Raw genomic sequence first — 133,487 nt, 5'->3', positions numbered from 1 at the left:
GAAATTTCAGCGTATCATCAGGAGACTGTCCTTATGCTACCCCCCAAGTTTGGTGAGGTTTGGTTCAAAGGTATGACCCTCAAAACTGTAGCCCCCATCTCCTATTAGCTCCCATTGGAAACAATGGGGGATGGGGCACCCCCTTTGGGAGTCCATAACTTTGGACTCCTTGAACCAAACCTCACCAAACTTGGGGAGTAGCATAAGGACAGTCTCCTGATGATATGCTGAAATATTGGTGCTGATATGTCTAAAAATGCACCCCCTGCAGGCACCAATGTCCTGGTGCAAAAAAAACTTGGTCATGGTGGAGTGGCCGCCCATGGGGTGGGGGGGGGGGGGCATCCAACTCAGGTTTTGCCCAGGGCTACAGTTTGCCCAGGGCTGCCTCGTTACGCCCCTGCTCCAGGGAGAGCCTGGAGATACAATTGATGTCCAGGCGGCAGAGATTGCTTCCCTTGGAGAAAATGGCAGCTTTGGAGGAAGGACTATATGGGTTTATTATACGAGCCCCCTCTGCTCTCCACACCATCCAAGCAAGGTTGCCAGCTCCAGGTTGGGGAAAAACTGCAGATCTGAGGCGTGGGGTCCACCTTCCAAAGCGGCCATTTGCTCTGTCGGTTGGGGCGGGAAGGGACTTCAATGGGCTATTCTGTCTTAGAGTCTACTCTACAAAGCTGCCCTTTTCTCCAGTGGAATTGATCTCTGTCGTTTGGACATCGGTTGTCGCTCCAGGGGAACTCCAGGCTCTGCCTGGAGGTTAGCAAGCACCCAAAATCTGCACCTGGTGGCTTAACCGTCTGATTGGCTGCCTGCATTTCACAAATTCTTTCAATGAAAGTCAATAAACACAATACAACCCTCTTTTTGCAAATGCAGGCTGGACACCGGAGCCAAGCGGTCCTGTGCTGTTACAGAGAGGCGACCAAGAACAATTGAGAAGTCTTTGGATTAAGAAATGTTAAAGAAAAGCCTGTGAAGTACTTTGGCTAAGTTGGAGTGTGAATCATGAGGTCAAACCCGACCTGGAGTTGACTAGCTGGGTACCTTATTGTGGAATATAAGATTACGTGTGGGGTGCTGTGTGGTTTCCGGGCTGTCTGGCCGTGTTCTAGCAGCATTCTCTCCTGACGTTTCGCCTGCATCTGTGGCTGGCATCTTCAGAGGATCTGATCCTCTGCCATGCCACAGATGCAGGCGAAACGTCAGGAGAGGATGCTGCTAGAACATGGCCATACAGCCTGGAAACCACACAGCACCCCAGTGATTCTGGCCGTGAAAGCCTTCGACAAGATTACGTGTGGCAATTGCCGACTGCCTGCAGAAAAACATCCTGTCTCTTTAATGGAGGCTGAAGGTGCGGAAATGGTTAAGTGAAGCCTTTGAAAGCATGGAAGCAAATAATACTACCTGGTAAATCAGATCCCACTAATTATCTGTTAAAGAGGAAGGAATTATTTTTCTCCAGGCAGTCGGCAATTGCCACACACGTGTCCTATAATAAGGACGGAGAACCCTGTGAAAATGTAACATGCTATTTGCCACGAGGGAGGAGTTTTTTGCCACCAAGATCTGTAGAGTTGCCAGTCTCCAGGGGTTCAAACAGATTAAACAAAGAGAACACAATGCCAGGTGCTTTTTCAGAGCTGCCGGGGCCATTTGACAGCAGAAGCTTTTCAACCCATGGGGAAGCACTCCCCCCCCCCCCCAATACACCTCATTCCTCTTCAATGCCTTTCCTTCATTTTTGAGACCCAGAGACAAGAAGTTCCTTGAAGTTCCTGGGAGCTGCAAATCCCGGATAAGAGAAGTAACATTTGTTGTGCAATCTGCTCTTTATCCAAGCAAGTAACCATTCCCACCAAGGGAACATGATGGACAAACCAGCTCCTTTAGACGGCAACAATTCCTGCCTGTTCCTGTGAGAACTGTTTAGGCACAAGACCTTGGTTTGTTGTTTTTTTGTAATTAAATTTTTTATTAAATATATCCACATACAGAACAAGCTATCAACTATGCCACAGCACAAACAAAAGAACCATATTGTAACCTCGTATCCATATTATGGATAATACCATCAAGTTATGGTAACAAAAACCACAACACACACTCAAGAAAAAAAAAAGGAAAATGGCCACAGATCTTCCCTCTAAGACGACAGACTTTACGTGTTCATTTGGGGTTTTTTTAAAAAAAAACCCTCTGGTATAACTGTTCAAAAAAATACCTTATTCAAAAATTTCATATAAGGCTCTCCAGCCATTCAAGACTATTCTTTAACAAGCTATGCTCTTTGAAATTTCATTCAACCTCAAAATTTCACTCAACTGAGAACCCCTGGCAAACCCCGGTGGGTGGGGGCTGTGGGGGGGGGCAAAAGGGGAACAGAACCACAGAGGTTCAGGGGCAGTGGTGGGATCCAACCATTTTAGTAACAGGTTCCCATGGTGGTGGGATTCAAACTGTGGCGTAGCGCCAATGGGGCTGGGCGGGGCACAACGGGGGCGTAGTCGGGCATGATGGGGGCGGGGCATTCCTGGGCGGGGCTGTGGCAAGGATGCAGCTGCTGCGCCGGTCCTTGGGTGGGAAACAAATGCACGCAGGCGCAGGCTGCCATGCACGCCACGCACGCCGGTGCACCTCCTGCTAGACTGCTTCAAGTTCTGCGCACCACTGCTGAGAGGAGGGGCGTAACTAAGGCCAAAATCACGTGGCAAAATCACCAATTAGTAACCCCCTCTCGGCAAACACACAAATAATGAGTAACCTACTCTCGGGAACCTGTGAGAACCTGGCCTGCTGGATCCCACCTCTGTTCAGGGGGCTGCGGAGCAACCTTGGCAGCCCAAGGGATGGCCATACTGGCGAGGACGGCCCCTCCAGACAGGCTCAGACTAAAAGCTCCTCACCTTTTGTGTACTCAAGTGCCACAACATTATTTTCCCAAATTTATTTTTGACAGGGTCCTGGTGGTTTGAAGCCTACTAAATGCACCTTGGACTGGTGAAAGCTAATGGTGGTAATGCAGGTTCCTCTGGAGGAGGAGGGGGGGGGGAGAAGAAGAAGAAGAGGAGGAGTAGGAGTTTGGATTTATACCCCTCCGTTCTCTCCTGTAAGGAGACTCAAGGTGGCTTACAAGCTCTATTCCCTTCCTCTCCCCACAACAGACACCTTGTGAGGCAGGTGAGGCTGAGAGAGTTCCGAAGACATTATATATCTTTCCCCTGAGTTCAGGGGGTCTTTCCAGGGGGACTGAAAGAAGCACCAACAAAGACCACCAACGGAAAGACCACCAACAAAGTCCTGGATCGTGACACAGAGGCAGGCAATGGCAAACTTCTTCCCCTCATCTTTTGCTCCAGCCAGCCTGATCTTATCAGATCTCAGAAGTGAAACCCTGGTTAGTACTTGAGTGGGAGGCCACAAAGGAAGCTCAGGGTCACCGGACAGAGCCAGGCTCCAAAAAAACCGCTTGCCTTGAAAACCCAACGAGGAGCTCCAAAAGGCTGCTGTCACTTGACTGCGGTTTCTACCACAGTGGAATCTTATGGAGTAATTTTCTGATTCTCATATTGAGATATTGAGATATCGATATAATAACAACAGAGTGCTTGGAAGTGACACAGAGGTCTGCTGCGTGGCCTGGGGTTTCCTCACTGCTACTAGTGAAACATCTCTGTGATGGGGCTACCCCATAATTGCCTTGCCCAGTCCCGGTACTGGCATTTCTATCCTGCACCACCAGGGGGCCTTTGAAGGCTTTTAAAAAAATCCGCTATTGCGAGATTGCTCTATAGTTATGACATATAATCATTGCCCAAATTGCCAGCTTTCATTTCCTTCAAAACATAAAGCTTTTCTGTAAGTCCCATTTGTTGCAGAAATGTGGTGTAGTGGTTAAGAGCAGGTAGATTCTAGTCTGGGGAACCGGGTTTGATTCCCCATTCCGCCACCTGAGTGGTGGAGGCTTCTCCGGTGAACCAGATGTGTTTCTGCGCTCCTACATTCCTGTTGGGCGATCACAGTTGTCTCTGAACTCTCTCAGCCTCACCTGCCTCACAAGGTGTGCCTGTTGTGGGGAGAGGAAGGAAAAGAAGAAGAAGAGTTTGGATTTATATCCCCCCTTTCTCTCCTGCAGGAGACTCAAAGGGGCTGACAATCTCCTTGCCCTTCCCCCCTCACAACAAACACCCTGTGAGGTAGGTGGGGCTGAGAGAGCTCAGAAGAACTGGGACTCGCCCGAGGTCACCCAGCTGGCGTGTGTGGGAGTGTACAGGCTAATCTGAATTCCCCAGATCAGCCTCCACAGCTCAGGCGGCAGAGCTGGGAATCAAACCCGGTTCCTCCAGATTAGATACACGAGCTCTTAACCTCCTACGCCACTGCTGCTCCTGTTGGGATTCAAATAATTGAACAACCGGTTCCGGTGGTGGGATTCAAATAGTTTAACAACTGGTTGTTTACAAGCACCATTTTAACAACCGTTTCTGCCAAAGTGGTGCGAACCTGCTGAATCCCACCACTAGAAAGGAGCTTGTAAGCCATCTTGAGTCTCTTTACAGGAGAGAAAGGTGGCGTATAAATCCAAACTCTTCTTCTTCCCTTAGATCTTAAAAATAAAAGGGGCCAGAGCAGTGTTTCCCACCCTTTTCGATGTCGCGGCACCTTTGACCTTGCTCTTCATATCTCAGGGTACCCTTGAAGTTCATTTGATTTTTTTTTGCATTTTTTAGGGTTTTTTTTCCATTTTTGGCCTGTAGGTGGGGGGAATGGCAATCAGGGAGAGGGGAGAGAAAACCAGCGTTGACAGCCGCGTTGTTTGTTTGCCTAAATTTGGCATGGATTGGGGGATTTAAAGGGAGAGATCCCTTTAAATCTACCCCCTCCCCATCCACACTGAATTTAGGCAAATAAAACAATTATGTTTTTCAATGTTGTTTAAAGGGAGCCCATGAGACTTCCAGCCCCCCCCCCCTTCTAAATCCATTTGATTCCGGTGGGGGGGGGCAGGCGGTAGCATAGTCATGGTACCCCTGGGACGTACTCATGGTACCCCAGGGTACCACAGAACCCTGGTTGGGAATCACTGGGCTGGAGACTTGACATCTGGGGATTCAGGGGACTTGGTGGATTTATTTATTTGTTTGATCAGTAGCGTTTCTTCTCGATCAGCAGTGTTTATTGAAAGGCAACAAAGCACCCAGCTTGAGAAAGCCCGTTCTGACCGACCTGACTTTCGCTAGTCCATTTATCCCCTGGAAGCCCCTAACCCTACCCCATTTCCCCAAAGGAAGTGTGAAAAGAGTTGTTTTGGAGCTAGGCGCCCCAAGGCTGGTGACAGGGAGTGTGATGGAAAATAGTTAGCTGAACTACCGTGTTTCCCGGAATATAAGACGGAGTCTTATATTAATTTTTGCTCCCAAAGATGTGCTATGTCTTATTTTCAGGGGATGTCTTATTTTGCTGTGTTCTGTTCGTCAGGCATGCTTCCAAGCCAAAACCTTTGCTATGTCTTACTTTCGGGGGATGCCTTATATTTCGCACTTCAGCAAAACCTCTACTACGTCTTATTTTCCGGGGATGTCTTATATTCGGGGAAACAGGGTATGTATTAGCTAGAAACATGTGATATTATGCAGCCAGTATTATTAGGAAGCTGATATATGTGAACATGGAGTTTACAGACTTCATCTCAAAAAGGGGCGTGTCATGGAATGATGCTATCGCTACAGTAAAGGGAAGTCACATATGACTGTGAAAAGCATCTTTGCCTTTTGATCTCCTGGAGGGAGGACAGGAAGCCATACAAAGGTGCCAGGATGAAACTTCAAAGGCCTAAGTTACCTCGTGGCCTGAACAGAGTTTTCCTGAGAAGGGGAAAACAAAGGTTTTTGAATTCCATCTTGAGACATAGTCAGGGAAGCATCTCTGGGCCATGGGTTCTCGCAATGGGGACAAAGAACCAAAAGGAGTGTAATCAATCAATCTCTAACTGCATTTATGTTTTATTTCTTTGTTTTGAACTTTTACAATAAATCCTTGAACCATCAGCTGGTCTGGAGTCATTAGGAGGGAAAAGAACCCAAGACCGAGGTGAGATAAGAGTGGCTCTCCCAAGCTTAATCTCAGCCTCAGTCGTCATATGGCCTCAGTCGTCACAGGGAGAGACACAGCCATATCCTGTTTACCCTTCCGGAGTAACTTGTCAGGGTCAGCCTAGTTATCTACAATTGAACCAAGCAATAAAGATCAAAAAGAGGGAAAGGTCCATTATATATGGCAGGCAGGTTACCTATATCTTGCAACAATTACTCTGAAGTGAAACTACCCTTTGGTCACCCAAAAGACCATCCCTATCAGCATAATTTGTTGCAAGGGCACTTAGCCTAGGAAAGCAGCTCCGTCACCAGGCGCTGTAAGCCCTGACAGTGTTCACAGTCTAAAACAAATTAACTTTGTTAAAAAATCAGAAGCAAGGGCTGATTATGCCAGAAGCATATCTAGGGAAAATGGAGCCTGGGGCAAAATCCCCCAGCCTCCATTTTCCCTAGATACACCTCTGGCTCCCCTGCCTCCCCCCAGCCCGGCCCCATTCATGGCCTCCCTGCCAGGCGTTGGGGGCCATCATCAGGACTGCTGGCTCGCCTGGTGCTGTTTGCCGGAAAGTTGTTTGCTGTGGCCGCAGGCCCTCCCCAGCCCCCCTGTCAGGCCCGAGGACAGCTCCCACACCTGACAGGGAGGGCAGGGAGGGCGGGAGGACTGTGGCAGTCAGCTCGGCTGGTGAGTGGCGCCCCGGTACGGAGGGAGCCACTGGGCACCAACCGGGTCCTTGCGCCCAGCCTCTTCCATGGCGCGGCGCCCATGCTGGGGCTGTGCTTGCCAGCTTTGGGCCCACAGGGTCCTGTGCTACAGGAGAGACCAGGTGCAAGGACCCAGCTGGCACCTGGCGCCCCCCCCCCACATGACTGGATGGCGTGTGCCCAGGGACATGTGACACCACATGTCCCCGTGGGTGGTACACCCCTGTATTATGCACAAGTTATTCACTGCAGAATGGGGGTGAATGTCTGTTGCAGCAAGATGTCTTGTATGGACACATTTCCTCTAGCCCCGCTTTCACTTTCCATTCTCTCTGCAGCAAGTGACACCACTTCTAGCATGATTTTAATCTGCTTCACCGACACAGCAGGACAGATTTGGCAGTGAGCACAACTTTGCCCCAGACATCTTCCTTCTGCTCACAGCCAGCCTTCCTTTTCTCTTGCATTGCTGTTCACACCCTCACCCTCCCCCCCTCCATGTTGCCAGCTGCTTCAAGTCACAGAAAAAGAAGTTCACTCACAGGGGTTTAGTCAAAGCACACTAAGGTCTAATTGTCGTATTGAGATATCAATATACTAACAACAAAGGGCCTGAAAATAAAAAGCCTCTCTGTCCTTCACTGGCAGCAGCCGTGGGAAGAGTGTGTGTGTGTGTGTGTGTGTGTGTGTGTGTGTGTGTGTGTGTGTGTTTGTAGGGGAGGGGGAGGGGAGAGAATATCAGTTCTAGGATGGTCCCCTTCCTTAGCAGCCTGTGGCCCAGGAAATTGCTTTGCCTCTTTCGGGGGGGGGGGGGTTATCTTTGGAACAGTAATAAAAGTGCAGTTTAAAGGGCTAAGCCAGCAATTTTGACTACTGGGCAGTGGCGTATTTGCCTAGGGACAGGGGGTACCCTCTGTCCCCAGGTGCCACTGATCTGGTCACGTGGGGGGCACAAAATTGGCCCCCCACGTGACCAGGAAGACGGCAAGGCAGCAGGAAGTCCTGCTGCCTTGTCGTCTTCTGGCGCCCTCGGCCCCTCCCATGTTGTCATTGACATGGGAAGGGCCAAGGAAGCCAGAGGACCCCCCCAAGCCCTGCCCCCTCCTGGCTGCCGGCTCCGAGCCAGCAGCTGACAGTCCCTTCTGCCCTTCCCTCTGGGGAGGACAGAAACAACTGGGAGGCTCTGTGCTGGGGCCTTTGCTTTTATAAGCTTGGGGGCATGGCCCCAGCATGGAGCCTTCCAGTTTCTTCTGTCCTCCCCAGAGAGGACGGCAAAAGGGACTGCCGGCTGTCGGCTCATATCCAGCAGCCCAGAGGGGGCGGGGTTTGGGGGTGGGGGTGGGCCCCACCCCAGACATAGCGGGGGCGTCCGGAGAATGGATGTAATGAGATCTGTGCCTTTAAGGCTTTCTTGATGGGCAGAATTAATGGAACCAGACTGGGAGAGTTCTCTGCAGAAAAACTCCATGGCAGAAGTGAGTGCCTCCTCTCGTATAAAGAGAGAAATGCAAGGACAGCCGACCACAAGCCCATTGTGCAGAAAAGACCCCCAAGGTAAGTGTTCCATACATAATGGGCAAGATCTAATCAATTTACCTAGACTTAATAAAACAATTGATTGATCAACCAAAGATCATGTGATTAATTGACTGTGCTAGTTTTAATCAGGTAACAGCTCCAGTTAAAAAGCAAGAGTATTAATTCCCTCCAAGTAAATAAATAGGATCCATGACCTGGATGACCCAGGTTACCCTGTTCTCAAAAGCTATCCAGTGTCGCCCCTGGTTCAGCTCTTGTATGGGCGACCACCAAGGAAGTCCAAGGTCACTATGCAGAGGCAGGCAAAAACAAATCACGGTTTGCCTCTTGCCTTGAAAAACCAACCTGGTCACAGGAGGTCAGCCTGCCAAACAGATAGTACAGAAAAATGTGGACCTCCTCGTTTGGACTTCTTGGCTCACAAGCTCAGATCCACTTGCTACCAAGACTTTCTATCTGATGTGCACTGTGACTTCCTGCTGGAACCTCATCAGTTTCTAGGAGTGTGAGGGCTCAATTTAGACACTGGCCAATTACTCATGGAACAGTTACCTCAGGCCTTTTAGCTGTGTGGTGGGGCTGAAATGTGGTCTCCTTGCATTTCTCTGTTTACTCGCGAGGAGGCAGCCCAGTCCTCCTGGCAGGTAGTCTCAACGGGCCTCTTTTCTGGTTCTCTTAACTTTGCCCTTCTTAAAGGCACAGATCTCATAACACTCAGTAGTCCCAATACAATAGAGCTGATCTTCTCCCCACACCTCTTCTCTTCCCCTCCTCTCTCTCTCTGTGTCTCTGTCTCCCTCTCTCTCTGCTGCCAAGGGCAGAAGAGGGCAGAAGCAGAGTGGGGACATGGGCTGGAGCCAGAAACAGACTGTGCTTGTGCTGTTCCTTGCAAAAGCCAACTCTGTTATATCAATACATTGATATATCAAAATGAGCATCAGAGAAGCAGGAAGGAGCTGGCAAATGGAACGGGGCAAAAGGGAAGGCATGAACAAGGATCGGGAAGGGTAGAGCTAGGCAGGATGGCCGCAGGCTAAGGAAAAGGGTCCAGGGCAAAGCTGTGCTCACTGGAAAATCTCTCTGCTCTGGTGATGAAGCAAAATTAAAATTTGTGCTAGAAGTGGTCTCGCTTGCCGCGGGGAGACTAGACAGTGAAAGCGGGGCTGGAGGAAATACATCCGTACAAGAGATCTTGATGTGACAGACATTTGCCCCCATCGCGCGGCAGATGCCTTGTGCGTAATTGGCCACTGTGTTATACAAGGCGGTTTTGCCAACTTGAAATGTCCTCAGAGGGGAGTTGTTGGGGGAGTGAATCAAAGAAGCGGACATCAGTTTCATTTTCAAATCAGGCACATGCTTTGGAGGTGGGGAAGGCTTCATCGTCTTCTCCCCACCCAACACAGCCCTGAGCTGACCTCTACACACCTGGCAGTTAAAAGGCCACAGTGCAGAACTCCTGCCGTGGTGTGTCTGATCGGAAGGGGACCAGAGCAGATACATGTGGTGGATGATGGATGGGGGGAGGGGGGTTCAGGACTTTACAATGCATGAATTAGCACAGCAATCCCTAACCAACTCTTTTGGAGCATTGCTCAAACCGGGGGTGGTGGTGGTGGTGCTGTCCGTGTGTTGGGGGTGCTTACTATCTGGGCCTTGCTGCCCCTTTATGGGGCCTTCTGGGTTGCTGAATCTTTTGTTGCTTTTCTTGTTTTCTCTGTGCTAACAACTGTAGATAACAGCGGCATCTCTGGCCTTCCCAGAGAAGAGGGGGGGGGGGGGTTGGACAGATGGCTCTGTATCTTTCCATACACCTTGGGAACTGACTTTCGTTTTCCTCCACTTTCCCTGCTTTTACTTTGTGTAGTAAAGTAAGAGGGGTGGGGAGTGGGCAATAGAGGGAATAAAGCTAAGGGCATTTGCAGAAGCCAGGTGCTTGATGTTCATTTCAATACATCCAGAGTCTGCTGTCGAGTGGGGTCGTAGATCTGACAGGGGCAGTTAACGGGAGGGAGAATTTGCCCAATATGTCCCATTTCCCTGTGGTGTCAACCATGCAGATAAAGAAATGATAAACCACATTTTTTTTAGAGGTTAGCTTTTACTCCAAGGTGGGAAATTCCTGAAAAATGTTGGGAGCGAAAATCTCCAAGGAGGAGAGTGAGGTTTGGGGATGGGACTCGTCAGTGTATATTTCTTTCTTTGTTTTAGTAAAGCATTTTTATCCCCCTTTTCCTCTTGGTTCAGGACAGCTGACAATAACCATAATGATGCCACAGAGTCCACTTTGCAAGGGAGCCATTTTCTGCAAGGGGTCTGATCAGAGGTGGGATCCAGCAGGTTCTCACAGGTTCCACGGAGAGTAGGGTTTTACTAATTATTGGTGTTATTATTGTGCCGCAGAAGGGGGGGTTACTAATGGGTGATTTTGCCACGATGATTTTTGCCTTCGTCATGCCCCTCCTCTCAGCCCAGTAGCGCTGCAGAACTTGGGTAAGCCGTTTAGCCAGGAGGTGCACCGGGCGTGGCATGGCAGCCTGGGCGCCTAAGTGCGTACTTGTTTCCTCCTCACTTCTCAAGGACCGGGCGCAGGCAGCTGCATCCTTGCCACAGCCCTGCACCCATGGGAATGCCCCGCCCCATGGGAATGCCCAGCCGCATGCCCCTGAATGCCCCCCCTGCCTTCTGAGCCCCATATGGCGCTTAACGCCACAGTTTGAAATCCCACCTCACCATGGGAACGGTTGCTTCCAAAATTTTGGATCCCACCACTGAAATGGGTGCTTTGAAGGTTGGGGTGGCCCCAGTGGGTACCCCTCTTCCCAGCTCCCACCTCTGGGAGTCTCTCAGTGGTTTCTGGATCTAGCCATCCTATCCCCTCCATACCACCACCAGTTCTTGGGATGGGGGACCCGTCAACCTAGTTGGCAGCCGTGAACCCCAGGCTGGTCCAGCCTGAATACCGATCACCCATTGGCTAGGAACAAAGCTGGAAGCGTCGTGCCCTTAGCCCACGGCTACATACAGTTTAGATCCCACCACCACTTGGGAACCCTGGCTTACTTTAAAAATTTTGGATCCCACCACTGGGTCTGACCTCTGAAGTCTGGAGATCCGTGGAAATTCCAGTGGAACTCCAGGTCCCTCCTAGAGGGTGGTATCCCTCGTGGCTTTGCTTCTGAAGCCCTGCTGTGTGACGGAGCATGAGGGCCGTGAGTGTTTCAACCTGGCAACAATGCCCTGAGGGCGGAGGGGCTGTTCTGTGGACCTGGCCAGCCGCTTCTGGGCTGGGCTGTTTGTTCAGCGGGAGGCGAGGCGCGGTGTTGACAATCCCAGAGTTCCCAGCCCCTTTTATTCTGGCTGCATTCTGTCTCCAGGTGAAAAGGAACAAAAGAGACACGACAGACTCATTATGGGTTGTACAACAAGCCTGGGAAGACAGTGGCCTTTGTGGGGTGAATGCTGAGTGGACCTACGGTTGCCAACCTCCGTGTGGGGCCTGGAGAGCTCCCAGAATTCCAACTGATCTCCACATGACAAATCAATTTCCCAGGAGGAGATGGCTGCTGTGGAGGCCGGACTGTACGGCGTTATGCTCTGCAGAGCCCCCTCCCCAGCCCGCCCCCTCGGGCTGCGCCCTCCAATTCTCCAGGAATTTCTCAACACAGTGTTGGCCGCTCTAGATGCTGAGCTGGCTCTCCAGCAGCTGCAGCAGCAGCCCTGGATGGGGCATCATGACATGGGACACTTGACTTTTCCGCCCTTTCCATCTTTTATGCTTTTCATTTCCGTCCATGTTTGTCAGTACCCAGAATTGGGCCCGGTTCCTTGGCACCCACATGTTGGGAGCTTTGATATCTGCCCTTACCTTTGGTGTCTACCTCCTCCTCCTCCTCTTCGTAGGACAGTTGGCAACCTGGGCAGGGCTTTCTCAGTCATGGCCCCAAAGCTCTGGAACTCTCTCCCCAGGGAGATCCATCTATCCTCTGCTGCTGCTGTCGTGTGCCAGAAAGTGAAAACATTTTTGCTTTGACTGGCATTCCTTTAGCGGTCCCTCCTTCCTGACCAATGTTTGCATTGCTGTTTGTATGTCTTTGCATATGTTTTTACTCAAATTTTAATTTATTTTAATGGCGCATGTTTGGGGGGAGGGGTTGATTTGAATGGCTTTGAAATACGCTTTCATCGTCCATGTTTTAAATCGTTAGCTGCTTGGCGGCCACTGTAAGAGCAGAAAGGTGGGATACAAATGTTGTCAATAAATATCAATAAAATGAAATAAGGATCTTTGGTTTAGACAAGTACACTTTTCATGTGGTTAATATGTCAAGGGCTACGTGTCAGGGGGATGAGTATAGGAGTAAACAAAATGTATTCTTGGAACTATGTAATCACCAGATATAACCAATCAATGCCTCTTTGATATATGTAGCCAGCCTGCTATATGTTATGACTTTCCTTGACCTATGCTTTATGACTCTGTATGCTTTGTAGTAAACTAGGCTCCCCCTGTCTTGACCGTCCGTGAGAAAAGAATTACAACTCTTATCTTGTTGTGGGCAGAAGACCAGATGGCTCCTTCGCAATTGTCGCTGACCTTGGGGCAGTCTTGATTCCTCTGGGAGGTTGGGAGGGGGGATTTGTTAAGGGATATCTGGGTCTGCAAATGCCAGTTTCTTTAGAACTGGCTTTGAAAGTGTGGTGCTTGAATACCTCATCAATAAACACTGCTGATTGATCCTTCAGAGTCCGCTTATTGGCTTAAGGTTCCAAGACCTAACACCACGGGCCTTGGTCCTGCTCTGCCACTAAGAGTTAGATAGAACAACTGCAAAGAGTTTTTGAAACCTTGGCTTCGGAGAGGCCTTAGGTAAATAAATAGTGTTGAATGGATGACGTGGGCTTTTTTGGTTGCGCAGAGTGGGCTTTGTAGTGCAGCAGTGGCGTAGTGGCTAAGAGCAGGTGTACTCTGATCTGGAGGAACTGGGTTTGATTCCCTGCTCTGCCGCCTGAGCTGTGGAGGCTTATCTGGGGAATTCAGATTAGCCTGGGCACTCCCACACACGCCAGCTGGGTGACCTTGGGCGAGTCACAGCTTCTCGGAGCTCTCTCAGCCCCGCCCACCTCACAGGGTGTTTGTTGTGAGCGGGGAAGGGAAAGGAGATTGTAAGCCCCTTTGAGTCTCCTGCAGGAGAGAAAGGGGGGATATAAATCCAAACTCCTCCTCCTCCTCCTCCTCCTCCTCCTTCTTCTTCTTCTTCATCTTCTTCTTCTTCTTCTTCGTGTTCAAGCTAGTTGTCAGAGAAGCAAGGGGCCAGGCTATGCTTCCCCCCTGCCCACCATTTTGTTTTAGCGGTAGACCATAAATCAGGGGTTCTTCGCCTTTCTGAACCTGTGGGCACTTCTGAAATTCGGACCCAAACAATTTTCTTTAAAAACCTGTGCAGCTATCAGATCTCCACTGTCCAATCAGAGTCCCTGCTGGGTTTACCTGGCTCCCTTGCCTTCTGAGTGGATGCCTGGAAAGGTGTTGATGGGCAACGTGATACCACAGGGCACAATGTTGGAGACCCCTTCCTGAGAAGAAGTAGAGGAAGAGTTTGGATGTTTCTCCCCCCTTTCTCTTTTGTAAGGAGACTCAAAGGGGCTGACAATCTCTTTTACCTCCCTGCCCCCACAACAAATGCCCTGTGAGGTGGGTGGAGCCGAGAGAGCTCCGAGAGAATTGTGACTAGCCCAAGGTCACCCAGCTGGCATGTGTTGGAGTGCACAAGCTAATCTGGTTCCCTAGATAAGCCTCCGCAGCTCAAGTGGCAGAGCGGGGAATCAAACCCAGTTCTCCAGATTAGAGTGCACCTGCTCTTAACTACTACACCACGGTGGCTCTCTCTAGGATCCTGGTGCGTTCTGTCTCGGTCCCTTTTGCTTCCAGTTTCCAGCTCAGACTGCTGATCACAAAGGGCCCCTGCCCACCACCCCCGACCCTGCCTGCCAGTCTGTCTGCCCACAGCAGGAACCCGACACCAAACACTGGCACTCAGGCCACAGCCTCTGTCCCCTTCTAGAATGTGGTCGGACCGGTCGGACTAGGAAACTTCACACGGGCATCCAGAGCCTCTGATGCCGCGCCCCCATCCCCACCCCCAGTCGACAATATTGACATATGCTTCTTTCAGTTTCCACAAAACCAAGGGTGGGGTGGAGAGGGTTGGCACACCACACACACACAAACACACACACACACACACACGGGGGGGGGAGAGAAAGAGTTTCTTTCCCATTGATCACATTTTATTGGGTATAAAATGCCACGTTAAGTCACTGAAATGCCATTACTTAGAAAAAAGAATGCTACAGTAGACAAATCCTATCCCCCCCCCCAATCGATTAAGCAGCTTCGTTACTGAGTAATGGAGATAGGGTTGAGTAATTACTGAGTAATTTCTGCAACTTCCAGGTGGGGCATAGAGATCATCCAGTATTACAACGGCTCCACAGATGACAACGATGAGTTCCCCTGCAGAAAATAGCTCTGGAAGGTGGATTCTGTGGAATGATACCCAGGGCCGGAGCGAGGGGGAACTGCGGCAGGACCAGGCATGCCCCCTGCGTCCCTGCCATGCCCCCGCCACGGAACACCCCCACCACGGTGCGTTGCACCCCCTCCCTTGGCGCTACACCACTGATTATACCCCACCTACGCCTTTCCCCAGGCTCTATTCCCAAATTTCCAGGTATTTTCCAGCCCATAATTAGCAACCCTGGCCCAAAGAGGCGATACCACAGACGTATGCCAGGGTGACACCCATGCCAGTGAAGACGGGGCACGCTCCAATGAAGATGGAGGCAGGCTGAGCCCGTAGCATTTCTGCTGACCTTCCCAGCGAATCACGCCCCGTGCTTCAAACCCGTCTGCCACCCTTGGGCAGCAGCACCCAAGTTGGCCAGCGGGCCACACCCCTCAGTAAAGACACCTTTTGGCACCTGTCATGAAGGTAGTTTCAGGAGATTAGCCATGTTGGCCTGTAGGAGAAGAGGTAGAAGAAGTTCAAGTCCAGCAGGGTCTTGGGGCGATGAACTTCAAGCTCACGCTCCCAAAATCTCCTTGGTCTCTAAGGGGCTGTGCTGGGCTCTAATCTAGCTCTATCGGCACCCGTTATCTTGGCTCTAACAATTGAGACTGACGTGATGCCTCAGTGGAATCTGGGTCCCTTGGGAGCTGGATGGGGAAAGCAGTGGCGTCTGGGCGAGGCTGAGGACTGAGACCCAACTCAAGGCAAAAGAGACCCCTTTGTGGACGGATCGCCGACAATTCTTGCAACTACTCAGCTTGGGGAAGTTGGATAGGGCTTCCATTCCTGAGACAGTGGCTTGCAGTGGCGTAGCACCCAGGAGACAAGGGGGTGTCTTGCCCTGGGTGCCTGCCATGCAGGGGCGTGGCGGGGGGTGTGTGGGCATTCTGGGGTGTTCTGGGTGGGCGGGGGCATGGCAGGGCGCAGGGCACACGTGTGCCTCTGGCACTGTTTTCCCTCGCTACGGCTCTGGTGCCTCGGATTTGGGAACACCAGGACCATCCTGTCGGACTCACTGCACACCGAGATGTTTTTTCACAGTACATCATTTATCAACAACAGGACTTTGTCACCCCTGCCCTGAAACACTTTTGCTTTTGTGCGAAACTCTACAAGAAGGAAAGTGGAGCTCGGCCGCCTGCCAGCAAATCCAGACAATGTGCACATTTTCTCTTCTTCTACTTCTTTGATTTCTGGCAATTGCGAGCGGGCAAGAAGATCCACGGAACATTCGTTTATTACATGTGTACCCTGCCATTTCCCCTCTAATGGGAATCCAAAGCATCTTTCGCCATTTCCCTCTCATTCACTTTATCCTCACAATTATCGTGTGAGGTAGGCCAGGCCTGATCATCCAGGGAGCTTCCATGGTAGAACAGGAATTCAAACCTGGTTCTTCCAGATCCTAGTCTGAAACTTTAACTACTATACCACACCACAGAGGCCAGCCGCTGGGGCCCATGTGCAGTCAATGATGTTTGTGCAGACATGACAGGAAGTAACTGCCTGCATTTTGCGGCTCTTTTGCCTTTCCACTTGGGGCCTAGCTTTGCTGGTAGTTAGTTAGCCCTGCATGAAAGTGTCATTTTGCCTTGTAAATGATCAAGAGAACCTTTTCAGATCTCCTGAGTGTGACCCTGCTAGCTACAGCTGCCAGCCTCCAGGTATGGCCAGGGGATCTCCCTGGAATCGCAGCTGATCTCCAGAATAGAGCAACCGATCTCCCGGGAGGAAAGGGGAGCTTTGGAAGACAGATTATGAGGCACCGCGTTCCACCCGAGGGCCGTCTCCACCCTATGCTCTACCATCTCCAGACTCTACACCCAGGTCTACAGGAATTTCCTGAGCCAGAACGGGCAGTCCTACTCGCTAGCCCATATGCTAATAATCAAAGATGCAAAGCCCAAATTAAATGTGGGCTGGCAACGAGTCCAATATCAAAGTTGCTGTAAATTTTCACAGAGAAAATTGGAACGGTTCAGTTCTCAGGATCCTGCGCTTGGAGATACAGACACAGTAGCAAGCTTTCAAGTTCTACAGGTCCCTTCTTCAGACTTGGACAGGGCCACCGAGGGCAAAAGCATATGTTAGGGTATTTAATTAATCAGCAACCAGTTCACTGTAACCCAGCAGGCTTGGAGTGCCGCCACAGGGGGAGGAAGGGTCCCTGCCCTCCCCACAAGCCGCTTTCCTGCACGGAAACAGTGCCGGGAAGACTTATTTCCCTGTTCTTGCGATTTCATAGGAAGTATTCCAAGCAGGTGGCTGCACTTTGCAGATGGACTTGGCCTTCACGCTTGAGAGGTGGCGTATCAACAGATAATGGAGCCTGGGGCAAGAACTGAGTTCCCCCCAGTGGAGCCCAGGGTAAGACCTGCGTCCCCCCCCCCCCACCGAGCCTGGAGCAAGAACTGAGTTTTTCAGGGGCGCCCCCCCCCCACCTGGCCCCACTCAGGGCCTCCCTATCAGGCGTGGGGGCCGTCCTCAGGCTTGCTGTCTCACCTCACCAGGGGCCACCGGGCTCTTGCACCTTGTGCCTGAGCCGCCTGCCGGGGCCACAGGCCTCCTGCCCTCCCTGGCCTCCCTATCAGGTGTGGGGGCTGTCCTCGTGCCTGACAGGGAGGGCGGGGCTGCCGGGCTCTTACAGCTCGCACCTGAGCCACCCCCTGAGGGGCCACTTGCTGTTTGCATGGGGGGGGGGAGTGTGGCGGCGATTTTCCACCCCCCACGTGACTTAATGGGCGCTGCTTAGGGACATTTGCCATCACATGACCCCATGGGTGCAAAGGAGTCTGGCAGACACTGGTCCTGTGATGACACCCCTTCTCTGAGCATGGGCAGAGATACACCTCTGCCCAGACATCTGGGACCAGCTAATTGTCAGACCTGGACAGAGGATCCACTCAGGCACACGGACTCACGTGAGCCCCAATGCTTGGAACCAAGCTTGATTCCCCCCTCTGCACTCCACAGAGAGACTTGGGAGAATCCGTCCACTCTAAACGGGTGCACTAAAACGAGCTGCACAACAACACTTTTGAACATTTTTGCCAAGTCCTTGGAGACGTCTGCGGCTGGTATCAGAGGCACGGGGCGCCCGGTGTGGTTCATTGGTAAGCAGGGTTGAGGGAAGGCATCAGGGAGCCTCGTGAGTTTTCAAGATGCAGCCCTGGTCCACTTCTTGCCGTGGCCGGGCCCTAATCGTGGTTCTCCTGGTTGCCAACCGTCCCAGACTCCCAGCGCTGGATTAAGGAACTCTTCTGGCGACTCCGGGGGCTTCTCTCCGGCTGAGGGGTTGAACAGATGGAGAGAGAGAAGGAGAAAGAGTGAGCAATAAGCTATGCGGGGGTCCCCAGTGTTGTGCCTGTGTCACCTGTACTGGTCCCCGACAAGTGTCTTTAGATTGTGCATGGGGTGATGGAGGGCCTCTGCCACTCAGGCTTCTGATTGGCCGATTGGAGCTTTGATTGGCTGTGAAGATTTTAACATTGCTTTGATAGCTGCAGCAACAACAACAGAAGGAACTTCACTGAATGACTGAAAATAACTGCAGCGGCCATTTTGTGGTAGTACTGAGCAAACTGTGTTATAATTCCAGACCAAGATCACCACGTCCCTGCTTACTGCTCAGGTAAACAAATAAACACGCTTAATGTACAAAGTGAAATTTGACAAAGAGCAATGCAAACCCTCAACTATTATTTCCCATAGAGAGTCACTGCTCCATAAGCTCTCAGCAGGCACACAATGCAAACAGCATGGCAAGCCAAATAGGACCAATAAGCCATATAAAGTCTCAAAAACATCCCCATGCAGTTACACAGTATAGGAAAACGTATGATGAAGACGCAATAATGTCCAGAAATCCATATAATCGTTCAAATCCAGATATTCTTGGACCAACAGCCTCAGTGTTACTTATGAGTAAGTAACTCCAAGATATAGAGAATCTCTCACAAATCCCCAGACGAGTGTTTCCCAACCTTTTCGAGGTCAGGGTACCCTTGACCTCACTCTTCATATCTCACGGTACCCCTGCCACCACCACCCACCTTCCCCTCCCATTGCCCCTGCCTGCCACACCCTCCACCTTCCCCTCCCAGGGTGAAGGGAAGCACTGGAGGGGGGGTGGCTGCTGACCTTGTGGCAGGCCCTGCCCCCTGGGCCAGCTCCATGTCCTTGCTGGCGCCGGTGGGAGACACCACAAAAATGAGGGGGGGGGGCGGTAGTGTTGCCTCGGTACCCCTGGGACATGCTCACGGCACCCCAGGATACCACAGAACCCTGGTTGAGAATGGCTGCCCCAGACTGTATGAATCCCTATGGTAGCAGCATGCCAAAGGTCATAAGACACGGCACATAGGCCCCTTCTGCACACACAAAATAATGCGTTTTCAAACCACTTTCATAACTGTTTGCAAGTGGATTTTGCCATTCCGCACAGCTTCAAAGAGCACTGAAAGCAGTTTGAAAGTGCATTATTCTGCATGTGCGGAATGAGCCTAAGAGTCTACATTCTTCCAGTAACCCTGGACTTCCTTGGGGATCTCCTGACCAAGCAGGGCCAATGCTGCTAAGCAGCCAAGATCTGCCAAGATCAGGCTACCCTGGGCCATCCCCTATTAAGAATCATAGAATCACAGAGTTGGAGGAGATCCCAAGGGCCGTCAAGTCCAACCCACTGCAAGAGGCACTGGCATGTGTATCGGAATTAAAGGAATGTCAAAAATAAAAAATGGAAAGAGATGACAACCCCCCCCCCCATATCAATAAGCAAGCAATTAAAGCAAAGGAATCGCCAGTGTTTGCTGCCACGTGAAAGAGGCCCGAAGGAATGTGAAGAGCGAAGGCGTTTGTATCTTTTTCCTTGCTTACTGCTATCAATGCAAATGAAACAAAATTTAAATGCCAGACAATGAGCCCATTGCGCTTTTGTTCGAAAGGAGGCGAGGTATGCAAAGGGGAAGATAACCAGCCTTCGCTTCCACGGTTTTCTCAGGAGCTGGATTTTAGGACAGGAGAGGGGCAGACAGACAGACAGAGGGCTCTGACCTGGGGAGGGGAGGGGCTTCGTGCGTTCTTGAAATAGAAAAAAGCCACAAACAATGCCTTCATGTGCCTGCACGTGGCCTCCGTATCCCCTCACACTGGCTGGCTTTAAAAAATCACGGGTACTGCTTGATCACTATAGAATTATAATGATTTAGTGCTATGGACTAAGGAAAATTCTTAACTTCCTTTTTAAAAAAAGAGTAATCCCCTGGCCCTTTTTGTTGCAGAGTTATAAGGGGAAATGTGATGTTTTTGGCTTCAGGATGTTCCTGAGTACAGCTAGATCACAAGTGAGACCAGAGATTAGATGTGTTACCTGGTGCAGGCCATTCACCTGGCAGGGCTCAGGCAGGCTAGGTGGGGGCCAGGTGACATCCAGTTTCTTGCAGGGCAGTCTCTCTAAAAACAAGAAAACAGAGTAGGAGAAGGTTTCGCCGGCCATACAGAGAGTGCTTCTGACAACGTGCAAAGTGCATTTCCCTCCACATTGAATAACTCAGGGCTGCCAACTTCCAGGTGGGACCTGGAATCCTCCTGGAATTACAAAGGATCTGTAGACTACACAGATTAGTTCATCTGGAGAAAAGGACAGTTTCACAAGGCGAACTCTATGGTCTACCATAGATTCCATGGGAACTCCCTCCCTGAATTCTCCTCTCTGTAAAACCACCCCAAATCTCCAGGAATTTCCCAGGCTGCAGCTAGCAAACCTTGAATAAGCAGAGGCAGCACCAACTTTGGGGCCCCTTCCACACATGCAGAATAATGCACTTTCAATCCACTTTTGATGCACTTTGCAGCTGGATTTTACTGTGTGGAATAGCAAAATCCACTTGCAAACAATTGTGAAAGTGGATTGAAAGTGTATTATTCTGCATGTGTGGAAGGGGCAAGTCAGTCAGTCAGTCAAGTGTTTATTGTTTGAGCCATTGGCTATAACAATACAGAGATACATGCAGTTAAAACAGTAACTTAGTTAAAACAATAATTTAAATTAAAACAATAACTTAGTTTTACATTAAAATATAAATTATTTGTATTCGCAATCTCTAAATTAAAATGGCCCATCAAATACTTTCCACGTCAGATGTTTTTGCAGCTTCTTCAGCTAGTCTAAGAAGGGGCAAGTGAGACTGCTGAGACTCACAGCAGACTTAAACTCTGGCTTTGTGGCCAACCAGGAAGCCAACTGAAGGCTCGTCTTCCACAGTAAACAACAGGAATTCTGCAGTCATTAGGCTGGGGATCCTTGTGTGATCTGGTCACACCTGACGATAAGAGGCAAACTGCTCTTTCGCTTGCCTCTGCTAAATTTCAACCTATGTTCGCTCCAGGTACCTGCTCTTAACCACTACACCACGCTGAATGAGATACACACACACACAAACATGCAAAGCTGTCCTAGACTGAACCAGATCCTTGGTCTATCGGATTAAGTATTGTCCACTCGGGCTGGCAGCCGCTCTCCAGAGTCACTTGTGTTCTGGTCTCTTTCTCTGGAGATGCCGGGGATTAAACCCGGGACCTTCTATAGGCCAAGTAGATACTCTTCCATTAAGCCACAAGCTCTTCCCCTAAGTCAGACCACCCTCAGTCACCCTTCAAGCCGCAACTCAGAAAGCAGAGAAGACTGGAGAGATCTGGGTACTTAAGGCAGAAACTCCAACGGAGGGAGAGTTGCCAGCCTGTGAAATGTGGTGTCACACGTCCCCCGGGCGCACACCATTTTTTCCCCAATACACCTCTGAAAGGAGGTAGGAAAAGCAAAAGCAAGAAGAATTGTCTCCGCATGCTAGACGAAGGGGAATCGAACGTGACAGCGGTGCAGGTCTGTTTCCCTTGCCTGTTTTATGGCCAGGTTATTTGACTGCTCCTCATCATCATCATTGTTAAATGGGCCTATTGTTTATTCACCTCATCCTCTTTAAGCATTCAGTACTCAGCCGGGGACTCTTATGTGCCTGAGTTAATATTTGAGTTTTTGTCAGACGTGCCATGTTAGTCCCAGGCTTCTTGAATCCCACTTTGCTCGTCCCAGACCACGGCTTTTCCATCCTGCTCGGGGGCAGCAGAGGTATTTGTTGGTATTTGGTATTTGCAGGTGTCTGCCACACAATCTAGTTGCTAAAGGAGGAACGGTGTATGTAAACCAAGTGTTGAGGTCACAGCAGGTCGACATTACCTAAGAACCTAAGAACAAGCCTGCTGGATCAGACCAGAGTCCACCTAGTCCAGTGATGGCGAATCTACGGCACGGGTGCCAGAGGTGGCACTCGAAGCACTCTCTGTGGGCACTTGCACAGAGTTCGTCATGTGGGGGGTGGAAAATCACCCCCCCACACACACACACATCTAAGCTGGCCTGGGCCACTGAGCATGATGTGCACACACCGTGGTGAGCAGGGAGGACTCAGCTGGCGGGCCTGGTGCCTGTGCTCCGGGTGGCTGCTGCCTGGGGGCGGGGGGGCACAGAGGAGGCAATGATGCTAGAGAGGCACAGAGCGGTGCACGCGGGACTTGCTGGAGACTAGAGCAGGCTGGCCCCTGCTCGAGCAGGTGGGGCGGAGGAAGAGGGAGCCAACCCAGTTTTTTCTAAACTAAAACCTCAGCATTCAGGTTACATTGCCGGGTTGGCACTTTGCGATAATTGAGTGGGGTTTGGGTTGCAGTTTGGGCACTCGGTCTCAAAAAGGTTCGCCATCACTGACCTAGTCCAGCACTCTGCTCCTTGCAGTGGCCCACCAGGTGCCTTTGGGAGCTCACAGGCAGGATGTGAAAGCAAGGGCCTCCTGCTGCTGCTGCTGCTGCTCCCGAGCACCTGGTCTGCTAAGGCATTTGCAGTCTCAGATCAAGGAGGATTTAAGCAAAGCGTGGCTCCCAGTACTTTAAAAATGGACTGATAACCCCACCTGCAATACAATGCATTCAGCCATACCTTTGCATAGCAAGTTCCACCCAAACAGTTAATGATTGGTTCCCCACCCTGGGACATGGACAATATACCCCACTAAACTCTCCCTTCTCACTTAGACACAGTGTGAAACAGACTTTTCTCTGTGATGCACCTGTGAAGATGCCTGCCACAGATGCAGACGAAATGTTAGGAACAAGATCCACCAGACCACGGCCACACAGCCCCCTGGAAAACCCACCAGAACCAGTTATTATTCCATTGTTTTTAATTCCATTATTAGGACATTTATTTGCAGTAACAATATATAAATCTGAAATAAAAGCAATTTAGGGAAATGCGTTGCCAAGTGACACATGAGTGAAAAAAAATTGGAATCTACTGTATTGTCGAAGGTTTTCACAGCCGGGTTCAACTGGTTGTTGTGGGTTTTCCGGGCTGTGTGGCCGTGGTCTGGTAGATCTTGTTCCTAACACTTCGCCTGCATCTGTGGCTGGCATCCTCAGAGGTATGTCACAGAGGGAAGATACCTCTTAAGATGCCGGCCACAGATGCAGGCAAAACATTAGGAACAAGATCTACCAGACCACGGCCACACAGCCCGGAAAACCCACAACAATCAGTTGGGATCTGCTGTCCTTGGACATAGAAGAAGAAGAAGAAGAAGAAGAAGAAGAAGAAGAAGAAGAAGAAGAAGAAGAAGAAGAAGAAGAAGAAGAAGAAGAAGAAGAAGAAGAAGAAGAAGAAGAGAGTTGGATTTATATCCCCCTTTCTCTCCTGTAGGAGACTCAAAGGGGCTTACAATCTCCTTGCCCTTCCCCTCTCACAACAAACACCCTGTGAGGTAGGTGGGGCTGAGAGAGCTCCGAGAAGCTGTGACTAGCCCAAGGTCATCCAGCTGGCGTGTGTGGGAGTGTACAGGCTAATCTGAATTCCCCAGATAAGCCTCCACAGCTCAAACGGCAGAGCAGGGAATCAAACGCAGTTCCTCCAGATTAGAATCCACCTGCTCTTAACCACTATGCCACTGCTGCTCCTGAGAGAGTTCAGAGAGAACTGTGACTAGCCAAGGTCGCCCAGCACGAATGTAGGAGTGCGGACACACACATCTGGTTCCCCAGATAAGCCTCTGCCACTCAGGTGGAGGAGTGAGGAATCCAACCCGGTTCTCCAGATTACAATCCACCTGCTCTTAACCATTGCACCAGGCTGGCTCTCCAAGGGGTTCCCAAAAGCCCCCAAGGGGCTGCATCCGCTCATTGGTGCCCTGAAAAGCTTGCAGTCCCCTGCCACTGCTTGAATATTTTGTGAAGACTGAATGCACCTCGGGGACACCCCCTCAGTGCATGGACAGCTGCAGTAGGTGTAGCTGTTGCAGTGACGGATTAGGACTGTGGTGGTGAACCCTTGGCACTCCAGATGTTATGGACTACAATTCCCATCAGCCCCTGCCAGCATGGCCAATTGGGGCCGATGGGAATTGTAGTCCATAACATCTGGAGTGCCAAAGGTTTGCCACCACTAGGATCTGGGCAATCCTGGTTCAAATCCCTGCTCTGCCACCGAAGCTCACTGGGTGACCTTGGGCCAGTCACACACTCCCAGCCGAATCTACCTCACAGGATTGTTGTGAGGAGAAAATGGGGGGAGGGGAGAATGATGCAAGCTGTTTTGGGCCCTCATGGGGGAGAAAGGCAGGGTTGAACGGAAAGGAAGCCCGGGAGGGAAGTAACCCTCTGCTAAAATGCACGTTTGTGCCAAACAAAGAAGCAGTTCTCCTCTTTGCCCTCCTGCCGCTCCGCCTCTGCTGCTAGGATTGAAGAACCTAAGAGGCGGTCTTATTGAGTCTCCTTGTTTCCAACAGTGGTCAGCTCAGTGCAGGGTAGGAATGAAAACGACAGCCGGCTCTTCTCCTGACTCAGCAAGGGGACCCACACCAGAAAAGACCCAGCTCCCCAGTCTGAACACTGCTCAGAGCTCGATCCTGCTGCACAAATCCACGCAATGTCCCTTTTGTGCCAGTGGTCAATGCCACACATTGTGCCGCAGAGTTTTAATCAGGTGCCAGGTGAGAAAGGCAGTTTCTTCCACCTGCCCAACGGTTGCCGGCCTCCAGGTGGGACCTGAGGATGCCCCTGAAATAACAGCTCAACTCCAGGCTAGACATCAGTTTGGTTGGGGGGGAAAAACCCGGGAACGGGGTCAGAGCCAGGGCGCAGCCAGTGTGGCGATGAGGGGGGGCTCTGGCGCGTGGGTGGTATAATGGGAGGGAGCTCTGGTCTGTTTCTGCCGTAGTTCCAGCCATAGACGTCTAAATGCTTGTTCCTGATGCTGTTTCCTAATAAGGTATCCTCTGAATACAGAATGTCACCATTGAACAGTCTGGGGCAGCGATTCCCAACCAGGGTTCCGTGGTACCCTGGGGTGCCGTGAGCATGTCCCAGGGGTACCGCGGCAACACTACCGGCCCCTCACTTGTGTGATGTCTCCCACCGGTGCCAGCAAGGATATGGAGCTAGCCCGGGGGGGCAGGACCAGCCACAAGGTCAGCAGCCATCCCCCCCCCGCCCCCCCAGTGTTTCCTGTCATCCTGGGAGGGGAAGGGGGGGTGGCAAGCAGGGGCACTGGGAGGGGAAGGTGGGGGGAATGGCAGGGGTACCGTGAGATATGGAGGGTGAGGTCAAGGGTACCGTGACGTCAAAAAGGTTGGGAAACAGTGCTCTAGGGGCATGACAGAGAGTGGACTGTAGGCAGAGGCGTGTCTAGCAAAAATGTAGCCCGGTGCAAAATCTGAGTTTTCCCATCCCCCCCGCCCCCCATTTAGGCAGCCGCCCTCCCCCAAAAAGACCAAACAACTTTTTTTGCACCAGGTCACCTCAGGGGTGTGGGGGGGGGAGGATTTTCCACTCCCCACGTGACTGAATGGCCGCAGCCTGGGGACATTTGGCCCCATATGTTTCCCTGAGTGGTACATCCCTGACTCTAGGGCAGTGGTGGCGAACCTTTGGCACTCCAGATGTTATGGACTACAATTCCCATCAGCCCCTGCTAGCATGTAGACAGATGTGCCCCCAGCCTATCTGAAGGGCCATCTTATTCCAGTTCCAAGGGGGAAATAAATTGGCCATGCTGGCAGGGGCTGATGGGAATTGTAGTCCATAACATCTGGAGTGCCAAAGGTTCGCCACCACGGCTGTAGGGCACTGTCCCCCGCTGAGGTCCCATCTGGCTCCACCCCCAACTCTTCTGGATCTTCAACCTGGATTTGGCAACTCGACATCCCAACCTCTACCAGTAGCTGGGGGGACCTGGCCACACTGTCCTGATCCAGCCGCCCGTCCAGTTAATTGCACAACCCTACAATATTGTTGTCATCCTTTCACACTGGCTCTCCCCGCCCAGTTCCACCTGTTCACTTACAGCTGCCAAGATCCAGAAGGGGCCTGGGGAATCCCACAGAATTACCAGGAAGCTACAGGCTCCAGAGATCTGTTTCCTTGGAGAAAATGGCGGCGGTCCCTTCTCCTTCCCAGGTTCCACCCACAAATCTCCAAGAATTCGCCAACCCAGAGTTGGCAGCCCTAATGGTCGTTCTGCGTATTTTATTGTCTTTTATTATTATTTGCATTGTAGGCTGCCTTGGAGAGCCAGTGTGGAATAGGAGTTAAGAGTGGTGTTCAATTCCCCCCTACTCCCCGTGAGCGGGTGGACTCTAATCCAGAGAACCGGGTGCGATTCCCTGCTTTTCCATATGAAGACTGCTGGGCGACCCTGGGCCAGTCACAGTTCTCTCAGGACTCTCTCAGCCCACATGGAGGCAGGCGATGGCAAACCACCTCTGAATGTCTCTTGCCACCTAAACCCTGTGGGGGTTGCCCTGTCAGCTGTGAATGGGCTGCAGACACCCTCACATCAGCTACCTTGAGTGTGTGTTTTCAATACGTAAACAAAGCCTTAGCATGCACACATGCACGCACGCACACGGACGCACACTTGCCGTGGTGGCGAACCTAGGGCACTCCAGATGTTCTTGGACTACAATTCCCACCATCCCCTGCCAGTATGGCCAATTGGGGCTGGTGGGAATTGTAGTCCATGAACATCTGGAGTGCCCTAGGTTTGCCACCACTGCGTGACTGCAGCCTACCTGGCTGGAAGGGGACATCCTCATCTTGATCCAAAGCTTCCTCCGGTTGCCGGGGGAGCGCTGCACCGTAGATCTTGTGCCGTTGCCTTTGCAGTTCCCTTTCTCGCTCCTGGGCCTCTTGGACCTCCCGTTCCAGGAGAGACTGGGGGCTTTTGGCCCGCAAACAGAAGAAGGGGTTGGCTGCAGAGGGTCTCTCTGGCAGGGCACCAGAAGCCGGGGCCACCGGGCTGGGGACACCATTGGCCTCAGCACAGGATCGCTCCTTGTGCCCCTGTGAGCTGCCAGCCACCGTCTTCACGGGGGTCCCGGGGCCTGGGGCAGCCTGCTGCTCAAAGAGCATCTTCTTCTCCTGCAGCTCCTGCGGGGTGCCACGGTCATAGGCCCCCCGGACCTTCCCCAGCTGCACCAAGTCCTCCTCCCGCTGACACTCTCGCTGGATGTCCCGCTGCATTTGGGCCCCGGCCCACTGGCGCTCCTTCTCCTTTGGCAGCGGGGTCTGAGGCACGCTCTGGCTCAGGATGGACCGGATCTGCACTTCGACATACTCCTGGGGCCCCCGAGAGCCAGCCAGGCCCCTCTGCTGCCGCAAGAGCTCTTCTCTTTCCAGGTGAACACGGATCTCTCGCTCGATGGGGGTCTCGGCGGTGGGGCAATAGTTTTCAGGGCTACCGGCGTCATTTTCCATCCAGTCCATGGAGCAGCGTGGGCCACCGGCCCCGGACCGTTCGTCCAAAAAGGGTGTGGCGCAGGCAGGGTCTGTAGTGCCCGCCAGGTCTGTAGTATCAGCAGAATGGAATAATACGCCCCCTCCAGGTTTCGCCTGCGAGCCAGCCCCCTCAGAGGAGGAAGCCAGATATTGGGTGCCGGACAAATTGTGAGAGTCTTCCTGACGCCTGGTGTCAAGCGACTCTTCGGAGCAAGCCAGGACCATGGCTTCTGAGGGGTCTTCAGGACTCAGACCAGTCCCACTTTCCACACTGGGCACCTCCCTGGCTAGGAACTTGGCACCCACGGCCTCTCCGACGGTGCCTTCAGGCCCAGCGATTCCGGCTGCCTCTTCTTCCCCCTGAGATGCCACAACAGCTTCGGTTCCAACCTCCCCCAGAGCTTTGCTCCGGCTGCCGGCTGCCCGGGATTCAGGAGCGTTCGGTCCCTCCCTCCCATCCTTGTCACCTTCGGGAGCCAAACCCCCAGGGGCAGGCCCAAGGGAGTCACTGGTTGCCACTGGAGACAGAGGTGCCCGTGCCTCGGGAAATGTGTCCCAACCTGTGCCAGCTGCCCTCTGCTGGCAACAAATGCCAGCGCCTGACAGAGGGTCTGCCAATGCCAGGGCCTGGGAGCTACCAACTGCCACACACTCCCTGCCTGGGGCAACAAGCTCTTTCTCCCACACTTGGGAGTTATCCTCTGGGGTCTCTTCCGACAATGGCCCCTTCGGGTCCCCTGGAACCTCCCCTGCAGCTACTGGCGCTCTTTCCCCTTCTTCCGTGTCTGCCATTTCTTGGCAACCTGGCTGAAGGCCTGCCCGAATGTCGGCAGCATCAGATGCCCCTCGAGGCTCAGGAGAGGAAGCGCCGCTGGGATCGTGACCGGGGGAGTCGCTGCAGCTTCCCTCCAAAGCCTGCCTTGGAGACTCCGCCTCCTGCAGCAACAAGATGGGGGGCCGGGGTCGAAGGTGGTCCCGGTCGTTTTCTGCATCGCGGGCAGTTTCTTGGGGGCTTCCGGCCGCTTCTGTTGGCTCTGTAAACTCTGGAGCAACCCCCGGAGTTTGGCCGTGAGAATTCATCTCCCCACTTTCTTCCCCGACACCCGGTTGACTCGAGATATTGCTATCAGGTTTCTGTTGCTCTGAGTGAACTTGGAAGCTGTCCCTGTAACCAACACAAAGGTTTCCCTTATCTCCTTGACTCAGTTCGCTCGGCATGTCCAAAGGTTGCGACTGTTTCGAGGAGTCAGTTGGATGGATTTCACAGTAGTTGGGAGGCCTTTCCTCTTCCCCTTCAGTCACCTGCGCTGAGGTTTCTGCAGGATCCACCCCCTCTGATAAGGCTTCCGGCGTCTTGTCTTGGCACTCAGGATCACGAGCATCCTCCCCGGGTGGTGATAAACTCGAAATATCACCAGTTTTAAGTTGCTCCAGGACAAGATCTGGCTCCTTACTCTGGAGAACAAAATGGCTGCTGTTCGGCTCCTGGTCACTGTCCGCGGTTTTAAATGTCTCAGAAGACCTGAGGGGAGAGAGGGCGCTTTCATTACAACGGCCATCCTTCCCCACGGAGGTGGACGGTTCTTCCACCACAGGGTCCTCAGCAAAGGAAATGAGGGCATCATCCCAAGCGGGGACACTGGAGTCCTCTGGTGAGCCAGTCAAGGCAATATTTTTAGCCATGTCCCTGCTTTCCCCCTGTGATGCCTGTGAGCTCTCCCGGCTTTCCAGAAGGGTGTCTCCGTGGCCCTCCCCAGTGGCAGCGGGAGGACAGGACAGTGTTTCTGTGGCCATTTAGAGCAATCGTTTGAAAAACCTGGAACAAAAAGACAAAACAAAACAAGTTATTTTCCCCTTGCAGTTTTGTGCTTTCCTGCTTTGGACCGGTCTCACTGATCCCCACAAGAACGAGGCAGCGAGGCCCCCTGCTGGCCGTGGCATGAAACAACTCCGAGGCCTTTGCAAGTAGAGAGCTAGGTTCTCAGGAATGTATTCTTACATGTCTAATGCATTCCTAGTGAGAGTGGGACGGCCAATAGGACTGCCAAATTTGAGTTGGGAAATTCCTGGTGGTTGGGGGTGGAACTTGGCTTGGGGAAGGGAGAGACTTCAGCACAATATAATGCCATGGAGTCCAGGGGCCATTTCCTCCAGGGGAACTGGAGACAGAGGCATAGCTACAAGGAGGCCAGGGGATGCGCGTCACACTGGGCTCCCACCTGGGGTGGGCAGCAAAAATTTCAGGTTTGTTTCTTGTATTTTTTAGTGTTTCTCAGTTTGTGGTCTGCAGGGGGCGCAGTTTTTAGGTTAGCAGCACCAAAATTTCACGGAGTTTTCGGGGGACTCTCATGATGATACCACCCAAGTTAGGTGAGGTTTGGTCCAGGGGGTCCAAAATTATGGACTCCCAAAGGGGATGCCCCATTCCCCATTGTTTCCAATGGGAGCTAATAGGAGATGCGGGCTACACCTTTGAGAGTCCATAACTTTGGACCCCCTAAACCAAACTTCACCAAACCTGGGTGGTATCATCAGGATAGTCTCCTAAAGATACCCTGAAATTTTTATGCTGCTATCCTAAAAACTGCACCCCCTGCAGGCCAAAAACTGAAAAACATTAAAAATACAAAAAACACAAACATGGGGAGGGGGGGCAGCAAAACTCAGATTTTGCACCGGATTCCATTTTCCCTAGCTACGCCTCTGACTGGAGATCTTGGTTGTCTGGCGCTCCGTTGTAGTTCTGTGAGATATCCAGGCTTTTCCTGGAGACTGGCAACCCTACTGATATGTCACATGAGGGAGGGACCCTGACTTATTATTTCACACACAACTTTTTATTTCCTTTAAACTGCTGTCATTTATACCGAGGGGACTCTAACTTACTTATGATCACAGATCAGCAATAACCTCTGTATTCAGCAACACATAAAATGAAGTTTGCACACGCAGTAAAATCCTAACCTCTACACAAACTAAATTCCACGTTACGTGTATAGTTAATAAAAAATATTTGACCGGGCACTTCCTTATTAAACAAACAGACGCACAAAATTTGGCCGCCTTAAGAGCGGTTTCCTGAGGGTGATCCGACAGGAGAAGGGACATATAACATTGGTTGGGTCTTCCAAAGGGATTCCTTTCTTCTGAGTCCAGCCAGGGGTCTGGCAGATAGCTGCTCCTTTGTCGGCATTTCCACCTCTAAAAGTCTGCAGACAGCTAGCTTCGGAAAGCCTGCCCCACACCAACGGTATCGGAGGCTGTTTTGGAAACAACTTTGAATGCTTCTAGAAGCAGAAAGGTGACATTGGTGGTAGAAAGGTCGGTCAAGTTGCAGCTGGCCAACCTGGGAAGGTTTTCCAGGCAAGAGACCCAACAAAGAGAAGAAGAAGAGTTTGGATTTATATCCCACCTTTCTGTCCTATAAGGAGACTCAAGGTGGCTTACAAAACTCCTTTCCCTTCCTCTCCCCACAACAGACACCTTGCGAGGCAGGTGGGGCTGAGAGAGTTCCGAGAGGACTGTGACTAGTCCAGGGGCTGATGGGAATTGTAGTCCATGAACATCTGGAGAGCCACAGGTTGCAGACCCCTGGACTAGCCCAAGGTCACCCAGCAGAAATGTAGGAGGACTGTAGGTTCCCCAGATAAGCCTCTGCCACTCAGGTGGAGGAGTGGGGAATCAAACCCGGTTCTCCAGATTAGAATCCACCTGCTCTTAACCACTACCCCACGCTTGCTTCCACGGAGGTAATAGCATAGCAGCCCAGCTCTCCCTTGACAGACTTCCATCCAAGTAGAAATCAGGGCTGGCCCTGTTTAACTTCCCAGATCTGACAAGGTAGGGCTCGCCTGGGCCATCCAGGTAAAGGCAAGAGATGTTCAGAGGTGGTTTGCCATTGCCTGCCTCTTTCAATCCACTTTCACAATTGCTTGCAAGTGAATTTTGCTATTCTGCACAGTAAAATCCGCACAGTTGCAAAGCGCATTGAAAGTGGGTTGAAAGTGCATTATTCTGCAAGTGCGGAAGGGGGCCTATGACAGTGATGGCGAACCTTTTCAAGACCAAATTGTGCCCAATTTGCAACCCAAAACCCACTTATTTATCGCAAAGTGCCAACACGGCAATTTAACCTGAATACTGAGGTTTTAGTTTAGAAAAAACAGTTGGCTCCGAGGCACGCGTTACTCGGGAGTAAGCTTGGTGAAGCAACCATGCAACACTTTGAATGGGTGAATCACTACCCTAGGAGGGTTTACTCAGAAGCAAGCCCCATTGCCAGCAACCGAGCTTACTCCCAGGTAAAGGATCGTGCCCAGGCCAGCCTAGATGTGTGCATGTGTGTGTGGGGGGGTGATTTTCCGCCCCCTTACATGACAGACTCTGTGCATGTGTGTCCACAGAAAGGGCTCTGAGTGCCACCTCTGGCACCCGTGCCATAGGTTCGCCACTGCTGGCCTATGAGAAATTTCAGATTCGAGGTCTGCTCTTCCATGAATTCTAGGGAGGACGGGTGCAATCTCTCTCTCTCTCTCTCTCTCTCTCTCTCTCTCTCTCACACACACACACACACACACACACACACACACAAAGTGACAACGCAGCAGTGAAGGCCCAGCCATTTCAGTTTCCCCAGGAGCACAAGAGCGTAAACTTTAGCACACCACAGTAACTCCCTTCCAATAAAGCAGATGGGCTGGAGGGAAAGCTATCTTGCCTTTGGGAGTCATGAAGAGAAAGCACAGGCGACAGCGCTGAAGGCATATGCACACACCCAGGTTTGCCAAATCAGAGTAGAGAAATTCCTGGAGGTTTGTGGTGGGTGGGCTGTGGGGGAAAGACCTCGATCGGGCACAGGGCCACAAAGCCCACCCTCCACAGCCGCCATTTTCTCAAGGGGAACTGGTTTCTGCAGTCTGGAGGCTAGTTGGAACTGTGGGAAATCACTAAGGTAGAGTCGGGTCTTAAATTAGAACCAGGACATCACGGGCGAAGGAAAATCATGGGCCCGAGAACTGGCAGAACTGAACCACAATCTTTTAACCTCTACCGGGGTGGGGGTGGGGGGGATGAATGCATCTTAATAGACCCCCCCCCCCAAAGGACACACGTAGGAGGTCACTTGCTGATGAGGCCACAGCAATGGAGACCTGGAAGAATGTTGCGGGAGCTTGCAGAAGCTGGGAACGGACCAGAGGTGGGATCCAGCAGGTTCTCACCAGTTCCCGAGAGTGGGTTACTAATTATTTGTGTGTGTGTGCCGAGAGGGGGTTACTAATGCCTCCCCGAGAGTCCTCCTCCCTTTGAACGTGAAGGTTCCGTATAGGAACTGCGACTGATAATGTCACTCCCTGAACTGGGTTAATCCCTTCCAGGTCCTGCAATTCATGGATTCTCAGCCTTTCGTGCCTTTTATCTCCCCAGTCTCTATCCAAGAACCTGTGTGTTTCACCAGTGCTGTGTTCAGATTTGTGAGTTGGGGCATTTTCTATAATGTGAGGATGATTTAGAAATGACCTGGTGCAAAAAAATTTTTTGGGGTCGTGATGGGGTGGCTGCCCATGGGGGGGGGCATCCAACTCAGGTTTTGCCCAGGGCTCAGGTTTGCCCAGGTACGCCTCTGCCCCCTTTGCTGAGGGGGGGGGGGGGCTGGCGAGGGAACCTGTTACTAAAAATTTTGGATCCCACCACTGGAACGGACGTGTGTATCGTGATGTCAATCCTACATTTTGTCCCAAACGAACAGGTGCCGAAGCACCAAGGCGGAGGCAGAGTCAGGCTGCCTGACCTTGGTTGGGAAAAGGTGGGGCTGAAGTCAAACAAATAAAATAATCAATAACCTCCTGGGAATCTCCTGAAATTATGACTCATCTCCAGAGGACAGAGATCAGCTGCTCTGGAGGGGGGGATTCTCCGGCATCGTATCCCACCGAGCCAGCTTCCTTCCCCAACCCCTGCTCTCCCTGGGCTCCATCCTCCAAATCTCGAGGAATGGTCCAACGCAGACTTGCCATCCGAATGCAGAGGCCCCGTCCGCACATGCAGAATAATTAACTTTCAATCCACTTTTGATGCACTTTGCAGCTGGATTTTACTGTGCAGGGTAGCAAAATCCACTTGCAAACAATTGTGAAAATGGATTGAAAGTGCATTATTCTGCATGTGCGGAAGGGGCCAGAGAGATGGGAAGAGCAGCAGTGGCGTAGTGGCTAAAGAGCAGGTGCATTCTGATCTGGAGGAACCGGGTTTGATTCCCAGCTCTGCTGCCTGAGATGTAGGGGCTTATCTGGGGAATTCGGATTAGCCTGTGCACTCCCACACACGCCAGCTGGGTGACCTTGGGCTAGTCCCAGTTCTTCTGAGCTCTCTCAGCCCCACCTACCTCATAGGGTGTTTGTTGTGAGGGGGGAAGGGCAAGGAGATTGTCAGCCCCTTTGAGTCTCCTACAGGAGAGAAAGGGGGGATATAAATCCAAACTCTTCTTCTTCTTCCAGCCACTCCTGCCTCAGACACAGATCTGAGGCTAAACTCACGAGCCCCTTCCCCATTCCCACCCCCCTGGCTTAGCTTCTGGTGCCAGCCTTTCCATGCTCAACCTCTCTGCCCCGCCGGGATGGCCACACTGTCTGTGGGGCTCCGCTTACCTGCAAATGTCTCTCTTTGGCTTTTGTCCGGGTCTGCCCCAGCGGGAGGTGCTTCCCCGGCACTTTATGCTCAGCCGCTGAGCCAATTACTTGCCCGGGGCTAATCTGATGGCGGAGCACAGCCCTGCCGTCTCGTACACCCAACACAAACAACTGCCAAGAAAATGCACAGGCCCGGGGCCACCCCGCCCTGGAACACGGTCACACTCCGAAGCACAGGTTGCATCAACGTGAACCAAGCGAAAATGACATTCTTTGGATCAGAGGAATTCAGAGACGGAGCGAGGTCTGTTGACAGCTATCAGCCATTACGGCTCAGTGAAACCTCCATGGAGAGAGGCAGTGTACCTCTTAATACCCAGTCCTGGAGGAGAGAGCGCGTTTTGGTCTTCAGTCTCTGCATGCGAGTTTCCTGGAAGCCTCCAGAGGCCCAGCAGAAGAGGAGGAGGAGGAGGAGGAGGAGTTTGGATTTACATCCCCTCTTTCTCTCCTGCAGGAGACTCAAAGGGGCTTACAATCTCCTTGCCCTTCCCCTCTCCACAACAGACACCCTGTGAGGTGGGTGGAGCTGAGAGAGCTCCGAGAAGCTGTGACTAGCCCAAGGTCACCCAGCTGGCGTGTGTGGGAGTGTACAGGCTAATTTGAATTCCCCAGATAAACCTTCACAGCTTAGGCGGCAGAGCTGGGAATCAAACCCGGTTCCTCCAGATTAGAATGCACCTGCTCTTAACCTACTATGCCACTGTTGCTCCTTTGGTTGGAGTGTTGGATCAAGATATGGGAGACCCAGGTTGAAATCCACTCTGCCAAAGAAGCTTGCTGGAGGACCTTGGGCCAGTCACACTCAGTCAGTCTAACCTACCTCTCAGGGTTGTTGTGAGCATGTAAAGATTTGGAGAATGATGTCAGCCACTTTGGGTGCCCCTGGAGGAGAAAGGCGAGGTCAAAATAAAGCCTATCACAACAACAATAGTATAGTTTCCTGCCGCTGGACACTGGGTCGAGAGACCTCAGCTAGTTCCAGAAAGCCGGTTTGGAGGACGTTATGTTCTCCCTTGTGCTTCTGATTCTGTCGCTCCACTACATAATCTGCCTCCCCCTGCATGGCAGGAGGTAGCCAAATGACTGAGCCAAGATCCCAGAGGCAGGTTGAGTAATCCGTATCCCAGGAAAAGCTTCAGGACACAGGTCTAGGAGGGCACAGAAGCTGCACGAGATTGCCAGCCCTACATCACAAGTGGTGGAGTTGTTAACTCCAGATTAGGACATTTCTGTGGATGTTGGGGGTGCAGCCTGAGGAGGGTGGCATTTGGGGAGAAGGAGCTCCATCAGGGAATAATGCCAGAGACCATCCTCCAAAGGAACTCATCTTGATTATCTGGAGATCAATTGTAATTCCAGGATTTAGCACAATTCATAAGTAAGCAAGTTCTCATGCCAGTGCAAAACAACAGCTCGGAGAACAGGAAAGAAGGGCTGTGTATCGTTTGCAAAAAAGTAGAAATTGTATTGGTTGAGCAGCCAAACGAGGAATGTAGGAATGGCGGCGTGCAATTTATTTGGTAAATCGTATATGTAGAGGATAAATAGATCTGGGCCAAAAAAACATCCTTGTCTGACTCCTTTTGTATCCAGAACCGGATTTGAGAAATGATCAGTTACGGGACATCTTATTCTCTCAGAAGTTGAAGAGTGTAAAGAAAGTAATGTGATAATTGTATTGTCGAAAGCTTTCACGGCCAGCTTCAACTGGTTCTGGTGGGTTTTCCGGGCTGTGTGGCCGTGGTCTGGTGGATCTTGTTCCTAACGTTTCGCCTGCATCTGTGGCTGGCATCTTCAGAGGTGTATCATGGAGGCAAGTCTGTTACACAGACTGAAGATGCCAGCCACAGATGCAAGCGAAACGTTAGGAACAAGATCCACCAGACCACAGCCACACAGCCCAGAAAACCCACCAGAACCAATGTAATAATTGTTTAGAAATTTCCCAACTGATTTTATTTGTCCTTGTGAGGGAGATATTATGAAAGGCATCTTTGAGACCCATAAAAGGAGCAAACAATTTCCCCTTGGGGTATGATGACTACTTGTCAGCATGAAAGGAAAGCACGTATGCATGATATAATGTAGATGAACCTTTTTTTAAAGGCAATGCATTCTGGACCTGGAACTAACTGGTTGGTTGTAAGGAGTTTTCATTGTAGATTGTCTGCATACAGCTTTCCTGGTATTGATAACAGACTGACTGGTCTTTAGAATTAAATGAACCTTTCTTATATATCGGAACAAGAAACACTTCTCGCCAGCTGGGTATGTTTAGTCAGGAGAAGAGAAGGTTGAAGGGTGACATGATAGCCACGTTTAGATATCTGAAGGGATGTCATGTTGGTGAGGGAGCAAACTTGTTTTCTGCTGCTCCAGAGACTAGGACCAGGAGTCATGGGTTCAAGGTAAAGGAAAAGAGATTCCACCTAAACATCAGGAAAAACTTCCTGACCGTCAGGGCTGTTGGACAGTGGAACTCACTGCCTCGGAGTGTGGTGGAGTCTCCTTCTTTGGAGGTTTTTAAGGAGAGGCTTGATGGCCGCCTGTCAGGAGTGCTTTGATTGTGTGTTCCTGCATGGCAGGGGGTTGGACTTGATGGCCCTTGGGGTCTCTTCCAACTCTATGATTCTATGATTTTTCAGGAGTTTTGCCAGCCGAATTGACCACAGTAATAAACTTTGTAAATCTGGAGCCCACCACTTACAGCATGTTTTAAACTCATCTCCAGATGACAGAAACACAAACCCATTTATATTCAGCTGCGGTTTATATTTGCCTATTAAATCTTCTTTTATGACTCCACTGATCCCTACGTTCACATGATTATAATTTAGTCAAGGCTGATTCTGCACTGAGCAGGGGGCTGGACTAGATGGCCTGGCTGGCCCCTTCCAACTGTAGGTTGGCCTCTTTGGGGACTGGGGGCAGGGTTGTGAGCCTCCAGTTGCGGCCTGGAGATCTCCTAGAATTGCAGCAGATCCCCAAACTACAGGGATCAGTTCCCCTGCAGAAAACAGCAGCTTTGGAGGAGGGGACCCTACGGCATCACATCTGGGCTGACTTCCCTCACCAAATGTCAGCAATTTCCTAGCTCCGAGATAATGACAGAGGCACCGAAGCAAAGAAGAAAGAATGTCCCAGCTCTGTTATTGTTAGCTGGGCTTAGAGGACACCCAAGGACTCAGAGAAGCAGGCTTTGCAGAACCACCTTTCGCTGCCCGGCACAGACTGGATCCGCCTGCCCCGTTACATGCACTGTGGGGTGGGGGAGGGCAGGCTTTGCCGGTGGAGGTGCCAGCCTCTGCCATTCACTCCTGGGCTGGGAACGTTGCAAAGTCACCTGCCGGGCCAGGCGTGCTAGACTCAACCCAGGCCGGAACTGGCGCAATCCAGATCCCAGAGCCTGCAGCGTTCCGTCACGTCACCTGGGGAGAGATTGGGATCAGTTTTGTGAATGGGAGGAGGAGGACAGCACCAGGCCCGGGAGAACAAGCGCTCAAGGTCACGCGCATGGAGCAGGCCCGGCTGCGCAAGCAACAGACCTGGAGGCCCCATAGCAACCATGGTGAAGCGGCAGGCGCACAGTCTGAAATGGGGCTCCAGTCTCCTCTAGGAGACTGAAAAGGGCACCCCTGCTGTGAAGGCCAGCCTGCAAACGGGCCTGGAAACCTCCCAGAATTGGAACTTGCACCTTTGGAAGGTGGACTCTTTGGCATTAGACTCTGCTGAGGCCCCTCCCCTCCTCAAACAGCGCCTTTCCCCAAGCTCCGCCCCCAAATCTCCAGGTAATTCCCAAGCGGCAGTTGGCAACACCAGATGCCAGCCTTCAGGTACGGCTCGGAGATGTCCCAGAATTACTAATCTCCAGACAACAGAGATCTGTTCCCCTTGAGAAAATGGCCGCTTGGGAGGGTGGGGTCTAGGGCGTTCCACCTTGCTCCGCTCCCCAGATGCTGCTCTCCCCAGATCTCCAGGAATTCTTCAGTCCAAAGCTGGCTACCTTTAGTTGGATCATGAGATACTCCTGCTCTGGGGAAGAGCCAAAAGATGATAAGCTCTGGATCTTCTTAGGTCTCTGCTAAGGGTCATTGCCTGAAAACACCCCATGCCAGAGACGTAGCTACCAGGGGGTCGGGATGTGGGCATTGCACCATGTGCGCGCCTGGATGTGTGTGCAAAAATTCAGGTTCGTTTGTGAGTTTTTTGTATTTTAAGTGTCTTTTTCAGTTTTTGGCCTTCAGGAGGCACAGTTTTTAGGCTAGCACCAGCAAAAATTCAGGGATTTTTTGGGAGACTCTCCTGATGATACCACCCAGGTTTGGTGAGGTTTAATTCAGGGGGTCCAAAGTTATGGACTCCCAAAGGGGGTGCCCATCCCCCATTGTTTCCAATGGGAACTAATAGAAGATGGGGCAGAGGCGTACCACCCATTGGGCAAAGAGGGCAGTTGTCCAAGGCACAGAAATTTTAAGTCACGTGGGGGTGCCTGATTTCTATGCCCCGCCCACTCTGGCTAAGCTCTGCCCACTCTGGACAGTGGCCCACAAGCCATCAGAGGCAGAGCAGGAGGATGGGGGAGCTCCGCCTCTGGTGAACTTGGGCTGCTGCGGCCATCCAGGAAGGGCGAGTGCTGCGGCTGGGCTGCTCCTCCCATGGGGGCGGCATCAAACTCAGGTTTTGCCCAGGGCTCCAGTTTGCCTAGGTACGCCATTGGATGGGGCCTACACCTTTGAGCAGGCACAAGTAAATTTCAGCACAAATCTTTGTGCCACACTACACTAGCCTTCCTTTTTTTTAAAAAAAACCAGCCTTTTGAAAAATTTGTAAATATAGATATATACGAACTACAAATCTCTTTGAGAAGAAGAGGAGGAGGAGGAGGAGTAGTTTGGATTTATACCCCACCTTTCTCTCCTGTAAGGAGATTCTAGGTGGCTTACAAGCTCCTTTCCCTTCCTCTCCCCACAACAGACACTTTTTGAGGCAGGTGGGGCTGAGAGTTTTGAGAGAACTGTGACTAGCCCACGGTCACCCAGCAGGAATGTAGGAGTGCGGAGACACATCTGGTTCACCAGATAAACCTCCGCCAGGTGGAGGAGTGGGGAATCAAACCCGGTTCTCCAGCTTAGAGTAGGACAGAATACATATTTAACACTTACTCCCACCCCCCCGCAGGTTGCAGACCCCTATGCTAGCCTAAAAACTGAGCCCCCTGCAGGCCAAAAATGGAAAAACACTAAAAAATACAAAAAACAAACCTTAAAAATGTTGCTGCCCCACAGGTGCATGCCCGGTGCAACGCGCACCCCCCGGTCCCCTTGTAGCTCCGCCTCTGGTGAGCATACATTTCTTTTGGGTTTGATCCTCCGTTATGCACACATTTCCCCGTTAGGCAATCACACTGCCTTCAGAGAATCCCCGCAGTTCCTGAAAGTACAACTTTTTGCAGGGAAAGCGAAGGAGATCAGCATGTGTTCAGCTTTCACTGAGTTTTCTCACTTCTCCCCACCTCCCCCTGGCCACAGCACAGCAGTTCCTCCCGCTATTTTGGCCTCCATTTTAGAAAGAAAAAGACATTCTTTTTTTTTGGAAGAATGTCAGGCTGTAAAATGTGACAAGAGATTGACATGGTCTAGCAAACTCATGGTAGACCAAAGATAGCAAGAGGGGGAAAGGGGGCAGGCAACCAAATGGAGGTTGCCTGGAAACAACACGGGAGCGGCGGGTGGGTAAAATGGCAGTTTAGCTCGGCTAGGGACATTTTGCAGGAGTGGAATCCTTGTGCAAAAACCCACAGGGAAACCCTCCTCTAAAGCAAATAGCCACAGGGTAAGGAGTACATGCACACATGCAGCACTTGTGTGCCCTTTGTCCCAGCTGTATGCAGCAAGTCTGTGCCTAAATGCACATCTCGGAAATGTGGCAGGAATCTGCAACTGGGAAAATATGCCGATGCTCTTTGGGACTGATCTCTCCATTGTGTGCTGTGGCATTTGCGGAGAAGCCACTCACAAGTCAACAGCCTCAATTGTTTAGAACACAAACAGGGCCTGGTTGGATCAGGCCAGAATCTGTCTAGTCCCTCGTTTTCTTCCCAAGCCACCTGATTCCAAAGGTTACCTGGAGGGAGAAGACGGAGACTCTGCTCCAATCTGACCTGGACGTTGTCCTCAAAGGCTTTCAGGCCAGAATTAACTGGCTGTTGTGGGTTTTCTGGGCTGTGTGGCCGTGGTCCGGTAGTTGCCACTCCAACATTTCACCCACGTCTGTGGCTGACATCTTCAGAGGCCTGTCTCAGTAAGATGGGTTTCTGTGCCACTGAGAGAAACACATCTTACCATGATATGCCTCTGTAGATGCCATCCATAGACATGGGCGCAACATTAGGGGTGAATACCAATTGCACCCAGAGGCGAAGTTAGTTTCTCAAACTGCTCTCAAAAAGCAAGCATTCTACCTTTCCACCCCACATGTCCCAAGGGTACTCACCTTCCTCCGTATGCCACACCCTTTTCACACTTACCTTGACAGGAGGGAGTGGCGAACCTTTCCACTCCAGGGATGTTATGGACTTCATACCCCATCAGCTCCCACCACACATGTTGGCAGGGGCTGATGGGAATTGTAGTCCATAGCATCTGGAGTGCCAAAGGTTCACCACCTCGGCGTTAGTTCCTTTAGTTTTTGAGAACTTTTTCAGGCTGCAAAAGGCCTCTTCACAGTAAAAACAGCCTGATGGGAACTATATTTCCCAGGAGACCTTGTGAGCCCCAAGGTCTCCTGGGAACTGTAGTTCCTCAGGCCGTTTTTACTGCAAACAGGCCTTTTGCAGTCTGAAAAAGTTCTCAAAAGGGAAAGGAACTAAGGTAAGTGTGGGAAGGGGGTGGGGGGGCGCCGCGGGGGGAAAGGGGGAGGGGGCTGGGGGCAATTTTCTGCACCCCCCCAGGCATGCGCCCGGTGCACAGCGCACCCCCCGCCCCCTTGTAGCTCCGTGGCTGACCAGACCACAACTGTACAGCCCTGAAAACCCACAATACCCACTGGACATTTTTATTCAATGATTATTTGGCCTGTGCTGTCTTCCTGCAGCAGTGAACCTGGGGTGATGTCTTCTGCATCGAAGGAAGGATGGGAGGAAGAGACAAAGAGAGAGAGAGAGAGACAGAGAGAAGAGAGAGAGAAGAAAGAAAGAACGAGAGAGAGAGAGAGAAAGAAAGAAAGAAAAGAGGAACCTCCCCCCCAAAATGTTGAAAACAATCCATGCATACTTGGTGACGGTAAACTCAACGTGCATAACGATTGCTGATAGTGATGGGGCATCCGCGTCCCCACTGAGTGGCACATGGCATCTCGTAGCCCAGGGCAGCTACCCCCTTCCCCTTTCGGGTTGTGCCCGATGCTGCCATTGGTTGCGCCAGGCCGCCCTGCATTTTCAGGCAAATTCAAATTGTTGGAGGTTTCCTTTTGCTGCCGAACTCCGGCCTGCCAGAGAGCAGCTGCCCTCTTCAGTCTCCCTCCTCGAGGGTGGCCAACTGGCAGACAGAACCTGGAGATTTCCCCAGATTCCAGCTGATCTCCAGACAACAGAGATCAGTTCCTCTGGAGGAAAATGCTACTTTGGAGTGGGGGCTCTGTGGCATCAAACCCTGCTGAGGGCCAGCAGTGGCGTCGTGGCTAAGAGCAGGGGCACTCTAATCTGGAGAACTGCGTTTGATTCCCCTCTCTGCCACTTGAGCTGTGGAGGCTTATCTGGTGGACTAGATTAGCTTGTGCACTCCAACACACGCCAGCTGGGTGACCTTGGGCGAGTCGCAGTTCTCTTAGCCCCACCCACCTCAGCCCCACCTCAGCCCCACCCACCTCACAGGGTGTTTGTTGTGGGGAAGGGAAAGGAGATTGTCAGCCCCTTTGAGTCTCCTTACAGGAGAGAAAGTGGAGGATATAAATCCAAACTCTTCTTCTTCTGAGGCCCCCCCTCCCCCCGGCTCCACCCCCAGATTGCCACGAATTTATGGAACTGACCTCTGAAGTCTGAAGATCAGTGGCGGTTCAGGAGGTCGGCCGTCCCAAAGGCTCTTCACTCATCTGCTCCTCCCCCTCCCAGCTCCTTGCTATGGAGAAAATACAAATTGCATTTTCTCCAAAGTAGAAGGGAAAATGGCACCTTTGGACGGCGGACTCCACGGCACGATGTAGCACCGAGGCCTTCCCTTTCCCCAAACCCTGTCCTCCTCAGACATCACCCCCCAAATATCCAGGAATTTCCCTACCCAGAGTTGGCAACCAAAGCTAAGCTCTGAATACCACCCCCACCCCCTTGAGTCCTTTTTAACCAACCTGCACTTTAGCAACACTGTGTGGCTGCAAAGAAGCAGGGGGAAGTTTGAAGCGGGTCTTCTGGTGCGTGGGGGGAAGGGATGAGATGGGGTGTAGCAGCGGTGCAGGACTGGGGCTATGTCTGTGCCAGCCCCGCCCCTTTCCCCACTGTGCCTCAGTGCTGCCGTGGCTCTCTTGGCTGGAGTGGTGGGGCTACAGGCTTGGAAGGGACAGGAGTTCCCCAAAAGAAGTCCATCTTGCCGAGGCCCATCCACTTCCCCGCTCGTTTGGGGGCCTGGCTCCGACTCCCGCCCCACTTGACGGAGAGGACTTTTGCCCGGGAGCTGCCGTTCTCCTGAGGTTGCACATTCTGTGGTTTAGTATATTAACCCAGCAGTGGGGACGACCTCTGCGCAGGGGCACAAGGGGCAGGGAGGCAGCTGCCAATTCCTGTGATTTGCTCTTGGTCACTGTGGTGGGAGGCGGCAGGACCCGGGGCCGTTTTGCAGGTGGTGGAAAATGCCATCAAGAAACAATGGATGCCTGGTGACCCTGGAGTAGGGTTCAGTTCAAACTGGGTTCTCCAGGAGGTCAGGGACCATACAATTCCCATCAGCCTCTGCTGCCAGCATGGCTAAGTAGCAGGGAGGATGGGAATCAGTAACTCCTGGAACATCTGGGAGGGCTGAGGCTTCAGCACTCTGCTCTGGAGGGTTTTTAAGGCCTTTGCCTGCCTATGTAGCAACCCTGGACTTCTTTGGTGATCACCCATCCAATGACTAAAGACCCTATTGACCGTAGCTTCTGAGATGGGCCATCCAGGTCACAACAAGATATGTTCAAATGGAGTTTGCCACTGCCTGCTACTCAGTCCTGGGCTCCCTTGGCGGTGGCGCATCGACAGAAAATGGAGCCCAGGGCAAGAACTGAGTTTTCCATCACTACCCCGGGCAGCCCCTGGGGCAAAGAGAGGGGCTGGAGGCCAGCAAAGGCCAGGAGCCTGTGGGACCCTCCTTGCTCTGCTGCCCGGCGGGGCCACCACCCAGAAGGTGTGCGGATGGGGCAGCGCCAGGGTTGGCCCAGCAGCGAACTTGGGGCAGATGGCTTGGCATGCTCTCTGCAGAGGGGCGGGCCCTTCCTTCCCCAGAAAGCGCAGGCCATGCGGGACCCGGGGGAAGGAGGAGGGGTGTTGGGCGATTTTCTGCCGCCCCCCACGTGACTAACTGGGCGCTGCCCAGGGACATTTGCCCCCATATGTCCCCCTGGGCAATACGCCCCTGTTCCTTGATGATCTCTCATCCAAAGACTAGCTAGAGGTGACCCAGCTTACCTTTGAAGATCACATGAAATTGGCCTAGGCTGCGTCATCCAGGTCAGAGCTCAGAAAATCTATGGATTATTAATCAATGTGTCAGTTACCAGTAATGTTTCAATTGCATCTTTCCAATTATGCACAGGGCCTTTCTTATACTGGCTGTGTGTCAATCGCACGCTCTCAGTTTTGACGTAGTTTGGCTCTTTAATAATCAATGCGGGCTGGCCCTTGTGTCGAAGCAATCATTCACTGCTGGCAACCAATCCATGTGCGACCGACTGCTGTTTCATAATGACTTTGCAATATCCCGTCACGATGCACTCATATTGGTGGCATGCACTAAAACTGCAACTAAGATGAGATAGTTCTGCAGGGGACTCCCCCAAATCATGGAGCCAAAACAGCCCCAAAGAGTGTACATCACCACACAGTGCGCAAGCTTTCTCTGGGTTTAGTAGAAAGGGGAGAAAGGGAGTTGTTTCAAGGCATGAAGCGAAGTCTAACACCTGCAGCTGCTGTCTGGCTGGAAAATGGGAAAGCAGCACCATCCCAACAACACTTTCCAAAGGGTAAACTTACTCCGTTTCATAGACTCAAGTGGGATTCTGAATCGACAGTTTAGGATTGTTCTCTAAATTGGATTACTTCAGAGCAGGGGTTCCCCAGACTTTTTTGAGGCTTTGAGCACCTTTGGAATTTTGGGAAGGGGGGGGTCAGGGCCCACCTCCCGCCATACCCATCCAGGAAACAAGAAAATCCTGAAGGGGGAAGAATGGGACCGCACCCTGACTAAGGAAAGCCCCGTCGCCAGAGGTGGGATCCAGCAGGTTCTCACAGGTTCCCGAGAGTAGGTTACTAATTATTTGTGTGTGCCGAGAGGGGACTACTAATTGGTGATTTTGCCACGTGATTTTTGCCTTCGTGACGCCCCTCCTCTCAGCAGTAGCGCGCAGAACTTGAAGCAGTCTAGCAGGAGGTGCACCGGCGTGCGTGGCAGCCTGCGCCTGCGTGCATTCGTTTCCCGCCCAAGGACCGGCGCAGCGGCTGCGTCCTTGCCACAGCCCCGCCCCTGGAATGCCCCGCCCCCGAATGCCCCGCCCCTGGAATGCCCAACCACACCCCCATTGTGCCCCGCCCAGCCCCATTGGCGCTACACCACAGTTTGAATCGCACCATCATGGGAACCTGTTACTAAAATTTTTGGATCCCACCACTGCCTGTCGCTTATCAGTCTTCTTGATCTCCCAGTGGACCTCTTCATGGGCTGGCATTCTCCCAGACAGCGTTCTGTGCAGAAGGCCATCATGCCGTTGCTTGGACCTTTGGTAGCAGCAGATGTGCGCAGGTATTCCCACAGTGCAGGGGTCTGCAACCTGTGGCTTTCCAGATGTTCATGGACTACAATTCCCATCAGCCCCTGCCAGCATGGCCAATTCCCATCAGCCCCTACCAGCATGGCCGGGGCTGATGGGATTTGTAGTCCATGAACATCTGGAGAGCCACAGGTTGCAGACCCCCTGCCACAGTGGATGGGACCATGTGACATGTGGCACATCTTTAGGGTTGTCAACCTCCAGACCCTCTTGTTGAGAACTTTTAGCTGTCAATATTTCTAGAGAGAGATTGCTATGAAGAAGAAGAAGGAGAAGAAGAAAAAGAAGAAGGAGAAGGAGAAGAAGAAAAAGAAGAAGAAGAAGAAGGAGAAGAAGAAGAAGGAGAAGAAGAAGGAGAAGAAGAAGAAGGAGAAGAAGAAGAGGAGGAGGAGGAGGAGGAGGAGTTTGGATTTATATCCCCCTTTCTCTCCTGCAGGAGACTCAAAGGGGCTTACAATCTCCTTGCCCTTCCCCCCCTCACAACAAACACCCTGTGAGGTGGGTGGGGCTGAGAGAGCTCAGAAGAACTGTGACTAGCCCAAGGTCACCCAGCTGGTGTGTGTGGGAGTGCCCAGGCTAATCTGAATTCCCCAGATAAGCCTCCACAGCTCAGGTGGCAGAGCTGGGAATCAAACCCGGTTCCTCCAGATCAGAGTGCACCTGCTCTTAGCCACTGCTCTTAGCCACTGCGCCAGAATTTTTGACTGTAAACTCAAATAATAAGACCACGACCACATAGCCCGGAAAACCTACCACAGCCAGTCAAATAATAAGAATTATATTGAGGGGCCTGAGCAGGCATTACAAGGTTAACCAGCACCGGAGGTTAACTAGCCCTGGCTTTTGTGTTTACTTTGAAACAGCAACTGATGCATGAAATGCCATCTTGTACATTCATGTACTTGTTTCAAAATTGATTATAAATGTATGAAGTTCTGTGTATCATACTATGTAAGCTATTCTTCATGAAATTGTTTGTGAAAATGTTTATTTCACATTGTGGTTAAAATTACCCACGTTGTTGTGGTTTAAGCCATTGGATACAGACTGTATCGTTGCCAAACCTCCAGGTTGTGGCCAGAGATCTGTTGCTATTACAACTGATCTCCAGGCGACAGAGATCATTTCAGCTGGAGAATATGGCCTTGTCACTGAAATCCCTTCCTTCTTCAATTCCAGCCCTCCTCCAGCTCCACCCCAAATTCTCCAGGTCTTTCCCAGTCCGGAGCTTGCAACCTGGTGTGTCTCTTGGAAGCTGGGTTTGAAGGAATTCGGAGCCTAAAGGTTTGCCTCTGATGCGGGAATGGCTACTTATTGACCTTCACAGCCCTAAATGGTTTGGGGCCCACCGAATACAGTTTGGGGAGTGGAGACAGAGGAGGGCAGCGTTTGAAGAGGAAGGGGACTCGGCTTTCCAGCAGTCACTTTCTCCAGGTGAACCGATCTTTGTTTCCCGGAGATCAGTTGTGATAGGGGGGAGATCTCCAGCTACCGCCTGGAGACTGGCAACCCTACTCACCCCTTGCCAGTGGCCAGTCTGTGTGCAGAGATCAGTGCAAGGAAGAATGTGAGAGAAAAGGGGAGGGAGGGAGAAGGCAGACGCCAGCACCCAATTGGCACCCATGTGCCCACTGGACGCTTCCCAACAACCTCTGTTTATCTTTCAGGAGGAAAATGGAACCGAGCTCCCCGTTTGCGCAGCGCCTGAAATCCATCTCGGTAAGTGCTGCTCTACCTCACCAAATGCGCAGTGAGGGGCTCCGTGTTCCCGGCCAGAATCCTGACCCTGTTCCCCACCACTAGGGTTACCAATCTCCAGGGGGGGCCTGGGGATCTTCTGGAATTACAACTGGTTTCTAGATGACAGAGGTCAGTCCGTCTGCAGAAAATAGCCGCTTTGGAGAATGGAGTCTCTGGCATTGTGGCTTGCTGAGGTCCCTGTCCTCCTCAAACTCTCTCCTCCCCTGCAGAGGTGTAGCTCCAAGGGGATAGGGGGGCGCGACACACCAGGCGCGCGCCCCTGTGGGGGTGTGGTGAGGACGTGGCGGGGCGTTCCGGGGTGGGATGGGGCGGAGGACACACCGCTGCACCGGGCGCTTTCCCCCCTTGCTACACCTCTGCTCCCCAGGCTCCATCCCCAAATCTCCAGGAACTATCCAACCTGGAGTTGGCAACATCACCCACCAGAGATTAAAGGGTGAGGGTGGACAGAAATAGAGAATGGCCACATCAGTGTTTCCAAAAGAAGCGTGGGGCAGGAGGTGCAGCTGGCCCGAGAACAATCCTGTTGGGTTGCCAACTGACCTAAAGAAAAATGTCCTCTCCCTTTAGTGGAGGCTGGATATGTGGAAATGGGCAGCTGAGTATCTAGGGTATCTTGGCATTTGGGTAAATCACATCATCTAGTAAATAACATGCCCATCCGCTTCTGTCAAAAGAACAAGGATTTTTTCCCCCTCCATCCTTGTTGGAATCCCAGCAACCTATCCAAGAAACAAGAGGGGTCTAAAAGTTAATGGCAATTTTGCAATTATTACAATAGTTATGGGTTATTTCTCATTCTGGTTGTGTGTGTGTGTGTGTTTGTCTGTATGATGCTAAAGCAGTTGGCCATGCTGGCAGGGGCTGATGGGAATTGTAGTTCATGAACATCTGGAGTGCCATAAGTTCGCCACCACGGCGCTAAAGGATCGCTTTCCCACAAATTGAAAAAGGGGCCCCCAACCTCCAGGTCTGAAGGTTTGTTGGTGTGTTCCTGCATGGCAGGGGGTTGGACTTGATGACTGTTGTGGTCTCTTCCAACTCTGCGTTTCCATGATTCTATATCCCAATAATACAACATTCCCCTGAAGAAAATGGCTGCTTTGAGGGGTAGCCTCTCTGGTATTAGACCTCGTTGAGGTCATGCCCTTCCCTAAAACCATAGGTGTCAAACTTGCGGCCCTCCAGATGTTATGGACTACAGTTCCCATCATCCCCTCCCAGCATGATGCTGGCAGGGGATGATGGGAACTGTAGTCCATAACATCTGGAGGGCCACGAGTTTGACACCTGTGCCTAAAACAGTGGGACATACATCCTCCAAAGCAGCCATTTCCTCCAGAGGGACGAATCTCTGTGGTCGGGAGGTCACTCGGCAACCCTATTTGCATGTGTTCACATTCTGTCAAATAAAAAACAGAATGTATTTTTTTCCCGACAAAATCAGCACATCAAGTGAACAATGTTCACAGCCAAGTTAATCTCTGTGGGGGCTCCTGTTTTGTGTTGTTTCGCACTCCTTCTCTCCCAACCTCTTTTCCCGCACGTATGTCAACATGGACATTCCACACCTATTTTTTTTTTGGGGGGGGGGAACACCCCTTGGGTCAGGATTGCCAATCTCCAGGCGGTGGCTGGAGATCTCCCACTGATCTTCTGACAACCAAGAACAGTTCCCCTGGGGGAAAAATGGCCGCTTTGGAAGGTGGACTGTATGGCATTATATCCCATCAAAGTCCCTCCTCAAACACCAGCCTCCTCAGGCTCAACCTCCAAGATTCTGCGGTATTTCCCAACCTGGAGCTGGAAACCATACCTTGATCTTACCTGAACTATTGTGTTAAGCTTTGGGCACCGCAGTTTAAGAAGGATGTTGACAAGCTGGAATGTTTCCAGGGCAACAAAGTTGTTGAGGGGTCTGGAGGCCAGTCCTGTGTCAGGCCTGGCTCCTGCTGGTCCGGCATCAACGAATAATACTGGTCTAACTACTAGCGGGGCCCGGCCACGCGTTGCTGTGGCTTATTGTGGTGAAATGGGAAAGGAACAGTAGCAGCAAATCAATTGCAGAGGCCAGCAGTACGTGCTCATGCAAACACGCAGCCTGATACTGTGCGATGTCATTGATGTGTGTGCCCGCATTCCTTGGGGGGGCGGGGAATGGAAAGGCACCCCTCCCACACATCTAGGCTGGCCGGCCATGATCCTTTACCTGGGAGTAAGCTTGGTTGGTGGCAATGGGTGTCGCTTCTGAGGAAACCCTCTGAGGGGCGCGACACAGCCATTCAAAGTATGTCACAGTTGCTTTACTGAGCTTACTCCTGAGTAATGTGTGCCTGGTTTTCTTCACTGTAACCGCAGTATTCAGGGAATCTAGGGTGCCTGGCTCCTCCCTCCCATCCCTTGCATGTCGCCCCTCACTCTCTTCCCTCCCTCACTTCGCTTCCCTTGCATGCCACCCCTCCCCTTCCCTCCCTTCCTTTTCCCTCCGCTAGGGTGGGTGGATCATATCAAGATGCTGGGCCCCCTGCCACCCCTCCCTTGCATGTCGCCCCTCACTCTCTTCCCTCCCTCACTTCGCTTCCCTTGCATGCTACCCCTCCCCTTCCCTCCCTTCCTTTTCCCTCCGCTAGGGTGGGTGGATCATATCAAGATGCTGGGCCCCCTGCCTCCCCTCCCTTGCATGCCACCCCTCATTGTCTCCCCTCTCTCACTTCTCTTCCCTTGCATGCCTCCCCCTCCATCCCTTTCCTCTCCCTCCCTCTCTTCCCTTGCATGCCACCCCTCCCTCCCTCCCTCTCCCTCCCTTCCCTCTCCCTCGTGTGTATGTGTGTGTATGTGTTTCACTTCCACTCGAGTTACTGCCTATGTACGGTTTGCACTGCTCATCTTTGACCATCTGAGTGAACATTCTAAGCAGCACGAACATTCTAAGGGTGACAGTTACACACAGGCAGCTGCATGTGCTTCACCAGGGAGCGCCAGGAAAAAGGCGTTTTACCTGGGCCAGGTGTGAAATTTCAGGTATGTGAACATCTAAAAACACTCTCACCTGGCTGACTATAGTGGCTGGGAATTTTCAGAGGAATTGGCCCAGCAGTTACTGAGCTATACTATCATCAACAAAAGCACTGTTTGCTTTTTATATATGTAGATAGATTGTGGGGAAAGGAGAGAAAGGGGAGTCTGTGAAAGCAGAAAAAGGCTTTTTGCAGCTAAGGTTCTGACACGGTTCAGTAAAGCTCTTGAACCTTTCCCGAGTCTCAATTATTGACTGGACTAACAGAACCTAAAATCCTGCATGGAAAAGGTGGAGGAGCTGGGTATGCTTAGCCTGGAGAGCAGATGACGGAGAGGTGGAATGATAACCATCTTTAAGTACTTGAAGGACGATGCAGGGTTGTTTTCTGTTGCCCCAGAAGATCAGACCAAAACCCACGGATTGAAATTAAATCAAACAGGTTTTCAACTAAACATTAGGAAGAACTCCTGGAGAGTTTGAGCAGCTCCTCAGTGGAACAGGCTTCCTCGGGAAGCTTCCTTCAAGCAGCAGTGGCGTAGTGGTTAAGAGCAGGTGCACTCTAATCTGGGGAACCGGGTTTGATTCCCTGCTCTGCCGCCTGAGCTGTGGAGGATTATCTGGGGAATTAGATTAGCTTGTGCGCCCCAACACACGCCAGCTGGGTGACCTTGGGCTAGTCACAGCTCTTCGGAGCTCTCTCAGCCCCACCCACCTCACAGGGTGTTTGTTGTGAGGGGGGAAGGGCAAGGAGATTGTCAGCCCCTTTGAGTCTCTTACAGGAGAGAAAGGGAGGGATATAAATCCAAACTACTTGTCCTCCTCCTCTTCTTCCTCTTCTTCTTCTTCTTGGAGTCAGGAAGAAACTTTTCTCCAGGCCAGATTGGCCTGTTATCCTGGAGGCATTTTGTCTTCCTCTGGAAGCAGTTATTGGGGGAGTTGGGGGTGCAGGAAGTGATGAACTTCCTACGTTGTGCAGGGGTGGGGGTTGGACTAGATGACCCCAGAGGCTCTCTCCAAACCTATGCGGCGTCGTTTGTGTATGATTGGCCTATGTTTCTAATGCAGTGTCCTGGGGAGATTGAGGGTATGGTCACGCGGTCCAAGGAATTGCTCTTGCTCGTTCCCAGCGCCTGAAAGAGCCAGAAAGACACAGCCAGCAATTTGTCAGCTTCTCTGGGAATGGCCCAGCAGCACGCCCTCTCTCTCTCCCCCCACCCCCACTTTGGCCATTCCAGCAGAGCGCCCTGCCAAGGAAGGCGTGGCCGGACGGCCCCAGTGCTTCTGTTTGTGAATATGTTCCCCGAGTTCCCCCCAAGCTCTTTCCTTGTTCTAAGGGAAACTCTGAGCAGGCTTGGAGTAACCCGATCCCCTTTCCTGTGCTCATTCCCTCTGGAAACAACTGAATTATTCACCAGGCAGCCGTTCCAACCTGAACCCAATAGAAAGATGGAGAACGGCCTGGAGCCCTGCCCAAGCCCGGACGGGCACTGATTGAACAGGGGTTGGTGGCGCTCCCAGAAGGGCAGCCAAGACACCCTTGTCAGCGGACAAGCGGACGCAGCAGGCAGGGGGGTGGCCGTGACCAGCACATGCCACAAAAATGCAAGGAATTATGTCCTGGTGCAAGAATGTTTTTTAGCCACTGGGTGGAGGGGGAGAAGAAGAAGAAGAAGTGTAGTCATCCCCGCAGGGTCGTCGCTAAGGAATAGGCGAGACGCGGAGGAGGTTTCATCTGGCGGAGAGCGTCAGCAACAGGAAGCGCGGGATTTCGTGATCCTGACAACTCTTCCTGTGCTGGTCTCTGGCACCTTTTATTAGGGTTTCATTGTGGGCGTGTAAAGGAGGTGGGTAGGGAGATGAGCGGGAGACCGGGAGACCTGGAGATCATCATGTGATGCATGATCTCACCTGGCTACGTGCGGAGAGGAGCGTAAGCGTCTGAGCCTAATCCTCACCTGGGGCAAGACCATTGTCCCTGCGCCCGGTGACTGAGCCAGACAGTTCATGACCCGTGACTCATAGGGGGATGAGGAGTGGGGGTGCGGTGCGACCAGCAAGGCCGTAGGTCCGTTGGCGTCCCAACGTTCTACCACGGTGCTGCTGGGTCAGCAGTGCATTACTACAAAGAAGAGTTTGGATTAATATCCCCCCTTTGTCTCCTGCAGGAGAGAAAGGGGGAATATAAATCCAATTCTCCTCTTCCTCCTGATTCACAAACTCCTTTTTACTCATGCTTGTTAATCCCAGTTCTGTATCTGGTGCTGCTGACCTCCACGCACTGCAGCTCAGGAGCCTCCTCCAATGGCAAGCTGGGGAATTTGAGGAGGGGAGGGCCTTCAGTGGACTATAATGCCATGGACTCCATCCTCCATCGCTGGCATTCCTCCCACCCCCCCCCACCCAGGAAACTGATCTCTATCAACTGGAGATCACCTGTAATTCTGAGCTACCTTCAGGCCTCACCTGGAGGTTGGCAAGCCTATAACCCACTCTTTGCTAGTCCTATTCTTGCCCCTGATTGAAATGCAAACAGGTCAGGGATTGCTGATCATAGGTTCATTGGGAGGTGCTTGACTAGATAGCTACGTTGCCAACCGCCCAGAGGTGGGATCCAGCAGGTTCTCACAGGTTCCCGAGAGTAGGTTACTAATTATTGGTGTGTGCCGAGAGGGGGTTACTAATGGGTGATTTTACCACGTGATTTTTGCCTTAGTGACGCCCCTCCTCTCAGCAGTAGCGCGCAGAACTTGAAGCCGTCTAGCAGGAGGTGCACCGGTGTGCGTGGCAGCCTGCGCCTGCGTGCATTCGTTTCCCGCCCAAGGACCGGCGCAGTGGCTGCGTCCTTGCCACAGCCCCGCCCAGGAATGCCACGCCCCCATCGTGCCCCGCCCAGCCCCATTGGTGCTACGCCACAGTTTGAATCCCACCACCATGGGAACCTGTTACTAAAAATTTTTGGATCCCACCACTGCAGCCGCCAGGTTCTGATCTCCAGGTGACAGGAATCAGATCCCCTAGAGAAAATGGCCACTTTGCAGGGGCAGACTGCCGGGCATTATCCCCTGCCAACTTCCGTACCTTCCCCAAATCCCACGGTCCCAAGTTTCTACACCCCAAAACTTCCAGGGATTCCCCAACCAGAGCTGGTAACAGCCTCTGTTCCCTCGTCCTCCCCCCGTGGACTAGAAGAAGAAGAAGAAAAGTTTGGATTTATATCCCCCCTTTCCAGTGGTGGGATTCAAATAATTTAACAACTGGTTGTTTACAAGCACCATTTTAACAACCGGTTCTGTCAAAGTGATGCAAACCTGCTGAATCCCACCACTGCCCCTTTCTTTCCTGTAAGGAGACTCAAAGGGGCTGACAATCTCCTTTCCCTTCCCCCCCCAACAACAAACACCCTGTGAGGTGGGTGGGGCTGAGAGAGCTCTGAAGAACTGTGACTAGCCCAAGGTCACCCAGCTGGCATATGTTGGAATGCACAAGCTAATCTAGTTCACCAGATAAACCTCCACAGCTCAGGTGGCAGAGCGGGGAATCAGCCCCGGTTCTCCAGATTAGAGTGCAACTGTTCTTAACCATGACTACACCATGCTTGCTCCTTTAAAAGAGGAATCGCTAAAACATTACGGCACCTTGATGAGGCAGAGGGAGTTGAGTTTTACCCTCTGTCCTCCACACCTCTCTGTTCCCTTTGCTTTGCTGCAGGCGCGACGCAAGCTGCATGAGCTCATCTTGAGCACCCGCCTGGATCTGGAGCAGGAGAAGCTGCGAGCTCAGCGCCTCAAGGTACCGCCCGGGACAGGGATGCAGGAATGGATGGACCAAAGGACGGCAGACAGCGGGGGGGGGGGGGGGGGGGGGTGGAGGGATAAAGAGGGAAGGGATGAGCGGGAGCGGGTGGACTTTGCTAGTGTGACCTCTGACAATTCAAGAGCATCCTGTCAATATCTGTTCAATAACAAGACTCTATGCAGTTGATTTCTTTACTGTGAAAGAGCATCAGGAATAAGCCAGAACTAAACATAACCAGCAACACCACTTTCATTATAACCCACATCACCCCCTTGGGTCCCGTGACCCCTCCCCTCTGAAGGGGGGGATGGCACCCTTCCAGTCCCACAGTCTAGGGAAGAAGAACCTGCCCCCTCCCCCGCCGCCCTTCCTGGTCAAAACAGCTACATTCCACACTACTGACAGAGCTACAACAGCAGGTGTCTAATGATCTGATAAGGCAGTGCCTGAGAAGCAAAGTGGAAAAACACAGGGAGGGGGAACGCGGAGAGAAAGGTTGTCACATCCCAGGCAGGAGACAGGAGGCCTGGCAGGATCAAACAAGGACTGATGATGACAATATCAGGGGAGGGCCTTGCAATGATATGAATGCACCCATTGGGCTGCCTTATACCGGATCAGACCCTCCATCTAAAAGGTCAAATAAACGACTCTTGTTCACATCTCCCTCTTCCTGCTTCTGAGCATGACCAGATATATGAATGGGATTGATTTTTCTTTTTATTATATTTCTGTTCTGCCCTTTCCCAGCCAGTGTGATGTAGTGGCTAAGAGCAGGTGCACTCTAATCTGGAGAACCGGGTTTGATTCCACGCTCTGCCACTTGATCTGTGGAGGTTTATCTGGCGAACCAGATTAGCTTGTGTAGTTCTTTGGAGCTCTCTCAGCCCCACCCACCCTCACAGGGTGTTTGTTGTGAGGAGGGGGAAGGGAAGGGAGATTGTAGGCCCCTTTGAGTCTCCTTACAGGAAAGAAAGGGGGAATGGGGGGATATAAATCCAAACTCCTCCTCCTCCTCCTCCTCCTCCTCCTCCTCCTATGTATTGGACAAGAACACAAGAGAAGTTGCCCTCTATTGAACCAGACCAATGGCCAATCAAAATCAGTATTGTCTGCTCAGACTGATAGCTGCTCCCCAAGGTCTCAGGTCGAAGTCTTTCACATGACCCCGCCCCCCCGGTCCTTTTTACCTGTCAATGCCGTGGATTGAATCTGGGACCTTCTGCACGCCGAACAGAGATTTTGCCACAGACCCCACCTTTCCCCAAATGGCCCAAACATCCTTGAAGGTGCCTTGTATTGAATCAAACCAATGGCCAATTGAGTTCAGTATTGTCTACACAGATTGGCTCCTGGAGGTCTACACCGGGGTGTGCCACCTGCGGCTCTCCAGATGTTCATGGACTACAAATCCCATCAGCCCCCGCCAGCATGGCCAATTGGCCATGAACATCTGGAGAGCCACAGGTGGCACACCCCTGGTCTACACAGAACTGGCTGATGCTCCCGGAGGTCTCAGGCCAAGGTCTTCCACATCACCTCTTGCCTGTTCTGTTTTCAGCTGGAGAGGCCGGGGATCGAACCTAGGACTTTCTGTGTGCCAAGCACAGGCTTTGCTGCTGTGCCACAGCCCCTCCCTGGTACTCTGAGGGCGCATCATAGTGAATTCAGAAGCAGCCACACAGCTGTGTCTCAGTGTGTCTCTCTCTAGTTGTCTTGCTAGAGGTCTGCTGTCCCATTATTGTGCCCATCTAGTACAGGACAGGTGATCAACGGTCTCTCCCCACCTCTCCCCAGAGGAAGTCCTTGCGGGAGCAGTGGCTGATGGAGGGAACCTCAGTATCTCCCGGTGACCGAGATCCCCTGAGTCCTCTTCGTGAGGCGGAGAAGCGCATCGAGGAATTACAGCAGAGCCTGACCAGGTAGGAGTGGCGTGGCTTGGGTGATGCTGAGCTGGAGATGGGGGATCACGGCTAGTTTCTCTTCCCAGGGTTTCATCCAGCACAGAAAAAACAGGGCTAGGGATGAGGGGTTAGGGCAGTGATTCCCACCCACCCACCCCCCACCCCCATATGAGTTATGTACATATGAGTTATGGCATCATAATTTGTTGGGGTCTTTCTCCTCCCCAAATCCTCCCCTCCCCAGGCTCTATCCTCAAAGCAGGGATGTATCTGCCAGAGGGACATGAGGGGTGCCAGCCATTAGATCACATGGGGGCGCAAAATCGTCCCCACACTCCTTCCACGGAGAGGCGCCCCTGCCTGGCACTCTCCCCTCCTCCACCAGGAACCACTGCCGTCCTCATCCGCTGGCTGAAGGAGCAGCCCACTCGGGCGGGATGCACTGGCTGCCATAAGCGGGACGCGGTGGGCGCTTGAGCAGGCGTTGTCCCGGGCACCATTTTCTCCTGGTACGCCACTGCCCCAAAGTCTCCAGCTATTTCCCAACCCAGAGTTGGCAACCCTCTGCAAGGTTTCCCTTGGGGTGGGGAGCTCTTTCGCTAGCACGTGTTTTAGTCTGGCTTTCTTCTTTCCAGAAGAAAAAACACTGGAAACCCCCCCCCCACACACACACACACACAGAGCAGGGAAGCCGAAACTGACATGCGGCCGGAAGCAGCTGGCGCAAAGCAGGGGGGGAGTGGGGGTGGGGGGAGCCCAGCAGGGCAACGAGTCAGCAGTGGTCTTGCGGAGTCAGTCGCCCGCTGGGACCAAGGAAAGAAAGCTCAGCACATCTTGGGGGCTTTCCCCACTGACAGAGTTGAACTGGTTTCTACCTAGGTTCGCCTCAGTGAATCCCCACTGCCCCCGAGCTCAACATTGTTTTGTCTCAGCCCCCGCCCCCCCCCCCCTCAGAACTGCAACATCCTTGTCGCAGTTATGAACTACACTTTTCTGCTGGAACAAGGTCGATACCGCTTCGAAGTGGGGAAGCATCGAAACGACACCTCTTCCATTCAACCAATCACGAGCTGCTTTTGTGGCATGTGCAGAACAGGGGAGTCATGGCGGGCAGAAAGCGCATGTAACTGTAAACTGTGAACTGTAAAAACAAAAAGAACGCTCCCGTTTCCCGCCGTAACACAAGCGCCAATCACGATCGAGGAGTGAAACAGGCACCAAGATGATCCCGCCCACTTAGCTCGGTTCCAGGGGGCCAACTCAGTTGCTGTGGGGACAGCCTGGAATCGCCCTCCACTGAAGGGAACCGAGTCGACCTGAGCTCCCTTCTGTAGTGGGGAAAGCCCCTTGGAGTAGGGAAGCGTCTCTGCTGTAAATGTACAGGGCAGACCTACAGCAGAGGAGCTGGGGCGGAGTCACTGCTTTGTACAGGAAAAATCACAGGCTCAAGGCCAAACATCCCCAGCGAAAGGTCTGGCAGTCAGCAATGCAAGACTTTCCTACTATCAGATCCTCTGAAGATGCATTCAGCCACAGATGCAGGCGAAACGTCAGGAGAGAATGCTGCTAGACCACGGCCATACAGCCCGGAAACCACACAGCACCCCAATGCAAGACTTGTTCTTCTGTTCTTATGTTGTTACTAACACCAGTCCAAGGAGAAGGAGCCGGCAGAAAATTCCCACTTAGGGTTTAACCCGCTCCCTCCAACTTAGAAAAGGGGGAGCCCAGCCACTCTTCACCGGGGGAGGGGGGCCATCACCACAAAGAAACTCCTGTTTCCCCATAGCCATGTAACTGAAAGGCTTTCTCCATGCTTTATTTTTTATTTTTTTAAAAAAACCCTTAAAATATATATCTGTGTTTCATTTTAATACGCAAGAAACAACCACATTGTAATAGTACCAAAATGAACACTTGTCAGTCCCTTTGAGTCTCCTTACTGGAGAGAAAGGGGGGAATATAAACCCAAACTCTTCTTATTCTTCTAAGCAGGGTTGGCCCCGGTTAGTAGAAGAAGAAGAGTAGAAGAGTTTGGATGTATATCCCCCCTTTCTCTCCTGCAGGAGACTCAAAGAGGCTTGCAATCTCCTTGCCCTTCCCCCCTCACAACACCCTGTGAGGTAGGTGGGGCTGAGAGAGCTCCGAGAAGCTGTGACTAGCCCAAGGTCACCCAGCTGGCGTGTGTGGGAGTGCACAGGCTAATCTGAATTCCCCAGATAAGCCTCCACAGCTCAGGCGGCAGAGCTGGGAATCAAACCCGGTTCCTCCAGTACTTGGATGAAGACCACTAGGGAAATCCAGGGTCACTAAGCAGAGGCAGGCAAAGGCAAGCCACCTCTGAACATCTCTTGCCTTGAAAGCTGGCTGTGACTTCGTTATAGAGGTCCACCGGTCTCCATCTGTGTGCAGAGCCCTGATGACTTGGTTTGCAGGCCTCAGAGCCAGAATAGTCAGAATGTGTGCTCCAAAATGTGCCTTTCTCCATTACTTTATGGTCTGATAAGGGTGTGGAATGGGTTGCCCCTGACAACAGCCTTCTCTTTCTCTTCTCTGAAGCCTCCATGTGCAGATGCAGCAGTTGGACAACTTAGAGATCTGGAAAGTTCCACAGGAGCCCCCGTCAGAAGAGCCTACCAGAGACGCGGATGAGACGAATCGGTCCCCAGCCGACCTTGAGAAGGTAGGATCGCTCATGCTTGCTCATCTGTTAAAAATATTTTTCTAAGGTCCAAGATGATATATCTAAAATGGTAACAAAATGTAAGTATGGCAAGAGTACTTACTCTATGTCTAACACTATGTGAGTGTTTGACTGCTCTTTATCTTGCTCACTGTCATAGAAGAGGAAGCTGGCGCTGTCCTGCCACTGGGTTTCAGCACAAACACAGAAAACTGAACATTTTGCAAATTTCTGCTAATGTTTTGAAAGGTGTTTCCATTTGATTTTCTTGGGGTTCAAAGTGGCTTTAAAACAATTGTTCAATTAAAAACAAAAACAAAATGGCAAATCCCAAATCTCTCCCCATCACCATTAAAAAAAACGCCTGCCGTTCAACCCCCCTCCAAAGCCCCGGCAAGCGGCCACGCCTCCTGCAAGACCTCCTGCAGATGTCCAAGGAGGACATCTCCTCTTCTTGGAGCTTATTCCACAGAGCTGGAACCATGATGGAAACAGCCCAGGCTCTGGTTGAAGAAGAAGGAGAAGAGAGTTGGATTTATATCCCCCTTTCTCTCCTGTAAGGAGACTCAAAGGGGCTGACAATCTCCTTTCCCTTCCCCCCGCCCACAACAAACACCCTGTGAGGTAGGTGGGGCTGAGAGAGCTCCGAAGAGCTGCCACTAGCCCAAGGTCACCCAACTGGCGCATGTTGGAGTGCACAAGCTAATCTGGTTCACCAGATAAACCTCCACAGCTCAAGTGGCAGAGCGGGGAATCAAACCCGGTTCTCCAGATTAGAGTGCACCTGCTCTTAACCACTACACCACGCTGGCTCTCACTGATGCAGGTGGGCTACCCTGAGTGGTGGGATATCTCCCTGATAAATTTAGTTGGTACACAGGGGCACTTGGAAGGAGGTAAATATAGTCTTTGCATGTAATTCTCCCCTGTTCTTTCACTGCCATCTCCAATTAAAGGATCACAGAGAACAGACACTGAAAAAGACCTTTCCCTAACTGAATCCTTGGTTCCTTCCACATCAAGAGCCTTCTTTGGGACTAGAAGGCAGAGGAAGCTACTTGGTTGCAACACATTCTGAAGGATCTTGGCTACTTCAGAAGATTTCGAGGTCACCAGCCAGAGAATCGGGTCCAAGAGCATGCCGACAAAACTGTCTTGCATGTGAGGGAGTTCAGCAATAAAACACCTTTGGAAAGAGTCCATTTCTATATTTATTTATGAAGAAGAAGAGTTTGGATGTATATCCCCCCTTTCTCTCCTGCAGGAGACTCAAAGGGGCTGACAATCTCCTTGCCCTTCCCCCCTCACAACAAACACCCTGTGAGGCAGGTGGGGCTGAGAGAGCTCCGAGAAGCTGTGACTAGCCCAAGGTCACCCAGCTGGCGTGTGTGGGAGTGCACAGGCTAATCTGAATTCCCCAGATAAGCCTCCACAGCTCAGGCGGCAGAGCTGGGAATCAAACCCGGTCCCTCCAGATTAGATACACGAGCTCTTAACCTCCGACACCACTGCTGCTCACCAGTGTTCCCAATGGTGAGCCAAAGTGACTTATTCTGGTGGGTTTTCCGGGGGGCTGTGTGGCCGTGGTCTGGCGAATCTTGTTCCTAACGTTTCACCTGCATCTGTGGCTGGCATCTTCAGAGGTGTATCGCAGAGGGAAGTCTGTTACACACTGTTTGTGGAGGAAAGGTGGGAAAATGCAAGAAAGGAAGTTTTCCCTGCAAGTAGCAATCTACCCATCAAAGGGATAGGATCAGAGCAGCAGATGAAAGGATTCTCAGTGTTCTGACCCGTCTGTCTCTCTGTCTCTATGGCCATCCTCCTCTGAAGTCCGGGGTTAAGTGCAAAGTCCTTCACTTTCAACACCCTCCGCCAAACTCCCTTCACAGGATTCTTGTGAGAACAAATGAGGAGAAGCCCGTCTTTGCTCCTTCTGAGGAAGGGCCAGGTGGAAAGTTAATGAATAAGTCATGCCCTGCGAATGAGCGACTGGCAGGCCTCTGAAATGCCGCTCGGTCCCGTGGTTTGGGAACTCCCGCTGCAAAGTTCTATTCTTTTGCTTTTAGGTCGATGGGACTGCTGTGTCTTCTTCGGAAGGTGAGTCATTCCATATTGTTTTCTTCCATGGTAGGGATTACCTGGGGTACAGGTAAAGCTTTCTCTGCCTGTGGCCATCATAATATCCTATGGCAGCAAATTCCCCTTTGCAATCCCTCACTGGAGGAAGAAGTATTTTCCTTTGTCCGTCCTGGATTTGCTGCCCATCATCTTCATTGGATGCCCTCGAGTTCCAGTTCTTTCTGTCAGCTCTCTCCACCCCAGGCACCATTTTATAAATCTCTGTCCCGTTCCCCCTGAGGCCTCTCGTTTCTAAATTGAAAAGTCCAATGTAGGTCCTTTCAATGTCCACCCTCAGTTACAATCCTGTCTTCTGGAGAAGATGCCGGCTCCCTCTTCCGTGTGATGTTCAGTCTGGGATTTGTGCTGCCTTCTCAGGATAGAACCAGTGGTGGGATCCAGCCGGTTCGCACCACTTCGGCAGAACCGGCTGTTAAAATAGTGCTTGTAAACAACCGGTTGTTACATTATTTGAATCCCACCACTGGATAGAACCCAGGGGAGGGCTTTCTCCCCACTCCATCCCCCACGTCCTAAGGGACCAGGGTGCAGACACGTTTTTTTTTATTTCACCATTCTCTGCTCACACCCCATTTTGACGCCATTCCTGGCCCGTTGGCTCAATCTGGTCAAGTGCGCAAGAACAGTGAACTGTCTTTGAGATAAAGTGCGCAGCTCTGGCATACCGTATGGAGAAGGGGGCTAGCTGATCACGTGACCCACCAGTCTCCTGAATTTCTTGCAGGCAGAAACGGGGCCAGATCCACTTCGGAGTCGCCACCTGCCTCCCCCAGGAGGCCTGGGCATGCTGAGGCCAAAGAGCATCTGCAGAACGGAGAGATGCATGACGGAGGTGAGAGTTCAGTTAGTACCAACTGTTGCAGTTGCACAATGGGTGGGGTGACCAGCCCTGGGTTGGGAAATTTGGGGCGTGAAACTTGGGGAGGGCGTAGTTTGGGGAGGGACCTTAGTGAGGTCTAGTACCAAAGACTCCACCTTGCAAAACAGCCATTTTTTCCAGGGTAACTGTGGCCCTGACCTTCTCTGACCCTGACGAGGTTGCTGCTGTCTCAGACCCGTTATGATGGAACGCTTACCTCAAGGCTCTTGGCTGTGCAGTGGGTGGAATCCACCCATTTTAGCATATGTATGTAACACTGAAAGTTGCATAATCCAGTTAGTGAAAGCATCGCATAGCAGCTGCCTGGCATTTTAATCCATTTGATTGCTTCCTGCCTGGAGACATCCTGTGTCTGGATGGTGTTCACTAACCATTGTCTTGATTCCAGTGTTTTCAAGTACTGGTAGCCAAACTTTGTTCATGTTCATGGTCTCTTCCTTTCTTTTTAAATTGTCCATGTGCTTGTGGATTTCAGTTATCTGCGTAGTCTGTCGTGAGAAGAAACAGGAAGGAAGACTACTTCTCTGTGCAGTCTGACGTAGTGGCTGTCAGAGTGGTCCAGAATTTCTGTGTTTTCAAATAACATTCTGTGTCCAACTTGGTTTATCACATGTTCTGCTGTTGCTGATTTTTCCAGCTGAATCAGTCTGCAATGCCTTTCATGTTCTTTGATTCCTGTCTGGGTGCTGCATTTCGTGGTCAAAACATCAGGAGAAAATGCTACTGGAACACAGCCATACAACCCAGAAAACCCACAACACCCTAGTGATTCTGGCTGTGAAAGCCTTCGACAATACAACCTTGTAATTGTCAGGGTCCAGGGAACGATATAGCTCTCCAAGCTATTTTATTTTTTTCTTCATGTATACCTCAACACTCGCCCCATTGGGGACCCAAAAGGGCTACCATCATTCTCCTCAACTCCTTTTTATCCTCACAACAACCTGGCGAGGTACGTTAGGCTGTGGGTGTATGATTGGCCAAAGGTAATTCAGCAGAGTGGGGATTCGAACCTGGTTCTCCCAGGTCATAGTCCAACACTCTAACTGCTAACTACACTGGCTCACACTTCTGATTCTTTCTAGGGATGCCATATGGTCAGTTAAACTGTTACACATCATCAAGATATCTAGGGAAAATGGAACCCGGGGCAAAATCTGAGCGCCCCCCCCCCCCATTTCATTTTCCCAAGATACCGGGGGGCGGGGGAGAGATCAAGTCATCTGAGATCTCACGGAGGAGCACCAGATTGGTGACAGCACCCAGGTCTACCACCTGAAGTCAGCAAGGCGCCCAGGTCTACCGCCCAAAGCTGGCAAGCATGGTCCAGGCCTGGCGCTCCCCCCCACATGATTAGATGGCATGTGTCCGGGGACATGTGATTCCCCATGTCCCCATTGGTGGTACACCTCTGCAAGATATCCATCTCTAAACCATGTGATAATCAAAAAAAGCCATAAAATGGAGCTAAACTTATACGATTTTTTACAATCCGCATCCCCCCCAGTAGCTCCACCTCTGGGTATGTGGGTAGGACAGAATAAAAGGTGATGTCAAGAATGGCTCCCGCCCTTCCCCCCATCCTACCATCTGGAGGTTGGGGGCACATCTGGGTATGGGAGACAACTCTTCATGTAACCACCTATCACACAGGTGTCAAATTCGCGACCCTCCAGATGTTCATGAACTACAATTCCCATCAGCCCTAGCCAGTATAGCCAATGCTCATATTGGGAGGGACTGATGGGAACTGTAGTTCATGAACATCTGGAGGGCCATGAATTTGACACCCCTGACCTATCATATGTTAATGGACCTTTTGTTCTAAATCTGCGTGCTTAGTAATGTAGCTAACTACGCAGCCTCTCTGCCTGGAATCTCCAGAAGGAGGGAGGGGGACGCGGAGGCCTTGGGCAGAAGACCTTGAGACACTCAGTACTCCATAACTTTGGCCTTGAGACACTCAGTACTCCATAAGAAAGCTTTTCACACCTTGTTGTTCTGTTAATCTGTGGGAAGACGGGAGGAGGTGTTCGAGTGGGGGGGGGGAGAGGGAATAAATCTGACTTTCTGCAGTTTGAGTCCCTGATGCTAACCCAGGGGTAGGAAACCTGCAGCTCTCCAGATGTTCAGGAACTACAATTCCCATCAGCCCCTACCAGCATGGCCAATTGGCCATGCTGACAGAGGCTGCTGGGAATTGTAGTTCCTGAACATCTGGAGAGCCGCAGGTTCCCTACCCCTGTGCTAACCCAATAAAGGCTTCTGATTCACATCCAGAGTCAATGTGTTGATCGTTGTGCCAAGACCTAACAGACGAGTAGCTGAAGACAACTCCTGTGTCCTTGCGGTTTCCTCACTTTATTCTATTGTTTCACGTTTCTGTCCGGAGACGTCCAGATGTCCTGCTTCCTTTATGACCAGGCAGACTTAAATGCATAGAATGTGTCAGAGGACCTGAGCAGGTAACATCATGTTATTTTTGTCTCCTAGACCTGTTTGGCAACGAATGCAGCCCGGAAGAGGCAAAAGTCAAGGCCGTTCCCGTGGTTCCAGACAAGGGAGAGCCTGCGCCCCACCAAGGTGGTTCCGAGGCTGCTGCGAACCCAGCCGGGCAGAGCGTGGCTCCCAGCAAAGGCCCTGCCAGCCGCCAGAGAAAGCTGGCCATGGAGGAGATAGTCATCAGAGACCATCTAGGCCAAGAAGTGGGCTGCATGGACGCCGTTGGACAGAACCAGAGCTCCCTCGAGAAGGAAGAGGAGCTGGAGGACCCCACTAACTTGGGGGAGAGCTGTGATCAGTGGAGCCAGCCTGGGCAGGTCTCAGATCCAAAGGAAGCCCTTGGAGAAGGTCCACTGGACCATGAGCTTGGCCGCCGCGATGACCCGGAAGGACAGTCTCCCACTTTCCAAGACCATCAGGATCGCTCCGAGCTTCTACCGAATGAGAACAGTGACCCCAAGGGGCAAGAAGAGCGACTGCTAGAGATGGGCTCTCAGGCCAAGGAAGTAGGTTTGAAGGACGTGCAGCAGAAGGCAGTGCCAGAACAGGGTGTCCAGGAGATGGAGCCCGCCCTAGCCCTGGCCACTGCTGAGGCGCCTACAACAGAATCCGTGGAGCAGAGTCAGATGAAGACGCAGGAGTTGGCGACAAGAGAGGAAGGGCTGGCCGAATGTTTGCACTCGAGTCAGCACACAAGCACTCAAGCCCATACACAAACCACTTCCCTGGCCGAGCGGGTCGTCTCACCTCCGCCAGAAGTCGAGCCATTCATGCTAGAACGTAGCCCTTCATCTGGGCATGAAATGGAGGAAACAGTCACTCATCAGGGACAAGAACTTTCCAGGCACGAGGTGGAAGGATCCCTCCCAGAGTCAATCCCTTCTTTGACTGACCAGCTGTCTTCTTTGCCTGATCGCACAGGTCCCCTTCAGGAGGCTAAAATATCAGCTTTGGAAGAGACCCCAGTACCCCTGCAGGAGCAAATGCCAATGGTTCCAGAGGCCCAGGTCCCTCCTTTGCCAGAGGCTGATGTCTTTCTTCCAAGCCAGGTCCCGCTCTCTGTGGGTGACCCATGTGAGAGTCCAATAGTTCTCCTGGACCGAGCCCCACCAGCTCTGCAGGACACGGAGTCAACATGTCCATTGAGCAAGAACCCTGCGTCTTCCTTGCAAGAGGCTGGTGGAGCTCTTCCGGGTGAGATTCAGGCGCCCCCGCCAAGCCACACCTCACCTAATCTCCCTGAAGATGAGGGATCCTCTCCGGATCAGGTTCCACCAACTTCAGAAGACCAAACGACGACCTCTCAGCTGGGACAGGCTCCATCTTTTCAGGAAGCTGTGATGTCTCTTCCAGAAGGACAGAACTCCTGTGATCCTCCTGGAGAAAAGCTTAATGTGGCAGAACCAACCCCACCCCCTGACAAAGCCCAGACTCCCGTGCTATCGGATGCATCCATCTGTCCCCTTGCTCTGCCCTTGTCCAGCCGAGAGTCCCTCCAGCCACTCCTGGGCACGGCTGAAGAGCTGCAAACGCTGGATGCAAAAGGAAGCGGCGACGCCAGCGTGGCCTCGGCAGGAGCAGGAGAGCTCACGGACGGCCTGGAAAGTCTCCGCGCTGAGCGGCAACCTCTGCTGCAAGAAGACAAGGTGCCAGGAGCCCCCTTGGACATTTCTGCTGGAGAGCCGCAGCCCAAGGCTGGGATTTTGAAGCCCCCGGGGGCCACAAGCCAGCAAGCCCCAAACAACAGCAGCCCCCCCTCTGCCAACACTGCCTGCTCCCCACAGCTCCAGGCTGCTCCGCCCCGCCAAGGGCAAGACCAAGAGCCCGAGAGGGGCAAGCACAAGTCCTGCCAGTGCTGCACACTCATGTGAGACCCTGGCAGAGATGCCCTCCTCAAGGACAGTTTTCTTTCCGGTCCCAAATGGGCCGCAGCCCAGCCGACCTGTAGTCGAGTGCAGGCTTCACACAATCTTGGGAGGGACACAATGCTGGTCGGGGAGCCTGGGTCAGGAGGGTTTGTTGTTCTTGTAGGCAGAGGACCTCCCTGGGGTGGAGGAGAAAGAGATAAAGGGAGCACTGCTGTAGAGCTGTCTGGGAGGTTCCTGCGTGCCTTTACAGACCAGCATCCCCATTGACGCAATGGCATTTGGACAGTAAGGATACACTAGCAAGCACACACCTCAGCGGACTTGGAATGCAGGCCTGCATTTTCCACAACACACACTAAATACATTCGTTCCGGTTTCCTTTCAAGAGTACAGAGCTCGCTCCCTCTGGCCGGCATGGACACAGCCCATTCAAAACACTAGGGCAGTGGTGGCAAACCTATGGCACGGGTGCCAGAGGTGGCACTCAGAGCCCTCTCTGTGGGCACGCGCAAACAGAGTTCCCCGCAACCCCCCCCCCCCCCCACCTAGGCTGGCCTGGGCCACTGGGCTCGATTATTAGCATTAAACTTAAGACCTAGTTTTGGGGAAGCAGTGTAGGTAACCCTGTTAAGCGCTGTTAAACCCCACTGATTTTCATGCGAAGAACTAAGGCGCGATCCTTTATCTGGGAGTAAGCTCGGTTGCTGGCAATGCGGCTTGCTTCTGAGTAAACCCTCCTAGGGTCGTGATTCACCCGTTGGAAGAGTTGCATGGTTGATTCAAAGCCACCGACTACCACCAAGCATACTCCTGAGTAACGCACGTCTCGGAGCCAACCGTTTTTTCTAAACTAAAACCTCAGTATTCAGGTTAAATTGCCGGGCTGGCACTTTGTGATAAATAAGTGGGTTTGGGGTTGCAATTTGGGCACTCGGTCTTGAAAAGGTTCGCCACCACTGCTCTAGAGTTATACAATCCGTACACGGGTGCAGGCATCCAATCAAGCGGGCAGCCCACAAGTTCACCTTTAGGGCCAGCTGATGCCAGGGCAAAAATCCATGCTGTCTCACGTGCTTGTACGGGGTGCCAGAGGCTGACCACTGAGGTACATATATGCATGCGGACCTCTGACATCGAAAACTTTTTGCATGTGCTGGAATCCCTCTGTCATCTTGGCCTGTCTCACAAAACCTGTCTGAGCACATCTGAAGCACTGGACAAGACCTGCTCCCCCTCCTCGAAGGATGACTGACCTTGCAGCAAATGCTTAGTGTGAGGGAAGGGCGGTGGCTCCAGGGGAGAGCTCTGCTTTGCACGCAGAAGAAGGAGAGTTTGGATTTATATCCCCTGCTTTCTCCTGTAAGGAGATTTAAAGGGGCTTACAAACTCCTTTCCCTACCCGCCCCCCCCCCCCCCCGGTACAACAAACACCTTGTGAGGTGGGTGGGGCTGAGAGAGCTCTGAAGAACTGTGACTAGCCCAAGGTCACCCAGCTGACATGTGTTGGAGTGCACAAGCTAATCTGGTTCACCAGATAAGCCTCCACAGCTCAAGTGGCAGAGCGGGGAATCAAACCCGATTCTCCAGTTTAGAGTACACCTGCTCTTAACTGGATCTACACCACACTGGATCTCCGGTTCCTGGTTCGATCCTCAGCATCACCAGTTGAAAGGACAACACAGTCAGGGATATAAAAGATATTTCTACAGTTTGAAACTAGTTCCCCTCAAAGAAATAACAGCTTCAAAAAGTGGACTCTGTGGAATCACCTTCATGCAGAATCACAACCATCATCTGGTCATGGCCCACCCACCCAACAGGGACGGTGAGGGAAGGGGAGAGGGGAAGGGAACCGATCATCTGGTTGAGGCCCACCCACCCTGGGGGGAAGGGGTAGGGGGCCTGTCCTCAATAGCCCTGCTCAGGTCTTGCAAACTCAAACATTCAGCATTATGACTCTTCCTTGCCAGCTGATGTTGCCCTGCAAAGACCCCTCCCCTGTCGCCCTCTTGTGCGACAGAATATCAGAGCCCTTTCCCCACCGTGCCTCCACTCCCTTCCTCTAGCAGCTGCTGGGTCTGTGCCCTGCCGTGCTCAAAAGACCTTCGGATGTGGCCCTCAATACACCCACCATCACTACCCCGTTGACAATGGTGGGATCCAAACATTTTAATAACAGGTTCCGATGGTGGTGGGATTCAAACAGTGGCGCCGCCGCACACGCGCCCCTCCAGTCCCTATTGGGCAGGGAGGTTGCTTGAGTAACCCCTTCTTGGCACTCAGAAAAAATTAGTAACCACATCCAGAGAAGTGGTGAGAACTGGTTGGATCCCACCTCTGCCCGTTGACCATTTATTCTAGGCACTTTCTTCTTGGATAATCTCTGCCGGCCAGTTCGCGCCTGTCAAATGTACGTTCAGATTGATTCTTCATTAAAGTCAAATGGAACAGATGCAGAATATTTCGTCGGGGTAAGAGGTAGTCTCACAACATGGGTTAGGGGGTAGTGCGGGGGGGGGTTATTGCTTTGCAGTGGTGGTGCTTGTTCTGGCTGGTGATACACATAAGCAATGGTGTCTACAGAAAACGGAGCCCGGGGCAAGAACTGATGTTGCGCACGCGTGCACGCACACACACCCTGAGCATCCAGCATCTATCTGTTTAATAACTTTCCAGGTGCCTTGGACGGGGGCTTTCCCCCCTGTGGTGCATTTTTTCGGCTGGGGCAACGCCTCACCTGGCTCCGGCCCTCCTGAAGCCCACCCACCAGTCTCTCTCCTCCCTCCCGTCGCCCCTTCCCCTTTCCAAACACAAGGCATTCCTTTGTATCCCTTCCCATTGCAGAGGCAGAAAAGGAGAGTGAGGGTGCAGAGGAGGCGGGAGGGTGGGATCCCTGCTACTGCTGCCGCAAACCTCCCCCCCCCCCCCCCCCGAGCTTGCTAGAATTTGATCCCAAAAGCCACCGGTATATTTTCAGCTAGTGAAGCGGGCTGCATTTCTCCCTCCTTTTGTGCACCCCGCGTGACTAACTTGCCAGGAGCCCAGGGACCTTTGACCCATATGTCCCCCTGGGCAGTACACCCCTGCAAACAAACTTTTGAAAGGGGCACGAGGGGTCCCTCGGGGGCATGGACTCCTCCTCCTCTGGGATCGTATTTCCAACACTGAGAATGTTGCTTGTAACAAATAATCACTGGTACTGATATGGCACTTTTGGACTACATTCTGTCCACAACAGTCGTGCAAGGCAGGCCAGTGGGAAAGGGCTGTGGCTCAGGGGCAGAGTCTCTGCTGGGAATACAGAAGGCCCAAGTTCCGTCCCTGGCATCCCCAGCTGAAAGGTCCAGATAGTAAGAGATGTGAAAGTCCTCAGGCCCTGGAGAGCCTGCCCATCGGAGTAGACAAGGTTGACCCTGACGGATCAAGGGTCTGTCTCAGTATAAGGAAAGTTCATGGGTATGCAGTGGAGTAGTGGTTAAGAGCAGGTGCACTCTAATCTGGAGAACCAGGTTTGATTCCCAGCTCTACCACTTGAGCTGTGGAGGCTTATTGGGGGAACCAGATTAGCTTGTGCACTCCAACACACGTCAGCTGGGCAGCGGTGGGATTCAGCTAATTTAACAACTGGTTGTTTACAAGCACCATTTTAACAACCGGTTCTGCCAAAGTGGTGCGAAACTGCTGAATCCCACCACTGCACCTGGGTGACCTTGGGCTAGTCACAGTTCTTCGGTGCTCTCAGCCCCACCCACCTCACAGGGTGCTTGTTGTGGGGGGTGGGATGGAAAGGAGATCGTAAGCCCCTTTGAGTCTCCTTACGGGAGAAAAAGGGGGGATATAAATCCAAACTCTTCTTCAGGGGCGTACTGCCCAGGGGAACATATGGGGTCTAACGTCCCCAGGCTGTGGCCATTTAGAAGAGGAGAAGAAGAAGCGTTTGGATTTATATCCCCCCTTTCTCTCCTGCAGGAAACTCAAAGGGGCTGACAATCTCCTTGCTCTTGCTCCCTCACAACAAACACCCTGTGAGGTGGGTGGGGCTGAGAGAGCTCCGAGAAGCTGTGACTAGCCCAAGGTCACCCAGCTGGTGTGTGTTGGAGTGTACAGGCTAATCTGAATTCCCCAGAGAAGCCTCCACAGCTCAGGCGGCAGAGCTGGGAATCAAACCCAGTTCCTCCAGATTAGATACACAAGCTCTGAACCTCCTACGCCACTGCTGCTAGTCACGTGGGGGGGGGGACTAGGGCAGAAAATTACCCCATACACCCCTCCTGCTCCCACCTGGGCCACACACTTGACTTCAAGATCTGGTGTAAAAAAACCACATTGTTTGGTTGTGGTAAAGGAGGGCGTCTGCCCATACAGGGGTGTGTGTGTGTGGAAAACTCAAGATTTTGCAACGGGCTACACTGCTTTCCTGCATGACACTGCAAAGCAGTGGAGGAAACAACATACCCCAGTCCACAGCGGATAACATCCAGGCACAAACAGTGATATATGATGGTTGTCTTGGTTAAAGGGAAACTGCTACGCAGTGACTTTCCTACGTATCCTATGAACTGTTCAAGTCAAACCTAAATGCCAAACTGGACATTACATCTGCAAAGAGTTGGGTTGGTATCTTCCCTGCTCCCCCCCCCCCGCCCCCCAAAACTTAACTCTGTTCTTATCACGCAGACTGGGAACTTGCACTCCCAAGCATGTTGGACCCCAGTTTGAACATAGCCGGGGGAAAGGAGGAGCATCAGCCTCCCCCTCGACCCGGATATCCTTGTGGGGAAGCACTTTCGTCACACTGGAGCCTCACAGAGGGGCAAGCGTCCCCCCCCCCCCCCCCGGTAGCCATCTCAGTTCATGGAAACGGTGCAGAGGAATGGCTGAAGTCCCTCCTCTCCTTGGGCTGTACTTCTGATCCAAATTGAGGGCTGGGATGCTTGGGAACATTAGTCCCCTCACCTCTGTCAGTGAAAGGGAGAAAGTCAGGTTGGGAGAACCCTGACCCAAATTGTGGCGGATCTAATTTCTTGCTCTGGGGGTCCCCAGCCTTTTTGAGCCTGCAGGCACCTTTGCAATTCTGATACAGAGTGATCGTTGCAGCCACAAATTGGCTATTACAAAATGGTGGGCACAGGAGGCGGAGCCAGCTGCAAAATAGCTGCCACAGCTCCCCTGCGCAGTGAAGATTCTTGTTCTGTGGTGGAAGCTGCTGCGAAAACAACATTTTAAAATGTAACAATTAAAAATCTGCAGGGTCAATCCAAACTCCAATGGCCAATCAGAAGCCTTCTTGACAAACGACCCACCTGCCCTCACCAGGGGCGTAGCTGTGTAAAACGGTGCTCGGGGCTTACGTTGAGTACTGTCCCCCTCACAGCTGTCCCCACCCTCAAACTCCCCATGGAGTTCAGGTCAAGGGAGCAGTTGAACACCGGCCAGTGGAGCTCACCCAATTTCTAAAAACCTTTGATGGACACCTTAGTTTTCCCGCTATTTTATTTACCCTAGCATGGCCTTTAAACAAAGACACCAGTCACTCACTCTACAACAGCGGTTCTCAACCCATGGGTCACAACCCCTTTGGGGGTCGAAAGACCCTTTCACAGGGGTCGCCAATGGTCTTAGGAACCGAGACACAAATAATTTTATGCTTGGGGGCCACCACAACATGAGGAACTGTATTAAAGGGTCGCAGCATTAGGAAGGTTGAGAACCACTGCTCTAGGGTGAGAGCAGAATCCAGAGGGGAAAAGACCATACTTGCAAGTCATATGGATCCATTTTAATGGTCCACAGTAGCAGAGCTTTAGCGAGGGGAACTGTGCCCCCCGGCACACCCTGGCATGCCCCCGCCTCAGCGTGCTCCTGATGCATCACGCACTCCTTCTCCCCCTTGGCGCTATGCCACTGCACAATAGGAATCACGGGTGGTTTCTGCACGGGCTGAAAGCAATGGCTTCAGCCCAGTAAAACACCATTTTGGCGGGGACCCTTTGCTCAGGTGCCGCTGCCAAATTGATGCAGCAGTGCTCTGTGCCCGCCAAAATGGTGTTTTCGAAACTCACTTGGGGAGCGAGTTTTCCTGCAACGCCGGCTTCCATCCGCTGCCATGTGAACGGCATCGGGTGGAAGCCGGCGTTTTCCCTCCCCAGCCCCATTGCCTCCTTACCTTCTGCTGGCAGCCGTCACTCTGTCGTTACTCTGAGGAGGGAAGGGGACATGCCCCCTGGCCTCCGGTGCTTCAGCCATCGCTCTGGCCATGGGGGTGTGTCCCCTTCCCTCCTCAGAGCGACAGCAGAGCGACGGCTGCCAGCAGAAGGTAAGGAGGCGTTTGGGGCCGGGGAGTGGAACACGCGGCTATGCGGAGCTTGTTCCAACAGCTGTGCATTCCATGGGGCCATTTGTGCGAACGGCCCCAGAGCCTGCAACGGCATGATTAATGCCGATGCAGGCTCTCTCCCTTGGCTGTGCAGAAACAGCCCTGGTTATCCAGAAAAAGGAGTCAGAAAATTGGAATTGCAATAGGTAAGGGTGGATTCTGTACAGGGCAAATACAACGGGTGTAGGACGCAATGCAAATCGTTTTTTGGGGGGGACTTCGCACACGTCCTGCCCCCAAAACGAGTCTGCCCCATTTTATTTACCTCAACCCAGGATTTTTGAAAATCGCTAAATCAGTGATCCTTTTGTAAATTCCCGGATTGGGGCCGATTCCACATGAACTGCCAGGCAGGAGGCGCTTTTATTTCCCTCCCTTCCACTGCGCCGTCCACAGTCATGGAGAATCAAAATGGCAATCAGAAATATATAGCAATCAGAAATATATAGCAATCAGAAATATATAGCAAGAACCCCAAAGGAAGCACAACAACTTTTGGATAAACTGGGTCTTTTCTTGGAAGCTTCAGAACCTCAGACACACAGTGATGATGATGATGATGATGATGATGATGATGATGATGAAGAAGAAGAAGAAGAAGAAGAAGAAGAAGAAGAAGAAGAAGAAGAAGAAGAAGAAGAAGAAGAAGAAGAAGAAGAAGAAGAAGAAGAAGAAGGCAACGACAACGACATGCAGGATCAAGCTGCAACCTCACAAGATACCAGGTGTTCGAAGCATCAAAGAAAGATAACATAAGTCAAGACTTCTTCAAAAATACTTTAAATGGCTATATAACATTTCACTCTTTATACTAATAGATTTTAACTGAATAATAACTAACTGAAATAACCCTCGTCTGTAGTTTTTAGAATATACTAAAACAGTAATCTGTTCTAATATTGTTTAGTCTAACAACTTAGATCTGGGCGAAATTCCCAGAAAATTTGTTTTTGAATAACATCATCTAGTTTCAACACTGCTTAGGTAAACATTTAAAATGGGCGAAAAGCCCAGACAGAAGATTCTATTCTGATGGGGGGGAAACACATTGTAAAGCTGCACTTTGTTTGATATGTATTCACTTAGAAGTTTCTTTTTATTTTAATGCTGTAAAAGTTTTTCAAATTGAAATGATTGTCATTAACATATAAAATTGACTAAGAATATATGCCGGGAGGGGGGAGGGAAGATCGCAGAGGCCGAATTTCCAAGATGTGGGAGGGAGGAATCTCTCCTCAGAACATCTGGAAAGGGGGAGAAGGGGGAAAATGAGGGGGGAAATGAATGAAAGTGTAACAGCAGCAGGCCCGAAAATAGTAGACAAAAAATATTGTTTATGGCAGGGGATCCAAAAAATTGTATCTCTAAATATTAACGGATTGAATTCCAATTTCAAAAGATTTAAACTAGCCAAACTAGTTAAGAAAGAAAACTGGGATTTGGTTTGCATCCAAGAAACGCACAAAAGAAAGAGAGACATTGCTCCTTTAATAAAGTTACCGGGCTGGAAAACTTTATGTGAATCTAGAGCAGAGGGAAAGAGGAACGGTGTTGCTATTTTGGTGAAAAATAACATAAACATACAAGTACAGAAAATACTGAAGGATCAAAATGGGAGATGGATTTTGGTACAAGGTTTGCTTAATGAGTTACAAATAACATTAATGAATTTATATGTACCTAACAAGAAGCAAAAGAGTTTCTTACAAAAACAATTCAACAGAGTACAACGGGAATATAGAGGGGAAACATTAATAATGGGAAATTGTAATATGGATTTGAGAACTTACAAGGGGTTTAAGCAATGGAATATAACTAACATGTATGAGGAGACGGGAAAACCACAACAACCAACCTTTTACTCTAACGGACATAAAAAATTTACATACATAGACTATATTTTGACAAAAAATATGGAGTCTATGCAATGTGTAGAGATCCAGACACATAAAGAGTGGATTTCAGACCATGCCCCAGTGGTAGCTACATTCAGACTGGCAAAAGAGGACAAACAGTATAGATGGAGATATGATAATATTATAATGAAGAATGAAAAAGATAGGAAGGTACTACAAGAAGGGATGAAAAATTATTTCCTAGAAAATAGAGACACTGTCTCGGATGAGATGTTATGGGATGCCTCGAAGGCAGTAATGAGAGGGTATTGCATAGAAATACAAAAAAGACAGAAGAAGGTATTAAACAAGGAAAGACAACAATTAGTGGAAAAAATCAGAGAGTATAGAGACAGATTACAGAACAGATATAATATTATAGATTATAATGAATTAAAATTATTAAATGAACAATTGGAGGAATTGGATCAGTCAGATTTATGGAAAAAAGATACCTGGGTTAAAAATCAATTCCAAAGAACCAATATAAAGTCAATGAAACAATTAGCCAATTATTTAAAGAAAAAGAAAGAAAAACAAAGAGTTAAATCAATAATAAGTGAAAATAATGAAAGAATAACTGGAAATATAAGAATTAGACAAAGGTTTGCACAGTTTTACCAATATTTATTTAAAAGAATAGATACAGAAACAATAGAAGAAATACATAAAAAGATTTAACACAGGAGGAGAAACAAAGTATTGAGAAAGATATAACACAAGAAGAAATAGGTTCAGCAATAAAAGAATGAAAGAACAACAAGTCTCCCGGTTTAGATGGATTTACAGCAGAGTATTATAAAGAAATGGCAGAAATCTTAATACCTGAATTACAAAGATTATATAATAAGATATTAAAAGGACCGAAAACACCGGAAACATGGAGAGAAACAGAAAAATTACTATATTAAAACCAGGATGCAATCCAGAACAGGTTGGATCTTATAGACCCATACGTTTATTAAACCAGGATTACAAAATATTTACTAAAATATTGTCGAACAGAATAAAGAAAATATTACCAAAAATAATTGGACAAGATCAATATGGATTTGTGAAGAATAGAGATATTAGCTATCCAATAAGAAATGTTTTGGATGTGATGGAACATGGAAAGGATAAAAAATATGCCATAATAAAGTTTAGTTTCTAACATTCAGTCTCTGACCAGACAGTTTGGCAATGCAGATACCTCCTCGGTCATTGCAGAGGTGAAAACTGCAGATCACTGCTACAAGTCCCCTGCTAAAATGCTGGATATTCTTGAGACGCAGCCACAATGCCCTGAGCGGGGCTCACAAGTACTCGTGACTGTCTGTCATCCATTTGCCAATTGCCCCCTTTTCTGAAATGTCTGATAAGCATTTCCTGCACCAGCTTTTCCACCTTCATCCATAGATCCAGGGGCATCTAGAAAAACTGACTTTTGAAGAACATGCTGTGCTAGGGGGGTTGCTGGCAAAGCCAAAGACTAGTGGATGCTCAAGATCACAGAACAGCAATTCTTAAACAACGGGCATGAGATCAGGAGGTAACTCATCCTTGTCACCTGCAAAGGTAGCAGCCCATGCAAGCTGACTTTTTCAGTTTCAACCCCAAGAATGATTGGTCTTTTGGTTGCCTGCAACTCAACTGTCAGGGTTGTAGAACCAATCACCCATCCACCAACAGAACTGAAGCAAAGCAGAGTGGCACGTTAAATGATGCAAAAAACATCACGGTAGGATCCTACTTGTGACATGCTAAACACAGCTCCTTGTAATTTATCCAAGACCCTTATGAATCATTTACTCCAGTGCAACTCTATTGCCTGTGTCAAAATGTCCTCCTGAATAATTCAGTCTTACATAGTTTGCAGAAAGCCCGGAGGATGGGAGCGTTCCTCACCCCACCAGGCAGGCCATGCCACAAGGTGAGAGTCACAACGGAGAAGGTCCACCTTGGGGCAGTTATTGATTTTGCCCCCTGGCAGGTGGGCACTTGCAGGAGAAGGCCCTGCTCTGCTGAGCAATGTTTTCACAGCAGCACCCAAAGGAGAGGCCGTCTGGCAGCTACGGGGATGCAAGACCGTGAAGGGCTTTGTATTTGATGTATTTGATTTCCCCAACAGGGGAAACTAATACTACCACCAGTTCATGATAACGACAAAACAGAGGGACCATACAACAGAGGCAGTTTGAGTTCTCATCAGTGGGGACAGCTGGGGTATATGGATAGATTCCTCCCCATATCCTTTAATAGGCATTTCCTAATTGAATCCTGGGAACTGTAGTTTTGAGGCACCCCCCACTGGCCGGCCTGCCCAACATCCTTCATATTGTTACCCCTGTTTGCCAGGTAACAATAAGTGATTTCAGCTCAGCAACTTAATGAGGCGCAGGAAGCAGGCATTCTTCAAAGCAAAAGGATTTTATTGCAAGTGGTGGTCACAGCTCGGTCAGGAGAGAATCGTGCTCTTGCAACGCAGTGCAAGAACTTTTATTCCCAAACTTCAAAGCGGGCAAAGGGGCAGGGAATTGGGAGGTGAGGGGGCAAGTCCCTCACCCAAACACCAATCAAAATAAACAACACGAAAACAAGATACATTTACAACTTCTGAAAGAGATTACAAATCTCGCTGTCAAGCGTCTTCCCGCGAGATCTCGCAATGGGGCTGAACGGAAAGCAGATAATGTCCATTCATAAAATCCAGGTGGGCTCGTTGTCCTACCCAGCTATCTCTGCTATCAGATGGTTATACCTTTCAGTAATGCCCTGAGGCTCCCGCCTCCCGCTGCTGTAACAAAGAAAAGTTCAAACTGTCCAATGGTGGTCCCTGCAAGTCTCCTAACAGCTGGGGACCTTTGGGTGCTGGCAACAGATCTGATTTGCAAGTCCAAAGAGGGTCTTTGTCTTTGTCAAAGGGTCGGGTGGGCATTGGTCTAAGCTGCATTCCAGAGCCAATGTTCTTGTCCCTTAATATCAAACCTTTCTGGCCACTGCTTTGGCCATCAGACACAAATTTCAAAAATAACATTTCTAAACTTAAACGTTAGGGAAACCATAAAGGGATAAACACATATACTTATAGGCAAGACATTCCTAACCCTAACAATAACAAAACCTTAAACTTAACTGGAGAACCTAGTCAAACTAAAATCCTAAACAGCGGGCACATCATAAATTCAACTAAAGAGGGGCTTTTATTACATCCTAGAATGGCATAAACAAGAGGGAAACCATATATCATTGGCACAGTTCATATGTTTGCAACCTTTGCAAGTTTTATGAAGGCTTCTGAGACACACAAGTCTCTGCATCCTAGCATGGAGCCAGTGTAATCAGGCAACCTGACTCAGGAAAATGTTTTGTTTATTTTCCTGGCGGTAACATAAGGGCATGACAATCTTTGCAGTTTTATTATCAATTCCTTTCCTAATTATTCCCAGCATAGAGTTTGCCTTTTTCACAGCTGCCATGCATTGAGTTGACAATCCCATGGAACTATCAACTAAGACGCCCAAATCCCTTTCCTGGTCTGTGACTGATAGCACTGACCCCTGTAGCGTGTATGTGAAGTTTGGATTTTTTGCCCCTATGTGCATCACTTTACATTTTGCTACATTTGAACTGCATTTGCCATTTCTTAGCCCACTCACCTAATTTATCAAGGTCCGCTTGGAGCTCTTCGCAATCCTTTGCGGTTCTCACCACCCTACATAATTTGGTATCATCCGCAAACTTGGTCACCACACTACCCACCCCTACTTCCAGGTAATTTATGAATAGGTTAAAGAGCACTGGTCCCAAAACATATCCTTGGGGGACACCACTCCCTACATCTTTCCATTGTGAGACCTTCCCATTTACACCCACCCTTTGCTTCCTGTTTCTCAACCAGTTTTTAATCCATAGGAGGACTTCCCCTCTTATTCCCCTCTACCCACAGCCAGCCCACCTAGTCTTACCCCCAAGTCCCTTGCACTGCCAGCCCCACTGCAAATAGTGTCAGTCCTGGTTAGTTCTTGGTTGGGAGACCACTATGGAGGTCTAGGCAGATTGCTGCGGTTTGAGGTTTGGGGTTTTTATTTTGGCACTGGAGATCAAATCTCATCCCACAGGGCAATAGCATCTATTGCACAGATGTGTGGTCCATCACATAAAGGACTGCAAAGTCACTTTGCTCTCAGCAACTGAGTTCTTCAGGCTGTCAAGTTCGACAATGTTTGAATCCATCATATTTTTCCCTTCTCGAATCATTGGAGAATAATTTTCAAGTGGCCAAGTGGTAGGTACTAATGAGCAAAACAAGAGCCTACACCATCCCAGGAGGTCTAACTTGTCTTGACCAACCTGCCCTGTCACCTGCAGAGGTTTGCTGAATCAAGGACGTAGGTAAGGGAGGGGTTCTTGGGTTCAACCCCCCCATTCATGTCCGAAGCTCCGCCCCTCATTTGTGGGGTTTTTTGTATTTTTAAGTGTTTTTTAGGTTTTTGGCTTGCAAGGGGCGCGGGTTTTATGCTAGCAACACCAAAATTTCAGGGATTTGTTAGGTGACTCTCCTGATGATACCACCCAGGTTTGGTGAGGTTTGGTTCAGGTGGTCCAAAGTTATGGACTCCCAAAGGGGGTACCCCATCCTCCATTGTTTCCAATGGGAGCTATTAGGAGATGGGGGCTACACCTTTGAGGGTCCATAACTTTCGACCCCCTTAACCAAACTTCACCAAACCTGGGTGTTATCATCAAGAGAGTCTCCTAAAGATACTCTGAAACTTTGGTGATGCTAGCTTACCAATTGCACCCCTGACAGCAGGCACCCCCTCAAACTTCCCCATATTCTCCTTTTAAATTCATTCCTTTCTTCCCTTTACATGAAAGTCCCAAGTTCAATCCCCAGTATCTCCAGTTAAAAAAATTCTAAGCAGTAGGTGATGAAAAAGACCTCTGACCAAAACCCTGGACAGCCAATGCCAATCTAAGGAGACAGGATCTCGTCTGACTCAGTAAAAGGCAGTTTAAGAACATAAGAACATAAGAACGAGCCTGCTGGATCAGACCAGAGTCCATCTAGTCCAGCTCTCTGCTACTCGCAGTGGCCCACCAGGTGCCTTTGGGAGCTCACGTGCAGGATGGGAAAGCAATGGCAAGTTTCATGTGTGTTCATTTTGACTCTTATGGAAGAAATGGCTTCAAGAGGAATGTCCTTGGAACAGGGTAATGCTGGGAAACTCCCCAGGGCTGAACTGGACCGCCAGCTCCTTAACGCTGCCCTGAATCACCACTCCGCAACTTGAGCTTGCAATTTTAGTGTGAGTAGATCACACTCTCTATACTATGCCTGCTGCAGACATTTTAAAGCTATCCAGGTGAGTGGCCGTCACCACCTCCTGCAGCAGCATATTCCAAACACCCATCACACGTTGCGTGAAGAAGTGTTTCCTTTTATTAGTCCTAATCCCCCCTCCCACCCCAGCATTTTCAATGGATGCCCCCTTACAGTTGAGAAGAGTGGGGTATAAATCCAAAACCCTCCTCTTCTTGTCCCTGGCACTGCAAGATATGGGCCCAGGGCTCCACCATCCAGGCTTCTGATATTCAAGTAGACGGGCTCAAGTGCAGAAGGTTGGGAGAAGAAAGAGCACCAATTCCATCTTACGGATGGATCGTCCCTGAGGAAGTTACAGCACCAGGCAACAAAACCGGGCTGGTTTGCGCCAAAAAGACCAGATGGCTCCTCCAAGGCTCCAGCCAAGCCCTGCTCCTTAGTCCCGAGGAACAGCCACAAATGCGTGACTAGTCAAACAGCACCGCAAGCTTTTCCGGAGGTGCCAGTTTCCTGAAGAATGGACCTCCGTGGGGAATGAGAGTCCCGCACTCACTCACGGGATCAGGGTCGGGCTGGGACAGATGCTCTCCCGGTCCCCTTCGTGGCTCTCTGGGTTCCTCAGAAGATGAAATCCCACTTCTCCTTTCTTCAAGTCAGCTCCTGCAGCTCCTCTCGGCTGGGCATGAAATGCTTCTCGTAACCGGAAAATACCACCCGGGGAGGGTTGGCCGTTTGTGGCGGGGCTGGTTCAGTGATCTCAAGGACGTCCGGCTCCTCTGGGGGCTCGGGCGGGGCCTGAGAGGAGGAGTCCTGCAAGAAACACAGCGCAGTGGCACAGAAGCCTGGTAGAGTCCCGGAAATGGGGCCCGCCCATCAGAAACCCTCATGAAGCTGCCTTGGTAGGGTAGTGGTTAAAAGGGGCAGACTCTGTATTAGGGAACCAGGTTTGCTTCCCGGCTCCTCCCCGTGCTGCCTGCTGGGTGACCTTGGGCCAGTCACAGTTCTCTCAGAACTCTCTCAGCCCCCCTGCCACATAAGCTGTCTGTTAGAGGGACATGTTTTGGGTGCCATGTTGCTAGGGTTACTGCCTGGAGTTCTGCCGCAATTGCAGGGAAAGGGGAAAAGGGAGGGGGGAAGGGGCCCGGCATCAGGTCAAGGCCCACCCACCTGGGAAGAGGGGGGAGGGAGGGGGAGGGAGGGGGAGGGAGGGGGAGGGGGAAGGGGCCCAGCATCAGGTCAAGGCCCACCCACCTGGGAAGAGGGGGGAGGGAGGGGGAGGGGCCCAGCATCTGGTCAAGGCCCACCCACACTGGGGGGAGGGGAAGGAGGGGCTCGGCATTTGATCAAGGCTCACCCACCCAGGATAGGGGGAGGGGCCCGGCATCTGGTCAAGGTCCACCCACCCAGGGAGAGGGGGGAAGGGGTAGGGAGGTGGAGGGGGGAAGGGGCCCATCATGTGGTTGTGGCCCTCCCACACTGGGGAGGGAGGTGGAGGGGGCTCGACATTTGGTCAAGGCCCACCCACTCTAAGGAGAGGATTAAGGAGGGGGAGAGGGGGAGGGGCCTGACATCTGGTCATGGCCCACCCACCAGAGGAAGGGGAGGGGGGCTGGCCCCTGGTCATGCCCCCCCACCCTGGGGAGGAGGGAAGGGAGGTGGAGGGAGGGAGGGAGGTGCTCTGAGATTCCTTAAAGATGGGGGAAAGCAGGGTATAAAAACCAGCGCGTCCTCTTCTTTTTCATCAAGGTCAGCCTTGCCCGCTCAGACCGGCAGCCTCTCCCCAAGATCTCAGGGCAAGGCTTTTCCCCTCACTAACCAAGATGAAGTTTGAGAATCTTGGTAGGAAGTTTATGTTTGCCTGTTTCGTGGGACTAACACTTAAGAAGGGGTTTGTTGGAATTTTTGCAAGCATCTGTTGCAACTCAGACATGAACGCAGAGGTGGGATCCAGCAGGTTCTCACCAGTTCCCGAGAGTGGGTTACTAATTATTTGTGTGTGCCGAGAGGGGGTGACTAATTGGGTCCGCTTTTCCATGCCTCCCCGAGAGGCCTCCTGCCTTTGAACGTGAAGGTTCCATCTAGCACCATTCGCGACTGATAATGTAACTCCCTGAACTGGGTTAATCCCTTCCAGGTCCTGCAATTACATGGATTCTCTCCCACAGCCTTTCACGTTGCCTTCTTTTTATCTCTCACCAGCCTCTATCAAAAGAACCTGTGTGTTTTCACCAGTGCTGTGTTCAGTTTTCCTTTGTATGAGAGTTGGGGCATTTTCTGTAATGTGAGGATGATTTAGAAATGACCTGGTGCAAAAAAAATTGGGGGGTCGTGGTGGGGTGGCTGCCCATTGGGGGGGACATCCAACTCAGGTTTTGCCCAGGGCTCAGGTTTGCCTAAGTACGCCTCTGCCCCCTTTGCTGAGGGGGGGGCTGGCGAGGGAACCTGTTACTAAAAATTTTGGATCCCACCACTGCATGAAAGGGTTAATTGTGTGCATGCAAACTAGTTACTGAGGTCACCGTTTTATGGCCAGTCTATTGATTAAGCTATCGGTCAGTTAGTCCGACATTGGTAACATGCCTGTGGTCCCGTAGCCAGAAGTTGTAAAGTTAAGTCTGTTTCTTTGTTAGAGCGGTTGGCATCACAATGTGACCACGAGGTACTTGTCAGGACTGCAACTCCCAGCATGCACCGGCACCCAACTTTTTCCAAAAAGAGCGGGAAAACAAACTGAGAAGCTACATTTCCACCGGAGCTTCAGAACCAATGAAAGGCCAGGAACTGGGGGGAGGGGAAAAGTTGATTGGTTGCTGCCTGTTTTTGTAAATAGAATAAATACTGGAACTGAGGACAAGAATCCTCAGTTCCAGCACCCTGTAGCTAGGGCGACATAGTTCTATAAAGTTCGTTCCTTTTTTAAGGCCCCTTCCGCACATGCAGAATAATGCACTTTCAATCCACTTTCAATGCACTTTGCAGCTGGATTTTACTGTGCAGAATAGCAAAATCCACTTGCAAACAATTGTGAAAGTGGATTGAAAGTGCATTATTCTGCATGTGCAAAAGGGACTTAAGCCGACTTTGTTTGAGTGTGTTCAGCCTTACAGTAGTAAGGTGTAACTAAGTGTAGTGCTACAGAAAGAATTTCTTATTTTTTTCCATGTAACCTTCCCTAATAGTTAGTAAAATTCATTTATATAAAAAAAGGCAACTGTGTATTGGTCTCTTTTATGCTACTCTGCTAATATACATTGCAATTTTGCATAACAGGGACAGAGGTTGCGCCACCGAGCCACGGGCCTCCCCCACAGCAGGGCAGGGAATCCACGTCTTGCCATTTCTGGGAGGAGGAGGAAGGGGGATTTTCACTTTGAGAGAAGTGGCCAGTTATGTGCTAACCCTAACATTTACTTCAGCACTGAAAAAAAAAGAAGGTAAGTCTCATGTGAGGGTACTGAAGGAAATGTCAGGGCTCTTTATGTTATACCAGTCTTTTCTGGGAGGTTTGAAGGTTTGGGCAAAAACACACTTATTCACATTTAATTTAAATTCTTTTATCTGTCCATCGCTGAGCACTTTGAGGATCTGTCAGCAGCAAGTGGATCTACCAAGTCTTTCCAGACATTCCACCCCACAATTTTTTTTTACATATTTACTTCAGGAGCAGCAGTGGCGTAGGAGGTTAAGAGCTCGTGTATCTAATCTGGAGGAACCGGGTTTGATTCCCAGCTCTGCCGCCTGAGCTGTGGAGGCTTCTCTGGGGAATTCAGATTAGCCTGTGCACTCCCACACACCCCCCAGCTGGGTGACCTTGGGCTAGTCACAGCTTCTCGGAGCTCTCTCAGCCCCACCTACCTCACAGGGTGTTTGTTGTGAGGGGGGAAGGGCAAGGAGATTGTAAGCCCCTTTGAGTCTCCTGCAGGAGAGAAAGGGGGGGATATAAATCCAAACTCTTCTTCTTCTTCATTTATACTCCACTTTCCTCCCCAATGGAGGCCTCAGGTGGCTTAGACCAGTGTGGTGTGGCGGTTAAGAGCAGATGGATTCTAATGTGGTTTGGTTCCCCACTCCTCCACCTGAGTGGCGGAGGCTTATCTGGTGAACCCAGGTGAGTTTCCGCACTCCTACATTCCTGCTGGGTGACCTTGGGCCAGTCACAGTTCTCTCAGAGCTCTCTCAGCCCCACCTACCTCACCAGGTGTCTGTTGTGGGGAGAGGAAGGGAAAGGAGCTTGTAAGCCACTTTGAGTCTCCTTACAGGAGAGAAAGGTGGGGTATAAATCCAAACTCTTGTTCTTCTTATATCATTTTCGTCCACTTTATCTTCACAATAACCCTGTGAGGAAGGTGAGGCCACAAGTGGCGTTTCTGCAGCAGACCGGAGGGGAGTGGCTCTGAAGCTGGGTCTCCCTAGTCTTACCACCAGAATCCAACAGAATTGGTCCCTACCTGAGCGAGTGCAGCCCTCTGGTCCTCCATCCTCACGAAAACTGTACTGCGCCCCGGATCCGGAACACTTTCCCAGCACCACAAGGGCAGGACTTTGTGGCAAAGGCCGAGGAACCTGCAGAGCGGAGAAGAGAGGGGCAATCGGTGCACAGGGCGAGGCCCAGCCACCCCAGGTGCTGGGCAAGGCATCACAGGACAAATCCATGCCCCCCCCCACCCCCACCCCCAGGTCCACTCAACCTCTCCCTCGCCAAACACCCCTTTGTGATGTAACACCTACCATCTACGCCTGATGATCACGACAACAATGGCAACAATAAGCAGGAATCCCACGCTCAAGAGGACCACCAAGGAGATCTGCCAACGGGCGCCTGCAAAAGATTCCAGACAGGCCACTAGGCTGACCCTCAGCAAGCAGGGACTGTACCATTTCTCCCCACAGCCCACATCTTTATCTACAAGCCAGTTCCTAACGCCTCGACATAATTAGGAAACAGATCCCAGGACTGAGCTATCCCAGTGGTGGCGAACCTATGGCACGGGTGCCAGAAGCGGCACTCAGAGCCCTCTCTATGGGCACGCACAGAGTGCCCCCCACACACATCTAGGCTGGCCTGGGCCGCTGGGCTCGATTATTAGCATTAAACCCAAGACCTAGTTTTGGGGAAGCAGTGTAGGCAACCCTGTTAAGTGCTGTTAAACCCCACTGATTTTCATGCGAAGAACTGAAGCGCGATCCTTTACCTGGGAGTAAGCTCGGTTGCTGGCAATGGGGCTTGCTTCGGAGTAAACCCTCCTAGGGTCGTGATTCACCCATTGGAAGAGTTGCACGGTTGCTTCAAAGCAAAGCCACCGACTACCACCAAGCTTACTCCCGAGTAACACATGCCTCGGAGCCCACTGTTTTTTCTAAACCAAAACCTCAGTATTCAGGTTAAATTGCCGTGTTGGCACTTTGCAATAAATAAGTGGGTTTTGGGTTGCAATTTGGGCACTCGGTCTCGAAAAGGTTCGCCATCACTGGGCTATCCAGATTGGAGAGGGGAATTTGATTAGGAATGTGCCTCAGTTATACCTTTAGCTGGAATGGGCTTAGTTGTTTTTTTGTACAGTTTTCTGTGGGAGGGAACCTTAGTTAGCCCCTGTCCCTTTCAGAAGCCCTCTAGAGGCAAAGCGCCATAGCAGTGATGGCAAACCTTTTCGAGTGCCCAAACTGCAACCCAAAACCCACTTATGTATCGCAAAGTGCCAACGCAGCAACTTAACCAGAATACTGAGGTTTTAGTTTAGAAAAAGCGGTTGGCTCCAAGGCGTGCGTTACTCGGGAGTAAGCTTGGTGGTGGTTGGTGGTTTTGCTTTGAAGCAACCATGCAACTCTTCCAACGGGTGAATCACGACCCTAGGAGGGTTTACTCCGAAGCAAGCCCCATTGCCAGTAACCGAGCTTACTCCCAGGAAAAGGATCACGCTTTAGTTCTTTGCATGAAAATCAGTGGGGTTTAACAGCGCTTAACAGGGTTGCCTACACTGCTTCCTCAAAACTCGGCCTTAGGTTTAATTCTAATAATCGAGCCCAGCGGCCCAGGCCAGCCTAGATGTGTGTGTGGGGGGGTGCGACTCTGTTTGCGCGTGCCCCCAGAGAGGGCTCTGAGTGCCACCTCTGGCACCTGTGCCATAGGTTCGCCACCACTGCGCTATAGCATTCTTATTGGTTAGCACTAGCAGTTCCTGTTTTACAGTTTTGTTTTTAGTTCAGGTGTCTGGGAAAGGCTGCAGACAGCAATCTCTCAGACTTTTAAGGTGTAAAAGATCTGTGATATTTTAAGCAATCCAGTTTCAACAGAGGTCGATTCCCCACTTCAAAAGTGAAAGTAGAGGCCCCCCCTGCTCCGTGTTCAGCGCACGGTTTCAAAAAGGTGTACTTCCAACCAGGATCCGAAATGCCACGCGCTGAGGAGTGGGAGGAGCGGCAGAATCGGGGTGACTGCGTTGTCGCTGAGTTGTCGCTGCTGGTGTAGTGGGGAGTGCTGCAGGACCCCGGGGTATTTGCTGAGAATCCATGAATTGCAGTACCTGAAAGGGACTAACCCAGTTCAGGGAGTTACATTATTAGTCGCAATTGCTATATGGAACCTTCAAAGGCAGGATGCCTCTCGGGGAGGCGAGGGCGTGGAGACGGAAAAGAGGACCCAATTAGTAACCCCCTCTCGGCACACACAAATAATTAGTAACCCACTCTCGGGAACTGGTGAAAACCTGCTGGATCCCACCTCTGCGCTCATCTAATGGTGGGTGGGGAATCGACCAGAATTACAAGGAAACAGAGTCCAAGTAGAGGACACCGGGAGATCTCAGAAGAAGCAACCAGCACAGACTTCCTGAGAAGCAGTTAAGGAAAGAGTTGATGTCTGCAAGTTCTTCAAACCATTTCCAGCTTTGCAAATAATCTTTATTTAGTTAGACTTCATGGGAGGAGTCAGAGTCCTAAGCTTTCATTATTATTAAACCTTTTTTGAACTGTTGCTTATTTGTCTGTGGATCTTGTACTCTGTTCTGGTCAAGTGCCAGGCACCTGATTTTCAGTTTGCTTGGGGAACAGAACAGTACCTGCTGATTCCTTTTCTGAAACTCACCAAGTATTTTTAGAAAGTGCGCAGACCAGGTGGGGCTTTTGGCCAGCAAGGCCTCTGGTTGGCCACTGGAGATCTGGTTTGGGTGGGCAGATTTTTAACAACCTTGCTTTGACAGCAGCAGCCTCCAAAATGCGTGACTGAAGGTAAGCTGTGCCCACTTCGCTGTGTCAGAATCCCAAAGGCGGCTGCAGGTTGGGGAGCCTGGCATTCAGGTGCGAAAGAAACAGAGCCATCCAGAGCAGGATGGACCCCCCAACAGCTACCTCCGCCAGTGACAGGAAATAGCCCACCCCCTCCCACACAGCACTGGTGGCAGTTCTTTCTGCTGGAGACACTTGTTCTTTGACCCCAAAGCCAGAGCTCATCCCAAGGCGGAAACTGATCTCAGCCACACTCTCTGCCACGCCATGCTCAGATCTTATGTACAGTTCTGGGCACCACAATTCAAGAAGGACAATGACAAGCTGGAGAGTGTCCAGAGGAGGGCAACCAAAATGGCAAAAGGTCTGGAGTCCTGGCCCTACGAGGAGAGATTTAGGGAGCTGGGGATGTTTAGTCTGGAGAAGCGAAGGTTAAGGGGGGACATGATAGCCATGTTTAAATATCTGAAGGGATGCCATGTGGAAGAGGGAGCAAGCTTGTTTTCTGCTGCCTCAGAGACTAGGACACGGAGTCATAGATTCAAGGTGACGGAAAAGAGATTCCACCTACCGTAAACATCAGGAAGAACTTCCTGACCGTCACGGCTGTTCGACAGTGGAATGCACTGCCTCAGAGAGTGGTGGAATCTCCTTCTTTGGAGGTTTTTAGACAGCAAATGGATGAACATGTATCAGGAGTGCTTTGATTGTGTGTTCCTGCATGGCAGGGGGTTATACTTGATGGCCCTTGAGGGTTTCTTCCAACTCTATGATTCAGGAAGTGCCCCCCTCCCCCACAAATCCTTTCCATAAGTGTCTCTCCAATTTGCATTTTCAGCAAATGCAATTTCAGGAACATTTGTTTTGCCAAGATAATGTGCGAATCTTCCCTGAATTCAAATGACTGCATCTAAGCAGGCATCCACGTCCGAAGTGGCTGGTGGGGGGGTGGATTCCTTACTGTTCAAGCACGTGCTTGTAGATGAAGCCAGGGGGAAAGATGAAAAGGAAAACCCGAAGTGGTCTTGCTTTGTTGGGAGATTATTACTGCAAATATTTGTGCCCTACCCCCATTGTGGACAGGAAAGGTCAGCCCTGCAGGGAGCAAACATCTGGATCTCATAAAAAGGGATGTAGTCTGTTTTGACAACACCCATTCTGCAGGCGCTCAGAAGGAGCTGGGTCTAAGCCGCGTGAGTGATGGGTAAGCATGAAAACTCTCAGGACCCCTCCTTACCGGGAGTGTGGAATTTGTGAACGGGGCTGGCGGGGCCTTCCCCGGCAGAGGTGGAGCCAGTCATCCAGAGTTCGTACGAAGTCCCAGGATCCAGGCCCTCGAGAGCATAGCTCCTTTCTTTAGCAGCAACTGCAATTAGGAAATTAGATGCATTAGCATTTCCTGAGGGCTCTCTTGGTCCACCCTTGGAACCTTGGCTAGAAGGAACCCACCTTTCTCTCCTGTAAGGAGACTCAAGGTGGCTTACAAGCTCCTGTCCCTTCCTCTCCCCACAACAGGCACAACAGAGGCTGAGAGAGTTCCAAAGAACTGTGCCTGGCCCAAGGTCACCCAGCAGGAATGTAGGAGTGCAAAAACACATCTAGTTCACCAGATAAGCCTCTGCCACTCACGCAGAGGAGTGTGGAATCAAACCCAGTTCTCCAGAGTAGAATCCACCTTAACCACTACACCGCAGGTGAAGCAGAGCAGCTACCTCACAGATACCAGCTTTTTGATACAACAGCTGTGCACTGACATACCTGAACCCCTGAGCGCAATCCACCCGGCACTTCTTCAGAATGGGCCCCCCACTGATACAAATGATGAAGACGAAGCATTTGGATTTATGACCCGCCTTCGTAAGGAGACTCAAAGCTGCTTACAAACTCCTTTTCCCTTCCTCTCTCCGCAACAGACACCTTGTGAGGCAGGTGGGGCTGAGAGAGTTCCAAAGAACTGTGACTGGCCCAAGGTCACCCAGCAAGTTTCACGTGGGGGAGCGGGGAAACAAATCCAGTTCACCAGATAACAGTCCACGCACGTGGAGGAGTGGGGATTCGAACCCGGTTCTCCAGATTAGAGTCTACCTGCTTTTAACCACTACACCATGCTGGCTATACCCTGAGCAGGTGATCGGTCTTCTTTACTGTGTCCAGATTTGTGTCTTCCAAGAGTTGGCAACACAGCCTACACATGCAGACCCAAATGCAGGAACTCCAACCACACTTCAAAATATTTTCTCTCTTGGGGCCGACAGGCACACTCGTTCTCACCACCTGACCTGACCAGCTCTCTGCTGTGATCCAAAGCAACTGTAAGCTGGAACAAATCGAGGCCAGCCCCCTTGTGCCAACGGAGGGCCATCAGCAAATCAGTCCATACGGCCTCTAAACCACCACGCCTCACAAGCAAAAAGTCTAGACCCTGCAGAAAAGATCGCTATGGAGAAAATAGTTCCATGTGACTCAATGGAGCGGTCCCTTCTCCATGGGGCGGGTAGTGCTTCTATTGGAAGAATGCTGCAATTCCAGAGAAGAAGAAGAGTTGGATTTATATCCCTTCTTTCTCTCCTGTAAGGAGACTCAAAGGGGCTCACAATCTCCTTTCCCTTCCCCCCTCACAACAAACACCCTGTGAGGTAGGTGGGGCTGAGAGAGCTCCGAAGAACTGTGACTAGCCCAAGGTCACTCAGCTGGTATGTGTTGGAGCGCACAAGCTAATCTGGTTCACCAGATAAGCCTCCGCAGCTCAAGTGGCAGAGTGGGGAATCAAACCTGGTTCTCCAGATTAGAGTGCACCTGCTCTTAACCACTACACCACACTGCTCTTAACCACTACACCACGCTGACTATTGATCTGTCTCACATGAACAGCCTTAAGAAACAAATGGAGGCAGGTATCTGAAGGAAGACTTTGATCCAGCCCCTCCCCCCAACTCTTGGCAATGGCCCCGGTCTGACTCACTGGGCCCGAATATTTTGGGGCCCGCTGGGGTGGGGTGCTTCAGGTAGATTGTGACGTGGGTGAGGTGCCCATTTTGATTCGCCAAGGGGATCTCCTCCCAGGAGATGAGCGAGGCGGTCGAGGAAACACTTTCGTCCTTCACTGCCTGCGGTCCAACAGACGGTGCTGGAGAGACAGAGGGATAGGCCAGCGTTACAAACCACAGCAAGGAACTTCAGCACAAAAACAGATGGATTAATTGCTGCAAAATTACTGCTGAAGAATAGGACATCCAAGGTGATCTTTTCAGAGAGCAGCCATATTGTTCTGCAGTAGACAAGCTAGATTTGTGTCCAGTAGCAGCCTAGAGACCAACCAGATTTTCTGTTAGGTCCTGGACCTGCAGACAATAAACGGACTCTGGATTCTTGATTAGTAGTGATTATTGAAAAGGCAACGAAGTACCCAGCTTGAGAAAGCCAGTTTGCCAAACTTGGCTTTTGCTAGCCCTTATCCCCAAAGATTCCCCCCGTCCCGTCTTCCCAAGGAATGTGCGAAAAGAGTTATTTTGGAGCTTGGCACCCCAAGGTCGGCAACAGGGAGAGTCACAGCCATCTGGCATGCCTGCAATCAGCGCACCCTGTTTTCCCCAGGGTCAGCCTACTTATCTACATGTGTGTGAAGCCATATAGATCAAGGAAGAGAAAATACATTTAACCTATGACAGGTTGATTACATTAATCTTGCAAGAGTTACATTGGAGTGAGAATACATTTCTATCAGCTAGATCAGTGGTGGCGAACCTATGGCATGGAATGCCCCCCCCCCCCCGGACAAACCCTGTGCTTGTAGTCCACAGAGAGGCCTGCCCCTACGGCGGCTGGAAGCTCGGCTGGCGGGACTCGGCTGCTCAGCGGGCCCGTGCCTGTGCTCCAGATGGGGGGGGGGGCAGAGGTGGCAGAGATGCTAGAGAGATGCAGAGCAGCGCATGTGGGACTTGCTGGAGGCTACAGCAGGCTGGCCTCTGCTCGAGGGGGTCATTCAGGTTAAATTGCCGCATTGGCACTTTGCAATAAATAAATGGGTTTTGGGTTGCCATTTGGGCACTCGGTCTTGAAAAGGCTCGCCATCGCTGAGCTAGATGTCAGTTCCTGACGTTTTCAGAGTACAAGTTTTTGGTAACTGAAGCCCCTGAAATTTGACAAAGGGATTTTGACTACCGTAAGCTTGTCGGGTTCTAAGGACGCGGTGCCGGGGATATCCAGTGGATTTCCAAGATAGCTTTCTTTCCCAAAGTACAATGTGGGAATGCAACAGTTGCATTGAACCAGGACATGCTTCCTGGAGTGCGCACATTGCTTTGCTAATGTTCCAAGGCAGAATTCGAAGGGTGTTCCTCTGCTTAGGACTGTGCAGCACCCTGTCAGATTCCCAATGATGGAAACAAAGTCCTTTATTCAGCATCTTGCGAACAGTGTGAGAAAGCCAGAACTGACTTTTCCCCGCGCAAACTGTCCGTGATATCATTGAGAATTAGTTTGGAGAGGAGGCGGCTGAGGGGGGATATGATTGAAGTCTATAAAATTATGCCTGGGGTAGAAAATGTTGACAGAGAGAAATTTTTCTCTCTTTCTCACAATACTAGAACCAGGGAGCATCCATTGAAAATGCTGGGGGGAAGAATTAGGACTCATAAAAGGAAACACTTCTTCACACAACGTGTGATGGGTGTTTGGGATATGCTGCCACAGGAGGTGGTGATGGCCACTCACCTGGATAGCTTCAAAAGGGGCTTGGACAGATTTATGGAGAAGTTAATTTATGGCTACCAATCTTGATCCTCTTTGATTTGAGGTTGCAAATGCCTTAGCAGACCGGGTGCTCAAGAGCAGCAGCAGCAGAAGGCCATTGCGTTCACATCCTTCATGTGAGCTCCCAAAGGCACCTGGTGGGCCACTGCGAGTAGCAGAGAGCTGGACTAGATGGACTTTGGTCTGATCCAGCTGGCTTGTTCTTATGTTCTTATGTCCTTATGAGGGTGCACCCCCGCCATGTGAACTAAAAGCACAAATGTGCAGACAGTGAGAGATAAAATGCAAGGCTGACTCTGCCTTGACCCACACCTGCTGGAGGAAAAGAGCAGAAACACACGACATCATGTCCAACTAAAATCCCTTCCCCCCAAGCCCTAAAGATGCAAGCGGCCCCAGCATCCTGACACACCCATCCTAAGGACCCAAGGAAAGGGCATTAGTTGTGCTGAATAACCAGGCTGGTATTCACAATGTTGAGGTTTGTGGGCAAGAGACGTCCTCTCAGCATCAGTTTTAGAGGGCTGCTTTATGGCTTTACCATCCCACGAAAGATTACACCCATGTGTAAACAACCAGTCACATTCTGTTACGCTGTGAACTAGATGCCCTTTTGAGGAATTCCTGTCTTGATACACACTTTAAGAACATCCCCTCATCAACTAGCCCCAGAGAACAGCGGATGTAGCAAAAAAATTACTGCAAGCCATGCAACTCTGTTCTCTTATGAACCCAATTAGTAAAATTTTATTTTCTTATAACTATGCTAATAAAAGGTTGATTGATTGATTGATTGATTGATTGATTCATTGGTTGGTTGATTGATTGATTGATTGATTGACATTCAGACGCAGTTTGCCATTGCCTGTCTCCGAGGAACCACCCTGGACTTCCTTGAGAGTCCCATCCAAGTAGTAACTAGGGCCAACCTGGCTTAGCATTTGAGATCTGACAAGATTGGGTCCTCCAGGGCCATCCAAAGTCAAGGAAAGAGACAAACACGTTTGCTTTTGCCTGCCTCTATGTAGCAACTGCGGGTTTCTTTGGTATTCTCCCATCCAAGCACCAATCAGGGCAAACCCTGCTTAACCCCCCAGACCTGAACAGATTAATCCATCAGGGCCATTCAAAGGCAAGGCAAGAGATGAACAGGGGTGCTTTTGCCAATGCTTGCCTCTGCAATCAGCCTGTGCTGCAGGCAGGCAGGAGCTCGGGTGTGGCTGGGTGAGCCAGAGTCAAGGCGGGCAGCATGTGAGGCGTGGTCAACTGGCCCGGAGTCAGGGCAGGCTGCAGGCAAATGTGTAGTCAAAACCAGTCTGGCGTCAGGGCAGGCACAGGAGTGACGAAGGCAGGGCAGACAGCAGGCTCAGGCGTGGTCAAGGTAGTCCAAAGTCAAGGCCCAGGCAGGCTGAGAGTGGGAGGTCAGAGGGAGTCCAAGATGTGGAGCGTACCAGGAAGGACACGTTGCACCCAGGCAGAGCCAGGCCCAGGGCAGAGTTTATACAGGGAGTTCTGGTTACTGAGGCCAGGATCCTTCAAGGACTGTCCTCAGATGTAGGTGCCTCCATTTTGCAGAGTCTTCAGCCTTACTTAGCAGCAATGCAAGCACTTCTCCTTTTACCCTGTAACTGTGGCCTCTGTCTTTGCCCCCTTTGTGCAGCTGGCTCACTACTGGGCCCCTCTGAGATTCCTGGGGGCTCTCCCAGCTGCACAGCACCAGGCTCTGCCTTGGCTTGCAGGGAAGGGCTTGGGCTGGCTCTGCTGCCTGCACCTCCTTGCAAGGAGTCGGTTCTGGCTCCATCGTGTCTTCAGAGTCTACAGTAGAGTACTCAGTGTCCAGGAACTGGCTCATGACACATCCCTGCACTTCCTTGGTGGTTCCCCATCCAAGTAGCAACTAGAACCAGCCCTGCTCAGCTTCTGCTATCTGATGAGATCAGGCTAGCCAGGGCTATTTGGTCAGGGCAGGCAGCAGAAAGGACACCCCTTGTGAGCATTCCCCCTAAAGCCAAGCCACTGCCACAAAAGTTGGGATTACCTCCTTCCTTGACGTAGGCTCGAACAGGAGCTGACGAGTTGCTTCCATCAACATAGATCGCATAAACAGAGACAAGGTAGGGTTCCGTGGGCCTATAGTCACCTGGAAGAATGGGACAAAGAGACAGAACTGAGCAGATGGAAGAAATCCAGTCACTGGCCAATTATTTATGTTATCTATTTATTTCTTGCATTTGTATCCCGCCATATCTCCAAAGACTGAAGGCGGCTCACAGTAAAGCATACATAATAAATACAATAAATATCATAAATATATAACCATTTAAAACATAAGTTTAAACCCCAAATACAAACAGATTGCGTAAAAGCCCCAACGTGGGAGCACAAAAGAAACAAATGCATGCTCTGCATCCAACGAGGACCAGAGATGGTTTAGGAAGAAAGGGAATGTCCAGCTGGATTGACAGAGAAGACCTAGCGAAGGTGTTATGCACAAGGTGTTTGCTGCGTGGTGGAGGCGAACATCCTCCGCAGCAAGATTTCTGGTACAGATATATTTCTTCTAGCCGCTCTTTCACTTTCCACTTTCTCTGTGACACGAAAATCCACTTATATAATGTTTTTAATTTTGCTCCGCTGCCAGAGTGGGACAGATTTGCCCTGGACCTCTTGCACTGCTTCAGAGGAGCAGCAGTGGCATAGTGGTTAAGAGCAGGTGCATTCTAACCTGGAGGAACCGGGTTTGATTCCCCGCTCTGCCACTTGAGCTGTGGAGGATTATCTGGGGAATTCAGATTAGCCTGTAAACTCCCACACACGCCAGCTGTTGGGCTAGTCACGGCTCTTCGGAGCTCTCTCAGCCCCACCTACCTCACAGGGTGTCTGTTGTGAGGGGGAAAGGGCAAGGAGATTATAAGCCCCTTTGAGTCTCCTACAGGAGAGAAAGGGGGGATATAAATCCAAACTTCTTCTTCCCCCTGCCTGCAGACAGCCCACCTCCCTCGTGCTGCTTTACACGATTCCCCCTCACCCTCCTCCCTGTTTCCAACTGCTTCCTGCTTCTTGTCCTGCTGTATCATTTCTATTGCCTGTGACCTCCCTGCTCCTGAATATGTTTTAGATCTTCAGATTAAAAAAAATTAAATAACCGTATTGATTGATCAATAAATCAATACTGAAACTAAAAATATGTAAAAATAAGAAGACTAGCCGATCAACAAACTGGGACGTCTCCAGCCTCAGAGTTTTATACACAAACCATTGGTGATTCCAGACCACACTGGGAAAAGCCAGTTGGTCTTGATGCTTGGGTTTACTGCACATCAGGAGACGGGCAGTTGTGAATCTAGGGCAGGGGTCTGCAACCTGTGACTCTCCAGATTTCATGGACTACAATTCCCATCAGCCCTTGCCAGCATGGCCAACCTTACCCACCAGCAATGGCGGCCGTGGTAAGTCGCAGCTGCTCTTTTGCTGCTTGAGGGAAGTAGCTAAAACCCTCCTAGAGTCATAATGCTCGCCAGGTTTAATGTTATGCCTTCTGCCTTGTTACGTGGCAGATTTAATAAGCAAGAAAAGGCTAAAAGATTGTGCCCATGTAATGATGGCTCAGTTGAATCTTTGGCCCACCAATTACTACACTGTCTCAGATTCAAGGAAATCAGATCCAAGTATGTGAATCTTACTCCTTTGCATTTACCCGATCTCCCCGATTTAATTAGATTACACTACTTGTTGGGCAACCCTGATCCTTCTCTCTGTGTGATAGTGGCAGACTTTCTCCTGGAAATTACTAAATGCCAGTAGATTTCCTTCAACCTAACATTTATGACCTGTATTGTATATGCTTTTTAATCCGTTTTTTTTATTATTGTTGTACTGTTGTCTATGCCAATAAAGGCTTGCTTCTTCTTAAAACCCTCCTAGCCATTCCATGAATAAAAGTGAACACAACATGCTTTTTGTGTGGTAAAAAAGTTGGCCATAGCCATTTTATTAACAAAAATTGGCTCAAGGCAAACAAAGCGTACGGCGCAGCATGGGGGACTGATCTGTGTACTGGGCAGCCCGAGTGCTGTCCCCCAGACACCTAAATTTTTCTACAGCACGCCTGCTGCTGAAAAATTATCACACGCTGGAGCAGCTGGCAGGGGCTGATGGGAATTGTAGTCCATGAACATCTGGAAAGCCACAGGTTGCAGACCCCTGATCTAGGGAGTTCATATCCTTTTGCAGTTTGTGCAATTACTTCCCCAGCCACTTCTCGTCATAAAAGACAACCAGTGTTCGGGCAAAATGTACAGATGTTGTATTAAAAGACTTCTCTTAATAGTTCGCCTTGTTATGTCAATATATCAATCTATTGATAAGATTAAAGAGAAAAATTAAATATTATACTAAAAATTAAAGCATGCATACGTGATAGAGAACCCGCCAAACATCGCCCCCTGTGGGTAACAAAGTCAGCTGATGGGTAATAATTGCTCCACTGCAAACAGGGCGGGCGGTAACAATGTCCAACGTGCCCGAAACAAAGACTTCCCGGCCAACACTCTTGGAAGCTGCAGGAACCTCACCATACGTCATCAGCCACTAGTGTCCCACCTGCCCAAAATGAGCACAGACACCCAATGTAAACGCTGCTCACCTTTCAGCAAGGTGCTACTGCAGCCAACAGGCTTACTGATCCAGTCCGCCAACTCCCTGGAAATCTCTTCTCTGCACTCCACCACGTAATGCTCGGGTTGGGCCCCTCCAGGGGTGGGGCTGAGCGTCCAAGTCACGTTGAACCCCAGGTTCGGCACTGCCAGCACCCAAACGTCCTGAGGCCCTGGGAGGTCTGCAGAAAAGAAAGTGCGACTCACTATCCCCTGGGACTCGAGTTGCTTGCCACAAACAAGATTGGGCTTAGCCGTTGTGGGCTTTCGGGGCAGTGTGGCCGTGGCCTGGTGGTTTCCCCTCCTAACGTTTTGCCCATATCTGTGGATGGCATCTTCAGGGGCATGTGAAGAGGTGACATGATGGCCATATTTGGATATTTGAAGGGATATCATGTCGGTGAGGAAGCAACAGAAGAGTATCGGGGGGAACTGGCGCCAGGGAGCCACACCTGCTCTGGGCACCACCCCCCACGAGGCCCGCTTGAGCTGGGGGGGTGGCAGCAGCCAGTGGGCCTGCAACTTGCCATGACCTGCTGGATACTGCCCCCCTGCTGAGCCTCCACTGGCGCTGACCCCACTGCCTCGTCTTTGGCCTCTTGTGGGGCTGGGCTGAGGGGTGCCCGGCGGGCCTGTGGAAGGCTTCGGCCTGTGGGGAGCCATTTTGCACCTCCACATGACTAGATAGGCGGCACCCCGGGACACGGGTTACCCCATGTCCCTCTGGCAGGTACGCCCCTCGGGAGCAAGCTTGTTTTCTGCTGCTCCAGAGACCAGGACCAGGAGTCATGGGTTCAAGGTGAAGGGAAAGAGATTCCACCTAAACATCAGGAGAAAATTCCTGACAGTCAGGGCTGTTCAACAGTGGGATGCACTGCCTCGGAGTGTGGTGGAGTCTCCTTCTTGGGAGGTTTTTAAGGAGAGGCTGGATGGTCACCTGACAGGAGTGCTTTGAGTGTGTGTTCCTGCATGGCAGGAGGTTGGGCTTGATGGCCCTCAAGATCTCTTCCAACTCTATGATTCTATGTCACAATAAGACACATTTCTCTCCACAGCACAGTGTGGAGAGATTTGTTTGGCCGTCTGTTTTGGCCTCCTCTGAGGTGGGTGGGGTGAGGCCCATTTGCAAATGTCCTGGGGGGGTGAGGTGCATTTGCAAGGACACATGGGGGGGGAGGGATCCTGTTAGGCGTGGCATCTGCCCTTCTTGGCATCAAACCATTCAGACCCCAAGGTCACACGGGGTCAGGGGGAACATCCTTTCATATTCCTATCTATCATATGTTAATCAATGGATCAGCAGTGGCGTAGTGGTTAAGAGCAGGTGCATTCTCTGGAGAACCAGGTTTGATTCCCCACTCCGCCACTTGCGCTGTGGAGGCTTATCTAGTGAACTAGATTAGCTTGTGCACTCCAACACATGCCAGCTGGGTGACCTTGGGTTACTCACAGTTCTCTCTCAGCCCCTCCCATCTCACAGGGTGTTTGGGAGGGGAGAAGGGAAAGGAGATTTTAAGCCCTTTTGAGTCTCCTTACCGGAGAGAACGGGAGGATATATATCCAAACACTTCTTCTAAATGTCTGTGCTTGGTAATATAGCTAAGTAGGCGACCTCACCAAGGGCCTCCGGAAGTGGGGAGGAAGGCACGGAGGCTCCAGGCAGAAGACGATTGCTTCGACTTGAGACACTCAACATCCCATAACAAAGCTTTTCACACTTTGTTGTTCTATTACTCTGTGGGAAGATGGGAGGGGGTGTTCGAGTGGGAAAAGAAGGAAATAAATGTGTTTGCAGGAGCCAAGATCTCCAGCTCTGGCTTCCTGCAGTTTGAGTCCTTGGTGACAACCCAACAAAGGCTTCTGATTTTATACCTGGAGTCAACTTATTGACCTAACAGATTCCAATCTGGTAACCAGGGATGTTTATACAATAGTAGCTGGTTCAGACCAGTGGAAGTCTGGTTCTTACTACAGCAGAAGGCCGGAGAAGACCCAATAGGAGCAGGTTGGCCCATTCTGAGACACAGAATCAGAGAGTTGGAAGGGACCATAGGGGTCATGTAGTCCAACCCCCTGTTCAATGCACGATCAGCCTAGGGCAGGAGTCTGCAACCTGCAGCTTGCCAGATGTTCATGGACTACAATTCCCATCAGCCCCTGCCAGCATGGCCAATTGATTCCCCACCAATTGGCCATGCTGGCAGGGGCTGATGGGAATTGTAATCCATGAACAACTGGAGAGCCACATGTTGCAGACCCCTGGCCTAGGGCATCCCTGATGAGTCTTCATCCAGCTGCTGCTTGAATATTGCCAGAGAGGGGGTGCTTACCACCTGCCAAGCTAGAAGCTGCCACACCGCCCTCTGCTCAGATGCAGCCTGCCCACACCACAGGCGCCAACAGCACCATCCTCTGCCCAGCTGCCACCCCGGCAAAGGCCCTTTCCACACGGGCCAATAAACGCGGGGGGTAGTCGGGGTACATGAGCCTGGTGCAGCCCCGGTCCCTCTGCACAGCTCCTTGAGGGCAGCCCCAGAGCCAACGCAGCTGGGTGATGCGCCTTTGCACGGAGGCGCGTCTGTTGTGGCTGTCCCTGGCCCTCTCTGGTGTGTTGCAACACAGCCGGCCACAGGCGACCCCCGCAGCCATACCCGTCGGTCCTCTGCTGTGTGGCTATGCAGGAGAGGGGCGGGGGGGAGGGGAAACAATAGAGCCACGTCCAAGTAACGTGCCTCCCACGCGGGGCCGTTCGCTCGGTAGCAGCTCCAGCCTGGGCTTCCTAAAAAGAACTGCAGATAACACGATTCTTGTTTAAGCCGGGTTGGAGCAGATAATGTGGGGCAGAAGTCCCCCCCCCCCCACAACACATATATGCTTATGCCCCACACACACACACACTCTCTCACACACTCTCTCACACACACACACACACTCACTCTCTCTCTCTCCTCTCCCCTCTCTCTCTCTCTCTCTCCTCTCTCTCACTGACTTATTGGCCCATGCAGAAAGGGCCAAAGGGAGAAAAGAGCTTGTGTCTGTCTGGCGCACGGAACAGATAGCACTGCAGGTCACTGGGGCTGCCAGAACAGCGAGGAAGAGGTGAGCTGCTCTGCTTACGGCAGGAAGAGCGGGGGGCCCAAGAAAAAGACTTCCCTGCAGGCAGGATGTGGGTCGGTGAGCAGCAGACAGCCCTGACCTCTTTCCCTTCAGGGGGAAGATGACTCAGTTTTCCCATCATGAAGGAGGAAACAGGCCAAGAAAAGGAGCAGGGCGTAGATCCTTGGCAGCTCGTACGGTGACTTGCCTCTTACCAGTCTGCCCCAAGTTGAGGCTGGCAGGCAGGGTCTTCCCAGCAGAATTGAATGCTGAGACCTGGACGTAGCTGGCAGATGCAGGAATGGGAATGCTGCAGCAGACGGATATCGAACTGGCCACAAGGGTCTTGCGGTGGTCCCAGAAGTCCACAGTGTAGTTCAGGATGTCCCCTCTGGCTGCTTTTTGATCAAGAGCCTGTAATATTTGGAGGGTGGAGTAAAGGGTGTAAAGGGTGTAAAGGGCAGACATTTTCTGGTTAAGAAAGGGGCTGTCAGAAACCCTGAGGATCTGGGCAGCTGAGCACTGTTTTATTTAGCGCTGGGTTTGATCAAAGCAGTCCCAAATTGTGATGTTAAAGTTTTGGTTTTATGCATCATTATGCACTCTATTTTGTTTACTTTGAAAGCTGCCTTGAATTCTGCAAGAAAGACTGGTGGCTAATAAACGTTTTAAATAAATAAAATGAAGAAGAAGAATTGATATCTCACCTTTCTCTCCTGTAAGGAGACTCAAGGCGGCTTACAAGCTCTTTCCCACTCCTCTCCCCACAACAGACACCTTGTGAAGCAGGTGGGGCAGAGAGAGTTCTCAGAGAACAGTGACTGGCCCAAGGTCATCCAGTGGGAATGTAGGAGTGCGGAAACAAACCCGGTTCATCAGATAAGCCTCAGCCATTCAGGTGGAGGAGCGGGGAATCAAACCCAGTTGTCCAGATTAGAATCCACATGCTCTTAACCACTACACCAAATTGGCAAGTCTCCTCCACTCAACAGCCAAGGCATGCCTGGGGTTGCCCCTTTCTAGCGGATGGGCTGTTTTCTGCCTTGAGTGCACTACACAAAAGTCAGAAATTCAACAGGCACAACTTATCTTTGAAATGGAGAACAGAAGAAACCAGTTGAGCTTCTGCCTGTCTGGCAACTGCTAAAGAGTTAAAGAGTGACAAGTCAAGGAGCAGCCAAAGTGGATTTTATCTGGGCAGCTGCTCTGCTCCGCTTTCCATCTTTGGCAGCAAATGCTCCTTCGCCCAAGGCAAGTTGCAGAGTTTTGGAGACCCTGGGCAGCGCGGTGTAGTGGTTAAGAGCAAGTGGACTCTAATCTGGAGAACCAGGTTTGATTCCCCACACCTCCATTCCTGATTGGTGACCTTGGGTCAGTCCCTGTTCCCTCTGAACTCTCTCAGCCCCACCTGCCTCACAAGGTGTCTGTTGTGGGGAGAGGAAGGGAAAGGAGCTTGTAAGCCACCTTCAGTCTCCTTACAGGAGAGAAAGGGGGGGTATAAATCCAAACTCTTCTTCCTCTCCGCTCATCCTGCTCACACGCTCATTCTTTTTCTCCTGCCTGATCCTTTTCCTTTGTGAGGCCTCCCATTTCTCATGCTCAAAGCTGCAGACTCCACCTGGACGGACCCCTTTCCCTGGTGGCTGCATGGGGGGGCGGGTAGGGTGCTTGCGTTGGTGGCCATAGGTCCCACTAGAAGAAGAAGAAGAAGAGTTGGATTTATATCCCCCCTTTCCCTCCTGTAAGGAGACTCAAAGGGGCATACAAACTCCTTTCCCTTCCCCCCCACAACAAACACCCTGTGAGGTGGGTGGGGCTGAGAGAGCTCCGAAGAACTGTGACTAGCCCAAGCTCACCCAGCTAGCATGTGTTGGAGTGCACAAGCCAATCTGGTTCCCCAGATAAGCCTCCACAGCTCAAGTGGCAGAGCGGGGAATCAAACTTGGTCCCCCAGATTAGAGTGCACCTGCTCTTAACCACTACACCTCCCACCTCACTCCTCCACCTGAAGCCACTGGGTGACTTTGGGCCAGTCACAGTTCTCTCCAAACACTCTCCACCTGCCTCACAAGGTGTCTGTTGTGGGGAGAGGGAGGGAAGGAGATCGCAAGCCGCTTTGAGAATCTCCACAACTGAGAAAAGCGGGTTATAAATCCAAACTCTTCTTCTCTTCTACACTCTGCTGACTCCTCCTCTTTCTTCGGGAGAGGAGAAGCCCTGTGTGACGAAATGCACTTATCCTTGGACCCACCCCCTGAAAGAGTTAAGCCCTGGCCAGCCCTGATTGGCCAGAGAAAAAACAAGCAGATGCTATAAATTCTGTCAGCACTAGTGCTGAAGGGTTCTTTCTTTTTAGTCTTCGGACTTTGTGGCTCTGTAGGAGCTGGTGTGCCCTCGGGTACTTTTGAGGCAGAGTGAAGAGAATCCGCAGAGATCTCTCACTGCTGTGGTTTAGGAATAGCTGGAGGCTATTCAGAACAACTAAATACCCTGAGTTTGGAGGAGTGTGTCCGCCCTCAGGTGTTTTGTTTTGTTTTGTTTTGAGGGAAACCTCTGTAAAGTCTGAAAGTCTGTCCTACACATTTAACATCAGTCTTGGGAGGCCCAGTTCCTGTGGCAGAGAAGCCAGATTTTGGGAGTGTGGGAGAGAGAGGCTGTTATGCCTGAATCCCACTGGGCGTAGACTGAGTGTTTTATTTTGTGGTGAGGAACAGCGGACTGAAAACTTTATTTTTGAAGAGAGTGTAAAACCTCTAAAGTAACATCTTTTAAGAAACATCTTTTTTTTTTGAAGTAACATCTTAAGTAAAGTGACACCTGCGAGTGTTCATACATTGTGTAACTGAAGTAAAGTGCCTGAAACCGTTAAGCTTAAAAACAAATTTACTCAGCAACCGTTAAGCTTAAACAAACCTCTCTCTGAAACCAATACGCTTATTTCCTCTCCAGTTTACCTGAGAAGCCTCTGTTAAGCCAGCAATAAAAGTTTGAGTTTTGTGTTCATCTTATAAACCTCTCCAGTTTATTATTTCTGTCTGTGTCTGTGTGTGTTCCCCAGCAAAGGGTGGTGACCGTGAAAAATCAGTCTGAGTGGGCTATGGAGAAAGACTTTATATTTTGGTGGCAGCGAAAAGCAGAATATCTAAGCGCCTTCTTCCACACCCTGCTTGCTCCAAAATGCTATGAGAAGGTAGCCTGATGGGGCAGCTCATGAAAGGGATGTCACGTTGGCTCACCCTTGAAAGTCCCCCATGTATACCCTTGACCCAGTTTGGGGCCTCAGCCACAAGAAAGATGCAGATAAGGAACGGGCCACAGGAGTCCACCTTACCTTCCACAGCAGGTAGAGTCTCGGTTCCGCATTCTCTGAAAGGTTCCGGCTCCGCCACACATCGACCTGGCCCAATGGGGCTGAGGGCAACAGAGAGGCACGGGGTGATTTGTAAGAGCTATCAGAAATGGAGGACTATCGTAGGTGTTCTCAAAAAACAGTACAGACGAGAAGCGAGTTAATAAGGACTAGAACCATGTGCGATCTGTTTATTCCAAGCTCATCCCCCAATTTGCATCAATCCCCAGTTGTGGTACAGACGCTTTTGTAAACTCTTTCAAGGTCCAGTGGACGGTGCTAAAACAGGGCAGATCTGAAGGACCGTCTCTCCCCTTACATCCTTACTTTGCCTCTGCACTCTGTCTGAGGTTTCCAAGCCCAGCAATTTCAACAAATCTGGGTCTCTGGTACCTGCTCCGGGAAAAGCGCTGAGCCAGGCAGCTGGCAGGAAGCATCCTGATTGGTCCTGTGTTTACCGTTCCACTCAAGATGGCTTAAATGTTATCTTCAACCCAAGAAGCAAGAGAGCCCTAGGAAGCATATCAGAAAACACCATGGTGCCCATGGGTGCCACGCTGAGGGTCACTGCTCTCGGATATCTGGTGATACTTATTCTGATGTCCACCAAGTCCTTTTAGGATGGACTTCAGCCAGTAGGGTTTCTGCTTGCCTGTGTAGATTCAAGGGCATCCTCCTAAAGAAAGCTTCTGTGTGAAATGCTGAAGATCTACTATGAGAGTTACATGTAATCTCGATCCCTGACATTTTGTGGTTGTCTCCTGAAGAACAGCCATTTTGTGACTGTCCCCACCTTTTGCGGCAGCAGTGGCGTAGGAGGTTAAGAGCTCGTGTATCTAATCTGGAGAAATCCGGGTTTGATTCCCGGCTCTGCCGCCTGAGCTGTGGAGGCTTATCTGGGGAATTCAGATTAGCCTGCGCACTCCCACACACGCCAGCTGGGTGACCTTGGGCTAGTCACAGCTTCTCGGAGCTCTCTCAGCCCCACCCACCTCCCAGGGTGTTTGTTGTGAGGGGGGAAGGGCAAGGAGATTGTCAGCCCCTTTGAGTCTCCTGCAGGAGGGAAAGGGGGGATATAAATCCAAACACTTCTTCTTCTTCTCTTTGTGGTGACTCACGCCCACTGCTCTGTGTCTGAATTTCAAAGGTGCCTGCAGGCTCAAAAAGATTATGGGGCCCTGCTCTAGGGGACCTGTGTCTCCACAATCAACCTAAGGGCCCCAGACTCAGTCCAGAAAACCCCTGCCCTAAGATTTTTTGATGGAAAGGTGGGGTGCACAATGTCTTCATAGATAACATAATCTCCAAGCATGCACCACGTGTTGGCAGTCTTGTGTGCCGGCTTTGATTCAGCCCCCTATCCTTTGCACGAGAACGAGGACTCTCCAGGGTTGCACTCACCAGCCTCAGGGGTTCTGAAGGTTTGAGGAGGGCTCCATTCACTCCAGGTACCTTGTCCGTCTTCCGGGATACAACGGACCTGCACGCTGTACCGAGTGAATGGGTCCAGGTCTTCAAATTCATGGCCCTCTTGAGAAACGTGATCCACACCCAGCTGGGAACAAAACGGAAAACAGACTGAGTCGAGACAAAACAGTGTTGGGCGGGCAAGGAGGAAGAGGCTGGGATCTCACAGTGGAGAGCCATCGAGGGTTCTTCTGGTGCCAAGAGGGACAATCAAGCCTAGAAAGAGCAATTGCTCTGCTAGTCAACTGCTGCCAAAAAGAAAGAGGCGCTTTCTAGCACCTAAAAGATGTCCATGTATTCATTCCAGCAGAATCTTTCAGGGCTAGGGGGGTCAAGTGAAGAACCATGACATTTACGTATTTATTTACTTCATCTGAACCCCACCTTCCTCCCCAATGGGGAGCATCCATCATTCTTCTCTCCTCCACTGGATCCACACATCAGGTGGAGTTGGTAATGCAGGATCTTCCTGACAATTCCATGCTGTTCATACAGATAGGAGATCCGATACTAAACTCCTATTTACACAGTTTTTAAAATTAGAAGGTACAGGCTCCAGACACACTTAAGGACTATTAAATCTCACTGATTTCCGTGACAGGAGTACTTAAATCAGAGGTGTCCAACTCTGATGCTTCAGATGTTCATGGACTACAATTCCCATCAGCCCCTGCTGGCATGGCCAATTGCAGGGGCTGATGGGAATTGTAGTCCATGAACAACTGAAGTGCCAGAGTTGGACACCCCTGCCTTTAATAATACTAATGGGCACCAACACTGCTTTTGTTAACTTTGACCAACCTTGTAAGGTATGTTAGATTGAGAGATAACAGCTGGCCCACGATCACTCTGTAAGTTTCCATGGCAGACTGAGGATTTGAACCAGATCCTAGTCTGACACTCTAATCCAGAGGTCTTCAAACTCTGGCCCTCCAGATGTTCATGGGCTACAATTCCCATCAGCCCCTGCCAGCATGGCCAAGTGGAAGGGTTCATGGGAATTATAGTCTATGAACATCTGGAGGGCCAGAGTTTGAAGACCCCTGCTCTAATCACTGAATGATCCTGGCATCAGATAAAACAGATTCCACTGTAGAAAAGCTGGGTATAATGTCAGGAAGTCCATCCTCCAAAGCAGTAATTTCCCCCAAGCATAGAGATCATTTGGAATTTCAGCAAATCTGCCGGCACTAGCTGGCAGCTGGTCACCCAGTCCAGAAAATGCCAGCTGTAGAACAGAAAATTAAGCAGAAGAAACAAACTTACAGAGGCCCACACGGCATCTTTGGAGGTCTTGTACCGAAGTTCACAGACAAGGGGCTGATGAGACAATTGTTCAGACCAGTAGGGGGTCTTCCATTTCACCGTAACTCCTGAGGAACTCACCACCACAGGGTCCAGCTCAGGAGCAAGGGGCTTCACTGAAAGATGTAAAACCGGAAGAGAAGACATTTAGCCCTCAGAAATCCTGGGATGGATCCAGGCTACATTTTCCACTCACCCAAAATACTTCTGCCTCCCACCTGTTCACACTGCAACTCCCCAAAAGCTGTTCCTAGGAGACGAAGGAGAGGCAAACCAGGGGGTTACCACAGGAAAACGGGAACTGGTGGAAATTACCCAACCCCTTCCTATAATGTTTAATCTGGATCCAGACTCCCAGGTTTTGAACATCTCTCACACTTTTACTTTTGAAAAGACCAATTATTGTGAACTGTAGCTACAGAAAACTGTCTTTTCCTTTTTCCTTTCCGTTCTGTAACTTCCAGTATAAGTTCACGTCAGTGGAACTGAAGCCCTTGCCTTAGGGCTGGACACAAAACACCTTCCCTCTCTTCCCTGTTTGAAATCAGCTCGCTCATGTGGATGCAAAGCTTTCAGTGTCTCACAGCCTGGCAGGTACCTGTCTCACCTCAACATACTCACAATAGGACAGGTGCTTAGTCAGTCACCTGAGCTCTCCTCCCATAAGTCCGTGTAGATTCCTACATGGCCTGGGACCAGGGTGTCTAAAGGACCATCTTCTCCCATACGTTCCTGCCCGAGTATTAAGATCACAGAGAGAGGATGTCCGGGCATCAATCGAAGTATCTCACCTTGCGGGCACATGAGGGAGGGCCTTTTTGGAGGTAGCCCCCTCAATAGCGAAACCCTCCCACAGGGAAGTACGTCTCCTCCCCTGCTTTTGATCTCCAAGAGGCCGTTGAAGAATGGGACGCATTTGACTAATTTACTTCCTACTGATTGGCAGGTCGAACTGAAAATTTAAATTGTGGTCTTTTCTATGTGCCTGATTGGTTTTGTTTCATTCATTGTTGCTTAAGCTGCTTTCTGCCTCTGCAAGGTAGAAAGGTGGCTTTTAATAAATAAATAAATGAATTAACTCATTCTGGCAGTGGGGGGAAAAAGACCAGCTCTCCAGTGGTGGGATCCAAAAGTTTTAGTAACAGGTTTTCATGGTGGTGGGATTCAAACTGTGGCGCAGCGCCAATGGGGATGGGCGGGGCATGACGGGGGCGTGGCCGGGCATTCCAGGGGCGGAGCATTCCTGGACGGGGCTGTGGCAAGGACACAGCCACTGCGCCGGTCCTTGGGTGGGAAACGAATTCACGCAGGCGCAGGCTGCCACGCACGCCGGTGCACCTCCTGCTAGACTGCTTCCAGTTCTGCGCGCTACTGCTGAAAGGAGGGGCGTAACTAAAGCAAAAATCATGGGGCAAAATCACCCATTAGTAACCCCCTCTCGGCACACACAGATAATGAGTAACCTACTCTCGAGAACCTGTGAGAACCGGCTGGATCCCACCTCTGCAGCTCTCTCTGTACCCCGATGTTTCTGCAAGCTGCAATGAGCTCTGTGACCTTTCCCCAGTTCCCAGAGCGCCCACGTGGCACGTTGCTTGTGGCAACTCAGCACCTTATCCAGTTTGACTCCAAATCAAGAAAACTCCTTCCAGGAACCTGGGCCTCCCATCCACTCTCTAGATTCCTCATGACCCACAGTCATGTGCAAGTGGGTAACTACACTCAGCGTTTCCTTTTCTTTTACTTCTCTGCAAGGCTGTCTGGAAACACAAGCCTCCTTCCAAAGGACGGCTCCCCACAAGTGTTCTAACTCTCTAAAGGGTGTCAAACATGCAGCCTGGATCTGGTCCCTCGAGGGGACCAGGCCTGTGAGCCAGCTGAGGCAAAAAACCACACACCCTTATCGGGCGTTGCCTGGCTCTAGGCCAGACCTGGAGCAAGGGGGGTTGCCTCAGCTGGCTAGCAGGTTTGAATAAGCCCCCTCATGGCATCCACCTCGTCAGTCCAGGCACCCCCCCTTATGCCGTCTGGGGACAGCCGAGGCAGCCCCCCCCTCCGGGCAGGGCCCAACCCGACCAAGTCACATTTACGCCATGTCCGGCCCACGTACCAAATGAGTTTGACATCCCTGCTCTAACCTTTCTCATATGGGCGGAAGGTTAACTTTTCGGACTCTTCCATCCAATCTGCATGATGAACTTCCAGCCACACGCGGTAGCGGTCCCCCACCATCAGCTGGCTTCTAGCAATGACCAGCCAGTTCTGCCCCAGCGGCACCTGCACACGGTGGACCTCGTCAGGATCACTGGGGAAGAAAGCAACGCAAGACATGAATCAACGCCACCGCCAACACCAGCCTATCGGGAGAGTGAATTTGCACCAAGTGCTCTATTATTTAAGTTTGTTTGATATCAGAGCGGCCAGATCTTTAGCTGGATGTTGGCTTTTCATTACAATTCGAGCCTCACCAAGAGGCCTAGGATGTTGTAATGTATCGGCGTAGTATTTGTGCGGATCCCAGAGGGCTGCCTTCTGAATCTGACCGATGTTGAGTTTGTTGATTTTAAGATGTTTCAAGTGCTGCCCTAGTGTTTTCAGGATGGTGCCCAGCGTGCCGGTTACCACTGGGACGGCCTCAGCTGGATTGTGACAAAGTCGCTGAATCTGGGAAGAAATACTTGATTCAGAAAGATCTGGCCAAAGGGACAACGAACACCTGAAAACTACAGTCCAACAGCATATTTGTCCACATTGTTCAAACTACTCACAGGCATAATAGAGCCCTTCAAGGGTTGGGCGGTCTATAAGACTGAGAAATAAATAAATAAATAAATAAATAAATAAATAAATAAATAAATAAATAAATAAATAATAGCGGATAACATCCTGGACTACTTGGAAGCCAATCCCAGAGGTGGAGCTACAAGGGGACCAGGGAGTGCGCATTGCACCAAGCGTGCGGCGGGGGGGGGGGGGGGGCAGCAAAAATTTCAGGTTTGTTTTTTGTATTTTTAGTGTTTTTCAGTTTGTGGCCTGCAGGGGGTACAGTTTTTAGGCTAGCAGCACCAAAATTTCAGGGGGTTTTGGGGGGACTCTCCTGATGATATCACCCAAGTTAGGTGAGGTTTGGTCAGGGGGTCCAAAAGTTATGGACTCCCAAAGGGGGTGCCCCATCCCCCATTATTCCCAATGAAAGCTAATAGGAGATGGGGGCTACACCTTTGAGAGTCCATAACTTTGGACCTCCTGAACCAAACTTCACCAAACCTGGCTGGTATCATCAGGAGAGTCTCCTAAAGACACCCTGAAGTTTGATGCTGCTAGCCTAAAAACTGCACCCCCTGCAGGCCGAAAACTGGAAAAAACACTTAAAAATACAAAGAACACAAACGAACATGGGGGACAGGGGCAGCAAAACTCAGATTTTGCACCGGGCTCCATTTTCCCTAGCTATGCCTCTGTAACATCCTGTCGGTGGAGCAAAAAAGGAACCAAGGAGGAGCAGGGGTACAAAAGATCAACGCCTGATACGACAAAATGATAATAGAAAACTGCAAGAATTGAAGAACGAATTTGCATATGGTCTGGATCGATTACAAGAAAGCATTTGACTTACTGCCCCATAGTTGGATCATGAAATGCCTGGAAACAATTGGTGTCAGCAAAAACATTCGAGTATTCACTGAAAAAGCGATGAGACAGTGAAGAACTGAACTGACAGTCAGAAATGGAAACTATGGAACAGTCAACATTAAGCGAGGAATTTTCCAAGGTGATTCACTATCACCTTTACTGTTTATCATTGCCACGATCCCACTAACAGTATGAAAGAAAACTCAGGAAAAATAGAAGACTGACTTAATGGTTGGAAATGAAAATTTTGGACGGGTCAACATCAAGAGAGGAATCTTCCAAGGCGACTCATTGTCACCCTTACTATTTGTCATTGCAATGATCCCACTGTCACTGATTCTGAAGAAAACAAATATGGGGTATCAAACAGCGAAAAACAGTGCAAAAATTTTGCACCTTTTGTACATGGATGATCTAAAACTGTATAGAAAAACTTAAAATGAAATACAATCATGGACCAACACAGTCCGAATTTTCAGTACAGATATATCAATGGAATTTGGACTCGAAAAATGCGCCTCAATAATGATAAATAAAGGAAAAATCAAAAACAGTTAAGGAATTCAAATGCCCAATGGCCAAATGATCAAAAACAACATGAAAGAAGCCTACAAGTACCTGGGCATTCTGGAACTACATGACATCAAACATGGTCAAGTTAAAACTGCAGTCAGTAAAGAATATATGCAAAGAGTTAGAAAAATATTGAAGACAAAATTAAATGGTGGAAACACTATCAAAGCCATAAATACCTGGGCTATACCTGTAATTTGTTATACTGCTGGCACCATTGACTGGACTCAAGCTGATTTAGACATTTTGGACAGAAAAACCAGAAAATAGATGACAATCCACTACGCTTTACATCCTTGTAGTGACACTGATTGATTATATCTGCCCCGCTTGTCCTTGTCCAGTATTGGCCTTAAACGCCTAATGTACAGTTTTGCTAATTATTGCGAAGAGAACAGATTAACTATGCTAAAACTAAAGTTCTCATTTTTGCTAAGAGTTGGAAGCCCACATCCTGGCGAATTAAGGGCCACAAAATTGAGCAGGTCAAATATTTCCGATACTTTGGCATTTGCTATAGGTATAATTTGTCATGGTCCTCACAGCAACAAGCAGTAACTACCCCGGCACATACCAACATGACAGCAATATATCGCTTTTTTTACAGTAAAGGCAATCAGTACATTCCTGCTGCCTTGAAGGTTTTTGATGCTAGGATTGGCTCCTTGCTACTGTACGGTTCCCCCGTTTGGATTTCGGCAATAAATAAATCATTTAATCTATTACATTCCAAATTCCTTCGGAAACTAATGGGGATCCCTAGATGTGTGCCTTATGCTGCGTTGTGCATAGAGATGGGCCAAACAACTCTAGAAACCTTGGCATGGATAAGGGCCATAAAATATTGGCTGCATATACATTTTCTAGTGGGATCCAATAGTTATATTCCCTCTCTGCTATCAGATCACTTTATTTCAGAATGGTATACTTTGATCTTTAGAAAGGTTGAAGCTATTGGTTTCCCCTTGGAATCACTCCTTATGCTCACAAAGGTGGAAGCCTTCAGACTCGTTAAGAATAGGCTCTTGGATCTTGATTTTCATAATTTGACTCTTGCAGCCAAGACAACCTGTTCTCCGACTACATTATTAATCCCATGCGAGCGTGGAATTATGGCAGCATATCTCCGCCTGCTGATTAATCCCACCCAGAGGAGAGCCTTGGCTACTGCAAGATGTAATGTGCTGCCATCAGCTCTGCTGGAGGGAAGATTCAAGAATATGGAACGTTCTAAATGAGTTTGTTCCTGTGATCTGATTACGGTTGAAACACTTGACCATTCTCTGTTTGTATGCCCTAAATACCATAAGATACGCATGAAATACATGAATTCCATTTTCTTGCAATGTTCTCAGTGGCAAGAGTGTTATAAGATACTCAATCTCCTGAACAGCTCAAGAGAGACCCCCCTCACTTCTGCAGGAGTATATTGCATACCCTGTAGCTGTGGAAAGGTCTACATAGGAACCACAAAACGAAGCATTCGGACCCGTATTAAGGAACACGAAAGACACTGTCGGCTTAACCATCCTGAAAAATCTGCAGTTGCAGAACATGTGTTAAACAAAACTGGACATAATATTTTATTTGAGAACACTGAAATTCTGGACAATTCAGAAGCTTACTATGTCAGACTGCACAGGGAGGCCACTGAAATTCACAAACACCAGGACAACTTCAATAAGAAAGAAGAGACGTTAAAAATTAGCAAAGCGTGGCTCCCAGTACTTAAAAAATGGACTGATAACCCCACCCGCAATACAATGCACTCAACCACACCTTTGCAGAGAAAGTTCCACCCAAACACTTAATGATTGGTTCCCCACCCTGGGACATGGACAATATACCACACTAAACACTCCCTTCTCACTTAGACACAGTGTGAAACAGACTTCCCTTTGTGATACACCTCTGAAGATGCCAGCCACAGATGGAGACGAAACGTTAGGAACAAAATCCACCAGACCACGGCCACACAGCCCGGAAAACCCACCAGAACCAGTTGAATCCGGCCGTGAAAGCCTTCGACAATACAGTATAGTATTTCTTGTGTTTCTCCATGTTACCCTACCCTTTTAGCTAGTAAACATTTAAACAAAGCAACTCACTAGTAACTGGGTCTTTACTGGTATCTGCTAAAGTCTGCTAATAATATATATCCACAAACAATAAATCAGCTGACTTGAATGCAAAAAAGCCGGGGGGGGGGGGGGATGAGAGAGTGATAGAAAAGAGGACCGTGGCCCCTCTCTGGCTGCTGCAAAGTCCGTAAAGAGGCCTTTCGCTATTCCCAAGGTGTGCTGAGCAGGAACAGGAGATCCGTGCAGCAGAGCATGAAGTGAATCTTTGGAACTGCCTGTGAAGCGCGGAACAGAGACACCACTCCTCTGGTCCCTCGGCCCCTGCCAGAAGCTTCCAACTGAAGTTTTGGAAGTCAAAATGGCGAACAGCAATCCTCCATACCATAGACCAGTGTTTCCCAAACTTTTCGACGTCACGGGACCCTTGACCTCACTCTTCATATCTCACGGTACCCCTGCCATCCTCCCCCCACCTTCCCCTCCCAGTGCCCCTGCTTGCCACCCCCCCCCCCACCTTCACCTCCCAGGGTGAAGGGAAGCACGGGGGTGGGTGGGAATTGGCTGCTGACCTTGCGGCAGGCCCTGCCCCCTGGGCCAGCTTCATATCCAAAAGTGAGGGGGGCCGGTAGCTTTGCTGCGGTACCCCTGGGACATGCTCACGGCACCCCAGGGTACCACGGAACCCTGGTTGGGAATCACTGCCATAGATGGATTCATAAAGTGCAGGAAACAAGCACGGCAGACCAAATATCGCAACGTATAAGAGGGAGAACACAACTACAAAACTCTCATAAGTTACAATACAATAAACGGGAGGGTTGGGATAATTACGTTAAAAGTAGATATAATCTGCCAATATTAGATATAGATAAGAGTGCTAAATTAGTTTATCACCTTGAGTATTGGAATGTGTGTATGGATGAAAAAAATATAGTAACGGATGAGCTACAATGTGTTGTGTGTCACAAACCATATAATTATAACAAAACGCTGAAGGTTAGATAGAGGGAAGTCACCCCCAATGTATATGTATAAGTTTTATTAAGATGAGCAATATGTCGTTATCCGAAAGACAGATAAGATAGATTCTGTGTTTTAGGTCTTGTTTTTTCCCCCCGTCATGTATGTACTTATGTCTTAGTAGATTTGATGTTGAATGTCAGCATGTATAATCCACACCCAAAACAGCATCACTTTCAATGTTGTTTTAACCGGGGACCCCAGATTCTCCCTCTAAGGTGGATTTAAAAGGAGAATCTGGGCTCTCTAGTTTAAACACCATTGAAAGTGATGCTGTTTGGGGGTGGATTCCAGCATCACAGCGGCCGCCCATGCGTGGGACGCAAAACTCAGATTTTGCACCGGCCCCATTTTCCCTAGCTACGCTTCCGCCCAGACAGGAGGGCAGAAGGGGCTGCCGGCTGGGAGTCCAGCTGGTGGGGGGAGGGCGGGACAGGGGAGTCTGCCATCCCCAGCCTTGGACAGCTGCTTTCATAAGTACTGAGGCGAGGCTTGGGGGAGTGGCCATGCTCCCAGGGGGTGGGGGGTGCCCCCCCCAAACCCACCCCATAATAAATCTATACCTACGTCACTGGCTCCCTGGCAGCACTGTACTTACATATTGAGGTTCTGGTAGAAGAACAGGATATGGGGGGAGTTGGCAAACTGCGCAGACCAGCTGCAATTCATGTCCTCCCGGGGTAACAGCAAATGGCACTGCAGGCCCAGGGAGCCTCTGGGATGACCTGCAAAGAGAGCGAGAGGGAGACATTTCCAAATGGACTTCCAAATAAGTGGGATCACTATGAACATTCACCAGAAGAGGTTTTGATGGTGAGACAAAAAGTCAAGAAGAAGAAGAAAATAGCACTGTCACTACAACAACCCTGTAAGGGAGATGGATGTCGGCTTTGCCCAGAAGTGGAGTGAGAGGGAACTGCACCTGGGACACGCACGCACCCCGTGCCTCTGCCACAGCACCACCACGCCCCCCCGCCACGCCCCCATTGTAGCTCCGCCTGGGGCATCATGCCCCCCTGTCCCGTTGGCACTACACCACTGCCTTTGCCTTAGAAGTTACAGCCAACTTACGACAACCCCATAAAGTTTTCAGAGCAAGAGACGAACAGAAGTTAGACGTTGCCTGCTTCTGTGTAGCAACCCTGGACTGTGGATGGATTGTTCAGATTTTTCAAGAAGTTGTTTCGGTAGCAGCAACCACCACAGCAAAAGGATTGTCAGCATGTGACTGAAGGTAAGCTGCAGCAGCCATTTCGTGACCGGCGTCACCTCCTGCAGCAGCCATTTTGCAGCTGTGCTCGCCCCACTGCGTCAGACTTCCAAAAATGCCTGCAGACTTTAAAAGGCTGGGCCGATCCCCTGGCAGCTGGAGGCAGGGCGCTCCGCCTGGGCCCGTCCATCTGCCCCCGCTTTGGTTGTTTCCCTGACTCTGACCCGCATCCTCACCAGCCCTGAGAGCCTCCGCCTTCTCTGCCTAGGTCAGGGGGTGGCTGCTTGCAGGGACCTCTCTGATGGAGCCAGTGGCATACCACTAATGGGGACATGCCGTTTTGTCATGTGGGGGGGCACCTGGAGGGCCCCACACCCAGCCTCTCCCGCGGTGCGGTGACCCTCCATGTAGGGGTGCACTCGCCGGCCCAGCTGGTTGCCGTGGCCGCAGGGTGGCTCCCCCCCACTCCAGGAGCCTGAGGAGGGCAGGAGCAGGCCTACCGCTGTGGCGCCCACCTGAACTGCTGAGCACCCCGGGCCTCCCTGCAGGCCAGCTTCTGCCCTCCTGGGAGGGCAGGAGCCAGAATGCAGGGAGGCCAGGGAGTGGAGGCTGGTCTCGGCAGAAGGTGGCCCAGGCTGGCATCTTGTAGGCAGGTCGGACCAGGAGATGGCCTGCCGCCACTGCATCCGTCCAAGTCGCCCTCGAGCTCCGCCTCTCCTGGCCTCCCTGCTGGCTCCTGTAAGTGGGGGGCGGGGAGTCGGATGGGAGGGTACGAGGAACCAGGAGGGGGGTCATGCTTCCGGGCACCATTTTGGTCTGGTACGCCACTGGACGGAACACAGAATGGAAAAAGAACATAAGAACATAAGAGCAAGCCTGCTGGATCAAACCAGAGTCCATCTAGTCCAGCTCTCTGCTACTCGCAGTGGCCCACCAGGTGCCTTTGGGAGCTCACAGGCAGGATGTGAAAGCAATGGCCTTCTGCTGCTGCTGCTGCTCCCGAGCACCTGGTCTGCTAAGGCATTTGCAATCTCAGATCAAGGAGGATCAAGATTGGTAGCCAGAGATCGATTTCTCCTCCATAAATCTGTCCAAGCCCCTTTTAAAGCTATCCAGGTGAGTGGCCATCACCCCCTCCATATTCCAAACACCAATCACGTATTGCGTGAAGAAGTGTTTCCTTTTATTAGTCCGAATTCTTCCCCCCAGCATTTTCAATGGATGCCCCCTGGTTCTAGTATTGTGAGAAAGAAACATTTCTCTCTGTCCACATTTTCTACCCCAGGCATAATTTCATAGACTTCAATCATATCCCCCCTCAGATGTCTCCTCTCCAAACTAAAGAGTCCCAAACGCTGCAGCCTCTCCTCATAAGGAAGGTGCTCCAGTCCCTCAATCATCCTCGTTGCCCTTCTCTGCACTTTTTCTATCTCTTCGATATCCTTTTTGAGATGTGGCGACCAGAACTGGACACAGGACTCCAAGTGCGGTCGCACCACGGCTTCATATAAGGGCATGACAATCCTTGCAGTTTTATTATCAACTCCTTTCCTAATTATCCCCAGCATAGAGTTTGCCTTTTTCACAGCTGCCAGGCATTGAGTCTCCAAACTCCAAACTCCAAAAGCAAAGAGGCTCCAAACATTTCCCTCCAGCAGAAACTGCATTTGCACGACGATGCACTGTTTCTCATAAGTTGCTCTGCGAAAAGCAGGGTGAACCTGCTCCCACTAAGGCCCGGAATTCAGGTTCTCCCTTTTCCGGCTGCCTCGGTTGTCTTTTCAGCCCGGGCTGCTGCAGTCCAGGCTGACTGCTTGCTCGCTCTTGTTCTCTCTCTGCTTCCGGTCTCCGGTCACACAGCACATCCTGCCAAGCGCCCTTCCCTCCTGCAGCGGCTGATCTCAACAAAAGCCAAACAAAGCTCTGCACACTCGTTTATTCCTAAGCCTGGCATGGCAAGCAGGAGCCGCACGCTGCTGCTGCTGCTGCTTCTTCTTCTGCTGCTGCTGCTGCTGCTGCTGCTTCTGCTGCTGCTGCTGCTGCTGCTGCTTCTGCTGCTGCTTCTTCTTCTGCTTCTTCTTCTTCTTCTGCTGCTGCTGCTTCTGCTGCTGCTGCTGCTTCTTCTTCTTCTGCTGCTTCTTCTTCTTCTTCTTCTTCTGCTGCTGCTGCTGCTTCTGCTGCTGCTGCTGCTTCTTCTTCTTCTGCTTCTTCTTCTTCTTCTTCTGCTGCTGCTGCTTCTTCTGCTGCTGCTGCTGCTGCTGCTTCTTCTTCTTCTGCTGCTTCTTCTTCTGCTGCTTCTTCCTCTTCTACTACTACTACTATCCAAAATGACCCCAGAAGAGCACGGTTTCCCCACCCCCTTGGGCAGAGGGCTGCATATGCACGCTGGGCTCTGGCTTCTTAAAAAACATAATGTTGAATTTACTCTTGTATGACTTGCCTTGATATTGTCCTAAAAGGTGTGTGCCTCAAAAGCACCTGGGAAGCTGGGTCTAATCTCCACCAAGCCTTCTTGCCCCCACCCCCACCCCCATTTCCGCTGTGAAGCAGCATCACGCAACTGGGCCATCATACATAGGAAACCCCATAGCTTCCAGTGCTTTCCATGTCCACACACAAAACACCTCTGTAGAACAACAGCATGGGGGAAATGTTTCCTTCGGGCTGAAAAATGCAGATATATGAAGGGAGGGAGCCATAATCTAGAGTTAAACTGTGGAAGGTTGCCAACGGGGGGTGGGGGGAGTGAAAGGAGACCCTTACCTTCCTTCAGCCCAAAGGCCTTTAAAGCCAGCAGCAGCAGCCAAGCGGTGTTCCATTGGCTTTTCATGGCGCTGGACGTGTCCTGCATCAATCAGAAACGGGGATGGGGTGATTATCAGGATGAAGCCAGGGCGCATCACCAAGTAAACTGCAAACAGGAAGTCAAGGTTTTACCATGGACCAGAGATTCCCAACACAGAGATTCCCACCACAGCCTACAAAGCACTGGACACCCCCATCCCACCCCTTTCCCCGCCCCTGCTTCTTACACAATTGCCTTGCCTTAGTTCAGGGGTCTTCAAACTATGGCCCCCCAGATGTTCATGAATTACCATCAGCCCTGCCACTTAGCCATGCTGGCAGGGGCTGATGGGAATTGTAGTCCATGAACATCTGGAGGGCCATAGTTTGAAGACCCCTGCCTTAGTTGGACTGCTGACAAACAACCTTCCAGATTCATCATTTCAACAACAACAACCACAAAACCTTTATTAGGCATAAGTTAAAATCTCTACAAACAATAATTCTGTACGTAGGTACAAAAATAGTCTAATATCCAGGTTGTAATAAAATATTATATACAAAACATCGGATATATGATACATTGTTTGGCGTCAAACCATTAAAATCCATTACATTCAGGAACGGCTCATGGTTATCTTTTTATAAAATCACATGTAAGCCCGTGTTTTTATAACTTATATAACTACCTAAGCTCAGGTTTTTGGTAGCATTTGTTGTTTATTACTTTTGCTAAGAAAGTTGCAACCTTAAGAGTTATTTCAGGGGACCGATCATTTAGTAAGTAAAATACTATGTGTGTTGCAGGTAGGCTAGGTTTTGTTTTAAGAAGTGGAGTAATATAAATACTACGTATAGAAGAGTAGAACTGACAGTTTAAAAGAATATGCTGGATTGAATCCACTTCATTTAATGGGCATGGACACCTTCTCTCGATTCATCATTTCAGCCTTCCCTGCAACCTTTAGCCTTTAGGTCGCTGAAAAGGTCACGTTTAAGAAGCAGAAATAAGAGCAGTCCTCGCCAATGCCCCCTCCAGGTTGTTTTTATTCTCTGTTACTCTTCTTTTCTAGTTTATGTTTGAAATTTCCCCTCTTTTCTCCCACACTTGGGCTTCCATTGTGTGTATGACTCCCCCTCCCTCCCCTTCCTTTGCATGCCACCCCTCCCTCCCACGGAGCAGCAGTGGCATAGGAGGTTAAGAGCTCGTGTATCTAATCTGGAGGAACCGGGTTTGATTCCCAGCTCTGCCGCCTGAGCTGTGGAGGCTTATCTGGGGAATTCAGATTAGCCTGTGCACTCCCACACATGCCAGCTAGGTGACCTGGGGCTAGTCACAGCTTCTCGGAGCTCTCTCCGCCCCACCTACCTCACAGGGTGTTTGTTGTGAGGGGGGAAGGGCAAGGAGATGGTCAGCCCCTTTGAGTCTCCTGCAGGAGAGAAAGGGGGGAGATAAATCCAAACTCCTCCTCCTCCTCCTCCTCTTCTTCTTCTTCCTTTGCATGCCACCCCTCCCCCCACTAGGGTGGGTGGGCCATGTCCAGATGCCGGGACCCTCCCCCTTCCTCCTTTCCCTTGCATGCCATCCCAGAGGACTCCCCCCCCCCTCCCCACCACCTGACCTGAGAACACAAGAAAGTTCTCATTGTAAGAATCCCGGGCCTATTTTTTCTCCTTTTAACAGGTTTCCTAAGCAACGGGAAGGCATCTGCATTAAACCGACAGCTAGTTAATGGTGAATAACTGAAGTTTGTCATACCAACATATTCACTCTCACACGCCTTTAAACTGGCACTTTGCAAATCATGCTTTTCCGGATACGAAAGAGGTCAAACCAGCGTCAAGAAGAGGATCTCTGCTGCATATTTTGTGACCAGGATACTAGAAGAGCCGTTGCTCTTGGCAGTTAAAGGACATTTTGTCCAGCAATTGTTAGGTAGCAGTTTAAGGAAAAGGTTCTCTCAGTGTGGTGCCGGTTTTGGTTTTTAGAAGTTAGGGCTGGATAGAAAAAAACAACAACCCTCGGATCGCCAGAATGGTGTAGTAGTTAAGAGCAGGCGCACTATAATCTGGAGATCCAGGTTTAATTCCCTGCTCTGCCACTTGAGCTGTGGAGGCTTATCTGGGGAACCAGATTAGCTTGTGCGCTCCCACACATGCCAGCTGGGTGACCTTGGGCTAGTCACAGTTCTTCGGAGCGCTCTCAGCGCCACCCACCTTACAGGGTGTTTCTTGTGGGGGTGGGGAAGGGAAAGGAGATTATAAGCCCCTCTGGGTCTCCTTACAGGAGAGAAAGGGGGATACAAATCCAAACTCTTCTTCTATTGAGGGTTAGACAACTGCATTCACGTTGGGGCAGTCCACTCTAAAACATTAAGTTTTTTTTTACAGTATTACTGATGACATTTGAGCATTATAATAAAGCACTTGATAAAAGCTCACAGAATGGGAGCAGGAGGGAGAATCAGGATCCGCTGACCTCCCCCAATAACCAGACTTTTCGGTTCAGAAATCGGTTTATTGAAAGGGCAGTGCAAACAGGATACAAGCAAGTTCTTGCTGGAACTAAGTTACACTAAGCAAGCTGCGGTTAATATTCTTTTCGCCAGCATCCCAGCAGAGTGAGATCACTAGAAATGGTCCCAGGTCATGAAAAACCTTCAAGGCCAAATCGGAGATACAGTCCAGGTGCAGCCGGTCTTGGAGGGGGGGAAGAGAACTTTCACACCTCCCACCGTCTCATGGCAAGGACCAGGAGAGAGCTGCCATCTTGACAGGATCTTGACAGGGAGCTAAGAGACTTCCTTAGCACCCTTTCTCTATCACTACACCCCAGGTTTCCCACAGAAAGATCCTACCTGTGAAAGTAATCAAATCAAAATCATTTTTATTTCACGTACAATTCCTCACGTACTCAAGAACAGCAAAAAGAAACAGAAATACATAATTCAGCAATAATAATTCACGAATCAAAGATAGTACATAGTACAAAATATATAGTCAATATTACTGACTGAGGGGATATTCGCAGGAATTAAATAATTTATATGAAATTTTTTCCTGTGACTTAGATTTAAAATCCTGTTACACCTAAAATTGCGTGGATACAAATGGATTGAAAAGTACAGAGATTGGGATAGTGATGGAAATAAAAGTTTTAGGTACTTATAAAGAGGCCTCTACAGTATTGACACAGGAAGGAAGCCAATAAGGACTGACGGCTTAAAACTGCTGACTTCCGGCCAAGTCTAAAAAAACCGGATTTCTGGCCAAGTCTGGCTAAAAACTGGACTTCCCAGCCAAGTTGTCTAAAATTAATCTGATCTCTCTCTCCCTTCCCTTGACTATCATCTGGCCGCAGGATATCTCTTTTTTTTCTTTTACAGATGGAGTGCACAGAAACGCTGCCGTTGCCCGTGTGGTTTTCTGGTTATGCTGCCCGACAAAATATGAGTCCAGTAAAATCTTTGTGGATTTAGGCCGGTTAAGGCAGACAGGACAGGACTAAGGATTTCCTTTCGGGGCTGTTCGTACATGGGGCATCTAAAAAACATGTGATCGGTAGTGTCAATTTCGCCTAGGGGGCAGGGGCAAAGCCTTTTTTCGTAAGGAACTTTCTTATATTTTCCCTCTAGCAGTAATGAGGGAAGAGAGTTACATCTGGCCAATGTAAAAGATCTTCTTGTATTACTGTTTTCCAAAAAGAACAGATATGGTGCTGTACTAACTTGCCATCTTAAATGTTCCGGTGCAAGGAATTTACCGTAAGTAAAATTAGAGCCAGCGGGGTGTAGCGGCTGCCCCTGATTGTGTCCTGAATTCTGTGCCTTGAGAATGGTTAAGCAAGCTGCGTTAATGTGATACTGAATTATCCATTGCCGATATTATTTACAACACTGAGCAGCATTCTACTGAAGAAGTCATCTATGAAAACGCTTTATCGCGAACGGCATTATAGAATGGCTTTCCTCTGAATACTTTGTGTTCTAGAGAAGGAGTACAGCACTACTCAAGTTCCCTATTATTGCAGCTAGGACTGCAACTAAGGGAATTTTTTGATTCATACATGTTTTGTATACATTTGTATGGTGGAATGTTTTGTATGTTTACACTGTTCTAGATAACTGGGCACCTGTATTACTTTTTCCTTCACTAAGCAAATGGTTTAGCTCAACACAGGATGTTTGTATGATAGTAGCAGTAGGACTGGCGGTGGTTTCATATTTATAATTGCTATCTAGTACGCTAGTCCTCATCATAATAGTTACATAGAACTGGGTTTGATTCCCCACTCTGCCACTTGAGCTTTGGAGGCTTATCTGGTGAACTAGATTAGCTTGTGCAATAGGAGGATTGACAGCCCGGCTTTAGATGCACTCATGCAGCCAGACAAAGATGTCCAACACACATTTCAGTTGTTGTGCAAGAGTTTTAGGAATTCCCAGTCAATTAAGCCATTATCTAGTCTATACACTCAGCAGGCTACACGTGGGGGAGCCAGGAAACAAAATCGAGTTCACCAGATTACAGTCCGCCGCTCATGTAGAGGAGTGGGAAATCAAACCCAGTTCTCCAGATTAGAATTCACTGCTCTCAACCACTACACTGTGCTGGCAGAGAGTGGTATGCTCAGTGGGAAACAGCCTACTGTTGGTCCCTGACCCCAAAACTATCCCACAGTCCTGAACCAGGGCCATGAATTCTTGGCTATGGCTTTGTGGGACTTTCTTTCTAGTGAGACCCAGGCCACATGGGATCTGTTGAAGTTCCGCAGGGCCCATAAGACCAAGATGTCCCACCAGGGTTGAATACAGCAACGGGTTCCATCTTATGGACCACCTCCCTTTCTTTCTTACTTTACCTTATTTATAGGTTTTATTTCCCTTTTCTTTATTTGGAGTTTTCGTAGCTTCTTGTCCTCTCTGTTTCCCATTTTTGTAGCAGTTTCATGACGTCATCAGCGTTTTTTAAGAATGTAAATAGTAATGTAAATAGTATTGAGGATTTTAACCTTTAACATATAATTTTAATTGTTGACATATTACTGTAAACTGTTCTGAGCCCAATTTGTTTGGGAACGGGCGAGTTAAAAATCAAACCGCATTTAATTCTCCAGATACTTCAGACTGAGAGCGCTAAAAATAAATAGAACTCATGCGCATCACAACTAATCGAAGTCAAAAATAGCATCGGCATTAATTAACAGCATGGTATTAATTACCAGCATTAATTAACAGGGAGTGAGGGTTTCTTGTTAGGGATTGATGTCCCAGGCACCAGCCCAAAGGAGCTTGTGACCCTTACCAAATATGCAGTGTGATGTCTTTAGTACCAGCCAATCAGTGCTTGCAATCCATGCGCTGTACAGAGGAGGGGTTTACTCAGTGGTGGGATTCAGCAGGTTCGCACCACTTTGGCAGAACTGGTTGTTAAAATGGTGCTTATAAACAATTAGTTGTTATATCCCACCATATCCCAAAGGGACTGCATTTTCCTAAGCCTAAAGCATGGCTTGCAACAGAAACCCAAGTGCAGGAGGAGCAGCGAGCCACAGGGCTGGTCCCAAACACATGGCCGATAGTTGCCATGCATCAATATGCCCGTAATGGATTGATGGGCAACGCTCCAATACAAACATGCTGAACCAAATGTGGGCCAGAGTGGCGGCTCATATGCAACATTTTCTTGGGAGTCTTGGCAGCGGCCTGGCTGTTCTCCTGATATGGCTGCCAACCTCCAGGCGGTGCCTGGGGATCCTGCTGAATTACCTCTGATGTCCAGACTGCAGGAACCAGCCCCCCTCTAAAGAAAACGGCTTTTTTGGCAGACCTCGTGATTTTCTATCCAGCTGGCAGGGCCAGACCGCCGAACCTTCCAAGGGACTCCCTTGGGCTCAACCGCAGCTCCCCAGGGGAGTGGTGGGCTTGCCAACATCCAGCCGGGAGAAATCCTGGCATGAACCCCGACTTCCAGCCTGCAGGGACCGGACCAGTTAGCTCCCTTGGGGGAAAGGGTTGCCGTGGGGCGGGGTGGGGTAGGGAGGTGTTGCCCCCCGCTGAGCTCCTGCCCTTTCCAACCCTCCGCGGATCCCCTACCTAGTAGGTAAGGAAGGGGCCCGGCGGGGCATTTCGACCCTGGGCTCCAACCACTCCACCAGGCTGCCCCAGCCTTGCTGAGCGCCCCCCCCCCCCCGCCGGGGCCCCTCGCTCGCTCGCTTGCTCGCTCACCCAGCCAGCCAGCCAGTCCAGGCGCTGCGGCCGGAGTCCCGGGGCGCCTCCACGGGCTGCGCCCTCCTCCTCCTCTCCTCCTCGTCCTCCTCCTCCGGCAGCGGATGCCCGGGCGGGGCTTGGGCCCACCACAGCCCGCCCTCCTTATCGGCCCGGCAGGCGGCGGCGGCTGGGGCGCGCCCGAGGGTTCTCCAAGAGGTCTCCAAAGGGCCGGCTCGGGGCGCAGCGGCGGCCGCCACCAGGGCGCACGATCGGGGCCCGGAGAGGGAGGGAAGGAGGCGGCCCTGCCCGGCAGCGCGGATGAGGAGGGCGGCGCGGCAGCGTCTTCGCTCGATCCCCGCGTCGCTGAGCCGGCGCTGACTCGGATGGGCGCTCCCCAGCCCGGCCCACGCGTCTCGCCCGGGCTGGCCTCCTCCTGGCCGTGCGCCCGAGACGCGCACAGAGCAGGGGCGCCCCCGAAGCCGCTGGGCTGCCAGCCAGCCAGCCAGCCAGCCTCCAGGGGCCAGCCCTACCACGAGGCTGGGGCAGCTACCCCCAAGTCAGTCGGAGACGCAGACGTGCACCTGGAGGGCTCCCGGCACACCAGGACCCCCTGCGGGGATCTTTCAGGAAATCCCCCCCAAGCGTTGTTGCCTGTGTCTGAATTTTTCCACTTTTATAGCTCAAGAAATCGCCCAAACCCGGACTCACAAAACCTCATGAAAAAGCAACTAATTACAGTGGCACCTCGGTTTTCATCGGTTTCGGTTTCATCGGTTTCGGTTTTCATCGATTTTTTTTTCAGTAAAACATTTGTCTGGGTTTTCATCGATTTGCAGTCAGGTGCAGGGGTTTGTGGAGAAAAATCACCCGGACAAAGCTGTCGCAGGCCGTGTCTGCAACTTGTTTAACAACAATGTCTTGCCCCATTTCAGACAAATCTTAAGGAGGCGTCAGAAACAGACCTCTTTGGTCCACTGGCTCTGAAGCTGGTCCTGGTGTTATTGTTTGTTACTGTTTTCAGATTAAACACTATATTTATTCACCAAAAATGTGTTTTTGGTATGTTGTTTGGAGTGCCTAGAACGGATTAATTGGATTTACATGGATTCCTATGGAAAAGTTTGCCTCAGTTTTCATCGTTTTTGGTTTTCATTGATTCTTTTCGGACGGATTGCCAACAAAAAACGAGGTTCCACTGTAGTCCCAATATTAGGCTAACCATAAAGTTCACTACTACCCATGAGATCAAGAATGCTGCTAGGCTCAGCCTTGGAAAACGCCCTCATGTTATGTGGCCAAAACCCCAGGACGTGAATCAACCATCCTGTGAGGTCAGGGTCAGTGCCCACAAGTCACTCAAATGGCATTCTTCTGAGGCTAAGAGTATTTTATTCATTCATTTATTTATTTCAAATTTATAGTAAGAGAACATAAGAACAAGCCAGCTGGATCAGACCAGAGTCCATCCAGTCCAGCACTCTGCTACTCGCAGTGGCCCACCAGGTGCCTTTGGGAGCTCACAGGCAGGAGGTGAAAGCAATGGCCTTCTGCTGCTGCTGCTCCTGAGCACCTGGTCTGCTAAGGCATTTAAGAACATAAGAACGAGCCTGCTGGATCAGACCAGAGTCCATCTAGTCCAGCACTCTGCTACTCGCAGTGGCCCACCAGGTGCCTTTGGGAGCTCACCTGCAGGAGGTGAAAGCAATGGCCTTCTGCTGCTGCTGCTCCTGAGCACCTGGTCTGCTAAGGCATTTGCGATCTGAGATCAAGGAGGATCAAGATTGGTAGCCACAGATCGACTTCTCCTCCGTAAATCTGTCCAAGCCCCTTTTAAAGCTTGGAGTAGCAGAATTCTTGGGCGTGTGGATAGTAGTGAACTTTATCGTGTGCCCAATATTGGGACTAGTCCATTGTTCTTTTTTTGTGAGCCCAGGTTTGGGCAATTTCTTGAGTGATAAAAGTGGAATAACTTAGATGCAATGCATAAAAGCTTCGGGGAATTCATTTAAAGATACAGGTGCTGGTTGACTAAGTGCCATTCAGGTGCTTGTGTATATATTCGATAGCCTCCAGGTCTAAAGTGTGCATTTAAATTTTGATTTTTTAAAAATGGATTGCATGTCTTTTATCTATAAACTGCCTGGAGCTCTATCAGGAAGAAAGGCAGCTAATAAATGTTTTAAATGCATTAATACATAAATAATAGTATGCCAAAAAAGTATTATTTTGAAATGGAGTGTAAGGAAAAATGACTGAATTGCTTAGAGACAGCTGGGTGTTCTGACAGCCTGTGTAAGAAAGGCCTGCGGCAGGGTCAAAAATATACACCTTGGCTGGAGGCGCCCTAGATTTTGAGGCCCCAGGCTTCGGCCTGTGGAGCCTATAGGTAAATCTGGCACTGGTTGCCAGTCTCCAGGAGGGGCCTGGAGATCACAGCTGATCTCTAGATTACAGCTATCAGTTCTCCTGGAAAAAATGGCCGCTTCGGAGGGGGGGGTGTCCTTTTTTTTACCCCACTGAGGCCTCTCCCTTCCCAAATCTCTGCCCTCCACCCCAAAATCTCCAGGAATTTTTCCACCCAGAGCTGGCAACCCTATGTCAGCATTTGGTTTAAAAATCCACTCTGCTCTCATCCTGGACGGCCCCAAAGTCAACATGCTCCAGTCGATTGTTTATTCCGTCTTTTTTAATTTCACTTTTGACATATTTCCAAAGGAGGACAAAGTAGCAGCTGCATCAGACGGACTATCGCTGGTGAGGCCAGCACAAAGCCCAAAGACATCGATGCACAAGACAATCGGTGATGTACACACACACACACACACACATTCTCCAGGGACTTCCGAGCATTCCCAGCTGAGGAGTGTGCAGGACTCACACTGGGGTTTGTTTCCACGGCTAGGACAGCTCCAGAGAGAAACAGCCGGGGTTCCCCTATTCCGGCATTTGGAAAAGGGCCGCCGTGTAGTGATAACACTGGTGCCGGAGGCTGGGAGACAAGACCCCCACATCCTTAGTGGTGGACAGGTTGCCACGTGTGATTTACTCAACAGGGTGCTCGGACTCTTGGGAACCTCTTGGCATCTCTGTGACTACGGTTGATATCTTGTACATAGGTTCACAGATGGCGACGCAGATCTTACAGTGTCTGATGGTCGAAAGAAGGGATCCCCAACCTTTTTGAGGCTGTGGGCAGTTTCGGAATTCTGACACAGCGGAGTGGGCACAACCACAAAACAGCTGTCTCAGGAGGGGACCCTACAAAATGGCTGCTGCAGAGGAAGCCCACGTGGAGGGAAGAATGCAACGGGAAAGAGAAAGAATAAAGCCAAGGCTGCGAGGGGAGCAACCACTGAAACCAAGTTATTTTCATTTGCCCAGCCAATTAGATCTCTGGTGGCCAGTTAGAAGCTGAGCTGGGCAAGTAGAAGAAGAACAAGAAGAGTTTGGGTTTATATCTCCCCTTTCTCTCCTGTACAGAGACTCAAAGGGGTTTACAATCTCCTTTCCCTCCCCCTCCCACAAACACCCTGTGAGGTGGGTGGGGCTGAGAGAGCTCAGAAGATCTGTGACTTGCCCAAGGTCACCCAGCTGGCATGTGTTGGAGTACTAAAAAATCTGAGGCCAGCCCAGCCTAGGAAACATGGACTGTATATATAGTGACACAAGGCAATGAACTAATTGGTATATGCAATTAGTTTGAGTCTAAAGTCAATAGAAAATTCATACACTATATATACAGTCCATGTTTCCTAGGCTGGGCTGGCCTCAGATTTTTTAGTATTGGTTTGACGGTATATATTTGCTGATCTGTTTAATGTGTGGGAGTACACAAGCTAATCTAGTTCCCCAGATAAGCCTCCACAGCTCAAATGGCAGAGCGGGGAATCAAACCCGGTTCTCCAGATTAGAGTGCACCTGCTCTTAACCACTACACCCCTGCTTAACCACTGCCACACCTGGCCCCATCCATTTTTTTAAAGGGCGCTATGTTGGGGACCCCTGGTCTAAGCACAAGGATATTTTGCAAACACTTCCTTTTTGTCACACACACACAGACACACGCACAAACGTGCCCCCTAGCACAGGGAGCTGATTTCGCTCTTGCTGCACCCCCATTTGCAGCAGGCGTTGCTGAGCCCGGCCATCACGTCGCGAGCGCCACGGTCCAAGGCCCAGGTCTCTTCCGAGGGACTGCGGCCTCTCCAGCTCCCAAAATAATCCGAAGCGTCCTTTGCGGGGACGTGGATTGAGTCCCATTCGTTGGAGGAAGAAGTTGTGACAAAGGCTTCTGAGGAATCGCCTCCGGGAAGGCCTCCGAGATCTCCTGCAACAAAAGACCAACATGGAGACACGGGAGCAGCACTGAAGGCTAAGCAAAAGGGAGCACCGGGGGACAGGCTGGCCAGCTTCCTTTGACAATAAATATTTTTCAAAAAGGCGAAAGATTTATGCGATCTGAAGAGAAACCAGATTATACCTTCGTTTCTCCTCGTGTCATGGACTATCTCCTCATTTCCCCAAAGTTGAGATCATCTGTTTTACCCTTCCAGATCCTTCCAAACCCCATCCCCTTAAGGCTGTGGTGGCGAACCTTTGGCACTCCAGATGTTATGGACAACAATTCCCATCAGCCCCTGCCAGCATGGCAATTCCCATCAGCCCCAGCCAATTGGCCATGCTGGCAGGGGCTGTTGGGAATTGTAGTTTATAACATCTGGAGTGCCAAAGGTTTGCCACCACTGCCCTATGCCCTTCTTCCATAGCTCAAGCCATGTTTGGCACCTCTGCATAGTCGATTTCGAATACCTTTAATGGCATATAAATAGTTTAACATTAACATTGCCACCTTGTTTAGAGACTTGTATACCCTTTCCAACATAAGGATCTCAGCCGCCACGTCTTCCTGAACCTTCTTTGTGTTGAAATGCTCCGCCAGAGTCTAGCCCAGTGGTTCTCAGCCTTCCTAATGCCGCGACCCTTTAATACAGCTCCTCATGTTGGGGTGACCCCCAACCCTAACATTTATCCATTTTACAGATGGAGAACACTGATGCAGAGAGTCTTAGGTGACCCCTGTGAAAGGGTCGTTCAACCCCCCGAAGGGGTCGCGACCAGTGGTGGGATCCAAAAATTTTAGTAACAGGTTCCCATGGTGGTGGGATTCAAACAGTGGCGTAGCGCCAATGGGGCTGGGCGGGGCACGACGGGGGCGTGGCCGGGCATTCCGGGGGCGGGGCATTAATCATTTCTCTGATACTGTAAAAAACTCTTACTGATAAAAAATGTTCCTAATTTCCAGCTGGTCTCTTTCTGTCCATAATTTAGACTCATTATAGCAAGTCCTATCGTCTCCTGCCAACACAAACAACTACTTCTCCTCTAATTGACTGCCTGTCAAATACTTCATACTTTCAAATAGTTAATTTTGTTTCTAGAAATCAAAAGGAGGAGACTTCCCTTAAACAAGGAACTTTACCATATTTCTAAAACGTGTTTTTAAAACAGCCCAACAGGGAGAATTATCCCGTTTTCTACCTTCGCTAACCAGTCACATAGGAAACAACAGGACTTTATGATTTTGGGACCTAATGGGATTTCTAACGGAAAAGCAGACCCAGTTAGTAACCCCCTCTCGGCACACACAGATAATTAGTAACCCACTCTCGGGAACTGGGGAGAACCTGCTGGATCCCACCTCTGGTCGTGACCCACAGGTTTAGACCCACAGGTTGATCTAGTGCCTGCCTTCCCCCACTTCTGATTCTCTTTTAGCATTAGCGAATCTTACTTAAGGGCCGCCATCATCAAAACCATTATTCCCTGCACAGTTAAACATCAAACTGGCGGGGGGGGGGGGGGGGGAGCATTTATATTGCTCCGGATGGCCGTTAGCAAGACTTGACTTTTTGTTTCCAGTTCATGCCACAGGAAACAAAATGGCCGGCGCAACTTTAGAAAAAGGCAAGTCTCGCTAATAATCATCTGGAGCCGTAGAAATGCTCTTTCCCCCCAAAGTTTGATGTTTAACAGTGCATGGAATAACGGTTTTGATGAAAGCCGTGCTTAAACAAGATTCTCTAACACTAGATTCTCTAACGCTCTGGGCACTTCCGCACATGCAGAGTGATGCACTTTCAATCCACTTTCAATGCACGTTAAAGCTGGATTTTACTGTGTGAAATAGCAAAATCCACTTGCAAACAATTGTTAAAGTGCACTGAAAGTGGATTGAAGTTGCATTATTCTGCATGTGCGAAAGTCTGACTCTCACTAAGGGCCTTTCCCCACTCTTGTCGTTCCCCTCTATGCCACGCCAGCGCAGCATCCCAGGTGCGCGCCCGGCCGTCCCCACAAAAGGCGCCGTTAAGAAGAGCGCCTGGGATGCTGCGCGCTGAGGGGCGCGACAGCAGCAGCTTCGGGGTGGCTGCGCTGTCGCCGCCCCCCTCAGTGGGGAGTGCCGAGGGACCCCGTGCTACTCTCCTCGAGTAGCGCGGGGCTTAAGGAAAGTGGGAAAAGGCCCTAAAAGAGAGATTCTGGACTTTTTACATGCAGAAACATGTGCATTAAACTTCTGCTGAAGAAGGCATGACCGCACTTTGCTCTTTATGTTGAAAGGGGCATCATCACAGTTTCCCCTCCCTAGCCAGACAGCAGCTGGCTCTTATCAGGGTTCTGGCCATTGGAATGGCACAGCCTGTGAAAGCTTCCACTTTTGGGGAAAACTGTCAGGGGGACAGGGGGCATAGAGCGGAATACAGACCGCTGCTTAGTGTGGGAACTTCAGATTCAGCGAAACCTCTGGAGCGGGCCTGTTCATTTACCTTGTTGCAATAATCCTGATTTTGGCAAACACGAGTCTGGTTATTGGGAGGAAGAAGAAGAAGAAGAGTTTGGATTTATACCCCACCTTTCTGTCCTGTTAAGGAAACTCAAGGTGGCTTACAAGCTCCTTTCCCTTCCTCTCCCCACAACAGACACCTTGGGAGGCAGGTGGGGCTGAGAGAGTCCAGAGAGAACTGTGACTAGCCCAAGGTCGCCCAGCAGGAATGTAGGAGTGTGGAAACACATCTGGTTCCCCAGATAAGCCTGCGCCACTCAGGTGGAGGAGTGGGGAATCCAACCCGGTTCTCCAGATTAGAATCCACCTGCTCTTCTTAACCACTAAACCACACTCGATCTCCCAGTCACTCATTGACCTTGGGCCAGTCACAGTTCTCTCTGGACTCCTTCAGCCCCACCTACCTCACAAGGTGTCTGTTGTGGGGAGAGGAAGGGAAAGGAGCTTGTGAGCCACCTTGAGTCTCCTTACAGGAGAGAAAGGTGGGGTATAAATCCAAACTTTTCTTCTTCATGTTGTGTGAATGCCAAAGCCAAGCAAAAGCTTTTGATTGGAAGCAACCCTGGAATCTCGTCTCTTGGTTATTTACTTGATTTCTACCCCACCTTTCCCCCCAATTCTCCTGCAATTTACCCTCACACCAATCTGTAAGGTAGTAGGTCAGGTCGAAGGCATGTAACTGTCCTGAGGCCACGCAGCGGACTTCCACGGAAGAGTGTGGAATTCCAGGCCGGCTCTCTCAGATCCTAGTCTTGCATGCTTAACCACTAAACCACACTGCCTCTGTCTTCATAACCACCTCATGCCTCGTCCCTCTTCCTGTACCAACAGGCTACAATGAAGACTTCAAAAAATTAGTTCTCCCACTGGAGTAGCAATTTACTTTTAAGTAACCAAAATAAATTTATAATTTTACAAACAGTAACCAAATGTTTTGGAAAAATTGTTTTCATTCTCCCATTGGAGTAATATATATAAACATAAGTTAGAACAGCATGGCAAAGTAATCTCAATGTAAATATAACAGCTGGCCAGATTCTAGATAATTAACCAACTGGCCTTGTTAAACTTCACGGCTGTTAAAGGCAGGTCAGGGTTTTTCAAAATACAATAATGGTTACAATCAGTGAGGACAACGCTCTGCAATTGGTTTGTTCTTATGCCTCTCGAAAGGACTTTCCTTGAAGTTTAACAAGGCCAGTTGGTTAATTATCTAGAATCTGGCTAGCTGTTATATTTTTTGAAGTCTTCATTGTAGCCTGTTGGTACAAGTTTTCTTCATCTTCACTTTTGTGTGTACCTTCCCCTCTTGCTTAGCATGGAGGGATCGTCCCTCTTCCTGGCACAATGCCCACCACTCACCTGACCGTCTCCACCGGGATCCTCCGCATGTGAAAATGACAGCACGGATGAACTCCCGGCCGCACAGTTTTACGCTGTATGGCGGCATCCTGGCTTCGCTCTCCAGCCTCATCTCAGACCACAGAACCCCGAGGAGCAGCGCCAGGAGGAGTCTGTGCATGGCTGGGTGCGTAGGCAGGATGGGAACACAAGCACCAGCCACAGCTCGGACACACCTGCCTGCTTCTCAGAGCACACCTTGCAGGTCTTTATAGCCTCCAGATGCGTGAGCAAGGTGGACAGGACATCCTTCCTTGCTATCAACCCAATTATCGGCAGGGAGGGGATGGAGACCTTTCTGGACATAGGCAGGGAGCCTGGCCATCCGCAACATGAGCTTCTGAGAGATAACCTTTTCCTCCCTATCAGCATAGCAAGCGTGATGAATTGTGTCTGTCACTTACCTGTCCTTTCCAGGTCCCCATTAACATGCATGACCAGACTCAAGAGCGGGAGGAGGGAGAGGGAGAGTGATTCTCAATGACTTCCCATTCCCTTCTCCGGCACAGATGAGCATTTGCAGATGCAGATTTGCAAAGGATGGCTCATAGAATGATAGAGTTGGAGGAGACCCCAAGGGCCATCAAGTCCAACCCCCTGCAATGCAGGAACACATAATCAAAGCACTCCTGACCAGAGGTGGGATCCAGCAGGTTCTCACCAGTTCCCGAGAGTGGGTTAGTAATTATTTGTGTGTGCCGAGAGCGGGTTACTAATTGGGTCTGCTTTTCCGTTAGAAATTCCATTAGGTCCAAAAATCATAAAGTCCTGTTGTTTCCTATGTGGCTGGTCAGCGAAGGTAGAAAACGGGATAATTCTCCCTGTTGGGCTGTTTTAAAAACATGTTTTAGAAATATGGTAAAATTCCTTGTTTAAGGAAAGTATCCTCCTTTTGATTTCCAGAAACAAAATTGATTTCCAGAAATAAAATTGAACCCATGACTCCTGGTCCTCATCTCTGGAGCAGCAGAAAACAAGCTTGCTCCCTCCCCAACATGACATCCCTTCAAACATCTAAAAAGGACTATCATGTCACCTCTTAACTTATTTTCACCAAACTGAACGTACCCAGTTCCCTAAGTCTCTCCTCGGTATTGAGGTTCTTGAATTCATCTGGGCCCCTTCCTCCGCTATGGCCTGCCACGTGTGAAGCTATTGGAGATTCACCAGACCCGCCTTGCCTTTGGGCAGGATAAACAAAGGCAGGGCATGTGTTAAAAGTCTGTTCTGGAATATTTTAACTTTCTTACAGCTCCTATATATCATGAGCTTTTCTTTTGAGCCCGGGGAAACACGCTACCTTGGGCAGAACGTGTCTCTAGCCCAGAGTTCCTGTCCATGCGGAAGAGCAGGCATTGATTCATTTTCTCTCTCTAGTGCAGTGATGGCGAACCTTTTCGAGACCAGTGCCCAAACTGCAACCCAAAACCCACTTATTTATCGCAAAGTGCCAACACGGCAATTTAATCTGAATAATGAGGTTTTAGTTTAGAAAAAACAGTTGGCTCCGAGGCATGCGTTACTCGGGAGTAAGCTTGGTGGTAGTCGGTGGCTTTGCTTTGAAGCAATCGTGCAGCTCTTCCAACGGGTGAATCACGACCCTAGGAGTGTTTACTCAGAAGCAAGCCCCATTGCCAGCAAACTGGTATTTCTACTCCCAGGTAAAGGATCGCGCTTTAGTTCTTCGCATGAAAATCAGTGGGGTTTAACAGCGCTTAACAGGGTTACCTACACTTCCTCCCCAAAGCTACGTCTTAGGTTTAATCCTAATAATTGAGGCCAGCCTAGATGTGTGGGAGGGGGCAACTCTGTTTGCGCGTGCCCACAGAGAGGGCTCTGAGTGCCACCTCTGGCACCCATGCCATAGGTTCACCACCACTGCTCTAGTGCCTTGTATTTAACTGAAACGGTTTGCTCTGTAACACCTCTTGTTGCTATATTTCCTGCCTCCTCATACAATTCTCACCTTTGACATTTTTTTTAGCTGGTAGCAATAGGAAAGTTACACCCCCTATAGTTAAATGCATTCTTTCCATTCTTAAAATTAGGCACTTTGACTTCTTCAGAGAATGGACTCTATGACATTATACCCCGCTGAAGTCTCTTCCCACCAAACCCCATCTTCCTCAGTCTTCACCCCCAAATTTCCAGGAATTTAATGACCAGAAATTGGCAACCATATGCTCTGTCCCCCTTCTCCAAATTGCCCACGGGCTCAATCAGGCTGCAGATTGAGTCTTCTTCTCTCTGCACTACCCGGCAAAAGGAAGGAATTGATCCTCCTTGATCTGAGATTGCAAATGCCTTAACAGTCCAGGTGCTCGGGAGCAACAGCCGCAT

The 133,487-nt window shown here is 50.5% G+C and overlaps 4 protein-coding genes across 8 annotated transcripts; 1 reads left to right on the top strand and 3 right to left on the bottom strand.

Annotated features, from left to right (window-relative positions):
* Positions 1–14,612: 14,612 nt before the first annotated feature.
* MISP3 (MISP family member 3) lies at positions 14,613–42,506 on the bottom strand. Of its 2 annotated transcripts, none has more exons than XM_048487658.1 (4): positions 42,439–42,506; positions 27,022–29,543; positions 20,280–20,362; positions 14,613–18,198 (listed from the first exon to the last, which is right to left on the bottom strand). In XM_048487658.1, the coding sequence occupies exons 2-4, from the start codon at positions 29,519–29,521 to the stop codon at positions 18,109–18,111; spliced, it is 2,673 nt and encodes an 890-aa protein (XP_048343615.1). In that variant the 5' UTR covers positions 29,522–29,543; positions 42,439–42,506; the 3' UTR covers positions 14,613–18,108. The 2 variants fall into 2 exon arrangements, with proteins under 2 accessions (XP_048343615.1, XP_048343614.1); XM_048487657.1 differs by lacking the exon at positions 42,439–42,506 and adding an exon at positions 34,372–34,463.
* A 4,272-nt stretch (positions 42,507–46,778) lies between these two features.
* Positions 46,779–66,510, top strand: PALM3 (paralemmin 3). The gene is made up of 8 exons (XM_048487186.1): positions 46,779–46,854; positions 47,088–47,139; positions 53,909–53,989; positions 55,793–55,917; positions 58,459–58,582; positions 60,649–60,679; positions 61,446–61,553; positions 64,095–66,510. Exons 2-8 carry the CDS (start codon positions 47,095–47,097, stop codon positions 65,972–65,974), a joined length of 2,394 nt encoding a protein of 797 aa, XP_048343143.1. The 5' UTR covers positions 46,779–46,854; positions 47,088–47,094; the 3' UTR covers positions 65,975–66,510.
* Positions 66,511–79,716: 13,206 nt separating this feature from the next.
* IL27RA (interleukin 27 receptor subunit alpha) lies at positions 79,717–123,079 on the bottom strand. Of its 4 annotated transcripts, none has more exons than XM_048492269.1 (15): positions 122,924–123,079; positions 116,676–116,757; positions 113,301–113,427; positions 107,534–107,700; positions 105,357–105,511; positions 104,025–104,178; positions 102,606–102,685; positions 99,490–99,688; positions 96,169–96,360; positions 93,562–93,663; positions 89,734–89,898; positions 88,009–88,137; positions 84,279–84,369; positions 83,999–84,113; positions 79,717–80,360 (listed from the first exon to the last, which is right to left on the bottom strand). In XM_048492269.1, the coding sequence occupies exons 2-15, from the start codon at positions 116,740–116,742 to the stop codon at positions 80,199–80,201; spliced, it is 1,905 nt and encodes a 634-aa protein (XP_048348226.1). In that variant the 5' UTR covers positions 116,743–116,757; positions 122,924–123,079; the 3' UTR covers positions 79,717–80,198. The 4 variants fall into 4 exon arrangements, with proteins under 4 accessions (XP_048348226.1, XP_048348225.1, XP_048348227.1 ...); XM_048492268.1 differs by lacking the exon at positions 122,924–123,079 and adding an exon at positions 122,001–122,075; XM_048492270.1 differs by lacking the exons at positions 116,676–116,757; positions 122,924–123,079 and adding an exon at positions 107,864–108,059 and having other exon boundaries at positions 113,301–113,429.
* A 3,670-nt stretch (positions 123,080–126,749) lies between these two features.
* RLN3 (relaxin 3) lies at positions 126,750–131,318 on the bottom strand. Its single transcript, XM_048491110.1, has 2 exons — positions 131,109–131,318; positions 126,750–127,232 (listed from the first exon to the last, which is right to left on the bottom strand). The coding sequence occupies exons 1-2, from the start codon at positions 131,266–131,268 to the stop codon at positions 126,985–126,987; spliced, it is 408 nt and encodes a 135-aa protein (XP_048347067.1). The 5' UTR covers positions 131,269–131,318; the 3' UTR covers positions 126,750–126,984.
* Between the last annotated feature and the right edge of the window lie 2,169 nt (positions 131,319–133,487).

Source organism: Sphaerodactylus townsendi, linkage group LG03 (genome assembly GCF_021028975.2).
Source record: "Sphaerodactylus townsendi isolate TG3544 linkage group LG03, MPM_Stown_v2.3, whole genome shotgun sequence".
NCBI lineage: Eukaryota > Metazoa > Chordata > Lepidosauria > Squamata > Sphaerodactylidae > Sphaerodactylus > Sphaerodactylus townsendi.
This window is presented reverse-complemented; position numbering and strand designations above follow the sequence as displayed.

Excerpts from the sequence above, each read along its gene's own strand:
- PALM3 (XM_048487186.1), top strand. The coding sequence starts at position 47,095 with ATGGAACCGAGCTCCCCGTTTGCGCAGCGCCTGAAATCCATCTCG. Across the intron at positions 53,990-55,792 it reads TGCGAGCTCAGCGCCTCAAG|AGGAAGTCCTTGCGGGAGCA; the intron begins GTACCGCCCGGG and ends ACCTCTCCCCAG. Across the intron at positions 55,918-58,458 it reads TTACAGCAGAGCCTGACCAG|CCTCCATGTGCAGATGCAGC; the intron begins GTAGGAGTGGCG and ends TCTTCTCTGAAG.
- IL27RA (XM_048492269.1), bottom strand. The coding sequence starts at position 116,742 with ATGAAAAGCCAATGGAACACCGCTTGGCTGCTGCTGCTGGCTTTAAAG. Across the intron at positions 107,701-113,300 it reads TTCTACCAGAACCTCAATAT|TGATCCTGACGAGGTCCACC; the intron begins GTAAGTACAGTG and ends TTTCTTCCCCAG. Across the intron at positions 99,689-102,605 it reads GACTCTACCTGCTGTGGAAG|GCTCTTGATCAAAAAGCAGC; the intron begins GTAAGGTGGACT and ends CAAATATTACAG.
- RLN3 (XM_048491110.1), bottom strand. The coding sequence starts at position 131,268 with ATGCACAGACTCCTCCTGGCGCTGCTCCTCGGGGTTCTGTGGTCTGAG. Across the intron at positions 127,233-131,108 it reads ATCCCGGTGGAGACGGTCAG|GAGATCTCGGAGGCCTTCCC; the intron begins GTGAGTGGTGGG and ends CTTTTGTTGCAG.
- MISP3 (XM_048487658.1), bottom strand. The coding sequence starts at position 29,521 with ATGGCCACAGAAACACTGTCCTGTCCTCCCGCTGCCACTGGGGAGGGC. Across the intron at positions 20,363-27,021 it reads GGATGTCCCCTTCCAGCCAG|AGAGACTGCCCTGCAAGAAA; the intron begins GTAGGCTGCAGT and ends TCTTGTTTTTAG. Across the intron at positions 18,199-20,279 it reads AGGTGAATGGCCTGCACCAG|CCGGAGAGAAGCCCCCGGAG; the intron begins GTAACACATCTA and ends TCAACCCCTCAG.